The 123,671-nt window shown below is 37.2% G+C and overlaps 1 protein-coding gene across 5 annotated transcripts; it reads left to right on the top strand.

Annotated features, from left to right (window-relative positions):
* The first annotated feature begins 8,513 nt into the window (after positions 1 to 8,513).
* Positions 8,514 to 99,766, top strand: CEP152 (centrosomal protein 152). Of its 5 annotated transcripts, none has more exons than XM_059372777.1 (27): positions 8,514 to 8,673; positions 14,455 to 14,548; positions 23,393 to 23,496; positions 23,715 to 23,787; positions 23,868 to 24,146; positions 25,284 to 25,449; positions 27,750 to 27,890; positions 28,979 to 29,118; positions 32,386 to 32,586; positions 37,585 to 37,732; positions 39,403 to 39,494; positions 40,320 to 40,483; positions 57,626 to 57,827; positions 62,108 to 62,230; positions 62,814 to 62,923; positions 63,673 to 63,801; positions 63,933 to 64,065; positions 70,266 to 70,547; positions 72,895 to 73,026; positions 77,362 to 78,012; positions 80,971 to 81,112; positions 84,968 to 85,135; positions 88,373 to 88,469; positions 89,814 to 89,917; positions 92,296 to 92,452; positions 92,702 to 92,805; positions 98,430 to 99,766. In XM_059372777.1, exons 2-27 carry the CDS (start codon positions 14,462 to 14,464, stop codon positions 99,455 to 99,457), a joined length of 5,157 nt encoding a protein of 1,718 aa, XP_059228760.1. In that variant the 5' UTR covers positions 8,514 to 8,673; positions 14,455 to 14,461; the 3' UTR covers positions 99,458 to 99,766. The 5 variants fall into 5 exon arrangements, with proteins under 5 accessions (XP_059228760.1, XP_059228758.1, XP_059228763.1 ...); XM_059372775.1 differs by having other exon boundaries at positions 57,623 to 57,827; XM_059372776.1 differs by lacking the exon at positions 8,514 to 8,673 and adding an exon at positions 8,727 to 9,125 and having other exon boundaries at positions 57,623 to 57,827.
* Positions 99,767 to 123,671: the final 23,905 nt, after the last annotated feature.

Here is a 123,671-nt window from a genome sequence, read left to right as displayed (position 1 = left end):
TATCGTTTGCAGGATGTATCAGTGTCCTGACAGGAAACAGATGGCTCACATCAGTTGGGTAATGTGAGGAGGGTTTAACAAAGGGACTCTTTACAAAGGTGTGGGCAGAGTATGGGGAAACCACAAAGGAGGACACAGTGCCCTGGGACCAGTGAACAGGTAAGGGGAGATCATGGTAATATAATCCAGAGAGAGAGAGCTCTTCCTAGGAGCTGTGGGCTCCAGTGGAGGTACTCCCCCAGCCCTGGTGACTCCACGAGGAGGCGGCTATGGACATTATACTTAATGGAAGAAGGACAGCCTTTTCAACAAATGGCATTGGAGCAGTTGGACATCTGTGGCAAGAGAACAAACCTCACACTTTACATAGACATTAACCCAAATGGGTTATGGATTTAAATATAAAATGTAAAACTATGAAACTTTTAGGAAAGAAAAACACAGGAGAAACTCTTTAGAATATAGAGTAAGGGAAAGAATTTTTAGAGTTGACATGATCCATTAAAGGAAAAACTAGTACATTGCATTTCATCGAAATAATAAATTTTTGCTCTGTAAAAGACTCCATAAAGAGGATGAAGGGCAAGCGATAGACTGGGAAAAAATATTTGAAAACCACATATCTGAGAGAGGGCTAGTATCTAGAATAAGTAAAAAACTCAAAACTCAACAGTAAAAAAAAAATCTAATTAGAAAGTGGGCAAAAAACACAAACAGACAATTCAATGAAGATATACAGATGGCAAACAAACATGTGAAAATATTTTCACAATCATTAGCCAGTTAGGAAATGCAGATTAAAATCACAATTAGATATTACTATATACATACCTGAATGGGTAAAATGAAAAATACTGACAATACTAAACGCTGGCCTGATGAGGAGAAAGTGGACCACACATGCATTCCTGGTGAGAATGTAAAATAGTACAGCCCCTCTGAGGGTTTATTTAAGAAACTACCCGTGCAGCTAACATTCAACCCAGTAATAACACCACTGGGCTTGGATCACAGGGAAGTGAAAACCTACGTATACACAGGAAAGTTTATAGTAGCTTTGTTTGTAATGACCTAAAGCTGGCAATACCCCACGTGTTCCTTTAATGGGTGAATGGTGAAATGGACTGTGGTACACACATACCATGGAATACTACTCAGTAATCAAAAGGAATGGCAAACTGATACATACAATGTACATACAATCTTCAGAGAATTATACGGAGCAAAAAGCTAATCCCAAAAGGTTACATACTATAAGACTATAATTATATAATATTCTTGTAATGACAAAATCATAGAAATGGAGAATAGATTAGGTGTTAAGGAGGAAGGAGAGTGGGTACAGTTACAAAAGGGCAATGTGGGGAATCTTTGTGTGATGCAATAGTTTTGAATTTTGATTGTATCAATGTGGATATTATGGTTGTAATACTATACTATAGTTTTGAAAACAATGTTATTTGTGGAGAAGCTTTCCCTGTTATTTCCCAGTTATTTCTTATGACTAACTGTTTGTGAATCTACAATTTTTCCAAAATAAAAGGTTCAATTTAAAAAATGTTTTGGGGCTAAGAGATATGTCAAGAGATTTTAGGAAGATCACTACTTTAACTGTTGACATTTTCACCAGTGGGATCATCTTGGTCATCCTAGGTCCCATCATACTAGGACTAGGAGGAGTCATCTAGATGAACTACATGAAGCCACCTTCACCAGGGGCCTCAAACGTAATGTTTGATATTATCTCCAGAGATACGCTGACAACATCAAAGGATGGCAAACACAGATGGCGTGTGAGACATGGCGCCTCTGCCCAGACCCTTTCAGATAGATCCCTTGAATCATTTCTGCCTGCCCCCTGCTGGCTTCTGTGTGTTTTGCTCCTAACTACTGCAGAGGGGCTCTTGCTGATGACAGCTTCAGGTAAGGGGAGCTGCTTTGAGTCACCAAGAGCCAGAGGTGCCTGTGAGTTTCCTTCTTCCCTGCCCTGCCACCATCTCTGGTGCAAGAGTGCATTACCCATCCTGATTAAACTTCGGAGCTCCCCATGGGGTCACATTGACCAGCACATCTCCAGAAAGCCCACACCTGCTTGACTTTTCTCCTTTCCTGACCTGTTTCCTCACTCCCTAACAGCTTTCTCTGGGAAAGCCTTCCTTACTAAATCCTATGTACTCAAATTTTCATGCCAGAGGTAATTTCTGGGAACCTGACCTAAGGCAGAAGAACATCAAATAATTTTAAACATGTGCACCATTATGGGACTACACTATCTAAGTGTTCGAATACCTGAAAATTTTAAATAAATCCTGTAATTGTCATGGGAATGGTATCCTTATTTTGTATTTTATTAATATGCATTGAACATGTTAACATTTAAAATATTCACCAGTTTAATGATCTTGTTTCGAGAAACAGAAGTAGTGTGGCATCTGAGAGGGTCTGCATTTCACACTCAGGTATGATTCTGGCAGCTTTGGCTCTTTATCAAATGATCATTGTCACTACTTCTGACAACTTTCACAGGTTTTCTGATGAAAAAATTTGGTGTGAATGAAAATCCTGAACGTTAAATCCTGGCAATTGGCTCTCACACTTTTGGTCGAAGACCATAGAGAGGCAAAAGACCTATTGCCCCATGTACATTTCACCCCCAATCCTCCTTTCTTTTTCTCTTTTTTCTTTTTTTTTTAGGTAGTGAAAAAATAACTCAGTGACAATGAAGAACTGAAGAGGAACCATGGGGGTTGCTTATTTATTTACTTTTAAAGGAGAAATATCATTTACATGATTTTATATCCCCAAATACTGCCTTAGATTTTTCAGAAACGAGTTATTTGATGACTTGCCTTGATAATATGTTTTCAGTTGTTTAAATAGAACAATTTCAATAAATTTCAATAAATTTCAATTTCAATAAATTTCCAATTTCAATAAATGTCCAATAAATTTCAATAAAGTATAAGCAAACTTCAGAAGAATTATAAATTGATAATATTAGTAATAGATGACTAATGATAAAAATTGAACTAGAACTTGGATATTATTTTAAAGTCAAATTATAGGAAAAGTACAAATTCATTTATTAAAGTAATTAACACTACACACAGCTGAGTTAACCCAACAGCTTACAACAAACCTAATTGATGTTGATGAAGCCAAGAAAAGAGAGTTCATAATTAAGAAACAGGAATAATATCTCTTTAAAAAAAGTTTCCTGGGAATGACACTATTTACACCCTTCTCCCCAAAGTGGGCATTTAAGTTATCTTCAGATGTGCATGAGCAGTTTTTATAATGTTTCACAAAGAAACAATGATACACCATTCTTGGTAAGCTTACATAATATGATAACTTTAATTTACAAATTCTAAACATTAGTAATCCATCATATCTTACTTGGTAGATTCCTAATAGATAAACCTTAGTTGTATGTGAAAATAAAAACCATAAAATTGCAAGATATTTTGCCGTGAAAACTGAAGAAACAGCTTACATGGTCAGTTTACAATATCAGGAATATCCTCGAGGTCCACCAGTGGGCTATGGATCATACTTGGAGAACCACTGATTTATTCACAGACAATCAATCTATTGTCACAAATGCATCCTAGTCATAACTGGTTGTAAGGAATGAAAACCTACCTGTATTAATTTCCTAGGGTTACTGCAGCAAAGTACTACAAACTAGATGCTTAAAATAACAAATTTATTCCCTCACAGTACTGGAGATTAGAAGTCTGAAATCAAGGTGTTGACAGGGCCATGCTCCTTCTGAAGTTCTGGAGAAGAATCCATTGCCAGCTTCTGGTGGCCCTGGATGTTCCTTGGCTTACGGTGACATAACTCCTTTCTCTGCCTTCATCTTCGCATGGCTGTCCTCTCCTTGTGTGTTTTCTGTGTTCTCTCTCTTTTTTCTTCTTCCTCCCCCCACTTTCTTTTTCTTTTTTATGAAATTAAAAATTTAATTTTAAAAGTGAGCCCTGGGGGCGCCTGGGTGGCTCAGTGGGTTAAGCCGCTGCCTTCGGCTCAGGTCATGATCTCAGGGTCCTGGGATCGAGTCCTACATCAGGCTCTCTGCTCAGCGGGGAGCCTGCTTCCTCCTCTCTCTCTGCCTGCCTCTCTGCCTACTTGTGATCTCTGTCTGTCAAATAAATAAATAAAATCTTAAAAAAAAAAAAGTGAGCCCTTGTACTACAATAATGTATATATTTGTGTGCATGTGTGTATAATTGACACGTGCTGTTACATTAGTTTCAGTTGCTTCCTTCTCTTCTTTTAAGGACACCAGTTTTAGATTTAGGACCCATCCTCATCTATATTAACTAATTACATTTGCAAAGACCCTATTTCCAAATAAGGTTACATTCTGAGTTCTGGGTGGACATGAAATTCAGGGGGACAGTATCCATTCCTAAACGATCTGAGTCAGCTTAAGTCAAAAGGTTACTTTAAGGTTCAGGTTATCACAAGACCCAAAGAAAAGCTGAACTCTCAGGCTTTACAAAATACAAGAATCAGGCAGACCCATGGCTCCGAGCACCAGAAGTTCATGATCTTCAGTCTAGGCTCCACCATAAACATACAATTCCATATATGGAAGTAGTGCATTTCCCATACAATACAGACAACTGTAATAAAAGCCTGCTTCTCTTCCGTATGTTTACCACCTGATTCAATTTCATGAAGTCTTATTTCAGTTACTTGGGAAGGGATGGCCAGATCTAGGGTAGTGGGGAAGTGGTGGTGGTGAAGTTAGAGTGCCTGTGGGCAGGAATAGAACTGGCAATTAGGGGCTTAATTAGGGCAAGCATTTTGACTCATGAATTATTAAATGAGACCCTAGAATAGTGCATGGTGCAAAGTGGATGCTCAAAAATATTATTAAATGAATATATTGCAAATAATGGTCTGATCTTTCTCAGTTAAATAACACTCAGTGAGATAGCGTTTCTACATTTTAGAATTTCTTTCACACAGTCCGACTTCATCCTTTTTACAATCCTGCAAGGTAGATATTATCATTCCTCTTTTTAAGTAAAAACTTTGAGGCTCAGAGGGGTTAAAGAAACTGCTGTGGATAAAAGCTAGTGGGTAGGAGAGCTGGAACTTGAACTCAGATATTCTTTAAGTTCAGTCCTCTTTTAAGGATAGCACTCCTTATTTTGTGATGGCGTTGCTTTGACCTGTTAGTTTTGACACCAGAGAGAAGGTAGTAAAAAAGAAGAATGATGGTTTAGCTCCACCTTTATAGATGTTCTGAATGGGAAGGACCACATCTCCTCAACAGCATGACATTTCCGCTTGAAATGTAGACAAGGCTGGTAGAGGTATTGTCCCTCCCAGCTCACAGGTTGTCTGTTTAAAAATGCAAGATAAATATTGACCCAACATTCCAGAAATAACCTCTTGCCTAGCACATAAGATCTTCGGCAGTTTTTCTCTCTTCCCCCACATTTTTTTTTTAAAAGTTCCAAATTCTTTAAAGATTTTATTTATTTGTTTATTTGTCAGAGAGAGAGAAGGAACTCAAGTAGGCAGAGTGGCAGGCAGAGGCAGAGAGAGAAGCAGGCTCTCCACTGAGGAAGGAGCCCGATGTGGGACTTGATCCCAGGACCCCAGGATCATGACCTGAACTGAAGGCAGTGGCCCAACCGACTGAGCCACCCATGCGTCCCTCTTCCTCCACATGTATTTTTATTATTCCAGAATGACTTTATCTACTTATGTTTCTCTGGACATGTTATTAAGTTCATTCTTTGTGTACATCATACCTTACTTCTGTAGCATGCATTTCCCATTTCTTCAAGCATCAAGCTCTTCAATTGGCTGTCCCCTTTCCAGCCCACTTCTCCACTCTTATAAGAATCCTTTTTTTTTTTTAAGGATTTATTTATTTAAGAGAGAGACACACACACAGAGAGAGAGGGAGAGTACTCAGGAGGAGGGGGAAAGGAGAGAGAGACAAGAAGACTGGCCCCTGAGCATGGAGCTCAGCATGGGGCTCTGATCCCAGGACCTGAGATCATAACCTGAGTCAAATTCCAGTTAGACACTTAACCTACTGAGCCATCCATGTGCCCCATAAATATAAGAATCTTTTGTTTTTGCTGGTGTGGTTTCACTTGCAGTAATTCATCCTAACCACCTTCCTGTTGACTCTCTTTTCCTCTGTCTCCAAGAACTCCTTCTGATAATCCTTTCTTAGATATTCTGTTTTCCCCAGATTCATCACCCATTCTTACATTGCATGTGTAAATTATTTTGTGGGTTCGTGTGCATATGTGTGTGTGTGTGTGTGTGTGTGTGTGTGTGTATTTGTCTTCTTATGTAAGCATCTTGCACTGTCAAAGAGTATGGGTACCTTGAGGGGAGGGGTCCTGCCTCACACTTTATATTCAAGCATCTAGGCCAGGAGTTAAACAGGATAGGCAGTCAAAAAAATTTCATTGATTATATACATAGCTTTATCCGAATCTATTTTTAGAGGCAAGGGGCTCTGACCTATTCTTTACTTTGCATTTTTTTGGTAACCTATGTGCTTAAATCTATTACATTTAATATAATATTAAATATAAAAAGCTTTGTATTTGGAGATAAAGGAAATGTGCTGAAATTCTCTGTCTCACGGGCACCTGGGTGGCTCAGTAATTAAATGTCTGCCTTCTGTTCAGGTCATGATCCCAGGGGCCTGGGATCAAGCCTCACCAAGACTCCCCGTACTGGGCTCCCTGCTCAGTGGGGAGTCTGCTTCTCCTTCTTCCTCTGCTTGTTGTTCCCCCTGCTGTGATCTCTCTCTCTCTCCGTCAAATAAATAATTTTTTTTAAGTGTAAAAAAAAAAAAGAAAGTCTTTCTCTGTCTTGCATTAGCTGTGTAGTCTTGGACAAATCATTTTTTTTTAACCTGTTTCTTCTGCTGTAAAATGGGATATGAACACGTGTCCTGGGTCCTCACAGGTTTGTTGTAAGAACTCACCAAATTCTAAAGTACTATGTAAGGGATTATAAACATTGTCTTCTCATGTACCCCCCCCCTTATATCTTTAATGCGTTCATCTCTGTAAGAAACAGGGATCACTTGGCATCCTTGCTATAGCATTCCATCTTAAACCAAGCCTAGTTCCCGCTAACAGATACCTTGGCTCAGGTTTCAACAACTGCCATTTACCTGAATGCCTTTTATTCATATTTTCTGGTACAGAAGTCTTAATTTATTTGTTCATTCCTTTCCTCATTTAACCTGTTTGTTCTGAGTGCCTGCCAGAGACCATGAAGCATGATTGATGTCCAAGAAGTAATGTAAGTACCTCAAGATATTGACGTTGAACTGAGTAAAACAGATGTGCAACTAATTACAAAAGATAACAAGAAACTTAAGATATGTATACCATGTACAGATGTAGGAAGGATCATTTTTGTCAAGGTAGGGGGAAGTGTGTCATGAAGGGTGCTCATCTGTCTTCAAGATGAGTGGATAGTAAGAGGGAAATACGGGCGAGAGAAAGAGCTTGAGCAAAACAAAAGCACCCTGGGAACAGCAGGCAGCTCAGCCCGCAGTTCAGTACCTTATTGCTATGGATTGAGTGAGTACTTATTATGTGGCATAACCTTATGCTAGTTGGTGGGGTAACGAGGGATTAGTATAGACATCACAGGAGTGGCGTGGTGAGGTAGCAAAAGAAAACTAGCTGGATTATGAAGAGCCTTAAACAAGCATTTTACTCCATACTTTTCTCATACTAATGGGAAAGGGTGAAAAAGATATGTGAACCTAGGGCTACTAATTCCTTGATAGTCACCAAAAGCGTTTTAGCTTGGCAGGTGGATACAGAACGGGCTTTAGTGCACCCTGGACAGCGCTGTCTTAAAGCTCGCGTTAACACATACCTAAAACAAGAACATTCACACTTGGGGAATTGAGTAGACACGGGGAAAATGTGCCATCTCATCGGTAATGAAAAAAACACAAATTCAAACAAAGCAGAACCCAGTAAGAAAGAAGACAAAGTAAAACTACAGCTAAGTGCGTTTAGGTGATGGGGAAGCAGGCACCTTAGAGAATCAGAAGGGCAGGTGCTAAAACCTTTAAGGTCACGGTTCGGTGGGGAAAGTGAGGGATTCTGTGTGCTGTAATCGAGAGCTGAGATTTAGGAATGGAGAGCGCGGGGGCGAGAGGGGCCAAGGGGGAACCAGCAGGTACAGGAAGGGGCGGGGGACCCCTGACAAAACCCGCACATCCCCGCCAAAGTCCTAAACCACGCCCCTTGGCATCTCTTAGCAACCGTAAACCCGCCCAGTCTAGAGGCCAACCCTTTCGTAATTGGCTCCCTAACCCACCAATGGGAGCACAGGAGGACCTTCCCGCCACCTCTGGCGCCCGCTTTCAAACAGCCAGACATTCGCAACTGCGGGCGGAATTCTCAACCAAGCTTGAGAAAGGCGGGGACTTCCGCCGCCACGCCCCGCCTCGAGCCGGCACGGCCCCGCCCTCCCAGCCAGCTTTTAGGCGGCGATTGAAGGAGGCGGCTGCTCCTCAATGGCCTCGGCACCGCTGGGTTCGGTTGTGACGAGGAAGGAACGAGCGGATTAGAGTCCTTGGGAAGGGGGTTTGTTAGAAGTCTGTCTTCGGCGGGGATTAGGGTTTCCCCGTGGTGGCAGCACCCGTGGCCTCCGGTGAGTTTCGCTTCTCGGCTGGGCTTGGAGCTGGGGTTGGAGGAGGTGCGGAGTCCTCGGGATTCTGGCTGTGGCTGCCCGCGGGCTCACCCGCCGCCCCCTCCTCAAATCCGGTGGTGGTGGACTGTCCGCGGGTTGCAGGATTCCGGCTTTGACTTTGAAGTGTCCGTGAGACCCCAGTTCCTCCTTACAAGCGACGTGTGGGAAGCCCCCCTAGCCCCGTGCAGGTTACGGGAGAAAAGCCTGAGACCCTCTCCTGGGGAACCCCGCTGTGGTCACCCTGGCGCTGCGCCTGGCTCACAGTGGGTGCTCTGTACACGTGTGTTGACCGAGTGCATGTGACGCCGGCAGCCAAGCCAGCAGCCCCAAGGCACCCGGTGCTGGCACTCTCCAGCTTCGCTGTCGCCGTATCTATTTGTTGTGCTGCAGGTGACGCCAAACGGAGTTCCTTGGTAAGGCCGCTGATTGATTCTGTCGTTCAGCTGTGGGTGCCTACTTGCAGCATTCTTCAGGCCCCTTGACTCGATTTGTCCAAGCTGCTGACATTAGCACTGATGACAGATGGTCATCATTTGTTTAAACGTCTAGTCTCTTCTCTACCAAGTCCTGCTGAACTTTGTAATCTTGAACAGTGCATGGTGAATAATTGTTGAATAAATAACCAGGCCTCTTAAACTGATAATGCACGTCTAAATCAGGCTAGTGCGTTCTGGTTATTTTCCTTGGAGAAGGGAAGCTAGCATGTAAGCAAGTGAGTAGAATTTCCTAGCGCGTTTATAGACCAACCCCCTTCCTGGCACTTAACCTTTTTTTATCTTGTAGTCATGAACTTGAGTCTGATTTAAGCTGAATTTGACCATATCCTTCACAATGCATGGCAATTTATATGCACTCCCTAGATATGTAAATGCGTACAACGAAGTGAGAGGTTGAAATGGAAGCCATAAGAAAAGCATAAGAAATATAGTCTGAAAGTGCAGAATCCTCCCCTCCTCCCTAGGGCAACAGGATGGGGAGGGCATCTTGAAGGAGGTAGTGTTTTCATCCCAGAAGAGGTATTAGTTTAAGTTAGGTTTCCCACAAGCAGCGTGTTCACCTTTCTTAGATACACTGAATGCTGTTTACCTCTTCTGTAGCTGCAGACTCCTGTTCATAGGTAAGAGTGTTACAGTAACAAAACCATGTAGTGATTGGTACATGGTGCTAAACACTTTATATTCATTATCTTGTGAATCTTCATAACCAATCTTTGAAGCAGGTATTATTTTTACCTGCATTTATTTAATGAAAAAATGGAAGCAGCGGCCTCAAAACATGCACAGCTGATAAAAGAGCTAGAATTGAGCCCAGGTTGTCTGAATCAGTGCGCTTATTCTTAACTACTTCCAGAGGTATTGAGTTTTTTCTAACTGCAAGTCCTTTTCTGTGAAATTTCCCTCAGCTGCCCTTTTTTTTTTTCAGTCAAAGTTAATTTGTGCTTTATACTCTCCTCTATTGCAGATTACAATGTATCACGGTGACTCTTGATTTATATCATTGTTTCTTTAAGGGATGGTAAACTCCCCATGGCTGATACCATGTCTTAGATACATCTAGGATATAAACTGGCACATATTAGTTGCAGAGGAAAATTTTATTGAAATAATGAATCCTAGAGGGTGGCATGAATGTATCATATTCATTCAACAGATTCTTTTTTTTTTTTTTTTAATTTTATTTATTTATTTGACAGAGATCACAAGTAGACAGAGAGGCAGGCAGAGAGAGAGAGAGAAGCAGGCTCCCCGCTGAGCAGAGAGGCCGATGCGGGACTTGATCCTAGGACCCCGAGATCATGACCTGAGTCGAAGGCAGCGGCTCAACCCACTGAGCCACCCAGGCGCCCCATTCAACAGATTCTTATTGTGTGCCTGCCTTGTGCAAAATGTGGAGGACATGCATTTTAACTCTGCTTTCAGAGAGCTTCTAGGTTTTTGGATGAGACAAAAGCAGTGCTTTTGGTTTCTGATATTTTGTCCAACTAAACACTCATTGGCTATTCCTCTAATTGCAAGGAGGGCAAAGAAAACAAAGAGTAACTACAAAATGAGTACTGAGACTGAGCCCTTCTGATCTGAGTGTTAAAAACAAACAAAAATAAAAACAACCAAAAAACCCGAACATAGTCTTATTAATAGGTTCAGAAAAAGTTATCTGGGGAGAAAGTATTAACTATTTTATTTTTTAAAGTATACAGCACACTTATTCTGTGTCTTGATTGTTTAAGGATCAGTCAGTAAATAAAGAAATATGTCATTATTTCTCTTGTTAGTATAGTATCACCAAATTTATTCAAAAGTACTTTTACTAGGACAAGTATTCTTTTTCAGTATACTCATATGGTAGTTTTCAGGATGGTTTTTGCAATTCATACATTTCACAGCAATTCATATGTTTCACCAGGAATTCATGAGGATATCTCTTTCCTACAAAATAGCCACCACTAGGTGTTGTTAATTTTTTTTTTAATTTAGTGGTTGAAAATCATTTCAGTGTTTAAATGACACTGTGAATTCTTCATGAGCTTACTTTTAAGTTAATTGAATATTAGACACTTTCTAAAAATGAATTGTCAGTTGCCCATTTTTAATTAGGTTGTCTTTCTCATTTCTTTTTGAAAGCTGTATATTGGGATTTTGTCATGTCTTTTGCAAACATTTTCTTATGCATTATTTTATCTTTTGACTTTGTTAAGTGTGTTTTTTCATACATAATATTTGACTTGTCAGTGATGTCTTTTGCCATATGAAAATTTTATTTTTTGTGATTAAGTTTCTTTCAAGTTTTTCTTTCATGGCTTCTGGGTTTATGGTCTTACTATTTAGTTTTTCTTATGAAGCAGTCTCTTTTATTCTGAATATTATGGTAAAGTCTCTGATAACAGTGGTAAGTAGTAGTGGTTAATAAGTTGAGGAAAAGCATTAGCTTTTATTTTAAAATTTCATTAAAATACTAATTATCTATTTATCCACAATAAGGTTATCAGATTTCTCTTTATGCCAAAGTAGTTTCTTAGGTCTCCAGTAGTTTGCACTTTTGAGAAGGAGACTCAAGAGACTTTAGTCTTTTCAGATATTTGCAGATTTCTTCAATGACATTGGATTAAAAAGCCTTTCAAAAGCAATATGTTTTGGTCTTTTACATTCTCTTCATTTAAAAATGAAAATACCTTGCAAAATTCACTATTTTCTGAGAGAAAAAGTAGCTCTTTATTTAAAATAGCTGTATTGGGGTGCCTGGTGGCTCAGTGGGTTAAAGCCTCTGCCTTCACCTCAGGTCATGATCCCAGAGTCCTGAGATTGAGCCCAACATCGGGCTCTCTGATCAGCGGGGAGCCTGCTTCCCTTCCTCTCTCTCTGCCAGCTTCTCTACCTACTTGTGATCTCTCTCTGTCAAATAAATAAATAAATTAAAAAAAAAAATAAAATAGCTGTATTTAGCAAAGGCTTTTGTAAATCTTGATGTTCTTTTCCAATATTCAACAGGAATTGATGGCATGTTAGTGAACAACTGAAAAAAAAAAACCCTCTCCTTTCTTTTACCTTATACAGGAGAAATTAACCCAAATCCATATTCTGGCTTTACCTATAAAATGCAGGAAGCGGTAGAGAATACTGTGAATACTGTAAAATACTGTAAAGAGGTAGAGAATTGCTGTAAATACTGTAAACTTCTGGTGAAGCAGGAAAGATGATTTCTGCCTAGAGAATTCAGGGATGTCCTTAAAGTCTTTAACTCCTCCTTTAAGGAGCCAGGATTTAAATTGGCTAGTATTTTCATTATCTGTTGAATTCTATAGATTTGGTGTTCACTTGCAGTAATAAAAAAAAAACCCCTAGAGACATGGGCTTGTGTGAGTGTTTTCCCCTTACCATTTCAGCTATATTATAGGCTCTTTACATTCAGGTCTGTAACTAATGCAGGTGTACAAGAAGGTTCTCGTAGCTGTTGGATGGAGACGAGGTGTAGATTTCCTAAACTTGTGTATTTTCCCTCTTAGTGAAAAAGTGCACATTTCCCTTCCTCCTTTTGGCTCTGGCACAAGAATAGAAAGGAGCAAGTCTGGTCTAAGAAACAGAAGCTGGAAGAGTTTAAGTTGATGCAAGGGGTTTGAGCTGATGAGTTGAAAGGGATGCGCTGGGTGTAGGGACCAGAGAGAGAGGGTTAAGGAAGGTCCACTGCAAAGTACAGTTTGGACAAGAAGGGTAATTAAGTCCTTGAAAAACAAACAAAAACTTGATGTTTGGGGATTTTCAGCATTAAAATTTGTGTTAGTCTAACACCATATTTCTTCTATTCTAAAGTGCTCATTTTCTTTCTGGATTTTCATATCTACAAAGTCAGGCTGCAGTTTAAAATTAATGATGTGTCATAATTTAATTGGCCACATCTTTTTCTTAGTGGTACAAATGGAATGGAGTCATAAAATCAAAGGCATGTTAGATCTGATGCAGTGGAATATCTTTTGCTTGTAGAGCTGTCGGCTTTCGTGAAAGTTTGTTGTCATAGTTCTCAGCTGTTAACACGAGGGAGCTAAGTTCTTTATGGTAAAATGGTCTTCTTTATGGTAAAATGCCTGGGCCTGTGCTTCTTAATTCACTTCCAATTTAATGGCATTTTAGAGCCTGAAAAGTGCAGCGAATGAGTTGTGGCTCAGGCTCACATCAAAGTGCATTTTGCTGGCATGCAGAGGAGTGGAGTGAAGGGAAGGCAGTATTAGGCTGGGTAGTTGATGACGCCTGCCTACTTTTTTGTTGGGATTCTTTGGACCTTTGAAATTCTGGCTAGTCACCATGTAGCATCGATTCCTAAATATAATTCAAATCATCAGCAGGCTTTTGACTGTAAGTACTTGAAAACCCACCTCCTGCTGCTGCTTCTACCACAGCAGTAACCGCTCTGCAGAGAAATTCTGTTGCTTTTGGAATTGGAACTCTACATGGTACAGCTTCACACTCTTCACTTCTGTTTTTCCTGAGTATTTTTTCCTTGAGCCTGATTTTGTCAAGCGAAAGAGCAGGACATTTAACATTGACATTTTTGCCATGTGCTACACAGAGTTGAGCAGATCCGTCAAGGTTTTCAGCTGGCAATCATTAACTCGGCATTTAGTGGGTCTCTTTTTGTAAAACATGACGTTTGGATTTGTGATACCGAAAGGATGAACCAATTTGTGGAGGTTACCACCTTTGCCATATCTAATAAACAAATTTAATAACTTTGAGCATATTCTTAAAATTTTTAATAGAATAAATTATTTTATTTTTATGTGTGTGAACAAAACTCTTGCTGTTTTAAGTGATATGTTCCAGACCATGAGAAAGGTCTAGTCACAGATTTATTCACTTTTTGCATTTTTCTTTTTTCTTTAAGATTTTATTTATTTATTTCAAAGAGGGCTACCAAGAGAGCACGAGTAGGGGATGGGGGAGTAGAAGGAGGCTCCCTGCTGAGCAGAGAGCCCAGAGGACCCAAGGCAGACATTTAACCAGCTGAGACCCCCAGGTACCCTGCATTTTCCTTTTCTTTGAGTTACTGTCATACAGCTATTTTCTGTGAATCACAATTAATTTGTCAGCGTAGTCTTTATATTTGAAATATTAACCATTTGTTATGCATGAGTTACATATATCTTTTCCCTGGCTGCTACTGTCTTTTTGTGTGTGTGTTTGTGGCATCTGTGTGTCATTTGGAGAGATTTTATGGGATATTTAGAAACCAAGTGTCTTTCTCTTTCCACAGGAACACCATGTCATTAGATTTTGGCAGCATGGCACTGCAGACACAAAATGAAGATGAAGAGTATGACAAAGAAGACTATGAAAGGGAGAAAGAGGTAGGTTACCCAGAGAAAAGACTCTAAACCCAATCTTAAAGTTTTATTTCCTAATCAAAATGCTATCTTTTTGTGTCCTTTTGAAGGAATTTGTAATTTTTTTGTCATTCCCTAAAACCTGATCAGTATTTGAATTTTTTTTTTTTTAAAGATTTATTCATTTGACAGAGAGAGATGACAAGCAGGCAGAGAGGCAGGCAGAGAGAGAGGAGGAAGCAGGCTCCCTGCTGAGCAGACAGCCTGAAGTGGGACTCTCCATCCCAGGACCCTAAGATCATGACCTGAGCCGAAGGCAGCGGCTTAACCCACTGAGCCACCCAGGCGCCCCCAGTATTTGAACTTTTAAAAGGTGGTTGAGTGGAATGCTTCCTTTTTTGAGACAAGACTAAAACATAGTAAATGGTATGATTCTTTAAGATATTTTCATGTAGGAGGTAGTGGTTGGTTTTGGAGGCAGAGACCTAGTTTCTCGTCGTTTAGAACTTTGCCTTGAACAGTCCAGCAAGGTTCTTGGCTTTAGGTAGCTTAGTCCTTGTGGAGGCAAGCAATAGGCAAGTAAACAGATGAATAAATTAATTCAAGTGACTGATAATTTAGCACTGATAAGTGCTAAGGAAACAAAAGAGTGAAATTAAAGCAACTGGTGAGAGAAGGCCTTTTGAAAGAGGAAATGCCTAAGTTGAGACTTGACTCATGAGAAGGAACAGCCATGCAGAGGCCTAAGGAAGAATATTCCCAAAACATGCAATGAGTGTAAAGCACACAAGTGGGAATAGACCCTGTATATCTGCAGACCAGCCAGAAGGCCGTGGTGTGGGAACTGTGTAACCAAGGGGTAAGTATGGAAACAGCATGAAGAGGTGAGCTAGGGTCAAATCAGTGTATGTAATGGGAAGATGTTTGGAATTTATTCCAGGAGCAATGGGAATTCAGTGGAGGATTTTAAGCAGGAAAGTGATGTCTGATCATGTTTTTAAAGATCTTACTCTCTGCTGTGTGGTGAAAGATAAGGAGAAAAAGAATAAGAGGATAAGATTATATTTTAGATACATAAATGAGTTTAGCGAAATTCCTGGCACCAAGTCATGTTCAGTAAATGGGGCCAATAGTAGTAGCAGCAGTTGATGAAAGTCAATTTATTAGGATCATTTTTAGTTTGAGTCAGATTTCTTTTTTTTTTTTTTTTTTTAAGATTTTATTTATTTGACACAGAGAGAGACAGCAAGAGAGAAAACACAGGCAGAGGGAGTGGGAGTGGGAGAAGCAGGCTTCCCGCTGAGCAGGGAGCCCAATGCGGGGTTTGATCCCAGGACCCTGGGACCATGACCTGTGCCCAAGGCAGAGCTTTAACAACTAAGCCACGCAGGTGCCCCTTGAGTCAGATTTCCTGATTGCCTGTGATGATGGGCTTCTTTTATACTGAGATTATGCTTGATATGATCCATTTTCTCAGCTATAAACCTTTTTAATCGTTACTGTGAGCTATCTGTATCAACAGGAAGCAGGGAATAAGGTCAGTTGCCCATGTAGCTGGCAGTAGAGTTCGGGTAGAGCTAGAAACTGGCATCTTGGTGGATTTTTGTCCATAGACATTTTGTCTTGTTTGGTTGTGTAGTGTTTTTAAAGTTCAATCTATATTTAAAGATTGGAAAATTTCTTGTAACAAGCCAGAGTTTCTGGCTTGTCTTGAAACATCCTATGCCCTGTCCACATGCGCACATGGCAGCAGGCAGGCTGGATCCGAGCAGTGGCTGTCCCTTCCCAGCTGGCCATGGTCCTCTCAAACCGACATGGCCTTGTTCACGTGAACTTAACAGCTTCGCTCTTGTCAGTCCTCTGCCAGTTGCTCATTGGCATTTATCACCCTGAGCAGGGTTTCCGGATTTTGACTGGGTCCTTCACAGCAATTCTTGTGGCAAGGACGGAGGTGAGGATTTTCTGTTACTTTGTGAACTCACAGCATGAGGTCTTGATGACCCCAATGGCTTTGGATAATTCACTGGAATTTAGCTACCAGGATTCCTGAGGGGATCAGTTTAAGTAATTATTATAATAGACTTTAAAGAAAAAGAAAAAATAATCTGACAGGTGATTTTTCATTGGAAAAGATATTAGAGAGATCATTAGGGTATTACAGGAACTAATTAGAGGTGTATTTTTGTGGTGAAAGTTTTAAGGGTGACATTAGTAACTTTAAAAGAGGCAGTTAATTCTAGGTATATAGAAAATAGCCCTAGGGATCACTTCTTGGTAGGTTATAAGCTGGGATAGGGAATTTCCAGAGGAAAAGGAGCTCTTAAGTGAAATACCTGGGACACCTGGGTGGCTAAGTTGGTTAAGAGGCTGCCTTCGGCTCAGGTCATGATCCCAGCGTCCTGGGATCGATTCCCACATCGGGCTCCTTGCTCGGCAGGGAGCCTGCTTCTCCCTCTGCCTCTGCCTGCCATTCTGTCTGCCTGTGCTCGCTCTCTCTCCCTCTCTCTCTCTCTGACAAATAAATAAAATCTTTAAAAAAAAAAAAGTGAAATACCTAAGAATGAGTGTTTCTAGCAGAATGGAAGAAAAGAATGTACAGCCAACTTGACTCTGACATGATTATGTATTGTGTTAATAAAATGTGTGTTTGCCTTTTTTCTTCTTTAGTTGCTTCAAGGGAAGAAGTGAGATTAGAGGCTAGAGGGTTTCAGATTTTCACCAACAAAATTAAGGATTATTCATAAAATTAGATTTACGTATATTTTGTCACTGCATGTTAAAATGATAAATTGGTTAATCAAACCTCAGTTTGTTTGCATATCCAGAGGCCATTTCAACCTCCTCAGGCTGTCTGACCTTGCCATAGCAGAACATTTCACAGCCTTGAGTGGTTAAAGAAGAGTGGTCTTCCTGCTCCCTTGTTGGTAGCTTTGGGATTGACAACTGGGTTATAAGTGTTAGTAGTGGCCTAAGGCATATTGCTTTCTCTACTTAGTGAATCACTTGGTATTCAATTTCCTCATGTAGGAGGAATGTCTGTATCCCTAAGGATGTACTATAGGGCCAAGCAGGATGTATCTGACTCTCAGTCTACCCTGCTAAGGATTTGTGAGATCCTCTCTCTAGAAATGTTAGAGTAATCCTGATTTTGACCTTCTGGTATGAATGGCCAGTTGCTAAGTTTAATTTTGGTGCTTTGGGGGTCAGTTTGAATTTTGTCCACACTTGCCCCTAAGTCAGTGAATAAGTCACAGTCAAATTCTGACTTCCTTGTCATTCCAGCAGCAGCTCTATAATTATGATCTTGCCTTTTCCATTTCTGTTCCCTCCATTGTTTGCATTGAAGAGTGAGGGAAGAAAGTGCATTTAATCTTTGGAAGAGAAAATAGTCACCTCATTTAGTAAAGCGATTCAATATTCAGAGGACATTTAGACCAGTGGAATCTCAAACCACATGATTAGACCCATATTTTGAAAAAATCTCCAAGATTTTTGCAGAAGAGTCTGGCACGACAGTCCTTTGTAAAGTCCCTCCGTTCTGAATGATGTTATGGTAAAGTTGGCCAAGGCGTAGCAGAGAAGTGTACAACCCCCAGCCTCACCTGTGTTTCACCCAAAACTCCATTTTCTACAGAGTAAACAGGGCAGATGAGTGAGGACCATGGATTTACACGGTCACGTCAACTAGTGTTCATCTCACTCCTATTTCTCATGACATACTGGAGCACACTACTTTCTTATGGTGCCATTTGAGAATTATGGCTGTAGTTATCTTTGCTACCAAGTAGACCTCATCCAAAGGATTCTAGGCAAACTTTTCCTTGGAAAACTGGCCCAGAGAAGAGGAATTAAAAAGTTCTTTTATTAACTCATTCATAATGTAACAATGTGATTTTTCAAAATACTTTTCACTTAAGTCAGCGTGCTTTGTGATCACCGTGGGATATTACAGACATATAGTTGTTGTTGTTATTGTGATAGGAGTGAATGTCCAAAGTTATTGGTGAACCCACAGCTTAAGATCTTTCATTTGGGACCTTCCAGTTTGCTGGAGTATACACATACTTTTCTGCAGTCTCCCCAGAAATAGCTCTATGCTTATTGCTCGCTTCTAGGTATGGTACTAGCAGAAGTACCAGTAATCTCTGCTGTAAAGGTAATATGTGAGTAATGATCAATTTGAAGCCAGAAAAATGATCTTGAGTAGAAACGTATGTGGTTTAAGTAGCAGATGGCAGAGAGAAGCTCACACCTGGCCATGCTGATAGGCGTCCATTTGGTTTTTATATCAGTGCTTCTCTAATAGAATAATAGAGCTCATTTGAGCTTCGAATCCTGTATTTTTAAGAGGTAAGGTTTCCCATTGCATAGCCTTTCTTCTACTTTTTAATTGCCTTGTTTGATGTAATTATAGAAAGATTTTTGACATTTTGTCCCCACTAGAGGGAGTTATGAAGCTAGTATTTGTTTACATTTTATGATATTTGACTTATTTAGTGGCATTTTCTTGTCATCACCAGAAAAAAAGAAACAGATGGTTTAGTAATTCACATGGTTGATGTCTTTCTTTAGCAATTTCTTATACTTGATCTGGATTGTGCCTTTTGAATGTTTCTCAAAACATACAGTTTTTCAGAGACTGTCACAATAGGAACACAAACATTACTCTGGCAGACTGTAGCTCAGTTGTACACAAACAGATACAAATAACTGTCTTCTAGTGACAAATGAAATTCTTGTAGAAGAAAATTGGAGTGAGAATGGTGAGATTCAGGTTCTGCTGCCGGCTCTGGGGCTGGAACTCTCTTCGTTGGGCTTGCCCCTCACCTTCTCTGGGCCTTGGTTTGCTCCCTTTTACAAGGCCAGATTTGCCTGGGAGGAGCTCCGGTATTCCTCCCAGGCCTAAAGTTCTGTGTCATTTGTGGGGCAGCCAGTACTTGTCTAACAAATGCTGCCATATTTCTTTTTCAGATATGGGGCAATCTAGATATAGCCTTCCCCACTAACCTAAAATTTAGTTTAACTAATGGAATGGTTTTTTTAAAAAAAATTCTGCATGCAATATAATTCATAAACTAAAGCTCTGGCTGCCCAGTTACTTGGCCCTTTAGCGTTCCCATACTGAGCCTTTGTAAGGAGGTTTTTAACTCGGCTCTTAGGTTAAAAGGAAGATTCTCCTGACTGTATCCATGAAAGCATTATTTAATAATTTATATTGTAAAATATCAATCTTTTCAGTATACTTATGAGGTAACCTGTTCAAAAACCATATGAACGTTGGTTACTCGATTTGCTGCTGCTTTTCTCCTGGGAGATGTATGGTTTGTAATCCGAGAACTCTGGTTTTCATGAGTATTGAAGATCGTAGTCTACGGAGACAGTGTGTTTAGTTAATTTAAGTAGAAAATCCTAACAAAATGTTTACATGTTCTCTGTTTTACATTGCCTATAAACGTAGGTGTTTTGGATGTTCTTTATGGGTTATTGCAAAGTATTTTGCTGTTGAAGTTCTTTGAGTAAAATGCCCTCAGTTTTTTTTTCTTTTTAGAGAAGAAACCTGTCTAGTAAAGGTAGAGGAGTTTACTGAAATGTATTCTAAACCATTCCATAGAAGTGTTAGCAATGGCAAATGATCTTTTCTTCCCTAGGCAAGGTATCTGTTTAATAATTAAACTCAATTGCATGGAGCACTGGGTGTGGTGAAAAAATAATGAATACTGTTTTTCTGAAAATAAATAAATTAATTAAAAAAATAATAATTAAACTCCATTGACACATAAGAACTTCCCACTGAAAAGATTGCATTTGTGACCAAAAAGCAGTCTGATGAATTTGAAATTAGTGAGTGGAATTAAGTGTCATTTATAAAGATTATTCTCTTTGCCCATGAATCTCTTTGGTAGCCAGGTGAATCTTTAACAAGGAAAATTTATGGTTTATAAAATTCTATACTTGGTAACATGCCAAGTTGATCTGATAATTCTGTGTTTTATGGCACAAGGTTCAATGACCGAAAGCAAAATCTGTTTGACAGTGTATATGACAAGGGCACACTTTGGTCCTGGGAATGGAGGGCTTGGGGGAGGATTTTGTTCCTGAATTGCTTTATGAGACAGACTCACCTCATTTAGCTTCTCTTGGTCCTGAGAGTTATGGGAACCAAGGAATATGGCCTAGCTATGCCAAAGAGCTTCATGGAGAAATTTTTTGAAGGTGAATGAAATGCTTTCAAAGTGTTAGCATATATATAAAATATTTTATAAGAAACTAAATACTATAGGAATGATTTTGCCAGTTGATAAGTTCACCTGTGGTTCCAGAAACATTTTGATGAACTTATTGCTTATGCTTAAATTAATTTTCCTCTCTGGATGCCAATTTTGTAAATTTTGAGGTGTCATAAAGAAAGCCACAAGAACTGCTTAGTTATCATACAGCTTTTTCTAGGTGAGAGGAAAAAAAATGTACTGTTCAGATGTCTCTCTTAAGGTTCCCCTTAATTATAAGGCCATATACTTGAACCTCACAGAAGTTTTAGAAGAAAATATTCTTTTCTGTACAGGACTCTTTACTCGATGCAAGTACAAGAGATTTATTTTGTTATTTTTCTCTGTGTAGAATGTGGGGGTAGTCTTTTTCCATAAAGGAGTGATGCATAATTATAGACAAGCAGGTTGGACCACTTTTAAAAGGCCTCATGTATTTTTTTTAGTGAATTTTGTGTCTTTCTCAAATCACTTGGCTACCTTTCACTTAAGGCACACGTGTGGTATACTAATATTTTGATGTGTTCTGTTTAGTTTTTGATGATTCTTTTGTGTTTCTTATTCTTTATATCTTTGGGTCATCTATGATATGGCTAATTCTATGACTTTTCAATTACCCAACATGAGCAGGTGACCAATAAATCAAGGTCTTGGTTACTAATATTAATATCAAATAAATTTTGAGATGAAGTTAACTTTTCATTGGGTTAGAATATTTTTCTCTTGTTTACTTTTTAAAGAATGATGGATCAAGACAAACCTTTTTTAAAAAAATAATAGTGAATATTAGAAATATATGTGAGATCAAGGAAATCTCCCCCTCCCTTCTTCACATACCCCATACCCAAATTTGACATCTCCAAAACCCAGTTAACAACTGGAACATTCCTTAGAGACTTTTCTTAAAACAAGTTTTTAAAAAAGTACATTGCATGCCCAGTGTGGAGCCCAGTGCAGGGCTTGAGCTCATGACTCTGAGATCAAGATCTGTGCTCGGACAAAGAGTTAAGCCTTAACTGATTGAGCCATCCATGTGCCCCAGTAATATTTTAACTTTTCACATATGTATTTGCTTTCAGAAGGCTTTTGATGTAACACTCAGATATATTTTATAGCTACATTTCATTTCTTTTAAAATGGATAAAAAAAAACTTGCCATAGACCAAGGAGCATCTCATCCCCCCCCCCCCCGCCCAGGTTTTACAGATTATTAAAATCTTTAAAATTCAGTCATTGCAGGACGCCTGGGTGGCTCAGTCAGTTAAGTGTCATGATCCAGAACCCAGGATCCTGGGACAAGTCCTGCACCTGGGTTCCTTGCTCAGCAGTGATGCTGCCTCTCCCTCTCCCTGCTGCTCTCCCTGCTTGTTCTCTCTTCTCTCTCATCAATCTATAAATACAATCTTTAAAAAAAAAAAAAAAGATTAACTCATTGCATAACTTGATGGGGTTCATTTATTTATGATCTGTGGCAATTCAGTCAACTTGTTAATTTAATGCTTAATTTAATTTTTTAATTTTTTTAAGGTTTTATTCATTTATTTGACAGACAGAGATCACAAGTAGGCAGAGAGAGGGGGGTGGGAAGCAGGCTCCCTGCCGAGCAGAGAGACCAATTTGGGCTCCATCCCAGGATCCCGGGATTGTGACCCGAGCTGAAGGCAGAGGCTCTAAGCCACTGAGCTACCCAGGCGCCCATGCTTAATTTTAAAGAGAAGTCATAAGCAGCCCTCTTCTGATTAATAATATAATATTTGAATATTCTGATGGCTATAAATTTTAAGACAATATATTGGGAATTGAAGAAAGTCATTTACAGATACCGAAATTCGACAAATTAGACAATTCATTCATCTCTTAATCACCATTTATCTTGAAACAATAAACAAATTTATCTAGTTTTTAATGGTAGAAAAATGCTAAAGATGTGATTTATCTGGACAAAAATTGGAGAGTGAATTCAAATGCTTTTATGTCCGGTTAGGAGTTATGCTTTTGAGAGTGCTCTTGGTAGAAAACTGAGTCTTAAAACTCCCTTTTTATTCAATTGTGTTAGCCGAGCCGAGTATCATGTATCTTTTCATCGTTGGAATTAGATGGCAGTCTGCTAAATTAGTCACTCTCCAAGGGGTTTCTATCACATTATTAAAGCTTTTAAGAGCTTCTGGGCCACCTGCTGCTGCTGGTACTACTGTTCTTACCACCTGGGCACAGCAGAGCTGGCTGCTTGGATTCCCAGGGGAATGTGTGATTGTCAAGTCCCCAAGGTCTGATTACTGGGAGAACAGGATTCTGAGACTCCAGTCTGCTGCATGATAACATAATACGGTGATTGTACTGTTACCATGAGTTGCTGTGTTTCCATAAAGAAGGTTTAAAGTTCTATTATAATGTTAAGTGTATTTAAGTCTAAGACTTTTGTAGAAAAAATGCCTTCCAGAATAAATCCTGATAACTGTTTGAAATTCCACACAAATTATTAAATGGAGAAATTAGGACGGTCACAAACTTCTCAAGTCAAAGTCACTCGTTGCAAGGCCGCTTTGGTTTGGCAGCTCATGTCTCCGTCAGTGTGATATTGACGCCGACTTTCCTGTCTCAGTTGCAGCAGTTACTCACCGACCTGCCGCACGATATGCTGGATGATGACCTGTCCTCGCCCGAGCTCCGCTATTCTGACTGCAGCGAGGATGGCACAGAGGGAGAGTAAGGACCTGAAGTCACTTGCGCTCATATATTTCGATTCTATAAGGCTCTTTCTTTTGATTCCCTGTAGGCAATAATGGACACGTTGTAAAATTGTAGACTAATTCTTAGAATTGTAGGTGATAGAGGGAGAACACGTTAAAATCTTGAGGTTCTTTGTGAAATTTGTGTCCCAATAAGTGATGGGCTCTAAATCTAAAGTATTGATTTTTCTCAAGACTGCATCGCTCCGAGCAATTGGAGGTGAATTGGTGTGAGCATCCGGTGCTGCCCAAATCTCAAAGTGTGAATGTAAGTATCTAACGGGTAATGACTTTGGCAAGGGCGGGAATAGATCTTAGTGCCTTTGTTTCACTCTTGTTATCTACTAGGACTATAATGAGATTCGGGATGTGTATATTGGAGAGAAAAGTAGCAACGGCTGGGAAGACAATCCAAGTAAAAATGATGACCAGCATCCTGGCTACCATCCCAAAGAAGGTGGAGATGAAGGCGGAAGTGGTTATAGTCCTCCAAGTAATTATGAACAGACAGATTTATATCACCTTCCTGAAAACTTTAGACCATATATCAGTGGTCAGAAGCAGGAATTTAATAGTCAACCAACCAATGTAATTAAATTTTCAGATCCTCAAAGGAATCATTTCCAGGTATTATAAGAACTTAACTTTCAGGAATTTGTGTGTATGTCTGCACACATTTGCTTGTATGTGGATGTGTATATTTAAAAAACGTATGTAGGTGCAATGATAAGCTTTAAGTACAAAAATCCCTGAGAGTGCTTTTATTCAGGCTCATGCTGAATTAGTCATGCTGTTTTCTGTTTACAATCTAATGAAATCATGGCCTTAAGTTCAAATTTTAAAATAAAGGAGGCTTTACAGAAACAGTTAAAACGTAAAAGTTAAGTTTACGGAAGAAGAACCATCCTCATTTACTGCCGCTTCTGGCTTCTACCACTTCACCATGCTTCAGCGAGAAGCCATGTTCAGGTATCTTGGTATAGTTTTAAAGTGGCCAATCTACATAGATGATCCCATTTAGTTACTTGATTTTGTAGCCCACCACCTTGATAACAAATTTTAGGTCGAATACTTCAAAGCTGTTATCTGTTTTGAGGTGATATAGCAGTAGGCAGGATGAATGCTAAGGAAATAAACAAAGGTCGTTCCCTTCTTTGCCCTCCACACCCGGGGAAGTTTATTAATGAGCTAAGGATATAGGTGGCTCAGATATAGGATGAGCTTAGGATATGGGTGGCTGCTTCTTGGACTTTGAGTGACATTGATTTTGCCAGTAGCTTTTATCTTTTTGCCAACAGCTATTCTGTGTAACCCAATGACAGGATGACTTTTTCATTCCTTTAAGATGGTCATTTTCTATCTCTGTGGAATATTAACTATTCTGTAAATGTTAGTGAATATTTATTATATATGAGGCATGTTCTTGCTATTGAATATGTACACTCTTATGTTCTCAAGATGTTGGCATCACCTAAATCATTCTTATTTATATACAATCTTACTGGAATTCTTGAGGGTTATTTATGTAATTGGACCCATTGTATGCTCAGAAGTACCCTTAAGATACGTAAAATTATATATTATAGACTTTTAATTAATAGTGTTAAATGACTGTAAGTGGTATTTTTAAGCTAAAATATATGTATTAAGTTTGTAATTGTACCACAATTTAATTTCCTAACAAAGTTGAGGTGTCTAATTCAGATCATTTTCAAAGAAAAAGCCAAATCCTGATTGTCAGTTTCATTTATCATCTTTTGATAGCAATTTGTTACATCACAAGGTCCCAGTTGTCAAGCTTTGGAACCATATAAAGTGACATATAAACCTTATCAAGCTTCTGCACAGAATAATGACTCGCCAGGCCAAGAGATAGCAGGAAGTGACACATTTGAAAGCCTGCAACAACAATTTTTAGGAGCTAATGAAAGTAGGTATCAAGTTTATATTTATTTCTTAATAACAGAATTAGTTTTAAACACTGGGCATACTCAAAAATTGTCATTTTTTCTTAAAGTATGATAATGGGATTGTGGTGGTTGTTTTTTTTTTTTTTTTTTTTTTCTGTTATTAGAAATCCAGAAGTGTTTATGAATAAACTGATAAGGAGTCTTGGATTAACTTTAAATAATATGTTGTTGGGGATAGTGTTAGGTAGAGATATAGATAAAGCAAGACAGACCATGAGTTTGTAGTTACTGATTCTGAGTGGTATGTTTATGGGGTTCATTGCCACTCTACTCTCTACCTTATATATTTGAAACTTACATAATAAAACATTAATAGTTCTTCTCAGCTGCATATTTCAGTTGTTCTAGTTGGTTAAGACTTTTCATTAGATACATGTTTTTCTTACTGATGTCTAATTTGGAAAATTAAATTGAGTTTTCTCTTCAAACTTAGATTTTTTTATTACTATATAGAAATGTAATTCAGTAAGTTAGCCATTATCATCTGAAGTTTTTCTTTTAATTTTTAGACTTTTAGTGTAGTAATTCGGTAACTCTGATATATAGTTCTTAATATTTAGAATTTAAACTAGGGTTATCTCGGATTCAGTCATGTGGCATTTGCGAAAAAAATTCCCTTTATATGCTGCATGTATAAATATGAGAACGAGAGAAATGTTACTGGAGAGTTTGGAGGAGATGAAACACCCAAAATCAAAAGCCAGAACTTAGGCTGTGACTGACCTGAATAGTGTTTCCTACATTTAACTTTTGTTGTCCTACTCTCCAGCATGTGAAATAGCTTCCAGTTATTGTGCATATTGAAGAGCCAGGGTGACTCTAGAGTGTGACAGCAAGGTGGTGGTTTGTTTCACATTTAAGAAGCAGGGGGGTATGTCATTGGCTGTTCTGGGCTTCCTGGGCTCCACCTAGAAGACTGGGCTACAACGCCCTAACTTCAGAGCACTGCTTGTGGGATAACATACACGTGGGCTGCAGGAGAGCTATGGAGGAGGCCAGACCTCACTTCCCCACAAGGAGTTGACAGCAAAATCAGGGTCACCTCTCTTTGTTCAGGAGGTTTTATGGAATGAGGTGAGGGGGTGGACAGCATGAGTGGCATAACTGATTTTAGGCTGAGTTAATAAGCATCACACCAGTGGCCTGATATCTTGGTATTTGCTCTTTCAGTTCTACTGTGTTCAGTGATGTTTCTATGTCTGGTCTTTCTGTGTAGATAACCTTACGTGACTGTCTTAAGAGTCTGTGTTTTATCAAGTTGATTTATTTTTTGTTTAAATAAGTTACCCATTTGCCTAAATTAAACATTTGGAAATTAATTAGGTAACTTAATGGTACAGTAGTGCTGAATTTTAGTGATTATAGCTTCTTAGCCACAGTAGTTAAAAAAAATGACTTTGGGGAGAGGTGTGGCCTGTAGACTGCTCGTTCTTGAGTTAACCCTGTTCTACGTTGACCTGTAACAAAGTTTTCAGTCTTCAGGGGTTTCTTTTGTTCTCAGCCTTATCTCTTTTTTAAAAAGAAGATTGTTTTGTATTTGGCAAGTAGAAGTATTGTTCTAGAAGAAAATGAAGAAAAATATTTGTTGTTTTGTGGTTGAAGCACTATCCTTCTCCTACACATCACTTTTTCTCTTTTCCCCGAGTCATTTTTAAGTGGTCCCTAAAATGACTTTAATCATTTCTGAAGGAAGACCTCAAAATTCTTTATTCATCTCTTCATTGATTTATTAGTGCAGCAGTTATGTGCTAGCATGAACATGAATACGACGTAATTTCCATTGCTGTTTAAGATAAAACACTTTGAGAAGAGTGCCTAGAAATTTTCTTTAAAATTGGCTTTATAGAATCTGATGTAGTTTTCTTTTTTCAATTTTATGAGAACATAGAACTCTGTTCCATTGTAATTGGTATGTGCTTATTTTTAATTAGCCAAAATGGGAGTGTGACTCAGGGTTATACTCTAGACCAGTGACTTCTTAAACTTTTTTGGCAGTGACCACAGTAAGAAGTACCTTTTTTACATTGTGATTTGGTCTTATAATATTTACCTATGTAAATAACTATACGTAACGAAAACACATTTCACAAAATAATCATTATTCATGCTCCATGTTGCACTCGGATATATTGTCTTATTTTTTTAAAAAATGGTAATCAAAATTCACTGAATTGATTTCATGATAATAATGAGTTGTATCCACAAATTTACATTTGGGTATGTTTTTATCTAATAATTTTATCTAATAATTTTAATGCAGATGCTGCAGAAAATATGCAGATTATCCAACTTCAGGTTCTTAACAAAGCAAAAGAGAGACAACTAGACAATTTAGTTGAAAAGTTAAGTGAAAGTGAGCGTCAAATTAGATATCTGAATCACCAGCTTCTGATAATCAAAGGTAAGATGACACCTGTTGGATGCTGTCATTTATGAGGTACACTAAAGCTAGACATCTTGTTTCTAACAGCTTATTTTAAATATGAAGCTTGGAGAGTGGATGCACTTGGTCAAAGGGCTCATAATGAGTCAGTCAGAATGAAACAAAACCCCAGGATTTTGACACCTTGCCTTGGATTATTTCTCACCAGGACATTCTATTTTGAGGTCCTCGCTTTCTCATTCTCTTCTATTGGGCTGTTAGAATCAGTGAACATTATTTAACTAGGCTGATAGCATTCTGTCCTAATAAGAATAAGTTGTTGATTGCATATGTAGTTTACCTTGGACGAAGTATTCCAATTCCCAGAGAGACTTGTGTTTAGTTTGCAATACATTTTCTAAGCCTACAGATTAAAATAAGATTTTAATCCAAGTAGGAGTTTGTGATCTCGAACTCCTTTTGGTGTGTCAAGGAGAAAAATAGTGCCATTACTGAGAGAGGCACATAGAGGAAAACAGTTCAAGTTATAATTGTTTACTCTTCATCCATTCTGTAGTTTTGGTCAATGGTGAAATTTTCATTTGTAGATTAATTTTGTGACTGAACTCTAGCTTGTTTCAAACTTAATTAATAGTGAAAAGATCTCTTTCTGTAATGTTTATAAAATTTATTTTGAGAGAAGAACTTGTAAACTGTTACCATAAAGTATGTGGGAAGAATTTAAGATTAGGTGAATGTTAAAGTTCATTGCAAGTGCGTATGAAAAACAAATAGTCTTCAGATTCCTTCTTTGATTAGCAGAGATTTGTCCCATCTATGTAACTTCTCAAGTAAACAAATGCTGAAACCATTGTTAGGAAATCTTGTGGTCCTCAAAAGGATACAGTAATATTTTTGAGGAAAGTGGTCCTGATTTTCTCAATTTTTTGGTGCCACTGAGGCATTCTGTTTTTGGAACTTTCCTGGTTTTCTCTAAATCAACTGAAGTTTACTATCTGAATTGAACTGAACATTCATATGATACCAACCTGATATTTGATAAGAGATTGTGAAAATAAGGATCCCCTCACAGTAAGTTATTTATATAATAATTTTTAATGTTGTAGATGAAAAGGATGGTTTGACCCTCAGCCTCCGAGAATCACAGAAACTCTTTCAGAATGGAAAAGAAAGAGAGATACAGCTTGAAGCACAAATAAAAACACTGGAGACCCAAATACAAGCATTAAAAGTGAACGAGGAACAGGTAAATATTTTATTGTGATTATTTATGGTAAAAGATTATTCATTACAGTGAAAACTTTACTTAACTTATGGTAATGTGGGGCTAAATTCAGCAGAACTTTGCAGTTTATATCTTCTTCCAGCGTCAGCCTGCTTTGGTTTCCCTGACCTTGGAGGGACGGTGCTCTCATCTACCCAGTCAACTGCTTACTAGATAAAAGTCTGCACAGCTCCTCTGTTCCCCCTCATCCAGTCAGCCACTACCTTCTGTTGAGTCTCCACATTTCTGTCCCCATGTCCCTGATTCAGGATTTTACCATTTGTTGCAAAAGTATCTTAACTAGTCTCTAGTCTTTTTTTTTTAAGGAGTGGGGGGTGTAGGGGTGGAAGGAGGGGCAGAGGGAGCTGGAGAAAGAGAACCGTGGAGCCTAATATGGGGGTTGATCTCATGACCCTGAGATTGCGACCTAAGCTGAAATCGAGAGTTGGGCACTTAATCCACTGAGTCATCCAGGCATTCCTAGTCTCTAGGCTTTTTTTTTTTTTTTTTTTTTTTAGTTTTTATTTTTTTATCAGAAAGAGAGAGGGGGAGAGAGCGAGCACAGGCAGACAGAATGGCAGGCAGAGGCAGAGGGAGAAGCAGGCTCCCCGCTGAGCAAGGAGCCCGATGTGGGACTCGATCCCAGGACGCTGGGATCATGACCTGAGCCAAAGGCAGCTGCTTAACCAACTGAGCCACCCAGGCGTCCCCCTAGTCTCTAGGCTTTTACCCCTTCTGCAAATTTTCTCTTGGCCAGTCTTTCTAAAATCCTGATTGTTTTTCCCTTGCTTAAGGCCTGACCCCACTTTACTTGTGGGATGAAGTATGGCATGGAAATGGCCATCAGATCCTTGCCTACCTCTTTCCTTATTCTTCTCAAACTCAGTAGCGCATGTGTTGCTTTTATGTACTTGTATATGCCATTTCTTCTCTCTGGAAGGTGCTTTCCTCAGCAAACTGCTAGTTGATTAACACCCCTGCTCGTGGGTTTTCTTTTCCTAAGTCTTCCCTGCCTTCTGGCACATAATAGGAGGTCAGGATAGGTTGAGTGAATGCTGTTGAAAACTGATGTAACCTGTACATATTTTGTCTTATGTATTTCTCTATTCTTGCTCTGATACTGGCATGACTATGGTTTTATGGTGTGTTTTAAAATGTGGTAAACAAATTAGCATTCTTAAAAAATTTGCAGCCCTTTTTCACATTTTCTTTTCTAGATTTTGCATATCAACTTTTTATGTTTGTAAAAAATCTTGTTGGGATTTTGGTTAGTGAGGCATGAGGCATTGTGTTTACTATTTAATCGATGAGTTAAGTTTTGGGGAAGTCAAAATTGCCCAAGGTTACAAAGCCAGTTATTGACAAAACAGCAGTGCCTGAATTTCCTGACCCCGGTAGACTTGCCTTTAAAGTGGTGGCACAAGGGAGCCTGGCTGGCTCAGTTGGTGGAATGTGTGACTTGATCTGGGGGTTGTGGGTTCAATCCCCACATTGGGTATAGAGGTTAGTTAAAAATAAAATCTTAAAAAAAAAAAAAGGTGGTGGTACATTCTTTAATTAATGAGATAGATAGCCATATAATGGTTGGAAATGGTCATAAGTCATTGGTAGGGAAGGCTGGTGGGGGTGACTCGTGAGAGAGATACTGTTCTGGAGGTGGGGGGGGAGGAAGATGGTTAAAATTAAAAGTGCCTATAAAGTTGTGAGTTTGGTTTTGGAGATGTGTGGTTAGTTCTGAGGATGGTTCTATGAAAGAATTTAAACAATGTTGTCTCATAGCTGGCTCCTTATCTTTCGGGTGTCAGCTAAAACAAGCCATGTTATATCTAGAGTAGCCCATAGCTCCATATTCCTACTCTCCTTCATCATGCCATATCCTGTTACTCTATTTTAAAACTATCTGAAACGATCTTTGTTTACTTGTTATTGTTTTGCTACTTTCTGGTGGAAAGAGACAGAGCTTGGACCTTGCCTGTCCTGTCATCATGTCCTTAAGTTTTTAGAAGCCTGCCTGGTACAAAGTAGTCCCATTCTTTATTGAGCAAATGAATAACTGTCATAAGCACTTTAAACAGTATTGGAATAAATGGTCAATCTCTGTAATAGAAAGGAAGAATAAGCCTCATTTGAAATTTTAATTTTTTTGTGTAAGAGACTGTTAGCATTTTTAACTTTCTGAAAATTGATAGTTCTTATAAAAAGTTGAATTGCTTTTATATAGTAAAATGTTATAACTTTTAAATCTTTTTATAAATTAGAAATTGCATGTATAAAAAAATATAGCATAAATGAAAACATAAAAGCAACAGAATCACCATGTGTACTAATTTTCTATTGTTAGCATAAACTTAATTGCTTGACACAATGCATATTATCTTACTGTTCTAGAGGCCGGAAGTCTGACATGGGTCTCACTGGGTGAGAATCAAGCTGTCAGCAGGGATTTATTGCTTTTCAGACACTCTAAGGAAGAATCCATTTTCTTGCCTTTTCTAGCTCCTGGAGGCCACCGGCATTTTTTGGCTTGTGGCCCATTTTCATCTTCAGAGCCAGAAGTCACTGATCCTGATTTTTCTGCCTCAGTTTTCCTCATTTAAGGATGTTTCTCGATACATTGGGCCCACCCAGATAATCCAGGATAATCATTTTTAATTTAAGGTCATCTGAACAGCAGTTTTAATTTGGTCTACAGCCTTACTTTTCCCTTGCCATGTAACATAACATATTCACAGGGTTTAGGTATTAGGATACGGCCTTCTTTTGGGAACCGTTGTTTAGCCTGGTACACCATTGTTTTTTCCACAACTGTAGACATTCAAAACTTTGTTTTTAACAAATGGTCGTTGACAGTTTTCATCAGTCTTTCAAGAAATGGTTGTCATTTTTCTGTGACCCAGAAATTGGCTTACCCCTCACACTTGGTTCACAGAGCAATGCAAACAGCGCTGCGACCACTATTGTAGCAGCAAATGCCTTGTCTGGTACCCACATTGCCATTATGCTGAGCAAAATCCTCTATCACTCTCCTCAGATAACTATAGGTTCTTTTTCTCAGTGAATGTTTCCAGCAACTGTGGGCCTGGTGGGTTCCATCTAGGGAAGTCCTAAGGAACTAAATCTGCCCCACCAGAGGGAGACCCTTTCGTGACCATTCTTCTTGAAGGATGGTTGATTTTTGGCATTACAATCTATAAAGAGAGGGAAGAGTTAAAGTACTGTAAACATGGCTCTCCCGTGTGTATCCGCTAGATGATTAAGAAGTCCAGGACAACTGAAATGGCTCTGGAGAGCCTGAAGCAGCAGCTGCTGGACCTCCGTCACTCGGAATCCCTTCAGCGTGCTAGAGAGCAGCATGAGAGCATCGTAATGGGCCTCACGAAGAAGCACGAAGAGCAAGTGGTGTCCTTACAAAGGAAGCTGGATGCTACAGTTACTGCCCTTAAGGAACAGGTTAGGAGGCTTTCACATAAGCAACTGTTATAAATGAGGAAGGCTGGCTATTTTTTGTAACTGATATTTTGTGGTTCCTCATGTGAAAATTTTGGATGTTTCCAGTAGGTGTTTATGAGTAAAACTTAAAAGCCAATGATTTTTCATCAATGAATAGGTCCTGAAGGCTTAATCTTGGAAATTCTCTCCCTAAGAGGATTGGTTAGTACTTTCTCAGTTCTTGCATTACTAGTCCTGAATTTGTACAGTATTTATACAGATTGTTGTTGTTGCTCTAGAGCAAATCCATACCGAAAAGAGAGAGTGTTCTGGGAGCTGGAGTGAACTTGAGAGGTTGTCCTGGGAGCTTAACCAGTAGAAAGTCTTTCTGGTAATTTACCTGTCGGTAAATATTGTGTAAAAGTGGTTCTTGGGAGAAGAGTTAATTTTTGAGAATAGTGTAATAACATAAGGAAGAAAATCTGATCTGAAATCGCCGAGATGTAAAACTTGAGCATCCCTCACCGTCTGTATTATTTCTGCCCCAAAGAGAATAAAATGGAAGTTGACGGGGAGTCAGGTGGTGAATTTGCTTGTGTTCCAAACCCCAGGTAACCACTTGAATGAGTAAAATTTCAGAGTGTAATTTACTTCATGTAATTTTAAAATTAATTTAACCCAAGGGAAGAAGAGCAAAAAAATAAAAGGGGAGGGTATGGCAAATCCCACTGCACTTAAAATTCATCCTGATTTGTGTTGCTATTTTTTATTTCTAATAGCTGACTAAATTTTTCCATATTTTAGGTAGAAGTACAAAGATTAGGTACATAAGTACTGCATTATTACCAGTAATAATTGTATACTGTCTTATTTTTATATGTATTTATATGAGTTATGAGATTTATTTTCTTAAATATACTTTTTGTATAGAAAAATATTGTGAGTTTGATTGGTGTGAAGGCTATGTGGGGAAAGACAAAAGCTATGCCAAATTATTGAAAAAATCTTCAGTATTTAAACAAATGACATTTGAGATATAGTTTTATTTATTTTGGCTATGTTGGTATAGTAGCATTAAAGTTAGTTGGACTTGGGCAGTGGTCCTTTTTGGATGACAAGAGGGGTGGAGTCTGGTGGCTTTTCCTTGCAGGGTAGAGGATCTCTCCATTCTCTGCTGACTTTGACACAGTACACAGGGGATGGCTGAAAGAAATTCTTACTGTGTTCAACCCCTGTGCCCACTCCATTCTGTTTTCACCACTACACCTCTCCCCACCCCCAATAAAAGGACCTTGGACTAGAACACAGAACAAAGTCTTGATTCTGTGCTGACTGGGTTTCAGATTCCTGAACCACAGATTGAAGGTGTTGACTGATATCTTTTCTACTGTTACATTCTGTGATGGATTTTATTTTTTTAAACATATCATAAGACTGATATTAGCCCTCTGGATGTAATTGCATAGCTGCTTTGCAAAGTGATGATTCCGAAGTGCTTATAGTTTTTCCTCTTGGGAATACCCATTCCCAAGGGTATTTAGGGTATTTCTTTTGTGCTGACAATTTGGGATCAGTTGACTCAGCAGTATTTTTAATAAAAAGACAATCCATACTATCTTAGAATCCAAATTGAGCTTCCTGATTAGAAGGCTGCTATAAATTAGATCAACCAGGAGCTAGGGAGTTGCCTGCCTATAATCAGAAAAAAATGTATGAATATTCTATACAGAGGGGGTTGATTTCTTAGAGTAGCTGATAACCATACATACATCCTGCATTTTGCCCCTTGCCCTCTTTTTCTTTATAAAGTTATTGAAGAGGGATATACTTTATAAAGTATTTCCCTTTCAGACAAACCTTTTCCTATGTTCCATTCAGCATAGTACCAAGACAACTAAAACAATTCTTGGAAAATAGTAGGAAGGTACAAATGACTGGATAATTTAGTAGATAAACTTGAGTAAGTTTCTCAGCAGGAAAGGACTACAGTTGTAAACTAATCATATTGTTATACTCAGCCAAAACTTCTCGGAGCTCCGTGTTTCTTCAGTGACAGAACTCTTATACCAAACCATCTCCTGGACTCCCCTGTCTTCTGTCTCTCATTCTTGGGAGTGTCATGTTCTGAGGTCTCTGAATGTCAGGTTAAGATCTCTGATTATCTCTTTGATGGTATAAAATCTTTCTTCACTCTGACCTTCTTGAGATATGCAGCTTTGGGTGAAGTCGTAGACTTTGGTTTCTACGTCATGATTTTTGCCTGGTCTACTTTCTACTTTCCTTTAACGTTATATTTAAAGGCTCCAGTTGAAATACCTTCTCTTGGCTAAGAGATTACCACAGACCTTTGTGTGGCATAATACTCATGTCTCTGTGCTCTAAAAATCTGTTCAATTCTATTTGTTCCCATAGATTCAGCTATTATCTCTGTCATCAGACTTGTCTTGCTCCATCTTTTTTTTTTTTTTTCATTTTTTTACTACATTCAGTTAGCCACTGTTTAGTACATAATTAGTTTTTGATGTAGTGTTCACTGATTCATTGGTTAAGTATAACACCCAGTGCTCCTCATAACACGTGCCCTCCTCAATACCCATCACCGGATTTCCCCCCATCCCCACCCACCTCCCGTCTGAAACCCCCACATTGTCTCTTGGGGTCCATAGTTTCTCATGGTTCATCTCCCTCTCTGATTTTCTCCTTTGGATTTCCTTCCCTTCCCCTATGTCCTCCATGCTATTGCTTATGTTCCACATGTGAGTGAAACCATATGGTAACTGTCTTTCTCTGCTTGACTGCTTGCCTGTTAACTTCATTTAACATAATCCCCTCCAGTTCCATCCATGTGGATGCAAATGGTGGGTATTTATCCTTTCTGATGGCTGAGTGATATTCCATTGTATGTATGGACCACATCTTTTTTATCTATTCACCTGTTGAAGGGCATCTCGGCCCCTGCCACAGCTGGGCTGTTGTGGACATTGCTGCTTTGTTGAGTCTTAAAGCTTCAGCCTTTAACCATCTTGAACTGCATGTTCTCACTCAAGCTACCCATAGAAAAGAAGGAATAACTCATTTTGTTTATTCATTTTTGAAGGTCTTCCGATTTTTATTTTTTTTATTATGTTAGTCACCATACAGTACATCATTAGTTTGATGTAGTGTTCCATGGTATTGAAACTGAACAAGTTTGAGTGTAATTGGTTTCCCTGAACTTGTCAATAGGAAATAACATGGTTCAGTTGATTGTTGCATTTAGTCAAGTTATTGCCACCATCAGCCTTCTCTTCATATGTTTTTCATATCTACTTTTTCTTGAACTTTATTTTTGCCAGTTCTTAGTCTCTTATAAAAGTATTACAGCCTCCCCAGCCCATAAATGTTGTCTCCCCACCCCTTCTCACATATACATTTACACTGTTGTTAATGTTAGCCCATTCATTGTGTTTGCCGTGTTATTTTGGTGCTTTAGGACCACGCTTTTCAAGCTGGCTTGGGAATCCGCAGCAGTGTGCCAAGAGGTTTGCACTGTTGAATAAACATGGAGCAGTTTCCAGAAGCTTCATTTTGCTCAGAAAGTTGGTAGAAAAAATTTAAAGCAAACATGACTACATTATGAAATAGAATGCAAAATTCACACGAATTTTTTAACTAAAATAGAAGACTTCAGAGTCCCTTTTCTCTGCTTAGTGATGCTGTCAGTATCCTTATGAGGTGTACCTTATGTTACTATCCTTAAGGCATTATTGGGCTTTAGGGTATCCTATGGATCAGGTCGCAAATGCTTCTCTTTGCTTCAAAACCCTCCCTTGATATTCTTAATACTTATTTTCTTGAGGCTTTTTCAGGTGACTTCAGCCAGTTAACTTACTCCTGCCTGTCTCATGCTCTGCAATTCAGCCTGTGTAGTCTTTCTTTTTTGTTTTTGTTTTTTTTTTTAAGATTTTTATTTATTTATTTGATGGAGAGAGACACAGCAAGAGAAGGAGACAAGCAGGGGGAGTGGGAGAGGGAGAAACAGGAAGCCTGACGTGGGGCTCTTGATCCCAGGACCCTGGGATCATGAACTGAGCTGAAGGTAGATGCTTAACAACTGAGTCACCCAGGCATTGCCACGTGTAGTCTTTCTTGAAAAAGAAGGGATGATTTCTTCTACATAGGCTTGGGACTAGCATGGCTTATTACTCCTAAACACATTTCTCTTTTTGAAGAAATTTGAATATATTATATACATGCTCCTATTTTTCCATATATCCCCATACAGTTACACACATGAATGCATGCATGTGTGTGTGCACAAGTGCGTGCACACGCATACACATACACATATATCCTGTCTGGTTTTCTGTCATTCATTTTTAAAGGGTTGTCTGTTTGTTTGTTTTTATAACGCTCACTGTGTATAAGGCATTACATAGGTACCTACAAGGAGACTTTATTAAGAAAAATAAGACATGTAAAAATATAATAAAGAGACAGATTAAGTATAAATGAAGTCCAGAGGAGGGAAAGATTATATTTGGCTGCTCAGAGTAGAATGAGCTCTTGGCTCTTCAGAATAGGTGAGTTTCCATGTATTTATCTGAATCCTTGCTGTCTTGGGATATAGGTTCCATGGTTCAAGGTGGTCTGCCTAAATGTATATACATACACTTATACTGACAGTGTAACATGCAGATAGAGGTAGGTATAATACATTTTCTTTGGCCTGAATGGAATCTCGTTTTAGAATATCGATGTCTTGTGATTGTAGAACAGAAAGGACTTCAGAAATCATTGAATTTAACCTTTATTAGCGTAATTACAAAAGAATAAATAGATGGAGAAGTTGATGACTCCCCCAAGATCATAAAAGTTTGTTCTAACTTCCAGTCCTATGCGCTTAACCTTGAAAAAGAAGTGATGCTGCTCTGTGATGATTTTATGTTTGAGCTAAAATCCAATTATGTATTGTATTTGTTAGTTTAGTATTTAATAACTGATCATGAAAATTACTTCTTGAATACTTTTTCTACTTAGGAAGACATTTGTTGTCATTTGAAAGATCAAGTGAAAGAACTGGAAAGGAATCAAGAAGCAATGAAATTAGAAAAGACTGAGATCATTAACAGATTGACGAGAAGTCTAGAGGAGAGTCAGAAGCAGTGTGCCAACTTCTTGCACTCAGGTGGGTGTCTGGGATGAACCCTTGTCTCCCCAGGTGGCTAGTATAATATGCAGAGAGAACAGAGTAGGATCTGTGAATTATTAAAATCCAGAAAAGACAGAAAAGATCATCAGTGACAATTTTTTAAACATTACTAGTATATATGTATAAAGGTATAATGCGTTTTCATTAGATAATTTAGAAAACATAGATAAGTACAAAGTAGCAAATAAAAATAACCAATAATCCTGTGACACAGAGGTAACTTTTTAATGTTTGAATGCATTGCCCTCAAGTGAAATTGAACACATACACTTAGGTAATTCCCTGCTTCTGCACATAATACATTTTTGAAAACATACCAAAGCTGAATGTGCAAAAATTGAACAATACAATGTATGTTAGAATGTGGGTTCTATCCCTGGGAAGTAAAAATGATTATGAAATCCCATCATATTTTGCTTTTTAACATCATTCTGATTGTGTGTTTCTATTGTTTTGTGAAACTTCTTTAATTTTTTTTTTCCCCCTCTTGCACTTAATCTGGTCAGTTGAAGCTAGGGAGTTCTATTTTTGTCATGATTAGATTTCTCATATGGTTTCCATGGTATTAAGTTTGTGACCTACATTGTTCATCATTAGTTTCAGCAGTACTTTTCTTATCCGTTTTTATAGAATGACATTAGAGTAAAAGGCAATAAAATAATCACATGTTTATGCAAACTGTCCCACCGACAAAACTGCCCTGGGTGCTGGTGAGTAGTTCCTGCTGTGGAAATAGCTCAGTGGTTCTTCAGGACCCAACATAATGAAAGTCATGCTTCGGCACATAAAGCCTATTCAGACTGTTGGTACAATGTGTATCAGAGTCACTTACTCAGAAGCTGAAGGTGCTGAAGTCAAAGGCTGTCAAAATATGTGTGTGCAGACGTTTTGGAAGGGGCAAAATTTGGCTTATACCATTTGGGCCCCCGCTCCCTCTTCAGTTTTGTATTCGTTTGTTTCACATGGCATTATTTAGTGAGCTTTTCTCCTGGCCACTAAAGGGTTTGAAAATACTATTTTCTTTCATTGCATAATATGCCATCATTACTCTGCTTAACCATTTCCCAGATGCTCATTTTCTTTTGAGAAGGCCCCATAAAGTTCCTTTTAAATGGGAGCCTCCCCTAGTACATTTAAAACATTAGGTTACCGAAGTTTCCGAAGCATGGCCTGAATATGGTTTTTTCACATGTGGAGGTGGGGGTGGTGGAAATAAAAGCATTTCGAAAGAAGCTAAAGGCAGCAAGATGTAGTTTTCTTATTAGAGGGTAGAAATGGGTTCCAAAGAATTTTTGCTTTGGCTTTCTATGAGTTGGAACGTTATGCTCCTGTTAAAGGACTTGTGGAGTATTAAGGTCTGTAGATGTGGCTGATTTGATTCAGAGCAAGGTCACAGTAGTCCCAAGTCTTCAGCCTCCCAGGGACACCAGAGGAGCCATACTAAGTGTGGACATGTCTTGGAAATGTCTGGATCTCCTCCTTCTGGGTCCCAGTGGCTACACTTTTGTGCTCCTAGAAAGGTAATGAAAAGGTAATGAAACAGAGCTCCACGTTCCATAGCCTCAGTGGATTCAAGGTCTTCTGAACATCGTGGGTACTTTGTCCCTTTACTTGTGGTGTACTCTGTGATTTTTTTCCCCCCACAGGCTCTGTACAGGAGGTGGCTCAGCTACGGTTCCAGCTGCAGCAAGCACAGAAAGCACATGCTATGAGTGAAAACATGAACAAGGCTTTGCAAGTGAGTGTTGCCACTTGGAAGAGACCCTGTGGGTAGCTGAATTAGGCAGTGCTTACATCACTTTTCTGAACCTTGGATTTCTCTGTAAAAGAGGTAGTTGGACCATCTCCAGACCAGACACTGAGAGTTGTTCGCAATCTAACCCACACAGTTAGGTAGTCAAGCCCTGCAGAGCCAGGGCACCGCGCCCCCACGCCCAGGCTGCCGGTAGCCTCCTTCACGTGGCGTGTCCTTTCATTTATGGGTGTATCCGGGAGATAAGTACATGTACAGGTGTGGGGGACCTGCAGTTTCGCTGCAGCTCTCTCCCCTCCTCCTCCAGCGCTACTTACATTTTCCGCTGGAGGACGAGTTCCAGTATTACCTCTACTGGAAAGACACATTCTGCCTTTTCCCACCGGCAGACTAAAGTACAACACGTTCTTGGCAAACCAGTCCACTCTGTCCTCTAGAATGCCAAAAAGTGCTGCCGTCAATTTCTCAGCTCAAGGGACACTTTTTGTGGAGGACAGAACGTAAGTGAGGGAGGTAGGAGAAGCTCCTTACATTTGCTTTCTCCTTCATTTATTCATTTGTTCATACAGTTTACTTAAACTGATGTGTGCTGGCCTTTCTAAAGTCATATATCTCTCTCTGTGTATATATACCTCTAAAGTTATTAATGTATATATTAGTTGTACACCTGTGTTCATAGCAGCATTATTTTAAAGTTATTTTTAATGTATGTGAAGAAGCATTTCTGCTGATTAAAATGAATTTCGAAGCATAGATGAATGACTGATTCTTTCATATAAGAAAATAATTTTCAATAATTTTATGTTTCAGGAAGAATTAGCAGAACTGAAAGATGAAATTTCTCTCTATGAATCTGCTGCAAAATTAGGAATACTTCCAAGTGACTCAGAAGGAGAATTAAATATAGAACTCACTGAATCATATGTGGATTTGGGTATTAAAAGAGTCAACTGGAAAAAATCCAAAGTGAAGAGGTATTAAGAAAATCATTTACTATAGAAGAACCTACATTAATAGTACTGATGATACATGTAAATAAGTGACACCAGGCATGACCTGATGAGTTGACTAGGGGCCTTGAATAAGGGACAGAAGTTTTTAGTTATTTCTAATGAAGTGTAAATGTCTGAAATCAAAATGAACGAAACCCCAGCTATTGATATTGTACTATCTTTGGTACCGGTAGGCACATCAGTTTCAATAAGGTAAAAATGATGAAGTTACAGTTAAAATATACAGAGTAAATTCTATGACTGTGGTTATATATCTTTTATTATTAAGGCAAGGACATATTATTTTTATTCACTCTGTGTTGAAGTCGGGTTCATGGCATTTATCAATGTATCAATGGCATGTGAGAAAACAAGCATTACTTTTTCATAGGCTCTTTCCTGTGACCTTACTTTTAACATAGAGATTCTGTCTTTTATTCCACTGTTTAACACAGATACTTCAGCAATCTCATGAAAGGGAGGGCCTTATCATCCCTTGCAGGGAGTGAGGTGGTAGAAGAGGGAACACATTTTGGTGCCATTAAATACTTAGTAGATGAATGGGCAGGATGTACACGCTTGAGGCACTCGCAGTCTGGAAGATGCTACCCAAGGCTCTGGGAGTGGAGTTTGGAAGATGAGGATGAAGGTCTCCCTTCCGGCAGGGAGTTTGCATTTGCCTGGGCAGGGAGAGGGAGACCTACTTGTGAGCAGCTGAGTGCTGCATGCTACACGTTATCCCTGATGAACGAAGAAGCGTTTATCCAGTCATTCCTTCTGCTGGTGTGGGAGACGGATGAAGAATGGGTGTGTGGCAAGGATGGCATGTAGGCCAAGGAGAGCCTTTCTTGAATGCATTCATATGCCACACACCCACGGGCCAGTCGGTAGTTTCAGACTGAGTTTACCATCATCGTTGTTCCAGGAGAGTGTTGATTACCTGTCGTATTTCAGGTATCCTGCAACTAAATACAAGTGTATGAATCTCCTGAAGGTTTTGCTCTACAGTAGGTTTTAGAAGTGAGGTGTTTTAATTCCGTGATTCTATTTTCAAAACAGTAAGAGGACATTGAGAAAATTGAAATCTAAAGTGATTGGGTAATACTGTGAAACAAAGTGTTTATTCAGTTCAGTAAGGCTCCATTTATCTGGAGGGTTGGTCTTTCAGGACGTCTGTTTTGACAGATGACAGCTACAACCCAGCAGGAAGCTAGAACACAAATAGCACAACTAGCATGGGCACTGTGTTTAAGCAGGAGTCTCCTGCAGGCTCTTACCCAGGGTCTTACTGACTTAGATTTGTGTGTATCCCGTGAATTCTCTGAGTTCCTGGCTGTGCAGTAGCTGGGGCAGAGATTTGGGAGAGGTAATGCCAGCGTTTGAGTCTGCTAGCTCAGCTTTAGCAGGGAGAGAACTATGAGAACCACAGCTGTAATCTCCCTCAAAATGACCATGGTCATACTCCTGAGTTTTGAAGAAAGCCATCATCTTTGGTTAGTTAAAGCAAAAAAAGATTGCATGCATTATATTTTTTAGACAGATGTATATAAAATTTTGAAGTTAAAAGGTAGTTATATGGAAAATTTACTGCTGTGAATGCTTTATTTCCTGTTCATGCCGGGTTAGTTCTAAATGACTGGTGGAAGGAGCATGGTTTTTAGACCCAGATTTTGTTTTGATTTGCAGTTTCGCCATTCATCACTAGCTTTGTGATCCTGGGCAAGTTTCTTGGTTTTCTGAGCCTGTTTTCTCATCAGGCTTTTTCTATTAAGTAGATTATAGGTGTCCTTTGGGGTTAAAATGAGGATTAAAATATAAAGGACCTCATAGAATATGTTCTTGCACATATTAGGCATTTATTTTTAATTAAAAAAAATTATTAGTGACTGTGCAAGCAGTGGGGGAAGGGTCAGAGGGAGAGAGAGGATCTCAAACAGACTCCCCACTGAGCATGGAGCCCAATGCAACTGGACCCCAGGACCCTGAGATAATGACTGGAGCCAAAATCAAGAGTTGGATGCCTAACCGACTGAGCCCCCAGGTGCCCCACACATATCAGATATTTAATTGTTGATAGCTATTGCTATTATTATTTAGTAGATCATTAGCTAAAATATACCATTGATACAGTTTTCATATTCTCTTTTAATTCAACATATACTTTGTAAAAGGTTTCTGATCCTCATCTCAACCTTGGGGCAACATCAGATCTGTATCTTCATTTTAGGGTTGGGAAAACTGGAGCTGAAAGGGTTGAACTCTTTTGCCCAAGAAGAGAGACCATTAGCAGAGAACCAGTCCTGGAGCCCAAAACTTCACTGTCCTATAATCTGTTGGTTTTATTTACATGACAATCAAGTCTTTTTACTTTCAACTTCATTCTTCCTTATGCCTTGTATTTTAGAGCATTAAAGATTTAGCTCCTCTCAAAGATTTTTCTCCAGGTTGTTGTTTTTGTTTTTGTTTTAATTTATTTTCTATTTTTTGTTAACATATAATGTATTATTTGTTTCAGGGGTACATGTCTGTGATTCATCAGTCTTGCACAATTCACAGCACTCACCCTAGCACATACCCTCCCGTGTCCATCACCTAACCACCCCATCCCTCCTACTCACCTCCCCTCCAGCAACCCTCAGTTTGTTTCCTGAGATTGAGAGTCTCTTATGGTTTGTCTTCCTCTCTGGTTTTATCTTGTTTCATTGTTTCCTCTCTTCCCCTATGATCCTCTGTCTTGTTTCTCAAATTCCACATATCAGCACGATCATATGGTAATTGTCTTTCTCTGACTGACTTATTTCACTTAGCATAATACCCTCTAGATCCATCCATGTCATTGCAAATGGCAAGATTGCATTTTTTTTTTTTGATGGCTGCACAATATTCTACTATATATATATGTGCCATATCTTTATCCATTCATCTATTGATGGGCATCTAGGTTCTTTCCATATTTTGGCTATTGTGGACATTGCTGCTATAAACATTGGGGTGCAGGTGCCCCTTTAGATCACTACATTTGTATCGTTGAGGTAAATACACAGTAGTGCAATTGTTGGGTCGTAGGGTAGCTCTATTTTCAACTTTTTGAGGAACCTCCATACTGTTTTCCGGAGTGGCTTGCACCAGCTTTCATTCTCATCCAGGTTGTTATTTTAATTTGAGCTATAATTAGCCTGGGAATTTGGAAAATAATACATAGATGTTATATACAAATAAATATATTTTATTTTTTTCAAGTAGACTTGTTTCATCATGATATCTGCTAAAAATGTATTCTTCTTCTGCCCTTTGTATTTAATTAGTACTCATAGCCAAAATCCTACAGTAATATAAAGCATAATCCTGTGAATATCCAACCTGAGACATCCTATCACTATTTCAGTAAAAGAATTTCTTCCTCATTCAGCTAAGAAAATGGAGAATAACTCAACACAGAGTGAGTGGTCATTGAGATTCAGCTAGAAGACATCCTCTGAATCACAGGATTAGTGAAAAAAGGTTTAGTTTGTAGTCATCCCACCCACCAGCAGTTTAATAGATAGAGTTCAGCTTTGAGGCAAAAGTAAAAATATTTATTTGTAGATCAAAAATATTTATTGTAGGAGAAAAGAGATTTGTACTTTTTCTCTGCTGGATTGTGATTCTTAGAACAAGAGGAAGCCACAGTTTTCCCAGTGTTGAATTTTGGTTCTTTGTTGACTTGAGCTGCTTTCAAATCACTGACCCAAATATTAGCGGCTCCAAGCTTTTATTCTCAACTACCACCTCTCTCAAGCTACTGCCTAGTAAATTTTAAGGGTTTAGGCTCAGTGTTCTATTTCACATTCATGGAATTTGAGTAGCTAAATCTGCATGCAGCTTGCAGACAGCTTCCCCTCTCCCTTATTATAGTTGGCTGCGAAGCTCAAATAATAAACATTTAACAAGTGGAATGCCTTTACCCTTTGGTGTTCTCAGCAGGCTTCATAAGGGACTACAGTTTATTTGGACTTAGGGGAACTGACTTCCACAGGGCTCAGCAGGACTGGTCACCACTGCTGACTTTTTCCCTTTTGGGAAAGAAGAGAAAATTATTTTAGCAAGCACTTCCTCTGCTCTCTGACTTGGCTCCCTCTAGGAGTACATGATGTGCTATTTCAGTGGTCAGCATTCAGTAAGAAAAGAAATTAGGGGTGCCTAATTTGTTAGTTGAGCAAAATAAGCCTTCTGCTAAAAGTTTTCCTGATCTTACAGCTCAGGAAGATGCATTGTAATAGATTTTATATTTTTTATATAATTCTATTTTTGTGAATTATATTTTCATCTTCTACTACTATTTCTGTATAAATAGAAGTGGTTTAAGTAGATGAGATCTACACAGACCTATTTATATCATATCGATGTCCTATACAGGTGTTGTGTATATTGGTAAATATGTAGTATATTATAAGAAACTCCTTTTATAATATAGTATCTAAGAAATCCTAATATTTTGTTCTCCTTTTCCCTCTGTCTCTCTGTATATATGTGTGTGTACACATAATATATATGTATATATTTCATTTGGAATCATCTGAAACTGAAGAACAGTAAAAATTAAACTCGAGATACTATTATTTATTTCTCTTTTTAGAACTACCTTTTAGTTTTTTAGAATAGTTTCAGATTACCAGAAAAATTAATACAGAGTTTCCCTATACGCTGCACCCATTTTCCTCTGCTCACGTCTTGCACCAGCCTGGAACCTTTGTTACAGTTAATGAATTAATATTGACACATTATTAACTAATGCCCATAGTTTATTTAGATGTCCTCAATTTTTGCCTGGTGTCCTTTTTCTTTTCTAGAATTACACCCAGTATACCATATTACATTTAGGAGTTATGTTTCCTTAGGTTCCTCTTAACTTTCCATGTTTTTGATGACCTTGACAATTTGAGAAGTACCGGTTAAGTTATTTGGTAGGAAGCCCCTCTTGGAATTTGATGTTTCTTCTATGATTGTATTTTTTTCATGGGTTTTGTGGAGGAAGACCATAGTAATGAGATGCCATTTTCTTCACATCATATTAAGGGTGCATACCCTTACTTCTCTTAAAAAGTAACATTTTCCTTTATTATGAAAAAATTAGAAAATATTTTTAAGAAAATTGAAGAAAGTTAGAAGCAACATCATCTTCCTTTACCTCCCACAAAGAAAACCACTTTTAACATTTTGGTGTATAATTTCCACATTGTCTGTTTTGTATATTTCTGAAAGATAAAATAATGCTGAATATATTGTTTGATAATGTGTTTTTTAAATTAATATATTCTGAGATCTATATGACAATAAATATTTTTGTATGTATTTACGGATGGATATGTGGATGAAGGAACTATAGTAATACACTTTTTAAAATAAATAATGCAGTATTATTATCACAGGCATCTTTGTAGTCATGTCTTCAGGCACATCTTTATTTTTTTAAGATGTGGGTGAATATCTCACCCACATCTTAAAGAAATCAGTACCTTAAAAAATTTCTTAAAAGAAGTACCCCTTGGATATGCCAAGAGGTGTGCACATATTTGAGGTTTTTGATACATACTTCAAGCAGCTCTGTAGTTTCATTATTACCCACATCGTGTGGCAATACCTGTTTCTGTGTATCCTAGCCAGTGCTGAGTTTTCGTGTTTAAACTTTTTATGCAGTTAGATCCATCATTTTCTACATGTATGATTTCTTGATGGTGTTTTTCTAGTAAGCTGTATAGTTTTATTTTACTTTTTAAACCTTTTAAAATTGAGAAAAGTGCATGAAACATAAGTGTACAGCTTAACTCATTTTAAAGTGAATGCCCATGAAACCACCACCCAGAAGTAAACATTGCCCGCAGCTATTCATATGCCTCTTTCCAGTCATAACCTTGAAGTTAACAACTATCCTAACTGCTGTGTAACAATTGTTTTCTGTTTTTTTGTTGTTATCTCATAAGACCTAATTATTCCTACCTAAACACTATAGGTTAGGTTTGCCTTTATATAATGTAACTCATACGTTAGATGTTATTTTTTTCTACTATAATTTTATTGAACTGTATTTAAAACACCATAAAACTCACCCATTTGAAGTTTACAGTCCAGTGGTGTTTTGTATATTGAGAGTGGTGCAACCAGTACCACAACCTAATTTAGAACATTTCAACATCCCAAAAAAGAAACCCTATGCCTACATTCCTCATGCATTCCTCATTACCCCTTCTTGTCCTCACAGCTCCAAGCAATCACTAATCTACCGTCTACCTATGGATTTGCCTATTCTGTACTTTTCACATGAATGGAATTGTATAGTATGTGGTATTTTGTAACTGACTTCTTTCACTTAGCATAATGCTTTTAAGGTTCATCCGTGTTGCTGTATCAGTGCTTCATTCCCTTTTGTAGCCAAATAAAATATTCCATTGTGTGAATATATACCACCTTGACTTAGTCATGCATCTACTAATAGACACTTATTTGAGTTGTTTCTACTTTTTGGCTATTATGAATAATGCTAGTAGGAATATTTATGCACAAATTTGTGCGGATATATGTTTTTATTTCTCTTAGTTGACCCTTGGTCAGTGCACACGTTAGGGGCGCTGACCTGCTGTGTGGTTGAGAATCTGCATATGACTTTGACTTCAAAAACTTAACTGCTAATAGCCTGCTATTTTTTTTTTAAAGATCTCATCCATTTATTTGACAGAGATCACAAGTAGGCAGAGAGGCAGGCAGAGAGAGAGAGGGGGAAGCAGGCTCCCTGCCGAGCAGAGAGCCCAATGTGGGGCTCAATCCCAGCATCCTGAGATCATGATTTGAGCCGAAGGCAGAGGCTTTAACCCGCTGAGCCACCCAGGTGCCCCTAATAGCCTGCTATTGACCAGAAACCTTACCAATAACACAAGCTGTTAATTAACACATATTTTGCATGTTATGTATATTGTATATTTTATTCTTACATTAAAGTAAGCTAGAGAAAAGAAAATGTTGAGACAATCATAAGAGAAAATACATTTATGATACTGTATTGTATTTAAAAAAACATCTACGTATAAGTGGACCTGTGCAGTTCAAGCCCATATTACTCAAGGGCAGCTGTTTATCTGGGAGGGGAATTGCTGGGTAATGTGGTAGTTCTATGTTTAGCATTTCAGAAAATGGTCCTACTGTATTCCAAAGTGGCGAAACCATTTTATGTTCCCACCAGCGATGTATGAGGGGTTCCAGTATTTTTATATCCTTGCCAATACTTGCTATTTGGTTTTGATTTTCTAATGATGTAGTTTTATTTATTGGTTAATTATGTTGAACATCTTTTGCTGAGTTTATTGACCATTTGTATATCTTCTTCAGAGAGATCTCTTTGAATCTTTTGCCCATTTTAAATTGGGTTGTCCTTTTATTGGTTTTGAGAGTTCTTTATATATTCTGAATACAAGTTCATTGTCAGATATATGATTTGCAAGTATTTTCTCCTGTGGGTTGTTTTTTCACTTTGATGGCATCCTTTGAAGCACAAGTCTTTATTTTTATGAAGTCCAGCTTAACGTATTTTTTCTTTGGTTGCTTGTGCTTTTGACTTTCTAAGAAACCATTCTCTAATCCCAGATCCTGAAGATTTTTTTTTTAATTTTTAATTTTTATAAACATATAATATATTTTTATTCCCAGGGGTACAGGTCTGTGAATCGCCAGGTTTACACACTTCACAGCACTCACCAAAGCACATACCCTCCCCAATGTCCATAACCCCACCCCCCTTCTCCCAACCCCCCTCCCCCCAGCAACCCTCAGTTTGTTTTGTGAGATTAAGAGTCACTTATGGTTTGTCTCCCTCCCAATCCCATCTTGTTTCATTTATTCTTCTCCTACCCCCTTAAGCCCCCATGTTGCATCACCACTTCCTCATATCAGGGAGATCATATGACAGTTGTCTTTCTCCGCTTGACTTATTTCGCTAAGCATGATACCCTCTAGTTCCATCCACGTTGTCGCAAATGGCAAGAATTCATTTCTTTTGATGGCTGCAAAGTATTCCATTGTGTATATATACCACATCTTCTTGATCCATTCATCTGTTGATGGACATCTAGGTTCTTTCCATAGTTTGGCTATTGTAGACATGGCTGCTATAAACATCCGGGTGCACATGCCTCTTTGGATCACTACGTTTGTATCTTTAAGGTAAATACCCAGTAGTGCAATTGCTGGGTCATAGGGCAGTTCTATTTTCAACATTTTGAGGAACCTCCATGCTGTTTTCCAGAGTGGTTTCACCAGCTTGCATTCCCACCAACAGTGTAGGAGGGTTCCCCTTTCTCCGCATCCTCGCCAGCATCTGTCATTTCCTGACTTGTTGATTTTAGCCATTCTGACCGGTGTGAGGTGATACCTCATTGTGGTTTTGATTTGTATTTCCCTGATGCCGAGTAACATGGAAGACTTTTTCATGTGTCTGTAGGCCATCTGGATGTCTTCTTTGCAGAAATGTCTGTTCATGTCCTCTGCCCATTTCTTGATTGGATTATTTGTTCTTTGGGTGTTGAGTTTGCTAAGTTCTTTATAGATTCTGGACACTAGTCCTTTATCTGATATGTTGTTTGCAAATATCTTCTCCCATTCTGTCAGTTGTCTTTTGATTTTGTGAACTGTTTCCTTTGCTGTGCAAAAGCTTTTGATCTTGGTGAAATCCCAATAGTTCATTTTTGCCCTTGCTTCCCTTGCCTTTGGTGATGTTCCTAGGAAGATGTTGCTGCGGCTGAGGTCGAAGAGGTTGCTGCCTGTGTTCTCCTCAAGGATTTTGATGGATTCCTTTCTCACATTGAGATCCTGAAGATTTATACCTATATTTTCTCTCTAAGAGTTTTATCTCTTACATTAGGTCTTGGATTCATTTTAAATTAATTTTTACTATATGATGTGATATAGAACTTCATTCTTTTGTATGTGAATATCTGGTTGTCCCAGTACCAGAATTTGTTTTTACATCCTTGTCAAAAATCAGTTGACTCTAAATATGAGGGTTTACTTCTGGACTCTCACTTCTATTTCATTGATCTATATGCCTGTCCTTATGCCAGTGCCAAACAGTCTTGCTTTGTTAACTTTTGAAATTGTAATGTCTAAATCTTTCAACTTTGTCTTCTATTTCAATATTTCCTGGGCTATCCTGGATCGCTTATATTTCCATAGAAGTTTTTGGATCAATTCCTGTACAGTAACCAGCTGGGATTTTTATTGAGGTTTGCATGTAGTCTGTATATCAGTTTAGGGGAGTATTGCAATACTGGGTTCTGATTCCTGAACACAGGAGGTCTTTCCATTTATTTAGGTCTTCCTTAATTTCTTTGAGTGTACTACTCATGTATTTTGTATTTTTTGTGGTTTTTGGTGTCCTAGTCATATACTTATGTTAAATTCACTCCTCGGTGTTTCATTCTCTTGGCTATTCTTTTTGCTGGATTGTTTTCTTAATTTTATTTTCGGGTGGTTAATTCCTAGTGTAGAGAGATACAATTGATTTTAAGTATATTGATATTGTATCCTGACACATTGTTAAACTTGTTAATTTAGTTCAAATAGTTTTTTTAGTGGATTTCTTAGGATATTTTAGGTATAGGGTCATGTCACCTGAAAATAGAGATCATTTTGTCTGTCTTTCCAATCTGGATGCCTTTATTTTTTCCCTAATTGCTCCAGCTAGAATTTCTAGTACAAGGTTAAATAGAAGTGGTAAAAACTGATATTCTTGTTTTGCTCCTCATCTTACAGGGAAGCATTTGGTCATTCTCCATTAAGCATGAGTGCTAGCTGTGTGTTTTTCATATATATAGGTGTTCTTCAGACATTTTGTTGTGAGACTCCTGGTGTAGCATGTAACTGTAGCTCATTCATTTGCATATATAAATATTTAATGTATATCTTTATTTGTATGAATATTCCAGCTTATTTTCCATTCTACTAACCATAGATTTTTAATGTTCCTTCCTAGTGCAATGTGCATACATTTCTGTTGGGTATATACTTAGAGGTGAAATTGCTTGTGGTTTGTGTATTTCAAACTTTAAAGAGGTCATGCCAACCTGTTTTCCATAGTGGTTGTGCTGATTTACCTTTACATGAGAAGTGTATGAAATTCTTAATTGCTCTCTTTGCTGACACTTGATATTTTAAGTTGTTTACTTTAAGCCATTTAATGTGTTGTGATACTCTGTTATGGTTTTCCACATAATCCATTATCCTGGATTACTAATGAGATTGAGCTCCATTGAGAAAAACTGTTTATTGGCTTTGTATGCATGTGTGCTTGTGTGTGTGTGTGTGTGTGACTTGCTCATGTCCCTCCTCAGTTTTTAAATGACTTTGTGTTTGCGTGTGCATGTGTTCTGTTGAAATGTAGCAGTTTTTTCTTTTGTTAATATCTGTTCCAGATAGGAGTTCTTTGACAGTAATGTGTATTGTAAATATCATCTCACTTTTTAACCTTTTAATTTGTCTTTTGATGAATGGAAATTTTTTAACTGTAGTCAAATTTGTCAATCATGGTTAGTGCTTTTTATGTTTCCTTTAAGAAATCTTTCCTGTGGGGGGCACCTGGGTGGCTCAGTTGGTTAAGTGGCAAACTCTTGGTTTTGGCTCAGGTCATGATCTCAGGGTCCTGGTACTTGGGGCTCTGCACTCAGTGGGGAGTTGACTCAAGGATCCTTTCTCTCCCTCTGTCCCTCCCCTTGCTCATGCATTCGTGTGCCTTCTCTCTAAAATAAATCAATCTTAAAAAACAAACAAAAACTAAACCTTTCCTATTATTCTGTGCTGCCTTCTAAAAGCTTTAATACGTTGCCTTGTACTTGAGTTTTACCATCTCTCTGGAATTGCTTTTTTGTTAGGGTTTTTTTCTGATGGGTCTTGCTTGTTTACATGTGCAAATGAACTTTATAATTAACTTGTTCTACTCCTGGAAAAAATCCTGAGAATACAATAGAATACAATCCTAATTTTTATTAGGATCACATTAAACATATGCATTGACTCTCTCCCAGTTCTTAGGGAGAATTGATATTATTATGATGTTGAATTTTTTTATCTAAGAATATAGTATGCCTTTTAATTTGCTTAAATCTATTTTTGTTTTCTCAAGAGTGTTTTGGAATTTTTTATATTTAGGTTTTTGCACAAATCTTGTAAAATTGATGCTTAGATATTTTTGCAATAGTAAGTAGGGTATTCATTTCTATTATTTCTTCTTGAATAATGTTTGTACATATGATTTCTATATTTTTTGTTATAACCTGTTACATTTTAATTCTCTTACTGTTTGTAGTAATTTTTCCATTATATTTTAGGTTTTACTAGATAGGATTATATCATTTGCTAGTGGAGATAATTGTAGCTTTTTTGTTTCAGTTATGCTCCAAATTGTTTTCTCTTTAAGGTTACATTAGAGTCCTTCTATTTTATTACAATATTGATAGTGTGAATGCTGTTTTTCGAAGTGATCATACTATTTCGCATTACCAGAAGAAATGTCTGAGGTTTCAGTTGTTATACATTTTTGTTAAAACTTAGTGGTATTAATCTTTTTAAATTTGTAGTGTGTGTAGTGGTAATCTTACTGTGGTTTAATTTTTATTTACCTAATGACCCATGATCTAAGCATCTTTTTTTTTGGATTGATTGATTGATTGATTGGAGAGAGAGCAAGAGAACATGTGCACGAGGGAGGGGAGGGGCAGGGGCGAGAGAATTTTAAGCAGGTTCAGGGCCAGGGTGGAAGGAGCTGACACTGGGCTTAATTTCACAACTCTGAAATCATGACCTGAGCCGAAATCAGCAGTTGGACACCGAACTGATTGAGCCACCTAGATGCCCCTCAGCATCTTTTGATGTGCTTCTCTTCCCCCCCCCCTTTTTTTTTCTGATGTGCTTATTTGCCATTTATATATGTCATTTTGTCTTTATTCCAGGGTACATGCCCTTTCTCTGATATGTATGTTGTGAATATTTTCTTCTGCTCTGGTTTTCCTTATCACGTTCTTAATGTATCTTTTGAAGAGCAAGAGCTTAAGTTTTTATGAATTCATATTGATCAGTTATCTCTTTTAAAAGAGTTCATCGTTTTTTGTTCTAATGTACCTGTGTCACAGAAATTTTCTTAGGACTTTAGAAATTTGATAGTTTTACCTCTTATATTTATATCTATGGTCCATTATAAATTAGTTTTTTAGTATGATATGAGGTAAATGTAAATGTACAGAATAGGCAAATCCCTAAGTAGAAGGTCCATTAGTGATTGCTTGGAGCTGTGAGGACAAGCAGGGGTAATGAGAAATGTATGAGGAATGTAGGTATAGGATTTCTTTTTTGGGATGTTGAAATGTTCTAAATTAGGTTGTGGTACTGGTTGCACCACTCTTAAATTTTTTCATATCAATGTCCAGTTGATCTAATACCATTTGTCAGAAAAACTTCTCTTTCCTCATTGAATTGCCTTAGTATCTTTGTTGATAATTAATTGACCATTTATGGCCCGTTTCTGTACTTTCCATTCTGTTCCCCTACGCTTTTGGTTAATAACAGTCTTGATACTGTAGCTTTACAGTAAAGTGTTGAAATGTTTTGGACAAGTCCTTCAACTTTATTTTCAAAATTGTTTTGAATATATTCTAAGTTCTTTGCATTACAAAATGAATTTAATGATTAGCTAGTCAATATCTACAACATAGTCTACTGGACTTTTAATTGGGATTATGTTGAATCTGTAGACAAATTTGGAGAGAATCGACACCTTAAGAAATTGCTATTTGTCAGTTATACCTAAATAAAGCTGGAGGAAGAAAAAAAATGAGTCCTCCAATTTCAGAACATACATGTTGTACCTCTCTCTTTATTTATGTCTTCTTTAGTTTCTCTCCAGTAATGTTTTGTAGTGTTTTTTTTTTTTTAAGATTTTATTTATTTATTTATTTGACAGAGACAGAGATCACAAGTGGGCAGAGGGGCAGGCAGAGAGAGAGGAAACAGGCTCCCTGATGAACAGAGAGAGCCCAATGTGGGACTTGATCCCAGGACCCTGAGATCATGACCTGAGCCGAAGGCAGAGGCTTAACCCACTAAGCCACCCAGGCATCCCTGTAGTTTTTCATAGATGACATTTTCTGTTAAATTGGATAATTTTCCTTAGCATTTCTTCTAAGCTTCCTTAGATGATGTCCTTTTATTTCCTGATTATAGAATTCTGGGCCAATTGTTCTTTTATTTCAGCATTTTAAAGATATGTTCTTGCACTGTCTCTGACCTTGGTTTCTGAAGAGAAATCTGTTGTTATTTGGACCATTATCTTGTGTATAATGAGTTGTTTTACTTTTGTTGTTTTCAAGATTTTTTTCTCCTTTTCACACTTTGATTATGATGTGTCTTAAGTGTGTGTGTGTGTGTGTGTGTTTTAGTTCATTTGGGGTTCACCAAGTTTATGGAAAATGTAAATTTCTTGTGTCTTTTACCAGACTCCTGGAATGTTGACCATTATTCAAGTATCCTTTCTGTCCCTGCTTCTTCTCTCCTACTCTAGGTCTCTAATTATACAACTTAAATTTTTTTTTTTTAAAGATTTTATTTATTTATTTGACAGAGAGAAATCACAAGTAGACGGAGAGGCAGGCAGAGAGAGGAGGAAGCAGGCTCCCCGCCAGAGCAGAGAGCCCAATGTGGGACTCGATCCCAGGACCCTGAGATCATGACCTGAGCCGAAGGCAGCGGCTTAGCCCACTGAGCCACCCAGGCGCCCCACAACTTAAATTTTTTTATATTGTCCCATGGTTCCTGAGACACTTCATTTTTTTCCAATTTTTTTTTCTGTTTCATTTTGAATAATTTCTGTTGAGCTATATTTAAGTTTACTCACTCTTTGTTCTGTTATCTGAGTTTTATTAAACTTGTCCAGGGAGGAATTTTTTTTTCTTTTAACTTTTAAATACTGTATTTTTCTGTTTTTTCCTTTTTTCCTCTTTTTCAAAGATTTTATTTATTTGACACAGAGAGATCACAAGTAGGCAAAGAGGCAGGCCGAGAGAAAGGGGGAAGCAGGCTCCCCACTGAGCAGAGAGCCCAATGCGGGACTCGATCCCAGGACCCCGAGATCATGACCTGAGCCGAAGGCAGAGGCTTTAACCCACTGAGCCACCCAGGCGCCCTGTCAAATACTGTATTTTTCAATGATAACATTTCTTTTTGGTTCCTTTATAGTTTTTATTTGCTGAGAATTCCTATCTTTTCATCCGTTTTAAATATGTTTCCCTTTATTTCATAGGACAGAGACATAATAGGTGCTTTAAACTTTGAAAACTCTTTGTGATAGCTCCAGCATTTTCATCATCTGTAGATTTTTTTTTCTTGCAGATTGGTCCATTTTCTTCGTTAGTTGCATGTCGAGTAATTTTAGATTATGATCAGGCACACCTTGTTGTATTGTGCTTTGCAGATACTGTATTTTCTTTACAGATTGGCAACCCTGCATCAAGCAATTCTATTGATGCCATTTTGCCAACACTGTTTGGTTATCTCAGATCTCATGTCTCTATGTCACATTTTGGTAATTCTTACTATATTTCAAACTTTCTTATTATATTTGTTATGGTCATCTGTGATCTATGATTACAACTTGCTAAAACTCAGACAATGGTCATCATGTTTTAGCAAGAAAGTATTTTTTAAGTAAAGTTTGTATATTGTTTTTTAGATATAATGGTATTACTCACTTAGTCGACTTCATTTGAGTCACTTTACTGCATTGTTTGCTTTACTGTGGTGGTCTGCAACCAAATCTGTGATATCACCTGGGAATGCCTATATTAGACGTTCAGATTTTTAAGTTGTGTAAAACTTGTATGGAGTTTCAAATCTCAGTTTATTTGTGTAAGCCTTTGCCACATTGATCTGAATCTGTCTTTATATGCATAGCTCAAAAGTTAGTCATTGTGAGATTTGTGTGTGTGGTTTACATTTCAATTAAATTCTCCAAATATCTACTCTGCAGGTTCGTGAGTCTGTTCTGTGCATGCATAGCTCAGGGCTTAGACTGAGGCGTGTATACATTTATGCACAGAATTTATGACTCCTTTCGCTGGTTCTCTCCTCTCCAGGAGTCTTCCTGCACTCTCTCTTTATCTTGGTTTTTAGCAATTTGATGTTAATATAACTTACAGTGGTTTTTTTCATTTTCTGCTTGAGATTCATTGAGCTTGTAGATTTTAATAGGGTTTTAATTTTCATCAAATAGAGTTTTGGTCATTAAAAAAATATTGGGTTGTGCCTGGGTGGCTCAGTCCTTCGGCTTAAGTCATGATCCCAGGGTTCTGGGATTGAGCCCTTTGTTGGGCTACCTGCTCAGTCAGGAGTCTGCTTCCCCCTCTCCTCTCCCCCTCTCCTACTTGTGCTTATTTTCTCTCTCTGAAATAAGTAAAATCTTTAAAAGAATAAACAAATTTTTTTTTGGTCCCCTTCCCCTCTCCTCTTCTGGGATTTCAGTTACAATGGGGTTAGAAAACTTAACATGCTTAGTATATTTCTCTTTTAGTCTTCTTTCTCTCTGTGTTTAATTTTATAGGGTTCTATTGTTATGTCTCTATGTCTGCTGATCTTTTCTGCATTAATAATTAATGTTAATTAAATAAGCTGTTAATCTCATCCAGGGTATTTTTCATTTCAGATGTTGTAATTTTTCATCAAAGTTTGGTTTGGGTCATTTTAATATCCTTTATTTCTCATTGTGTTCGTGTTGTTTCTCTTACCTTAACATATGAAATATAATTAGTTCTACTGCCAGCATTATTGCTGGGTCAGTTTCTATTGACTGATTTTTCTCCTGGTTGTGGTTTTTATTTTCTTTCCCTACTTGCATGCCTGGTAAATTTTGATTGGATGCTGAACATTTTGAATTTTATGTTTGAGATGTTAATCTTGTTTAATTTAAAAAATATTGTTATTCTTTTTCTTTGGCACACTTAAGTTTCCTGGAATCCATTTGGTCCTTTTAAGGCTTCTTTATAGGTTTTTGTTAGGTCAGATTTAGAGCAGTCTTTATTTAATCTGGGCCTAATTTGGCCCCATTACTAAGGCAGTATTTGATATTTTGTGAATTGGGTCTTTCCACTATGGTTCTTTGGAACCTGCAGTGTTCCCAGCCCTATTTCTTTGCTGTGACTCTTTCCCTGGCCTTGCAGTAATATTCTCACATGGATATACAGATCTCTAGAGCTCTTTCTGTAGTTACCTTTCCCATTGTATTTCCCTCATCAAATTCTAGCCATTTTGTCCTTCCCAAACTGAACTCTGCAACTTGGTAAGATTACTAGGCTGCCTTTTGCTTTTCTCTCCCTGTGCTGCAGGCTGGAAACTTCCTGGGGAGAAAACAGGAATGAGCATCGATAGGGCTCACCTTGTTTTCCTTTCCTGAGGGCTCATTATGCTGTGCTGTCTGTTGTCTAATGATTGAAAATGATCATTTCATGTATTTTAATTGGTTTTCTTGTTTTTTAAGGCAAGAAGAGAAATTCGGTACTATTAATCTATTACAGCATGGCGCAGATTTCTCCTTCTCATTCCAGTTTTGAAATTTATTGAAACTAAATTTGGAATTAAATTAGCATGGCTTTTATTTTTGTTATTTTTGCCCCAGTTGCTCAGATAACCACCCAGATTTGTGTATTAATAAAAGAGATACAGAAATTGTTAGGATGACTAGTTTCTTTCTTTTTTCACTGCCTCCTTTATTTTTGTGTTGTTTCTCTTCGATTCATACAGGGCATGTATATAAAGCATGCAACTTAACCAAAAGCAAAAAAAGCATGCCATACCGAAGTTCACATGGTTCAACTCTTTAAAGTGAGGCAGGTGGTCTAAGCATAATCATAGTCTTATCAATAGACTTCTATATGTGGGGACATAGTGAGGGTTATATGGTTGTGTATGAAAGAACTTAAAATTGTTTTTGAAATACTAGTGTATAGTTGTATACATGGTCACAAAACGTGGTCTCAACTGCAGTCAGTTATTTTCAAGGACTAACCATGCTTGATTTGTTACTTGCTTTAATATTAAATGTGATAATTTCTCTATTAGCAGTATACAGCAAGAAGAGCCAAAAGATGAACTTTCCAAAGATGAGGTCATTCTGAAGCTGAAAGCGGAAGTGCAGCGTTTGCTGGGAAGCAACTCTGTGAAGCGTCACCTGGTGTCTCAGTTACAAAATGATCTCAGAGACTGTCGCAAGAAAATTGAAGGTTTCCAACAAGCAGAGAAAGATGAGAAAAACATCATAGTTGAGGTTTGTAGAATTTGTCGTCAAAAGCCTATTTTTAAAAAGTTAAATAACAAAAATGTTTACAGTTTTCACATTTAAATCAAACCTTTGTCTTCCAGGGTTTCATTTGACATTATTTAGAAGTAAAGTATAAAGAAGGGAATGCCACATAAAATATTATATTTTCTAGTTCCTCCTGGCAAATTTGTGGTAAAAGAATTGTACCTAATTAGCATCTCATTTGAGATGGTAAAATTCTTTTACCACAAATCCAAGGAAACAGTCTATGTAACAAATTACCTGTATTTCCTCAAGATTGGCTTGTATCAGTGATGTTGCTGTGACCTTAAGTTCTTCATAGCTAGATCTTTCAGCATTTTGTCCATAAGAATTCTCTGGTCCGTGCTCCTGTAATCCTCATTCTACATAAGAAAATTAATTATGTAGTGGTGGTGGTATAAGTGGGATCCGCACAGAAACCAGTTAAGTCAGAATCATTGAATCCACTTTTATATCCTTTAGTTAGTGTCCTCACTTTACAGATGAGGAAAATGAAGCTGGAGGAAGTAGTAATTTAACCAATGGGTATTTTTTTAGATGAACACTCAAGTTCACAGTCATCTGATTAGCCCATGGTCACCTTCAAACTATACCTTTACTTATTTCCCACATTTCTAATGAGCTTTCTACTTAGTCTGTAACATTAGAAAGCAGGGTTGGGGGATATATGGAGTAAGAGCAAACTCTTCAGCTTAAGGTGTTTTTTTGTTTGTTTATTTTTGGTTTTTGTTTTTGGTAAAGCTATTCTGTGCAAGGTCTTGTGGGGTGCAGTGAAAAGAAACAATTGAAGGAATTTAGAATCTAGAACTACACTATCCTAATAGCAGTATAATGGAACCACCTATGTAATTTAAAATCTTCTAGTAATCCCATTAAAGTAAAAGTAATGGTGAAATTAATTTTAAGAATATATTTTATTCGACCCAATATATTAAAAATACTATCTTCTCAGTATGTAATCAATATAGAATTATTAATTAGATGATTTACATTTTCTATGTTTATGCCAAGTCCTTGAAATCTAACATGTATTATCTACTTATAGCACATTTCAATTTGGACAAGACACATTTCTTTCTTGATAATTTTTTATTTAATTTCAATTTAATTAACATATGCTATATTATTATTTTCAGAGGTAGAATTTAGTGATTCATCCACATCATTGCAAATGGCAAGATTTCATTCTTTTGATGGCTAATATTCCATTGTGTGTGTGTGTTTGTGGTTTGTGTACCACATCTTTATCCATTCATCTGTCAATGGACATTTTTCAAGTGCTCTATAGCCATATGAGATTAGTGGCTACCATATTCAACAGTACAGGTCTGTAAGGAGATGGATGTGTATGACTTTGTGTAGTAAGGATGATGCTAGTTGCTAAGTGCTCTGAGATGGAATAACTAACCAGGCATGTTTGTAGTGAGGTCTTTAAGGAGAAAATGTTTGCTCTCTCTCCTGAAGGATAAATGCAGGAGAGAAAGTAGGAAGAAACATTTCAGCAGTGAGCAGAAGTATATGAGAGGTTGTAGCAAATAAGCTGATGTAAGTAGGGAGTAGGGTATGTGACTGAAAGTCTATACTGTATAAACTCAATCTTTCTGGAATCTTTGAAGCCACAAGTATATAGATATTATATCAGTTTTTAGAATAATATTAAATCCTGACATTAATGTTATAATGTTGAGTTTCTCTGCTTGCTGTAAGGATGTTAAGAGAGAGAACATGTCAATTTAAACTTCCTCAGATATTGGGACGCCTGGGTGGCTCAGTTGGTTAAACTTCCTCAGATATCTTTCTAAAGAGAATTAGGTCATCAAAATCCTTTCTTAAAGTTTTTCTAAGTATTGAGAAGGCAAGCAAGAATATGTACTATGTAATCTTACTTAGCATGTTTCCTTTATGAACATTTAAAAGTCTTACTATTTTTACTGCTTTATAACCTTGTAGTATATTTTATGTTTGCTCATATCCATTTTATACAGAACAATTACAGATTATCACAAAGAGTCTGTTGTTTTTGCTTTCATGTCATTTGACTGTTCCAACAGTGCTGCTCTCTGACATTTCCAGGATCATAAGTGATGAAGGTTAGTAGCTTGTCCACATGCAGCACTATGCACTGATTGGGAGTGGACCAAATCCTCTGCTGTTCATTCTAATTGAACAACTGGGCCATTAAGGTAGAATGTAGTAAAGTTCTTCAGAAGATCAGTCTAGCAGTCAGGACCCATATCCACATGGAACTTTTTGTTAGCATAATAATAAAACACAGAGGCCTTTCTATACTGACATTCAGTAGAGATCATTACCTAACTACGAGTTGTGGTTAAAGCCGTTAAAGCCATACTCTGATTCCAAGGTACTTGATAGACAGTGTTCAATAGCTCAGAAGATCCCTAGCTAGAATCTTTTTAGACATAGAAATTAGGAAGACAATGTGAGAATTGGTGTATTACATGTCTTATTTTCTTGAAGGTAATGTCTTTAGTATTCCAACTTTAGAAAGAAGTTTCATTGTGACACTCAAGTGGTGGTTTTCTCTTTAAAGATTTTCATTTCATAAGTATCTAGTGTCTGTCTGCTTGCAGTGTGATAATATGTCAAAACTGAGTGTCATAGCTAGCCATGGAAATTGTTTTCCCATATATCAGTATGATGTTATTTTCAATCATTTCATCTCATAGGAATAAAAACTCACCAATGGGGAAGGAAGCACAAATGAATATCATAAACTTTAAAAAGTGGGGGCCAAGTTAAAAAAAAAAGGCCATTCTAATGAGTCAGTAAAATTCTTGAAAGTCTCATTAATACCCCTACATTTAGAGAGAAGGTAACAGTAGGTATTGGTAGCTCTTCTCTTTTCTGACTAGAGTAAAAGCATGGCTTCTGGGCAATGATGGCAAGTGAAAGGGGAAAGTCAACAACTAGAGTAGTCTCCCTGTAAAGAAAGGCAAATGCTATGAAATGGAAGACTGAACCAGAACCTTGGTGTTCCGCCACCCCACACATGAGTGAGATACACATTATCTCCCAATGAGGAGAATGAATCTCAATACAGGATATTTTTCAGACATTGTGAAAGAGAGCTCAGACTTAAAGTAAATACATAAACCAACAAGTCAAATGTAGTAGATATTTAAAAAAAAAAATAAAAATCTCTGTGGCATCCACAATGAATAAAGAATTCATAAAGGTATAATAAAGGTAGGTAAGGAAGACACTTAGAGGTGAGAGGAAAATAAGTCCGTAAACAGACAAATCTCGGAAGATGAAAAACAGTGAAGGTTATGTAAGAGGTTCTGGTATGATGGCAATGCAAGAAATGCAAATAAAAACAATAGTTGGCTACCCTTACCCCATCAAGTACAATTTCTAGAGAGTCACTGCCATTGGAGGCAAAGAGAGTTGGACAGATTCGCTCAGACTCTCCAACCGTGTACATTTGCATGGCCTTGTGGGAAACAACTTGCCAAAGTCTGTCATGACTCAAAAATTGTACCTGTTGAATAAAATACAGATCTATGAGTTAATACTGGTTATATAAACAAATAAGTACAGAAATAAAAGAGATGTTAAACTTGGTGTAAGATAGAGAATAGAATATTTGCATAGTCAAGTATCTCTTCATAAGCTACTTATTCCTAATAACAAGTAGAGAAATTATGACTTTACAGTGAAGGTGCCTGCGGACACCACCTTCATTTATTGACCATCATCAGTGATGACACGAATTGACATCCTCTGTTTCCTAAAGTACACACAAGTCACTTCTGTGGTATTCATGACAAAAATGGATGACCTGAATTTAATAATGAAGTAATATCAGAGAAACCCAAATTGAAAGACATCTTACAAAATAACTAGTTGATACTCTTAAAAAAAAAATGTCATAGGTTTGAAAGACAAAGACCGAATTGTCCCTAGATTGAAGGAGACTAAGGAGACATGACAATTAAATGCAATATGGAATCGTTGATTGGATCCTGAATTAGGAAAATGGACGTGAGAGAAAAATTGGAGAATTTTTTAATAGGGTCTGCAGATTAGTTAATAGTACTATATCCTTGTTAATTTCCTGGTTCTGATCATTATACTGTGGTTATATTTGGGGATGGTGATAAAAGTTATATGGAAATTATTTGTGTTTTTGCAGTTTCTTTGAAGGTATGAAATTCATTCAAAAGCAGAACTTAGAATTTTTTAAAAGTCTGAAAAGCTTTTGATTTCTTTTGAACATTTAGACTAAAAAAGAGACCTCTGAAAATGGAACTAACCAATTATGGCCTGCCTCTTCTGATATGATTGTCAAAGATGACATTCTGCGACTTAAAAATGAAATTCACGTTTTACAACAACAAAATCAGGTGATTAAAAAAGTTTCCTGTATTTTGTGAGAATTTTTATGACCTCATTAAATTCAAAGGATATAACAGACTTCTCAAAAATCCAGAGACAATGTATTTAGTAGACAGGTTTATTAGTAGGTGACTAAGGATTCCAGTTATTCCCCTTTTTTGGTCATGAGGTAGTAGTTTCATGAGAAGGTGATTCCAGTTTCCTGTCTATAGAGAAACATGGCTACTAGAGGTGTTCTTCTCTTGACCAAAAAAATTAAACCTTGTTTATTTATATAGCTGTGAAGATTATTGAATTCTAAGACTTATTTTAAGACTCGGTCAGCTAATACTTCTCTGGTTAAATTTTTTCATGTCATACAGTGCAAAAGGAATTCAAAATTTTAAATCTTAACCCTGTCAGAAAGCTACTTGTCAAATAAATGAATCTATACTCTTACAGGGGTTATAAAGAGACTTTGTAGAATTATGAAAATGATTCATCAATGTTACAGGGTAGAGATAAAGCACAGAGGATCTTAAAAGATAAGATTGGACTAATCAGTGAAAATGATGTTTATATCCTCTAACTACTTTATTCTTTTGTATCTAGGAACTTAAAGAAACTGAAGAAAAACTGAGAAATACAAATCAAGACTTATGTAGTCAGATGAGACAAATGGTACAAGATTTTGACCGTGATAAACAGGAGGCTGTGGATAGGTAAAGTCTACATAGAGATCTAATGCCTGCCTCCACTCTCTGCCCTCCTGTCCCTGCTTAGAAAAAAAAGAAAGAAAGATTCAAGAGAAGTTATGGAGTGAACCCTCCCTGCTGAGATCTTAGAAGAAAAGGGAGTCCCTGGCTTCTCAAATTAGAATTCAGAACACATTTTCCATGGGAATGATGTTGTGTAGTGGGTTGGGTTCTATAGCATCATCAAAACTAGTTCATTGAAATAGTATAGCTTTATGGTTTTTATAGACTGTCTGGGAAACTATTCTTTATTAGGAAGAAATCTGTGGGAGGGAATATGTCTTCCAAATACCAAATCATAAACTTGGAAACAGATTTTTGGAGCATAACTTACTTGTGAGTTGGGTATTTCTAGTATTTACATTTAATCTAGATACCTTGGGATTTTGGAACTGTACCCTATTTCAATTAATTTTTTGTCAATAATCCTCAACCAAAGACCATTATCTGTGTGAAGGATTGGGGCATTTTCTTGTCCAAGTTTCTAATTTTTCTCTAGAAACAGAGGAAAGACGATTTTGAAGATTCTTTAAGCTCATCAATTGGGAATTAATTATTACCACTTTTGGTTGGGGAAAACCAACCTGACCTTGATTATAAGTTGCATCAGAGGGAGGGAGTGGATAGGGAAGGAAGGAAAAGACACCAGTTCATCTTGGTGTTTCTAGTAACACTGGGTACTGCCACAGATTCTACTGTCTCTTTTCTGTTTCTAGGTGTGAGAGGACTTACCAGCAGCACCATGAAGCCATGAAAGCCCAAATTCGGGAAAGCCTCCTAGCAAAGCATGCTCTGGAGAAGCAGCAGCTCTTTGAAGTTTATGAGGGGGCTCGATTGCAACTTAGGTAAGAACAGGAGCGTGTAGCTACCCTTTACGCTGTAGAGACAGTATTCTGTTCCATACTTGAGAGGAAAATTGTTTTGCAGCCCTTGTATTATTTTGTGGTCATTTAGTTGCCGGTTTTGTGTATCCAAGGTCTGACTTAGACAAGATGAATAAGGAGATGGCTGCTGTGCAAGAATGTTACCTGGAGGTGTGCAGAGAGAAGGATGACCTGGAATCGACTCTCAGGAAGACCATTGAAAAGGAGCAACAGGCTCAGGAGAAGGTATGGGACAAGTTCATGTTCTCTTTGTTCCATCTCATCCCTCTGGCCTCACTATTGTTGTGGAAACCAATGCACTTCTTGTCTTGTGAACTGGGGAAGCATACGAAGTCCCTTTGCTTTTGGCTATATCACATCAGTATAGCTCACAACGTAAGTATTGAGATGGTTAGTAAAGCCTAAGTAGAAAATGTCGTACATATAGAAGAAAAGGATTCTTCCTTACATACTTATTCTAAGAGGCAAAACAGGGTTCTAAAAACAAACAAACAAACAAATAAATAAATAAATAAGAATGGACGCAAGTCACTTTGACTCTGAAACCCAGGGATCCTTGTTTTGCAGTCATTTGTTGGCTACAGGCAAACCTGCCTAGTCCTGTGAGCACTGCACAAAATATTCCCTCAGACACATTTTCCTCTGACCCACTTCTCTCTCAGTACCTAAGTATCATTTTCTTCTTCTGGGAAGAAGGGCAGGAATTTGAACTTGGAACTTATGGAGCTATGGAGAGCAAGGTCACACTGTTAGTGTGACCCAATCTTTCAGGGAATTTCTCATTTTTAGGGAAGCCAGAGGGGCTACTCTACTCCCTCCTCCTGCCTGAATCTTCGAAGTTGCTATTGGTGAGTGTCCAGGAGTAAAATCACATGTAAACAGTCACCTCTCTTTTCTTCTCTGTCCTGGCGGGAGTCTCATCCAGACACACGTCTGACTCTCCCTTCCACTTTGGACCAGCCTACAGACCACAATTTGAAAGCCACCTGCGTCAAGATTAGAAAATATTTTTAAAGGCTTGAGTAAATGTTCTATACAGAGGTTGTCTGAACAAAGTTACATTAAAGCAGGCTATTGCTACTACAGACTTAAAAAGAATTAGTAAAGAGCAGGTGAGGAATTCAGCTCATTTAATATTTTGATTATTTTTGAGTAGATTAGTATGATAAAAAAAAAACATGCCATGTACACATATCATCTAATGGAAAAAGAACTTCTAAAGGGAGCTATTTGAGTTAGTGCTGGCAGTATAAAATTTAAAAGGGATATTAAATTACTTAGAAATTAAGAACTTTTCAGTAATGTTTAAAAAAATTAAAATGGGGGGAGATCTCTACTAGGATTATTTCTTTTTAAATATATAAATTGACAAAGAACAGAAGAACACTTCTCTCAAAGAGGTCATTCCTTTCAGGAATATATTTTTTGATACTTTTAAAAGAATCAGTTTAGCTATAAAACTGGATCTCCTATAATGAGCCACTTGCAGTTAACAGCAGATATGACACTGGCTCATGAATGCTTGCACACCACAGCAGGAAGGAAAGTTAAAACTGCGATTTGGCCCTTCCAAAAAACTTAGAGGTTAAATATTTTTCTTTAAAAATTTCAAATTGTCATACAGTGAAATTGACTTTTAATCTGGTTTAGAGTTCTATACACTTTTAACACAGGATTTAACACAGGTATGGAGTGATGAGGGTATAGAAGACTTACCACCCTACAAGACTGCCTTGTGCTAGCCCTTTGTAGTTATACCCACCCCACTGAGAGGGCCCAAGTCCTTAACCACATGAGAAGTAGAATTCATTCCTTCTCTGGGAATACCTTAGTTTTTTATTTAGACTTACACAAACCCATTATAAAATTTAGTGATCTTCGTAAGTCAGACAGAACAGAATTTTAAGTTTGAGAGAAATGTATTAATCTTTTCATATCCTCCAGAGGTAGGCAAAGATATACCAATCTGTTTTCCTAGGAAATGTCTCATACGCACACCATGGAAGACTCTTACTAAACTCAAGCAAGCTAGGGAACTTCAGGGTAGTCCTTCTCGGCAGGACATAGCCATTTTCCCTGCAGTTGGCTTTCAGGTCAGTAACTTAGTCTGGATACAGAATTTATAAGATAGGTAACCCCAAGAATCCTAGGGTTTATTTTCCTGTTCCATATATGTTCTTTTCTGAAACACTTATTGAGTCAGACTGTGGGTTAAGTAGAACTCAATTCCAAGTTTTAAAACTTTTATTAAAACACAGAGAACTTCCCTCACATGTTAGCCTGGCTTGTTCAGAGAATGGGAAAAATGTAGACACACAGCCCTTCAGACGGTAGTAATCATTGGAGGTCATGAATTTGCAGAAAAGGCAAAGGTGGGCAGTATTCCCATTCATAATGTCATTTCCATATACCTTAAGACTCATTTATACAAATTGTAATACATGCTAAGTCATTCCTTAGAAGTTAGAATTCTTTTGCTGTCTTGGGCATGCAAAGTTTAAATGTTTTAAAGCTATCCAGAAATTTACTTTCCTTTAATGATAAAACTTTAAAAATTAGGTATTCCCGTGTAGGATGTTCAAATGGCAGGTCCCCGGTGCTCAATAGGTCTATTACTTTACTTCTATAAGGAGAGGAAAGCAAGGTTTTCCTCATTGTGGTAGATTGCAAAAATGGCCACATGTTCTTCCCATCAGTGAATGCATGCTATAGTATTAAAGTGTGACTTTGTGGCTATTCTCAGTAAGAAGTGGTCTATTTGTCATCCCTTGAATCTGATCTTAGCTGCATGACTTACTTTGGGCAATGGGACATTAGTATACGCAAAAAGAGCCTTAAAAAGCACTTGTGCATTGGAGCTTATAAGTTTGACACTCTGAGGAACACTGTGACCACCACCATGTGAATGATCTGGGATAACTTGCTGGGTGATGACCCATGTGACCAAGTCATCCTTCTAGCCAGACATTAAGCTAATACCCAGACATGTGAGTGAGGCCATCTTAGACCATATAACCTCAACTGCTTGCAGAGATCAGCAGCATTGACTTAGGTCAGAACCACCACCCAGCTGACCCAGAGAATCATGAGAAATAATAGATGTTTGCTATTTTAGTTTAGTTTTATTAAATTTTGGCTGGCTTACTATGTAGCAAAGCTGATCTATACACAAACATACAAATACACAGAAAATTGGTAGTGAGTCTAAAGGAAATGTAGATTCATATGGAAACAACTCCTGAAGGATAGATGTACACAAGTAAGATAATTTGAGGATTCTTTCTAAAGTCAACAAAAAATAACAGTGATATATGATATGAGCCTAGACAACTCAGCCATGTGATGGAGACTGTCCTATAGTATTAGTACAACTGTAGTTTCCATGACTTGAGTGTGAGTAAATGGATCCTTTAGTTACCAGAGAATTTCCGAAACCATGCAACCATGCAACACTGAGCAAAACTAGGTGGTATCTTTTTGGCACCTGCCATTGGTAGAAAGGCATCAGACGGCAATCCAGACCAAAATAAGCCAGGTCAAGTGTGAACCAGAAAAAAACTCAGACAACCAGCTAGTCCTAAATCAGAACTAATGGTAAAGAGACACCGAGCCCGAGCTCTGTTGCTGCTTGGCAGTAGGAATGGCACATGTACACTTCTCAGGCATGACATTCTGTGGGCTTCAGTGGGATCTCAGTGGAATGTCCAGAGAACCATTTCTGAAAATTTCCAAAACAAAACTGTTACAGGTTATTTCGACCCCTGAGTGGTAGACCTTTATTAGAGTTTTTTGATCAACTGGATTCCTATAACATTAAGTAGATAATGTTATAGTAATACTTAAATTATTAGACTTTATCTGGCCCTTGATATCAAATATCAAGCTATTTGATAATGCTTTAGCTGGTTGTGATAAAAAATTTTGTCTTTGATAGTGAAAAAAAATAATACCAATCTGAATTTATTCTAGGATGCGTAACTTTTAAGATAGAGCAATAATTTTTGACTTGCATTGGATTATAAGTCTTTGAGAAGTATACATTTTATTTCTGGGCTATAATATCTAATGGGTCCCGTGATGGGTAAGGTGTAAATGTAAATGTCAGTTTCACTTTTTTAAAAAGTTGGTGTTCTGGGAATTTATTTATTGAATAGTTAGATGCTTTTTCTTTTTATATAGCCATATATACATTTTTTTATCCAATATTTGAGGTCTAAAGTCTTCACAAGACAGTTCACTAAGCAGATAGAGTTAGCATGTAGGAAGATCATTTGTCTCTGTTGCTATTACGTGCATGTAGCCATCATTTTATATATTTGACTTGAAGAGTATTAGTTCGTACAGAGATATTTACTTGAATTTTGTTTAAAGAGACCGCTATTGGAGGAAAGAGAAGAATATGTAAGCAAACTGCAGGTGGATCTTGAAGAAAAGTACCAAGATACCCTAATGATGGAAAAGAACAAGTGGCTGAAAGAACAAGAAACTGATATTAAGCAACAGGTTGAAAATGAAGTGGTGTTAGCCAAATCACTCTGGGATGAGGAGCAGAAAGAGGTGTGGGTTAAAATTTCTTTCTAGTCACCATGTTTAAAAAGGGTAGTATTAACTGTAGAGAACAGTTTTTCCTGAACACAATTTTTAATTGCCAAGTACATACGTAATCATTTATTTTATGTCTCAGAATTGGGCCATTGGCAGCTTACACTAGTAAGCTTTTATTTTTTTAAAACTCCCCCTGCCCCGTAACTCTTCAACCCAATTCAGGATATAATGGATTTTGGAGGAGCACTTTTTTGATTCCTCAAAATGAAATCCACATCTAATTTCATATTGGGGAATGGTTCAGATAACTCCAGAACAGTCTATAATAAGAAATAAATACCCTGTATTGTAGATTAGAAGAAAGAAGTAATGACTAGACAGGCTCAGAAGCACAAAACATTACCTTTGTTACCTAAGTAGCAAATGAGATTGCTAGTAGTTTTCTACAAAATTTAGAATCAGTTTATGATCTAGAAAACTTAGAAATGAAATAAATTTTCACACTTATTGAAACTAGGTTCTTTTAAGCACAAGATCGCTATTAATTGGAATTGGTACCACCTAAAAGTGGATTAGTAGACCACTGTTCTTTCTTTCTGCCTTTCCTGCTTTCCACATCCCCAAGAGCAATTCATCAGTCTAGTGCTGGCACCTGAAATTCTTTTACTTGTCATGTTTTAATATAAAAATATATATTCTAGAATATATATGTTGTATGTATTTATATATATAAAATCTGGGTAGCACAATACAAATTCCCTATTTTTACATTGTCGCAAATTGTTTTTCGTTGAATTTGCTCACCAGTTTTTACAAGAAGGATGAGATAGCTAATGTTTTGGGGAGACTGTCAGGAAAGCATAAACCCTTACACAGGTTGCCATTTCAAATGAACCAATACGATCTGGGAATGTGGTAGCCAGGGAAGTGGTTCGAGAACTCTGGATACCCAGAAGGTAGAAAACAGGAAAAAGAAAAAGCAAGTTCTGCTGTATCACATTTTTGCCTAAGACTGACTGTGTTTGGATGCATCGTAGCATTTTGTTGAAAGTAGAAAGCTATCATTAAAACACTCTTCTGACTTACTTGTGGAGCACAAGGAATAACATGGAGGACAGTGGGAGATGGAGAGGAGAAGTGAGTTGGGGGAATCAGAGGGGAAACAAACCATGAGAGACTGTGGACTCTGAGAAACAAACTGAGGGTTTTGGGGTGGGTGTGGGAGGGTGGGATGGCCTGGTGGTGTGTATTCAGGAGGGCACGTACTGTATGGAGCACTGAGTGTGGTGCATAAACAATCTTGGAACACTGAAAAAAATAAAGTAAAAACAACAACAACACGTTCTTCTACTCTGCCTCCCCCCTTCTTGAATTTACAGTTAACTCTAACACTAGAGCTTAGTATCATAACAAACAAGATTCTAATCTGTTTAATAAATAGAACTGTTTTTAGATTGTTCAGTTTTAGGTTGATTAATTAGATTTAACTCAGTCCTTGCTTTGTGGAAAGCCTGGTGTTGATGGGGAAAAAACCACATATTAATAGAAGTTTTCTTCTAAAAAAAAAAAAAGGAATCATGTCATCTTTATAGTGGCGGTGTCAAAGCTTCCAGAAGGTTGCATCTTGAGAGCGAGATAGCCTAACCTTATGCAGTACACTTAAATCCTCCATGTGATTTATGTCATGTATATACACAGTAACTTTCAGGATTTACTTGAGAATATATTTTCATCAACCAAGTTTCTAAATCTCATGTAATTACTACAACAATGTCTAGATGGTTTTCAAACACAGCTGTGGTTGCTCTTTTGGCTAGCTATTAATTCTAGTTTTTGCTTATTTGAGTATTTTTTTTGTATGATTTTTCTTCTGAAAACAGATCAAACAAGAACTTATTCAACAGCTTGAAAAGGAGTGGCAGTCTAAGCTGGATCAAACCATAAAGGCCCTGAAAAAGAAGACCTCAGATTGTTGCAGCCAAACTGATCAAGTTACCGCCATGGATGTTATTGCCAAGAAAGAGATGGCAATCATGCTAGAAGAACAAACGCGGAAGATCCGGCAAGATTTAGAACAAGAGAAGGAGACAGCTATCAGTGGGGGCTTGAAAAAACTTGAGGTTGAATTAGAACTCAAATACTGTGAAAATATTGCCAAACAGGTAATATTAATGCTTTATTATTGCAAAATTATTGGAACTGCCTATTAATGAAAACCTGTAAAATGGTACCATTGAACTTGTTTGTAACTTTATATATATATATTTTTTTTAAGACTTTATTTTTTTTGACACAGATAGAGAGAACACAAGCCGGGGGAGCTACAGGCAGGCAGAGGGAGAGAGAGAAGCAGGTTCCTTGCCAAACAAGGAAACCGAAATAGGGCTCGATTCCAGGACCCTGGGATCATGACCTGAGCCGAAAGCAACTGCTTAACAGACTGAGACACCCAGGCACCCTCATAAATTTATATTTTAAAAAAATTTTATGAATTCTAGGGTAGAGAACCTCATATGTTGTCACTAAAATTTTCTTCATTATATTTCTGTCACAAAGCTTTTACTCCCTTGGTTTTTCTGTGTATTCTTTAAGTTTTCAGAATATTTGCTCCTTTTGCAATCTAGCATTAGGATGATCAAGGTTAAAGGTGGTTTTACAGCTGAATGAAGCACAATTTCACTATGTATCTTTCATATCTAACTTTACAGAAAATACTTCACTGAAGTAGTTCTAGAAAAACAAACTTAAAGCAAGTAAGCTATTTAACAGTATTTACATTGAGACTTGCAGAGTTGAATCTGCAGGCATGCCCCTCAAATGGGACATTGTCAATCCCATATCCTGCCAGAAAGCGGTGCCATTGCCTCCCCTTGGACCAAGCACTCAGACAACTAGCTCCCATTTAACTGGGCCATGTTACTTGGTTTTCGAAAGTGTCATACTGAGAAAAGTATAGCTCTGTATAAATGGAATAAAGAATTAATACTTTTTTATCTGTATTATTATGGTGATTTTTTGGTTTCAGGATGCCTTTACACTTTCAAAAAATGTAAGACCCTAAAGAGCTTTTCTCTGTGTGTGTTATACCTATTTACTGTATTGGAAAATAACTTTGAGAAATTTTTAAAAAAAGAATACTGAAGTGTGCTTGCCATTGGCTGTCAGAGCAATGAGATGCTATATAGCATGTAGCCTCTGCAGCATTGTGTTGTCCACACATGAATGAGTGGGAGTGAAAAAAGAAAAGGTCTGAATATTATTTTGAAAATAGTCTTGACCTCACAGAGCACCTGAGAGGATATTTAGCCCCTCAAAGGTTCCTGGACCTTAATATAACATTCTTTAGTTTATATTTACTCTTTTAGAGCTATCACTGATTAAAAACTCTTAAAATAATTCCTGAAGTATTATGTTAAAAAAGTATATTCCACTTTTGATAAAAACTTGACATTCTGCTTCTTTGTTAAATTGTTCTGTGTGATTTTATAGGGAATCCTTATGGAATGGAAACATAGGCAGATATATATAATGGTATCAAGGGCATCTTCTGTCAGTTAAATAATTTCCTGAAATGTTTAAGGTTTGAACAGAGTTAAGAAAATGTTCTACAGACAAAGAGATATGTTTAAGGATACTGCTCTGGTGTATATCTAATCACAGATCTTGTGAAGAAAAATAAATAACATGATGTAGTAGAAAGGAAGTAGTCATAATAACTTTTTAAGGAATATAAATTTCTATAGGAACTTTATCTTTTCCCCATAATTTTAACTCCCTGGAATTTACCTGTAAATATATATAGCATTTTGCAAAAACAGTTCAGCCCCTTATGTCAACTTGGTTTCTGTATGTTTGTATGGATGTGGGTATATGTGTGTCTGTGTGTATTTCAAAATAAGGGAAGAGTACTTAATTATCTTGTGGTAACCTGTGACAGATTTACAACCATGTAGCCCTCATAATTCTTCAGGTCTTACATTTTTGCCTGAATCGATGCATCACCTTCATTCTTTAGTTGCAAACCCACAATAGACAGGAAAACTTGTTCTAGGACAAAGCTATAAAAAGTATCGGTGTGTGCTGGCATGTGTTAATGTGTTTATATGTAAGGCAGGAGGACTGTGGATATGGTTGGTGTGCTACTAGACAGCAGCTGACCTCAAGTAGCATTCCTGCATGTCTTCTCCTTTCTCTCAAGAGAAATAGGAGTTTTTTGGAAATGGCATTGGTACTTTGTATGAAGCTTTCTAATAGTAGTATTGACCGTCGAACATTTATAGATTTCTGCTTGTTGTGGTGGCATTCACTTGGGGCAGTGTGGGAAGTTTTGAACAGAAGGATGAGAACCTACTGTTGGGGGTAAGGTGGAGTACTAGAAGTCTCACTGTAACTAATGTAGTGTGGTACAGTGTGAAATACACATGAAATTGTAGTAGCTATTTGCAAATGGGCTCTTTCTGAAGGTTAATACCTCACTTTACCTCTTTCTCTTGCAATAACCAATTGCAGGTGGAAACAGCTGTGCAAAATGCTCGTCATCGATGGCTGGAAGAAATGCCTGACCTTGCAGAGTATAAAGCACATGTCAGAGCAGAACAGAAGAAGTGGGAAGAACAACAAGACATCACTGTGGCCAGACGGGTAAGCGCTCTCCTTGAGAGATGCTTCACAACGGCCTCTCTCCTGACCTCCCAGCTTTGTCCAGGGAATTTGTATCTACTCAGATGGTTATGGAAGGATTAAGTACAATCATCCATGTTGAACATTAGCTCCGAGCCTGGCTGATGATGTCTGTTATCATCATCAAGATATTGAGGGAGAAAGAATATATTTTAGGGTCCTGAAACTCTCATAGTCAGGAAGGTAACCTTAACTGTGAAACTGAATCCCATTTGATCTTGCCCTATCATTAGGAGAAATTCGGAGCAGGTATTTATCTGTTTATTAATAGTCGTGCAGTATCCTTTCACATGGTTTGTTCTCTGTGCTCACTCAGTAGTCTTATAGTCTTGGAAAATAGCCAACACTCCTTTCCGGATACCTCATGTTTGACCCGAAACAAAATCATTTTGCATTCTCCCAATTTATTAGAGTAAACCAATTCTAATCAAAATGACAGTAAACTGAACATGGTTTTGAAATTTGACACAATAATACTAAAATTTACTTGGAAAGGACTAGAAATTTTTTAAATGTTCTGGAAAAGAAATAGTAGTCCAACCCTAACACATAATAGAATATGTTGGAAAATGACAATTCAGTGTTGAGTCACAAAAAGAGAATTCTTTTTGAGAATTCTGTATTATACATACTTCAGAGATAGGACCAACTGTGAATAAAAGCTTAATTGTTTCAAAACAAGGGGATAAGGAATTATTCCATAATAAATGCTTTTATGATAGCCAGAGAGCAATTTGGAAAAATTAAGGTTACCCAAGCATGCATCACAATAAAGGCTAAATTATTAAGAAGTTAAACATTTTTAGGGCAACCCTCTTGGGTCTCTCTCCAGGAGCTTTGTACTATCAGTCAATAAACTTAACTATCAATAGGTTTTGCTTTACTGCCCACCAAAGAAAAGAAAAAAGGAAAAAAGAAAAACATTTTAAATAAGCACATAGGGGAAAGCAGGGATATTTTAGATCTTTACCATAATAACTCAATTTTGGGACAACAGACGTAGTAGCAAAGATAGATAAAGTAAGTAGATAAAATAGGTACAAACATTTAAAACATTTTCGCTTTTATAATTAAAAAAAAGTGACAGGATAATAAAAAGGAAAATGAAGGAATTAAACATGGGAAACAATGGGGCACCTGGGTGGCTCAGTCATTTGAGTGTCTGCCTTTGGCTCAGGTCATGATCTGAGAGTCCTGGAATCAGGACCCCACATCGGGCTCCTTGCTCAGTGGGAAGTCTGCTACTTTCTCTCCCTCGGCCTGCCACTCTGTCCGCTTGTGGTCACGCGCTCTCTTTCTTTCTCTCTCTCTCTCTCTGTCAAATAAATAAATAAATAATCTTAAACATGAGAAATGTTAATACTAATACACGATAAAAACAATACAAATTTATGAGAAAAACAAGAATCTGTGGATAAGTACAGCAGAAAATGAACATACAATCTTCATAAGAAGTCCAAATAACAAATTTAGGGTACTATTTTATGCCACATGTGTAAATTCTGTCTTCTTAATTATAATACAAAAGAATACATTGCAGTATTAAGTACATACTGTTGTCCCAATATTACAACCATTTTGGAAAATAATATGTGCAACAGACATTGTGAATTTTTCATATGTCATATTTATAATCTTATTCCACAGGTTACTTAGGGAAATAATTCAGCACAAATAGACTGTTCTAACATTCTTCTTAAGTTACGTGATAGTACACACTGGTGCTCATTGCATTATTCTCTATACTTTTTAGTAAGCTGACATATTTCAAAAGGAAATTTAAGAGGAAGAGAAAAGGGAAATAATGTGAGGACGTGCATGTGTTTCAGAGCTCTGAAGTCAGGAATTATGAAGTTGGGTAGAATATAGAAAATAAAGTAGTCAAGAGATCTTTCCTTAAGAACTAGAAGACCTGGATATATGTAAATGCAGACATGCAGAAATCAGAGGACAGTGTGTTAATTCTCAAACTTTAGCTGGCATGAGATCCCCCTGGAGGGTTTGTTAGAGCAGATTCCTGGGCTTTTTTCCTTGAGATTCTGAAATGGTGGGCCTAAGAGAATCCTGAGAATTTGTGTGTCTAACAGACTCCTAGGTGATGTAACACTGCAAGTTTTTAGAGCCACTGGGGTGTAAGCAGCACTCTTCTAAATAATTATTGAGCCACAAAACATAATGTTAACGTCTTGTGGATCCTTCCTCCAAACCAAAGAAGGTGAGCAAGGGCCAGTTTCATAGCACTGGCTGGAGGGTTCTTATAAGGTTAGAATGATCCTTCAAGATCTGTAAAAATTTAAAGCCAGTTTGTCCAGAGTCCAACTTTGACCAGAGTCAAGGTGGTTCAGTGGTTCCTAAACTTTAGCTGCACATTAGAAAGACTTGAAACAAAGCATCATGAAGGCCCACGGAGGGTGTTGACACAATGTGATTTCTGCCCAGTGCTCTGAATGTCAAAGTGAAGAGGATCTTTTAAAAAATACTGTTGCCAGTCTCCCATCCCCCAGGCTCAATGTTTTAATGGTACAGGGTGTGGCCTGGGTATTAGGATTTTTAAAGACTTCTCAAGTGATGTAATGTATAGCAACTATCAGGAAACCCCTGAGTTGCTTAATGCTGTCAAATTTGCTTTGCACCACTTCATGTGAGAGGATACACACTTTTGATGAGGTCAACAGGTCATCCAAATTCTGTAGGATCTTCCACCTCCACCAAGTCACCTGGTAATGATTTTCAGGTATCCACGGTGACAAGCCTGTTTTCCCTTACAGCACTCTTTAAACATGTTTCACATCACTACTGAATTATCCTGCTGGTAGCAAAAGAATTTTGCTGTACATTCTTTTGTAAAGCTCATCTTAGATGGTGGGTTCCCTTAGAAAATTTAAAATACAATTCAAAAATTTTGATTTATGTGCAACTCTTCAGGAATACATTGTTGAATAAAGGTTTATAACATATTTAAGAATTTTTTAGTTGAAGATGTTTGCTAAGATTATATAATACCTGAAAACTTAGGAAATAACCCTATTTCAACAGCCAGAGCATACATTTAGATAGTACTGATTACTACCAATCATCACTGTCCAGGCCAAGCTTTTGGAAATGCTTGCTTTAACACATATGCTTTTGACATTTTTGAATTTATAAAAGAGACTTAAGGTCATTATCTGATCTGCACCTTATGAGATTAAGGTGATTAATCTCATATTATATACAAAATAGATTAAGTGACTTTTCTAAGGCCATGCAGCCAAAAGTAAGAACGACATAACATTTATTGAGTCCTTATCTGCCAGGCTCTAGACTAAAGGCTTCAAATGGATTTTTTTTTTCTTTTGTCATTTATTCCTAACAAAATTCTGTCAGGTAAGCATTATAATTGGTCCCCATTTTATAATTGAGGACCCTAAGGCTCAAAGAAATTGAGGACTGTGCCCTTGATCCCACAGCTGGTCAGTTTCCTATGGTAGTGTGTCCCCAGAGCCTGCCCTGTTAAGCACCGTGCTAGGCAGCTCTCGGCAGCCAGAGGTGGGGTTAGAGCCAAGCTTTGGCTTTTTGGTTCCCTAGGACTTCTTGGTTATGTACTACTACTCTCTGTGATCTGCTAGTCTTCTTATTCTTTCAGAAAATTAGATTAATGAGTAAAATGACTTTTTCTGTCTGGTATTGTCATTTAATGAACTCTGTTAACCACTGTGCTTCCATTAAAATACAGTTATATTTGTCTGCAAGTTATGCAGGTATATGTTATAGATTTCTTTATGTGGCTTCTTTTGCTTTATGTAAGAAGATATTTCATTTGCCATGGACATAGATAAAATTTGAGGCTACATCTGTGTAAGACTAATAGGAATTTTTTTCAGAAGTTAATTTTGGGTAATTGTATAATTACATATATTTGGGGTCAGTTTAAATTTCTAGTTCTCTTTCAAGAAACTGGTGTTTTAAGACAAAAATACTAGGTCATTTAAAATGAAGAGGGGGCACCTAGGTGGCTCAGTCATTTAAGCATCTGCCTTGGGCTTGGGTCATGATCCTGGGTCCTGGGATGGAGCCCCGCATTGGGCTCCCTGATCAGTGGGGAGTCTGCTTCTGCTTTTCCCTCTCTTCCTCCCTCTGCTCATTCTCTCTCAAATAAATAAATGAAGTCTTTAAAAAAAAAATAAGGAAAGGATCTTAGGTTATAGTATATAGGTATATTTTAGGAACAATTTCTTATCCCAAATAGTTACTGTAATTTTTTAATTAATGAGGAGATCACAAAGAATTTTAAATGTGCATTGTTATGTCTTTTAGATATCATTTGCTATTTCTGAAGCTAAAGAGAAATGGAAAAACGAGCTTGAAAATATGAAAAAAAGTGGAATACCTGGAAAAGAATTGGAAGAGAAGATTCATTCTCTCCAGAGAGAGCTTGAGTTAAAGAATGAGGAAGTCCCTGTGGTTGTCAGGGCTGAGCTGGCAAAGGCCCGGAGTGAATGGAACAAAGAAAAGCAAGAAGAAATCCACAAAATTCAAGAACAAAATGAACAAGATTACCGGCAATTTTTAGATGATCATCGAAATAAAATTAATGAGGTGCTTGCGGCAGCCAAAGAAGACTTTGTGAAACAGAAAACTGAACTACTTCTTCAGAAGGAGACAGAATTGCAAACATGTCTAGACCAGAGTCGTAGGGAATGGGCAGCGCAGGAAGCCAGGAGGATCCAACTGGAAATCTATCAGTATGAGGAAGACATCCTCACTGTACTTGAATTTCTCCTGAAGGACACCCAAAAGGAACATGTCAGTGATTCAGAAAACAAGCAACTCTTGGAACTCGTGTCAACTTGTTCTTCAAAATGGGTGTCTGCCCAATATTTTGAAAAACTAAAGGCCTGCATACAGAAAGCTTTTCGAGATCTCCTCTCCCTAGCTATAGAAAATGCCAACTCCGAGTGGGAAAAGGTATGTTCCTGATAAATGAAAAGCACTATTAATAAATATCAGAGATGATTGTAGAAGTCGAATATGGTCTTTTTTCTTCCTTTCTTCATTTTACAGTTTAGTAGACATGAAACTTGAGTTTTTAGCAGTGGTTTAACAACTTTTTGTAGTGAATCCAGAGGATTTCATTTCTTTTTGCCAAAAAGCTTTGCTTCTTCATGGTGCCACAAATATGAGACAGAGCTTTTAGGCTGTAGACCTTTTTTTCCTAAAAAATATATGCTGTCCTTTGTAAGGGCCTGAGCTTTGAGAAACTGAATTAACTCTCATTCCTATTTTTGTTTCTTGGGCATGGGCACTTCAAGAAATATGCATCATATTAAACTAGGGTTTCTTAAGAGCTTCTAAAGAGTTTGGAAGCCTGTTTCTTGCCCTCAAGGAATTTATGTCACAAAGGCAAAAAAATGCCAACCAAGTACAAAAAATGTAGAACAAGCAGTTAGAAGTATGGCTCACTCATACAAAACTCTGAAGCCCAGTTTTGTTGCTCTACTATATCTGTGCATGTAGAATGAGTTAATGATATTCTTTCAGTTGTCTAAGTAGTCTCTGATACTAGCTTTTAGTTTTGGTGAAAGATCTGATGATTAAAGAAAGGAGATATGCATGAAAAGTCTAGAATGATATGTAGCCAGTTTCAACATTTGGAATTAGAGGTAGAAAAAAATGCCGATATTATAAGTTTTGAGAACAGTCATAAGAGTTAAGTTTTATTAAGATACCATGATTAATGATTTTCAAGGCAGGATTGAACATTTGATAGTAATACTTACTGGAAAGTTACAAGCTGGGAAAGAAAATCGGAGTTCCAGTCCTACACTTGAGGATAATTACTCTGTTACCTGCATAACTGGTAACTGCCAGTGTTTTGTAGGGTATAAATGACACGGCTTGGACTTTCTGCCTCCTGTGTTTGAGATAGTACAGAATTTTATACCCAAAAGTTACCTGAAAGATCAGTTTACCCCATCCTAATAGTATCCCCAGTTGATACTATTACTCTGATTTCTCAGAGATGTGAAAGCAACCAGTTAAGAGTTGTTTTCAATGTAAAAATAACTGGGCAAGATCACTTCCCATGAATAATGGTCGTAATACTTAATTGAAAAATTTGGAAAAATAACTAAGAATTACTTAGAGCGAGTGTTAAGGGTGAGTAGAGATGAGAAAATCATGTTACGTGCTTTCTCGTTTACTTTCCCGAAAAGGCAATCTCTGCTACAAAGATCAGGAAAATATAACACCTTTTTTCTATCAATATACACTCAATTCTGGGGTCTCTGTATAGGGTTTCTGATTGTGCTAGCAGTGTTAAGATCATCTGGATGACTTAATGTTGCTCACATGCCTATGGAGACAGAATCACATAATTTGGTTAAGAACTTAGACTTTTGTGGCTTTTGTTGGGTGGGATCAGATTCTTTTCCTGAAAAAAGTGTGACTTTGAAATGCCTCCTCTGGCATTTGTCATAGAAGAATACTGGATTGTCTGCTGTTCAAGATCTATCCCAGCTCAGGACCTTGAGGTAAAGCAATGATTGTAACCAGTGATTGTAAGTTTGCAATATAAGTGCTATTAATATGAAGAAATTATGAATCATAGTTTATTAAATTTGTCATTTTTAGAACTGTTTGTGAAAATTAAACCAGGAAAAAATAATCAGTACATATAAAAAAACAAGTCCTTGTTTGAAATAACTTAGATGATCAAAAGTTTTTTAAAATGGACAGGATGCAATCAGATAAAAAATGAAGTTTCCAAGAAAATTAATGCCTTATTGGAATACATTAATACAATTGGCCATGATGGGGGAAAAAATGCAAAAAGCAAAAATATCAATTGGAACAGAATTTTCAAACAAATTTAAGGATGCTTGTTCTGTCTTTCCTTACCACCAATGACAAGTTAAAACTAAGACAAGAAAGTTGCTGCTTCTGCTATTTTTGTGACCTTGGCTTTTCTCCAATTTTGAGTAAAATCTGGAAACATTGGCTACCTTAGCGTTCAACTTTTATTTCTCCTTTTGGCCTCAGCCTCATATCCCCTTGATTGCCTGGAGTTTGCATTTTCTATGTAACTGCTGACCTCTGCTTCTGATGCACATTGTAAGTAGGTTTTCCAACAGCCAGTTAAATGGGTTTCTTATAATCAAAACTGAGGCTTCTAGAATCAAGCTGATATGTCGGTTTTAAGTAATTAAACAAGGTGCCTTTTTCAAGATCACCTGTTCTGTTCCTTTGGGATTTAGTAGTCATCTAGAATCTAAAAACACTGCCTTAAAAGAATGTTTCACCATTAATGGTTTTAGTAGCTGTATTGCTATAAAAGGGACTAGAACACCGAAAGTGTTCAGTAAATGTTAGTGAAGAAATAGTTTTGTGCAAAATGTTTAGGTTAGCTTCAGTTTCTCTAACTTTGGAATTCAACAGAACTTCCTTGTAAGTTGACAGTATATATTAAAGTATTTAGAAATGTAACCTACTATATAAATGAAACTTTAAATTTGTGGGAGACAAAAGTTTGATATAGTTTCTGAGTTTGACCTCTGCTGCAGTGAAAATATCCTAGATTTCTTTTTTTTAAAATATTTTAGATTTCTAAGAACAATTGTGATTTGACCACATAAACCATTAAAATATCTTAAATTCATATATATGTGTGCAAACTATATCTCCTATCTGTCTCATAGTTGGCCCACCAGACTTCTGTCAGATAATGTTCTAATTTGAAAATTATGGTCATGGTAGACTAAGTCATAGTAATGACAGTATTCCTGAAACACCCTAACAAAAATACTGGTGATGGTTTAAGCAAGATTTTTTTCAGGCAGTGTTTTTATGTTTTTAATATGATCATTTTAAATAGAGAATTGTGTAAAGATTTTTACATGCATTAACTGTGAAGATACTCTTTTTCAGAGAAATATGGCCAAGATCTCTAAGGATCCTGCCACAGAGGTCACTGGCAGAGGAGACCCTGGAGTCTTGGCAGTCCTTCCTGCACCTACTTTTGGATGCTGTGCTCAGGCCTTGGCCTTGCAAAAAACAGAAGCAGAAGCTGGTAATGGGGATTTTATTCCTACTGGTCTTTGTTACATTCATACTCACAGTTGCAGAGGGTTGCTTTGAGGATAAAAGGAAGTCAAAGATGCATGCAGCTTTTATGAGTGGACAAGTGGTAGGTAATATTACTCCTATCTAATCTGTGTCTTCTCCCTGGATTTCATTTTGCATTTAGGAGACGGGGATGCTTTAGACCCTCTTAATTCTATTTTTTCATGGTCTTCCTGCCCTTCATAAGTAGTTCTTATTATAAGGAGAAGAATGAGAATTTAAATAGAACAGTCATGTTTTTATTCCCTGGCTTTATTGGGAAATCACAGGTTTCATATAAAAGAATTGCCAAATAACTGGGACCTTTTTGTTCATGTTATTGAAGTTATTTCAACCATTTTTTAATGGAAATCTTTCTGAAGAGGTGTTTCCTGATTTGTGAGTTTCTTGAGAGCAAGAGCAGTGTTTTATCTTTTCCTCTCCAATACATGGCAGAGTGAATGTGTCCTTGAATATTTGGTAAATTAATAGCTTAACGTTTCCATAATGACTTAGAGTTGTCATTATGAAAAAGAATTACTGTATTGTCCTGAAGCTCCTTGACATATTCAGACCTCACTGAGGAGTATTGATTGGGCTTATGTTGCCTAATTGCTGAGAATTCTCATCTAGGAACTGACATAGCCTTTATTAGCTCTCCTTTTCAAAATACAGATCTCTCACAGATTGCTTCTGCCCTCCACAAACAAACATGTACCTACTCTTTCTGTTTGTTACCTGCTGTCTCTATTGCAACCTGGAAAAGAACTGCGAATTGCCAGAACAACTCATATGTACTAGGCTAATAACCTTAGTTGCCACCATTTCTAATTTAGTAATTAATATTATCAGAATTTTAGAGAACCTCTGCCTTTCCTAAGAAGTAGGTTAAGAGTTATTTTCCTGATCATCCATAAGTCCTATTTCCTAACTTCTAGATTCTGAGTAGTTGAGAATATCTTATTGTTCATTAGGTATATGGGAATACTACCTTAATTTGTATTTTGTTTCTTACTTTTCAGTGTCATTGTATATCTGTTGTTTTTATTTGGAATAAACAGAGAATTTTTTTTTTTAATTTATGAAATGGGTAGCAATAAGTTACATATTATTTGGCTTTGGAAAGCCCTATCAATATGAAAGGCATTTGTTTTTACTTAAGACAAAACAACAAAAAAGATTTTTCTTCCTTTAGTCTTTTTTCCCTAAAACCAAACACATTAACCAATTCATTAGAAAAGACTAAATAATCCAAAATATATATTAATTGCTATAGTCCTTTATAATATTACTTCCAGAGAGCACCATTGTTAACCATTTGATTATAGTCTCCTAATATCTTATCATTTTTAAAGTAAGTTAAATATTATGAAACACTTGATACATGCACAGAAAATATGTAATGGACATGTAAGTTTGGAAACCTAGCAACCAGGAGCCCATTCTTTGACTTAAGAACTAGAGCGTCACCAGTACTGTTGAAGACCCCTCTGTGTTTGACCACAGTTCCATCCCTGTAATTTCCTTACAATCCAGGGTAACAAATATTCTGATTTTTAAAAATTATTCTCTTGCTTTTCTTTGTATTTTGACCAAATACAGGTATCCTGCAAAAGCTATCGTTTTGTCTTCTAACATTTTAATAATATTCATTGTAGTCTTTGTCGCTTTTTCCCACTTACTAGCAAGCTTCTGATACTTGTCTATGTTAATGCATGTAGTTCTAGTTGCTGTGTACTAGTCCATTCCATGAATATACTATAATTTAGTCTCTTGTCAGTGGGCGTTTGCCTGGTTTCTAGTTTTACAACAGTATCTTAAATAAAAAAATATAAATGCTGTGTATGATACCAGTGTGATGCTTCATTAATTCTTTGATGCTCATGGACATAAATGGCACCATTCAAAGGAAATTAAAGTCAGGAAAGAGCTAAGAATAATTTTGCTGAACCAATGATTTTACATTAAGTTTTTGGGTATGGGCTTTTGATCTATGCCAGTTTGTGTTCCTACTTTATTATATCAATTATGTTAATAGTAATAATCTATTTTTGTATCATTTTTGCATATAATTTAAATTTTGCAAATTCTGTATATTACTAATAGCAATAGCTGTTACATATTGTATGCTATTCTCTGCCAGGTACTGTGCCACACAACTTTTATACATTTTGTACCTTTTGATAGTTTTAAGTATTTTTTTCATTTGGAGACAATTTTAAACTTACAGAAAAGTTACAAAGGTAAAAATAGTTACAAGTAGCACTCATCTATCCTTTACCTAGATACATTTGTTAATAACGTTGTATACAATTTTATATTTTTCTGTGCTTATGTGTATGTGAACATTTCATTTCCTTTCCTGAACCATTTGAGGATATTATATTCATTGTGCCCTTTTACCCCTAAATACTTCAGTGTGTATTTTTAAAAAATAGGAATATTTTTCTTTTATACCTTAGTATAGTAAATTAAGCATTTGATAAATATTGTATTGACCTGTTTGGATTCTAATTTTGTCAACTGATGCAATAATGTCTTTCATTATTTTTCCCCCTGCAGTACAGGAATCTGTCCAGGGTCACGTACTACCTTTAGATGTCGTCTTTCTTTAGTCTCCTTTAGTCTAGAATATTTCCACAGTCTCTTTTTTACTTTTATGACATTGACGTTTTTGAAAGACTTATTCTCCACTGCTCCACCCCTACCTCCGGCTTTTGGAAGAACTTTCCTCATTTTGAGTTTGTCTGATGTTTCTTCACAATTAGATTCAAGCTGTGTTTCCTTGCCTGGAACGCTGCATGGGTGATGTCTTATCACATGTGGAGGTGCACTGTGTCCATTTGTCTTATTGGTGACGTTCATTTGAACACCTGGTCATAGCGTGGTCCATTTGCTTAAATGGGTACCTCCCACCTTACAACTAATAAGTAATCTGTGGGGAGACACTTCTAAGACCATGAAAATGTCCTTCTTATTAAATATTTCCCTTCTATTTAGCAATCATTGATGATGCTTGTCTGATTCAGTCTTCACTGTGGTGGTTGCAGTATTACAATTTTTCTGGCTCTAGACTTTCCTCCACTTTTACCAGTTGGCACTTGGAATGTTGCTATAATCGTGAATCCTCCTGTTAGTTTGTGTGCTTATTTATTGGTCTGTCTTTTTGTTTATTTATCAATCTGTACATCAGTCCATCTACCTACTTACCTATCAACTTCACCTACTTACCTATCTATCTATCCATCTATCCCATTATGGGTAAGATTATTGATATGGCTCATGGATTTTTTTTTGAATATTATATTATTCAGTAGTATACTTAGTGTTCAGATTGCCCCATATTCAGCTACTGGAGCCCTTTCAAACTGGCTCCTTTTTCCTTGTGACATTCCTGTATTTTTCAGGAATCTCTGGCATTCATCTTGTATATATCCCTGTCCCGATACTGGAGCTAGGCGTTTCTTAAAGATTCGTGGTTCCTTTTGGTGAGGAATGGTATTCAATACCAAGAGCTGAACATTATGTTTCATAGCAATTTTTAAAATAGATGGTATTATTTAATTTTACATGTTAAAAAACGAGGTCTCACATTATATAGTATGCTCTGAGCCACACTGCCAATAAATAGTATAAAGAAGATCTAAACCCAGGTCTGTCTCTCTTAAGCATCACGTTCTTTTCAGTTGCACTGTTACCTTTTTTTAGTCAGGTCCCCTGGTTTCCTTCCTTCTTTCGTTCCTTAGTTCCTTTATTCCTTCTCTTCTTTTTTAGTTCTTAGTCTAAACTGATATAAAAGTTTGCTGTCATTTAATTTTTGCAGATAAGAAAAAGATCCTTGAGATTAAAGATTCATGCTGTGGACACTGCTTCCAAGAACTTGAAAAGGCAAAGCAGGAATGTCAAGATCTGAAAAGAAAACTGGAGAAATGCTGTAGGCATCTTCAGCATTTAGAAAGGAAGCACAAAGCTGTAGTGGAAAAAATTGGAGGTTAGCATTTAAAGTAGCACTACTACTGGTATAAATCTCTTTGATCCTTGAAATGTTCAAATGTGACATTTTAGTTAATGTAGGCCCCGATTCTCTTTGAGGATTAATGTAAACTAATTTGGACCTTGTTTTTACTGACCAAATTATTATTCCTGAACTACAAAGAGGAAAACTGGAGCTCTAATTAAAAGGTCACATTCCTTTCTTCCTTTTTGGACTGAATAGATATTGAGTCCCCAGTATGTGTCAGGCAGTGTTCTAGGCCCTAGGAACACAGCAGTGAAGACATCTGATGGAATTCCAGTTCTGCTGTAGATGAACAAGACTCTTGTTTCCTTCCTTCAAGAAGCTTATCATCAAGTGAGGAGACCGAAAAACTGTCTAATAAATAATTGCAGGGCCGAGTGCTCCTGGCGGTATGCTTGTGTAAACTTGGCAGAAAGGATATGAGTGAACTCTTCCTGCTATTTGAGTTAAGGAGGGCTTGACTAGACCTGGGAAGATGAAGGCGTTTGCCAATGAGCACAGCATTTTAGGCAGAGGGGAAAGATGTGCACAAAGACCTATGGGCCTGGTCTGACATCCTTCTAGTCCATTCTTCACAGTGCTGTCAGGGAGATTGCCTGGAAGGGATAGCTTCCAGTATCTCCTCTTGCCCTTCTGCACCAGGGAGGCTACTGGGCTGCTTTACTCTAGTCACTTCTCTCCTGTGCTCTCCTGTGCTCTCCTGTGCTCTCCTGTGTGCATTTGAAGTCGTACTCAGATTGCTGAGTGGGGCAGGAATTGTACTGCTGGACCTTGCATACAGTGTTGTCACACTATCCTACATCTTATCCTTTCATTATCATTTGGCCTAACTCTTCCTCATCCTTTAAGGTTCAGCTGAGAAAGATGCCTTATCTGCAGAGCCCTTCTTGATTTTCCCATCTGGGTTATTTGGGCTACTTCTGTATGGCCCCATAGCACTCTGGGCTCCTACTCTCTTACCATTCTGAATTTAATTTTTTTTGGTTACTTCCTGATACCCTTTCCAACCTATGCATTCCCTGAGAAAAAGGAATATGTTGTATCTTGTTCATCATTATAGTCATGATGCCCATTACATGCCAGGTGATAATAGAAAATAAATGTTTGAATGAATGAGGACTGAATGCAAGGGTCGCAAATAATTGTGTGATCCAGAAAAAAACAGACAGATAGGTTCACTTTTTTTCTACAGTTTAACTTGATTGCTTGCCTGGACACCAGTCACCTCCTTCCCTTTTCTGCTTCTAATCTTGTCCCTCCAAGCCATTCCCCATCAGGCAGCTCCAGTGACCTTTTAAAAAAAGTAAATCGAATCATGACACTCTCTTGTTTAAAGTCCTGTGGCTTAGCTGGCCCTCAGTAGCAAATACACACACTCTATTTAACATCATCGAAGAAGCCTTTCATGATTCGGCATCTGCCAGGCTCTTCACCTTGTCTTGCCCCACACCATTTATTCTCTCATTGGGCCAGATCATGGATTTCCGTCTCTTTTCTCTTGTGTGTTTTCATCTCCACTTACCAAAACATGTCTTCCCATCCTGATCGCTTTGCCTGGCTAACTCCCACTCCTCCCTCCCCAGTGCATGGCTTCCTCAGGAAGGCTTTCCTAACCACCCCAGACTTGGCTAGCTTCTTGTCTTAGACATTATCTGCAGCTTCAATGATTTTTCTAACATTATATCATGCCTGTAATTAATTTTTGTCTGTATTGTCCTTTGGAGTGTGGCCTTGATGATGACGACAAGAATCAGATCCTGGCCTGGCACTTAGTGTACTCGGGAAATAATGTTGGCTTAGAGGAGCCACCTGCTTCACTCCCCTCTACCACTTACCAAGTCTGTTAGAGACAGATAATCCTTATTTTAAGACAAGACAGGATTTTAAGAACTTTGAGATAAAAATTTTAACAACTGTAATTCCCATGGTGTTGGCTTAGCTCTTTGGTAGAGGCCAGAAGAGTAAATGAGCTTATTTGTAGCTCTTGAAGAATTTGATGGAAATCAAGAATACGTGTTTTACATAATAAAATGACAAAGGCAGCTGGATAAGAGTATTATTTGTAAATAGTATGTAGCACCATACATTGTGATCATAGTTGTTCTGCACAGTGCTTTTTGAGGCTGTCTTATGTAATCCATAGACTTAGAAATAATCCAAGAAGTTGGGACTTAGCTCAAAACAGTGGGCTGATAAAACGGGTCAGGGTCAGAATTAAGTTGTCTGATAGTTTGATTTCAGTGTTTGTCTTAATGTACATCCCTTAGTTGATAATATTTTTGCTATTATGGTTGCTCTTTACTTAAATTCCATTTTCTTCTGGTAGCATTTATTGAAAAGTGGTAGAGTAAGAGTGAGTGATTTAAAAATATACAAGTTATATCAATCACTAGGAGGAGTAGAATGGTTCATTACCGAACTTACAGAGTGTGTTGAGAGAGTGGCATGGTAGGAAACATGATGTGTCCTGTTCATATTTATTAAACACTGGTATTGCTAAACTATGTGTAAGGTGCTGTGCACTTAGGATTTTATTTCTATTATCTTAAAGGTAAGTAATACTATTTCCATGTAACATATGAGAAAACTCAGGTTCAGAAAGCATAAGTAGCATAAGTGATTTGCCTAAGTTGATTTAACTGGTAAAGAAGCAGAGCTAAGATTTAAACCCATGTCTCTCTCACTCTGAAATTCATGCTTTATCCTCCATTCCATATGAACTCCATTGGTCTCCTCATCCTCTTTTTAGAAGTTTAAAGAATTGAAAATCTTACATTAATTGTGAAAGTGGTATCTACTTAATATTACTTTTCTTTTTATTTTTTATAGTGGTGCTTGTTCAATAATTGTAAATATGAGCATATATATGAGCATAGATCTAGGAGCAAGATGAAAGTAGAAGACCCAGTATGTTTCAACAGAGCTTCAGTCTAGCTGGGAAACAAAATAGATGCCTATCAAACAGTTGGAGACCTATTCCAGGGCAGTATGTAACCCAGAGCAGGATGTGGATATAACACAGTTTTTAAGTGCTAAGAAACTGGAACAGGGACTGGTCAGATGAGGACTTATCAGGAAATGAATGACACAGGGTGCAACTGCCAGTTCCACAATCTCCTCTATAAACAATTGACTGGGAATTTCAGGAAGAGGAAGACTGAGGGGAAAAAAGATTGACTGACCAATATACCGTTAATTTTCTTTTTTTAGAAGAGAATAGTAAAGTTGTTGAAGAATTACTAGAAGAAAACAATGACATGAAGAGTAAATTGGATGAACTTAAAACACTTCACAAAATACCACCAAGGTAGACTTTTACTGTTTTATTTTTATTTATTTATTTATTTTATTATTATTTTTTAAAGATTTTATTTATTTGTCAGAGAGACAGAGGCAGGCAGAGGGAGAAGCAGGCTCACTGCCGAGCAAGGAGCCCAATACAGGACTTGATCCCAGGACCCTGGGATCAGGAGCTGAAGGCAGATGCTTAACCAACTGAGCCACCCAGGTGCCCCTTATTTTTATTTTTGAATTTATTTTTGTTTATTTTTTTTGAGAGAGAGAGAACATTTGTTGAGCGGGGGGAGGAGGAGGGAGAGAGAATTTTAAGCAGGCTCCACATCCAGCACAGAGCCCCACTCAGGGCCTGATGTCACAACCCCGAGATCATGACCTAAGCCAAAATCAAGAGTTTAGCTATGGGATCAAGCCCCGCATTGGGCTCTCTGCTCAGCAGGGAGCCTGCTTCCCTCTCTCTCTCTGCCTGCCTCTCTGCCTACTTGTGATCTCTGTCAAATAAATAAATAAAAATTTTTTTAAAAGGGGGTGCTTTTTGGTAGCTGCATATATTTTCAGTGGGTTAAAGAGTTTAGTTAGTTAACCCACTGAGCCAGCCAGGTGCCCAACTTTTACTATTTTTTTTTTTTTAAAGATTTTATTTATTTATTTGACAGAGAGAGACTACAAGTAGGCAGAGAGGCAGGCAGAGAGAGACAGAGGAGGAAGCAGGCTCCCCGCTGAGCAGAGAGCCCGATGCGGGACTCGATCCCAGGACCCTGGGATCATGACCTGAGCCGAAGGCAGCGGCTTAACCCACTGAGCCACCCAGGCGCCCCATCAACTTTTACTATTTTAAAGAAATTTTATTTCTAAGTTTTTTTTTTTAACTTTGTAATACCGTTTATATCAATAATACTCATACCAAGAGTATAAAACTTGTTATTGTTACATGGCAAGAAGTATAAAAAAAAAACCTTCCAAAACCTTATTTCTAGTAGGTACCCTCTGTTAACCTTATTTATCATTTAAGCCCCTTTATACTCATATGTACATGTTTTTAAAACTGAGAATGTCATGTAAGCTATTTTGTAAGCTTTTATTAATATGATGGTATAAGATAAACATTTCCATATCATTAAATATTCTCCTATAATGTGCTTTTTAGTAGCTGCATATATTTTCATTATGTGGATTTATCATTTATTTAAATAACCCTAACATTTGTTTCTATTTTTCTTCTATTTTAAATGACATAATAAAGATCCTGGTATATAATTTTTTAGCACATCTCAGTGAGATATTATTGGAATATATAGATAGCTAGGTAATTTTACTTAACAATTTCTGTTTGCAATGTTTTGTTCATTTTTAGGTCATTGTCAGAAGGGGCCATTGAAAATGCTTGCCTGCTGTGCAATGGAAGGGCCTTGGAAGAACTTCGTGGACAGTACATTAAAGCTGTAAAAAAAATTAAGCGTAAGTCCTTGAGGAGAGTCCCAGGATTTTAAGGTGGTTTGAGCCTTTTATATTACTAGCACTAGTAATTTGAAGTAATTTTCCAAACTATCTTGTTCTGAGATCTTATCTACTTTTAAGAAATTAGTGGCACCTTTTCTAAATTATGCAGCAATGCATCATTTTGCCTAGTATCTTTTGGAAGTGACATGAGGGTAGAGTTTTTGTTTTTTAAGATTTTATTTGTTTATTTGACAGAGATCACAAGAAGGCAGAGAGAGAGGGGGAAGCAGGCTCTCTGCTAAGGAGAGACCCCGATGCGGGGCTCGATCCCAGGACCCTGGGATCATGACCTGAGCAGAAAGCAGAGGCTTTACCCACTGAGCCACCCAGGCGCCCCAAGTTTTTTTTTTTTTTTTTTTTTTGTTAATTTTCTTGTTTCTTTTTTGGGTACTAATGTTAAACTAAAAATTTCAGAATCTTAAAACTTAAATAATTAAAACAAAATGTGATACAAGTTTTAAATTAGCAAGTATTACTTTCTACCATAAGCTTTTCTTTTCTTTTAATATTTTACTTATTTGTCAGAGAAAGAGAGCACAACCAGTGGGAGAGCGGCAGGTAGCGGGAGAAGCAGACTACCTGCTGAGCAAGGAGCCCAATCTGGGATTCTATTCCAGGATCCTGTGATCAGGACCTGAGCTGAAGGCAGAAACTTAACTTACTGAGCCAACCAGGAGTCCCTCTACTATAAGCTATTAAAGACCATAGGAAATAGATCTAGCTAGGCATTATTCTGTTCTTTCCCATTATTTTGATAATGGGTTAAGACATACATGTAAATTTATCAGGTCCTTTGCATTAAAAGGCGATATAGCATACCATGCAGAGGATTTCTCTGGTTTATGTGTTCTCATAGGATATCTCCTGTTTTTTAATTACAATATTGCTTAGATTATATGTATGTCCCAGAACAATAACCAGTGTTGATACAGGAGAAATGTACGTTTACCTCTTAAAATCGCTTTTATTTTTAACAAAATGAGTGGGAAAGGTCATAAGTTCCAAATGTGTTAGATTATCATAGTCTTGTGTAGATGTTTTGAAAAACCCACTCACTATCAATAAAGACACTTTACTTCTCAGTTGTTGCTGGTGCCAATAGAGTACATATTACTACAAAATAAAGCAACTTTTTGTTAAGAATCATATTAGTTGGGTTGTGAAATTTTAAGCATTTTTTTATACTCATGTTAATTTGTATGTATGTGTATTGTTTAACATTTTAGACATGGGTTGGAGGTTTTGTGTTGCTATGTATTCCAATTTAATTTGTCCCACTGCAAATAATGAGAAGTAGTCTTTCAGTTAGTATTTTTTGCATAGAGTACCTAATTTTCAGAAAGAGCTTACTGATATTGAGGGAGATTCCCATATGAATTGAATCATTAATATAACAGAATGGTGGTATTCTAGAGGCAGGATATAGCCCTAGATTTAGTAAAAAAACATGTTGACCTTAAGTAATGGTAGTCTCAAATCGTGTTGAATCAAAGATAGAAAGAAAATTTGAAAGCAGTGAACTATTTTTATTTTATTTAATGTTACTGATTTATTTATTTGAAGATTTTATTTATTTGTCAGAGAAAGAGAGAGCACACAAGCAGGGGGAACAGCAGCCAGAGGGAGAAGCAGGCTCCCTGCTGAGAAAAGAGCCTGATGCAGGACTCGAACCTGCGATCCTGGAATCATGACCTGAGCCAAAGGCAGACGCCTAACCTACTGAGCCACTCAGGTGTCCCCGTGAACTATTTTTAAATGTTTATTTCAGAAGGCCACATAGGTCTCAACCTTCTCCCTGGCGTTTTGTACATATCCCTCATGGATTGTAATACTATATTACTTGGGTACTCATAAGTGCTGCTGAAGGAATTGAATAAATAATGAAGCATGGATTTTCAGAGCTTAAGTAAATCAGAATATGAGTATCTTCAGTCCATATTGCCTCCTATCTTTCTGTGTCTCATTCTTTCTTCCTTTATTCCTCACCCTTTATGTGTATTTTTTCTCTTTTCTCTTAATCAGTCAATACATAATTGAAATGTGAAAGTTTCTGTATTCTCTGTTTTCCTAGGGAATATGCTGTTTCCTTAACATGTGGCTACCATCATTCTATAAGGACTTTTAGATTATTTCTCCTTTGAGTCTCCTAAAACAGTGATCTGAAACATTCCGCTTTAATGATGGTGGAAAAGTACAATGTTTAAACTACGCCTCTAGTCACTTCCTCTCCCAGAAAATTGATCTGAAGTCTGCCTCCCCTGTTTTTGAAAAACTGGTAGTAAACATGCATTTTGTGGGGATTCCTGTCTCCCCACCAACTCTCACCTTCCCACTAGGTGATATGCTTCGTTATATTCAGGAGAGTAAGGAAAGAGCTGCAGAAATGGTAAAAGCAGAGGTATTGCGAGAACGTCAAGAAACCGCCCGAAAGATGCGTAAATACTACTTGACTTGCCTCCAACAGATTTTGCAGGATAATGGAAAACAGGAAGGGTAAGTTCAATCTAAACAAACAGTGTGTCCTGAGACTACCAGGACAGCATGTTGTCATTTTCTAAACATTTTCCTTAACCACAAAATTAACTATTTCTACATGATCGGCCATTAGGGGTTAAGAGAGGCTTATGTCTGTACTACCCTAAATATTGGCAGAACTAATAGGAAAACAGAAATCCTGGGGCTAAGGAAACTCATTTTTTCCTTTAAACTATTATTAATTTAATATTCTGGAATTCCCCACAGGGCTGAGAAAAAGATTATGAATGCTGCTAGCAAACTTGCTACAATGGCAAAATTGCTGGAAACGCCAATTTCTCATAAATCCCAGAACAAAACAACACAGTCAGGTATGTCAAAATGAGTCACTTAAAGGGCTTTTTTCTCTCTTCTCTCTTAAATACTTAACATTTTTAGCATGGAAAAGAACAAGGAATGTAAGAAGAGAGAGTTAATTTATAAAGTTGTGTCTGTGCTTTACTTAAACTAAAAACTTAAAAAAAGTATAGTTTTCAGTTTTGAGTAGGTAGACTGAGCATACCCATCAGCTTCCTCTAGTTGTTTTCCTTCCTGGAAATGACAGAAAATATTTTAGAAAAGTTAGTAGAAGGGAGGGAATGATAAAGAACAGAGCAGAAATAAATGAAATAGAGATTTTTAAAAAATAGTAGGAAAGGTCAACAAAACCAAGAGCCGTTTTTTAAAAAAGGTAAACGAAATTGATAAACCTTTACCCAGACTCTTCAAGAAAAAAAAAGATAGGACTCAAATAAACAAAATTAGAAATGTGAGAGAAGTAACAACTGACACCACAAAAATACAGAGGATTGTAAAAGACTACCACAAAACTCTATACCAACAAGTTGGACAACCTAGAAGAAAGGGATACATTTCTCAAAATATACAATCTTCTTAGACCGAATCATGAAAAAAATAGAAAATCCGAACAGACAAGTTACTAGAATGAAATTGAATCCATAATTACAAAGTTTCCAACAAACACAAGTCTAGAGCCAGATGTACTCACAGGTAAATGCTACCAAATTTATGGAGAAGAGTTAATGCCTATCATCCTCAAACTATTCCAAAAAATATAAGAGGAAGGAATTCTTTTCCAAATTCATTTCTACGAGGCCAGCATTACGCTGATACCAACGTAGAAAAAGAAACTATTAAAAATAAGAAAACTACTGGCCAAATCTCTGACGAGTATAGATGCAAAAATCCTTGACAAAATAATTAGCAGACTAAATTCAATGGTACATGCAAAGAATCATTCACGATGATCAAGTGGGATTTATTCCAGGCATGCAAGGATGGTTCATTACTCACAAATCAATCTACATGATACACCACAATAACAAAGTTAAGCGAACAAACCATATGATCATCACAATAGATGCAGAAAAAGCTTTTGATAAAATTCACCATCAGTTTACGATAAAAACTCTCAACAAAGTGGGTTTAGAGGGATTATAACTCAACATAATATAGTCTGTATATGACAAACCCACAGCTGACATCATACTCAATGGGGAAAAACTGAAAGCTTTTCCTCTAAGATAAGGAACAAGACAAAGATGTCCATTCCACCACTTTTATTCAACATAGCACCAGAAGTCCTGGCCACAGGAGTCAGATAAGAAAAATCCAAATTATTAGGGAAGAAGCAAAACTGTCATTTTTTGCAGATGCTATGATACTATACATAAAAGACCCTAAAGACAACACTTAAAAATGACTAGAATTAATAAATGAATTCAGTAATGTTGTAGGAAATAAAATTAATGTAGAAAACTGTTGTGTTTATATACACTAATAACAAAGTATCAGAAAGAGAAATAAAAATTCCATTTATAATTACATCAGATAGAATGAAATACCTAGGAATAAACTTGATGATAGAGGTGAAAGACCTATCCTCTGAAAACTTTAAGACATCAATGAAAGAAATTGAAAATGATGTCAATAAATGAGAAGATTAATATTGTTCAAATGCCCGTACTACCCAAAGCAAACTATATATTCAGTGCAATTCCAATAAAAGTGTTGATAGTATTTTCTGCAAAAATAGAACAAATAACCCTAAAATTTGTATGGAAACACTAAGACCCTGAATAGCCGAAGCAATCTTGAGAAAGAACAAAACTAGAGGTATCACAGTTCTAGATTTCAAGCTATATGACAAAGTTTTAGTAATCAAACTGTGGTACTGGAACAAAAGTAGATACATAGATCAATGGAAAATGACAGAGAGTTCAATAAGCTCATTATTACATGGTCAATTAATTATATGGTCAATTAATATACCACAAAGGAGGCAAGAATATACAATGGTGAAAAGATAGTCTCTTTAATGACAGTCATTGTGTAGCTGTGACTGTACAGCTACATGCAAAAGCATGAAACTGAATCACTTTTTTAAACCATAGACAAAAATAAACTCAAAATGTATTAAAGACCTAAATATTTATAAGACCTCAAACCATAAAAAATTAAACAGTAATCTCTTATACATTGGCCTTAGCAGCTTTTTTCTGAATATGTCTTCTCAGCCAAAGGAAACAAAAGCAAAAATAAACTATTGGGAATGCAGCAAAATAAAAGTTTCTGCACAGCAAAGGAAACAACAAAAAAAGGCAACCTCCTGAACAGTAGATCATATTTGCAAATGATATATTTCATAAGGGGGTTAATATCATATGACTTCAACTCAGCACCCACAGAGCAAATAGTCCAAAAATCAAAAATTAAAAAATGGGCAGAAGACATGAACACATTTTTCTACAAAGAAGTCATAGATGGCCAACAGACATGTGAAAAGATGCTCTCATCAGTCATCATCAGAGAAATGCAAATCAAAAGTCCAATGGGATATCATCTCACACCTGTCAGAATGGTTAAAATAAGAAACACAAGAAACAAATGTTGGTGAAGAAAATGTGAAGAAAAAGGGACCCTCACTACTGGTGGGAATGCAAACTGGTACAGCTACTGTGGAAGGCAGTATAAAGGTTCCTCAAAAAGTTAAAAATAGAACTATCTTACAGTCTAGTAGTTGCATTACTGGGTATTTACCCCCCAAATAAAAAATTAAAAAAAAACACTAATTTGAAAAAAATATATGCACCTATGTTTATTGCAACATTATTTACAATAATGTTATAAGACATGAAAGCACCTTAACTGTCCACCACTAGATGAATGGACTAAGAAGACTTCATACACACACACACACACACACAAGTATTACACAGCCATAATAAAAGAAAGAAATCTTACCATTTATGACAACATGGATGGATATAGAGAGTATTGTGCTAAGTGAAATAAGTCAGACAGAAAGACAAATACCATACGACTTCACTTATATGTGTAATCTGAAAAAACAACATGTTGAAGAAAAACAGTCTCATAAATACAGAGAACAAATCGATAGTTCCCAGAGTAAGGAAGATCCCAGAGTAAGGAAGAGGAAGATTAAAAGGTACAAATTTCCAGTTATAAAATAGGCAAGTCACAGGGTTGAAGAATACAGCATGAAAAATATAGTCAATAGTATTTTAATAACTTTGGTGGTAGATGGTAATTACACATTATGGTAAGCAGTGTATATGTCTAGAACTGTTGAATCACTATGATGTATGCTTGAAACTAATACAATATTGTATGGCAAGCGTACTTCAATTTTTAAAAATCTATAAATAATTTTTAAAAGTTACAACTGAAAGGCCAGAAGCTGTGAGAAATCCCTGAAAGAAAGACTATATAAGACCGAAGATGGAAACAGTTCAAAACTGCCAGAAGATAACTCCTACACATAGGAGCAGTATCAAAACTGTTCCACAAATGAAAGCAGTATATTGCAGGAGAAGTAGTAAGCCTAGGGGATATCAGTGAAATAATTATAATTAGCTGGTGTTCTAGAGCAACAGTAACCAGGTAGGGTCACCCTCTTTATTAATCATTCTCCTTTCCCTTCCTCTACTCCCAATACTGGGCTGGAGTATGAGCAAGAGGAACCGAGAGTCTCAGAACAGGGCAAGGCTCTAGAGGGCTAGTCACACCAAGGGAGAGCTTAGATCATACACGCCCAAAGTAGTAGCTATTGAGTTTTTCTACCCTTCAGCTTGTTCCTTTCACTACACTCTCAACTTCTTTAAATAAGGTGATGCCATACTCAGAACATCTATGAGATAAGCATTCAACCAAGATTCAGCAAATATCTATTATAGAAAGCCAGCACCATTATAAAAGACACCAAACTCAAAACATTCAACCAAGAATTAGCAAATAATATAGAAAGCCAGCAGCACCATGATAAAAGACACCAAACTCAAAATAAGACAAGGCAAAAAAACAACACAACTTATACCTGTGGATACAAGTAATAGAACAAACAAAAGGACCTGAGAATATTAGCAAAGTGTAGTATTCTCAAAAGGATGTAAGAACATATTGTAGAGGAAACTAACAAATATGCCTAAGAGGTTTACTATGTTCAAGGAAAGGGTATAGGCATTTTTAGAAAAATACAAGTTTAAGTATGTGTATTGAGATTGAAGGCTATGCTTCCCTTCCTCTCTCTCTCTCTGCCTGCCTCTCTGCCTACTTGTGATCTCTGTCAAATAAACAAAATCGTAAAAAAAAAAAGATTGAAGGCTAGCCAATAGAGAAATAGAATATATAACTCTCAAACTAGTAGGGGAAATTTTTGTAAGGAAAACTTTTCAATCTAACAGAATCACAAAAGAGGAAAACTACAACTAGAAAGCATGGGTCAATAGAAAATTATTGTAGGGTCAAACATCAGCAATCACACTGAACATAAATAGGTTAAACTCACTTATTAAAAGACCATAATTTCCATTTTTTAAAAATCCAGACATATGTTATTTCTATGAAAACAATTGAGAATAAATATACTAAGCAATGCAGTATTGATATTAGATATATTATAAAGTTAAATACAATATTAAGCCAATTATACTTGAAAGGAATTAAAGTAGCTAGTAGTAAAGACTCCTAAGTACCTATAAATGGGCTCTTTCTATTCATAATAAAATAGCTTTGACTACATAAAGCAAAAGCTGATGGAAGTGTTTTAAAAATAAGTTTCCAGTCACACTGGGGGATTTTGAACATATCTGTGGGGAAATGGGATTTTTGAACTTCTAGAAATCTTGAAGCAGAGATTGTTCAGGAATCCACAAGCCTGATATTCTGATATTGGTAGACATTCTTTCAAAAAGCACAAAGATTGGGCACCTGGCTGGCTCAGTTGTTAAGCATTTGCCTTGGGCTCAGGTCATTGATTCCAGGATCCTGGGATGGAGCCCCGCATCAGGCTTCTTGCTCAGCAGGAAGCCTGCTTCTCCCTTTCCCACTCCCCCTGCTTGTGTTCCCTCTCTCACTGTGTCTCTATCAAATAAATAAAATCTTAAAAAAAAAAAAAAGGCACAAAGATTATTTGTGTAAATTTGGGAATGGTGAAGTCTGATTTCTCTGACTCTCTGCTATGTTGCTGCTTTGCTTCTGAACAGATTTCGTGTCTTAGGTAGCTTAAATCAGAAACTCCATTCTAGCTTTTACTGTGTGTGTGTGTGTGTGTGTGTGTGCGCGCGCGTGCACGTTGTAGACATTGGGTGTTGGGATTCTTTAGCAAATTTTCTTCAGAGCAGAATTGGAAATGTTGCAGTTGGCTCTTGAAATGCAATATATATCTGTGGCAGAAAATAACAGATCAGATATATAAAAATGTCAGATTTCAATAACAAAATCGCTTCACTTTATTTAATGTATATATGTAAAATAATATTTTTAAATGTCCAGCATTAATGTATTTTCTTTGAGAATGATTAAAATATAAGCTTTCTTTGGAAATGTGTGAAACCGTAATTTTTTCCCGTCCTCTTTCAGTGTTTCTTTTCTCCTGATTTTGTTTTCCCCTGATTTTGTGTTCCCTTGTATTTAGTACTACCTCTGACTTCAGAGATGCTGACTGGAGTTGAAAAATCAAAAAGAAATGATATGAATCAGAATACACCATGTCGCACTGAAAGCAAATCAAACAGTATACAAACTATCCCCAGAAGTATATGTGACCAAGTCCCTAAGAGAAGGGCTGCTTGTAACTTAAGAAGACGGTTAGAGGACGCGGAGCATGGGGACACAAAGCACGTGGGTTCCAAAGGGTCACACTCGGGCTTCCAATTTGGCGATAACGATTATAAACACCCAGACATGTTGCCCAAAAATGTTTCCCCTGAGTTTGTTCCTTGCGAAGGTGAAAAAGGCTTTGGTTTGCCCAAGAAGAAAGACCTCAGTGATACTGGCTCTGAATCACTAGGGCATTCTGCTGTATACCCCTTTCTTGGATCCTTTGGAAATAAACCCTCACCTAGGTATACCCCTAGTCTTTCTGAATCTGGATCCACACATATAACCTTTCGAGGTCCTAATGAAAGGCTTGGTTTGAAGGTGTATAAGTGCAATCCAGTAATGGAGAGTGAAAATGTTGCATCTGAGAAAAGTCAAAGTTTGGGTGTTCGGGAAACTCCAGTGAAGGATGGAGGGGACCTGGATGACTCCATAGGCTGGCAGTCCAACAGTGCCACTTTACCCTGCGACGAAGTGTCATTTCTACACAGTAGACCACAAGAAACTCTGGATATACCAACTGAAGCTATTAATTTCAAACAGTTTTCAGCAACCAGTTGTCTTTCAGTTACAGAGAAAAATAAAATGATTTGTCAACCAATGAAATGTCAGAGTGGCCACACTTCAGACCTGTCAGAAGACACCCTTTGTTCCCAGCCAGAGATAAGTACGACTCTTAGACACCCACTTCATCATAAGGCTGATATATTAAAGTCAGATTTCAAAAAACTGAGCAGTACAGTACCATCATCTGTGTGTCGCCAGCCCTCAGGAAAATTAATTGCTCCTCTATCTAGCCAGCAAGATAGCGGCTTTGATAGCCCATTTGTCAATCTAGACTAATTGTTGTACAGTATTTAAGAAAAATCATTAATATATTGACAAGAAAACTGGAAGGGAAGACTTCATACTGAAAAAATTGTGGACTCTATTTTGAGACGTTTTAATAACATCTATCATATGAGTAAAGTGTTCTCATAAAAATTATTTGAGATATTAATGTTGCCTTAATCTTCCAAAGGCCTGATGGTGTATGTGTATTCTTCAGTGTGGTGCTTTATATTTGGTTCCTAAACCATCTATTTTTATACTTCTGAATTAGCTTTCTGTGCAGTGTTAAATTATTTAAATAAACTTGCATATTGCCCATTGTATTGTCATGAGTTCTTTTGCAGTTCATAATACAGAAATGTTATACTGATATGTTGGAAATTCATCCAGAATAAAATATAAATCTTGATGGTTTGTATGTATGATTAACCAAATTCATTATTTGACATTAGTCACGTTTAATGAGGATGTAGATTTACTTGTAATTTTCCTGGAAGTATCTACTCAAATTCTGTTCCTTACTCTCAACTAATGGAAAAGAAGTATTTCAAGGATTGCCATAAAATACATAGTTGTGTCCTCATTTCATTATTTAAAATATTAGTCTGAAATTTTATTAGTTAACATTTGCCTTATTTCAAATCTCATGTGATAGCTAGAGGCTTTGTCTTTCATGGTTTCATGCAGTCTTTCATCTGAAACACTACTTTTTATAAAATTGAAATAATAAAACATAGCAAAAGATTTTAAACTATTAGATTTTTATGCTCATGCATAGTACAGAATTGGTTAACTTATTAATGCTATGGGTCGAAACTTAAAATTCTAAACCATACACAAATGTATGTCCACCTAAATAATGTTTCTAGATGAATTTTTTTTTTTCTGATTCCTAGAGATGGATATGAAAGTTTTTGGTGAGTGCAAGTGCTTTTTGAAAACATTTCTTATGGCTTTCCCTGGTTTCTCTTACCCTCAACTGTGTTATGAACTGTATTTGTGGATTGATTGAATTATTTTTTTTACCAGACTAAGTTGGCTGGTGGTTGGATGAGTAGCAGGGTACATCGTCGTCCTGCTGATAACCATCTTTAAAAGCAAGAACCTAGAAGTGAACAGCACTGTCACCTTAACTGGTGACCTGAGGTGCTAAGCCTAAAATTTAGTCCTGGATTTCAGAGTATGAGTTGACATGAGCTAAAGAAAGGAACACACCATCTCCTCAAAGTCTCACTTCTATTCTTGGTGACACAACGTTCCTTTTCCAACAGAGGGTGTCATTTCTCATTCTAGGAAAACTACTTAACCATCCATGTTTCCCTTGGATCTGGTTGGTGATCAATAGTTTTAAGCTGTGAATATAATTAAACTGGAAATCTAGCTCCTTGCTCACCGACTTTTTCATCTTTGTTTTAAATCCTTGTCAGGTATCTTAACCCTCAATATCAAGGTTGAAATTGGAAATCATCTTGGTTTCTGCTTCTTTTATGGTATCTTCCATAAGTTCAGTAGGATTAGGTTACTTTATTTTGTCTACTCTATACACAACCATCAAGGAAGCTTTATACTGAAGGGACTGCACAGCCAAAGTACCACTGGCAATTTGCATCAGTCTGAATGAAGCATGACATCAGCACAGAGAGGAGTTTGGAGCCTCATAGATGTCATGGTCACGTAAATCCTACTGCCTTATGGTGGTTTTTCTTTTTTGTATGTTGCTGGATTTTATTTGCTGCTAATGTGTTAAGGATTTTCATGTGAGTGCTTGCAAGGGATATTGATCTCTGCTTTCCTTGTGGTATCTTTATTTTTCTTTGGTAAAAGGGTAATACTGGTCTCAGAATGAGTTGGAAAGTTCCCTTGCCTCTATTTTCTGAAAGAATTTGTGTAAGATCGATTCTTTTATAGCCCTTTTAATTTGGGTGGCTATTTATGTCCCTTCTTTCATCCCTAGTTTTGGTATTTTGTCACCTCTTGTTTTTTCTTAGCCTAGCTAAAGGCTTCCCATTTTGTTGATTATTTTTCCCAAAGAACTTTTGGTTTCTTTGCTTTTCTTTATTGTTTTTCTGTTTCCTATTTCATTGATTTCTTTCCCCTCTGACGTTTATTTCCTTCCTTCTGCTTGCTTTAGGTTTAATTTGCTCTTCTTTGTTTGCTCTTAAAGTGGAAGCTTAGATTATTGATGTGAAACCTTTCTTTCCTAGTATAGATATTTAAACTTCTAAATTTCCTTCTAAGTACCAAATAAACTCTATCTCATAAAATTTGATATATTGTATTTTTGTTTTCATTTAATCCCAATATTGTCTAATTTCTCATTTCTTTTTTGAAACCATGGGTTATTTAGGAATATGTCACTTCATTTCCAAGTACTAGGTATTTTCTGAATTTCTTTGTTTATTTTTAATTTATTTGTTGGAGAATATACTTTCAAATTTCTTGAGGCTTGTTTTGTTTTCTTTTAATCTTTTAATTTTTTATAAGCATATAAAGTATTATAAGCCCCAGGGGTACAGGTCTGTGAATCACCAGATTTACACAATTCACAGCACTCACCATAGCACATACCTTCCCCAATGTCCACTACCTTCTCCCTCCTCAGTTTGTTTTGTGACATTAAGAGTCTCTTACAGTTTGTCTCCCTCCCGATCCCATCTTGTTTCATTTATTCTTTTCCTATCCCCCAAACCCCCCAAGTTGCATCTCCACTTCCTCATATCAGGGAGATCATATGATAGTTGTCTTTCTCCGATTGACTTATTTCACTAAGCATAATACCCTCTAGTTCTATCCACGTTGTCACAAATGGCAAGATTTTATTTGATGGCTGCATAGTATTCTGTTGTGTATATATACCACATCTTCTTTATCCATTTATCTGTTGATGGACATCTAGGTTCTTTCCATAGTTTGGCTCTTGTGGACATTGCTGCTATAAACATTTGGGTGCACATATCCCTTCGGATCACTACATTTGTATCTTTAGGATAAATACCCAGTAGTGCAATTGCTGGGTCATAGGGTATCTCTATTTTCAACTTTTTGAGGAAACTCCATATTGAGGCTTGTTTTAGGTCTAGTATATGGTCTATGCTGGAGAATGTTTCACCTGCATGTGAAAAGAATGCATATTCTTCTCTCATTTGATGGAGTGTTAAAAAAAATGTCAGGTCACTTTGGTGACAGTGTTACCCAAGTCTTCTCGCTGATTTTTTGCTTGCTTGTTCTGTTAGCTACTAAGAGTAGAACATTGTAATATCTAACTGCAATTGTAAAATTGTCTATTTTTCCTTTTTTCCTTTCAATTCTGTCAGTTTTTACTTCATATATCTTGGGGCTCGGTTTTTAGGCATATATACCTTTATATTTGTTAGGTATAGGTCAATACATCAGAAAGATTATTATTATAAAGTGTCTCATTATGCCTCTAGTGGTATTTCTTGTCTGAAAGTCCAGCTTGTCTAATATTAATACAGCCATTTCAACTCTCTCATTATAACAGTTGATGTGGCATATATTTTTCTATCCTTTTTCTTTTAGCTTATCTGTGTCTTTTAAGTGGGCCTCTGGTAGCATGTTGTTGGATCTTGATTTTTGTTTTTTTGTTTGTTTTCCTATACAATACAGCTTTGCTCTTGTATTGGAGTTTTTAGTCCATAAAATTTAATAAAATTATGGTTGAATTTATGTCTGCCATTTTACTATTTGCTTTCTCTATATCTTTTTTTTTTTTTTTTAAGATTTTATTTATTTATTTATTTGAGAGAGAGTGAGCACAATGGGGTGCTCAATCCCAGGAACTGCTAAGCACAGAGCCTGACATGGATCTTAATCCCACGACCCTGGGACCATGACCTGAGCTGAAGGCAGACACTTAACCAACTGAGCCACCCAAGCGCCCGTGCTTTCTCTATATAGTATGTCTTCTTATTATTGGGTTATTTCTTTTCTCCTTGTTTTGTATTAAACATAGTTACTGGGGTACTGTTTTAATCTTAACCTTTTACTATTTTAAGTCATTTTCTAAGTCATTCTAGGTGTCATTAGGCATAATTTATTGCAGACTACTTCAGATTAATATTTACTAACTTCTGGTACAATATAGCAACTTTGTTCCAGCATACCTTTATTTCCTTCCCCTTCCTTTGTTCTATTAATTGTCATATATATTACCTTTGTGTTTTATTTTATATATATCTTCACACATATACATGCATACACAATACTGTTATTATTACTTTAAACAATGACATATGAGGGAATGTATATACATTTAGAAATGTTTACTATTGTTGCTGCTTTTCATTTTTCCCATGGATTCAAATTACTGAGTCTATTTTTATTTATTTCATCTAAAGCCCTTTTGTTTTGTTTTTAGCATTCCACATAAGGTAAGTTTGCCAACAACAAATTCTATGTCTTTATTTGAAATATATGTCCAATTAATTTTTGAGGGATAGAGTTTGATGGATTTAGAATTTTTGATTGTTACCCCTCCAGCCCAGCACTTTGAATGTCTTTCCACTGCGTTATTGTCACCATTGTTTTTTTTATTAATATATTTATTTTCAGCATAATAGTATTCAATATTTTTTCACCACACCCAGTGCTCCATGCAATCCGTGCCCTCTATAATACCCACCACCTGGTACCCCAACCTCCCACTCCCCGCCACTTCAAACCCCTCAGATTGTTTTTCAGAGTCCATAGTCTCTCTTGATTCACCTCCCCTTCCAATTTCCCCCAACTCCCTAATCCTCTCTAACTCCCCACATCTTCCATGCTATTTGTTATGCTCCACAAATAAGTGAGACCATATGATAATTGACTCTCTGTGCTTGACTTATTTCACTCAGCATAATCTCTTCGAGTCCCGTCCATGTTGCTACAAAAGTTGGGTATTCATTCTTTCTGATGGAGGCATAATACTCCATAGTGTATATGGACCACATCTTCCTTATGCATTCGTCCGTTGAAGGGCATCTTGGTTCTTCCCATAGTTTGGCGACCGTGGCCATTGCTGCTATAATCATTGGGGTACAGATGGCCCTTCTTTTCACTACATCTGTATCTTTGGGGTAAATACCCAGTAGTGCAATTGCAGGGTCATAGGGAAGTTCTATTTTTAATTTCTTGAGGAGTCTCCACACTGTTCTCCAAAGAGGCTACACCAATTTGCCTTCCCACCAACAGTGGAAGAGGGTTCCCTTTTCTGCACATCCCCTCCAACACATGTTGTTTCCTGTCTTGTTCATTTTGGCCATTCTAACTGGTGTAAGGTGATATCTCAATGTGGTTTTAATTTGAATCTCCCTGAGGGCTAGTGATGGTGAACATTTTTTCATATGTCTGATAGCCATTTGTATGTCTTGATTGGAGAAGTGTCTGTTCATATCTTCTGCCCATTTTTTGATATGATTGCGTATTTTGTGTGTGTTGAATTTGAGGAGTTCATTATAGATCCTGGATATCAACCTTTTGTCTGTACTGTCATTTGCAAATATCTTCTTCCATTCCATGGGTTGCCTCTTTGTTTTTTTGACTGTTTCCTTTGCTGTGCAGAAGCTTTTGATTTTGATGAAGTCCCAAAAGTTTATTTTCGCTTTTGTTTCCTTTGCCTTTGGAGACATATCTTGAAAGAAGTTGCTGTGGCTGATATCGAAGAGGTTACTGCCTATTGTTCTCCTCTAGGATTCTGATGGATTCCTGTCTCACGTTGAGGTCTTTTATCCATTTTGAGTTTATCTTTGTGTACGGTGTAAGGGAATGGTTGAGTTTCATTCTTCTACATATAGCTGTCCAGTTTTCCCGGCACCATTTATTGAAGAGACTGTCTTTTTTCCACTGTATTATTTTTTCCTGTTTTGTCGAAGATTAATTGACCATAGAGTTGAGGGTCCATATCTGGGCTCTCTACTCTCTTCCACTGGTCTATGTGTCTGTTTTTATGCCAGTACCATGCTGTCTTGGTGTCACCATTGTTTTTGATGAAAAATTAGCTGTTAATCATATTGTTTTCCTGTTTGTGATGAGTTGTTTTTCTCCAACTGCTTTTAAGATTTTCTCTTTGGCTTTCAGCAGTTTCAGCATCGTGTGTCTAGGTGTGCATTTGTTTGTGTTTATCCTACTTGGGATCTTATGAGATTCAGGGATTTGTAGATTAATATTTTTATCAAATTAGGAGGCTTTTTGACCGCTATTCTTTCCATTATTTCGTCTGCCCCTTTCTGCCCCTTTCATGTGTATATTGATACATTTGCTGTTGAGCCATTCTTTGAAGCCCTGTACATATTTCTTTAATTTTTATTATCTTATGTTTTAAATTGGATAATTTTTATTCATGTGCAAGTTTGGTGATTCTTCTGCCTTCTAAATTCTGTTATCGAGCCTGTCTAGGAATTTTCAGATACTGTTTTTGACTCTAGAATTTTCATGGATTCTTTTTAATAATTACTTTTTTTTTTAAGATTCCCTGTTGATTCATTGTCCTTTTCTTTTTAATTCTTTAGTCATTGTTTCCTTTAAGTTTTTAAACAAATTTATAATGGCTACTTTATAGTCCCCCCTTTTTTATTGTAGTATGAACACTAACATGAGATCTATTCTGTTAACAGTTTTTTAACTGCACAATACAGTATTGTTAGCTATAGGTACAGTGTTGTACAGCAGATCTTTACAACTTAATCATCTTGCATAACTAAAATTTTATACACCTTGAAAAGCAACTCTCTACTTTTTCCTCCTGTCAATTACTATTCTACTCTGTTTATAGGAGTTTGGCTGTTTTAGGTATCTCATATATGTATATCATGCAGTATTCTGTGAGTTGTAGCTTTTGTTTATTAAATTCAACGTCTGAGCACAGTTTCTCTTGATAGTTTTTCTCTTCAGCATGAGTCACACTTTACTATTTCTTTATATGCTTTGTAAATTTGTTGGAAACTGGGATGTTATGTAAGATACTATAGCAGCTTTGAATTTGACGTTTGTTTTCCTGAGGGTTGTTGCTGCTTCTGCTGTTATGGTTGTTAATTTGTTTGCTCTGTAATTTCCGTGGACTTAATCTGAAAAATCTCTCTCCTGCAGTGTGTCTGCTGATTTCTCTTCTCAGTTATTTTAGTTTGTGTTTTTATCTTTTAAGCCTGGTTTTAGAGGATGCCCCTGCTTGTATATATAGTTTTGTGGTCGTCTAATGATTAGTCAGAGATTGTACTCAAAAATCTTGAGTCAGTAGCTCTTCCACCCTTTGCTGATATATCCGTAGGTGTGTGGAGTCCTGCATTCCAAGTTCAGACAACCTTTTTTTGTCTTCCTCCACTTTTACATCCTCTTGAGCCTTTCCAGGTCTTCTGTGCACATGTGTACACCCTCTTTGTCAGTCAAACGATATATGGAGAGCTTGGGCCCTTTACGTCTTTCTTGTATATTCATGCAGCCTCCCACTCAGGGACAGATGCATAGAGAGCATAATTTAGCCCCACATTTGCAGTCTTCTTGCCAATTTTTTCATTAGTCTGCTGGATTCTGGTCTCAAATGGGGCCACAGTCTCAGGCAAGCAGAGCTATATACCTTCCTTATTTTTGTCCCTCTAACACCCTAACCTCTGGGTGTGGGCTCCTTGCCTTCCACTCCAGATTAAGTCAGCCCACTCTGGAAGAGAAGCTATTAATTTTCACTACCATCCATGCTCTGTTAGCACTACCTAACTCATCAAGCTGGAAAGAATGGGAGTAGCTTCAGGTAAGAATGCCTCAGAGTTCCTTTTCCAAGTTGTTGTTTCCCTTTATTTCCAGAGCCCTGAAAAGGTGGGTTTTGACAGTTTTTTGTTTGTTTGTTTTTTTCCTCTAGAGTTATAGTTGTTTTACGGGGAGGAGAGGAACTGCTGACCTCTTTTGCTGCCTTATTTTTTATTTTATTTTATTTTTACTTCTTTTACTTTGTTTTTACTTCTCTTATTTTTATCTATTCTCTGAATTTCTTTTTCATGTATTTTTCCTTTATCTTGAAAATTTTTTATCTAGTAAAACTTCATAATCTATAGAAAATAAACATCTGCATACTCTTCATTTAGATTTACCAACTGTTAAATTTCTATATTTGCTCTATATTTTTTTGGAAACACACACATGCATATATGTTATGTAGGTTTTTACTCTTAACTATGAAATTTAGTTGCACACACCATGGCATTTCCTCAAATACTCCAACATGCATCTCTTTAAAAACAAAGACCTTGGGGCACCTGGGTGGCTTAGTGGGTTAAAGCCTCTGCCTTTGGCTTGGGTCATAATCCCAGGGTCCTGGGATCAAGCCCCACATCAGGCTCTCTGCTCAGCGGGGAGCATGCTTCCTTTCCTCTCTCTCTGCCTCTCTGCCTGCTTGTGATCTCTGTCTAATAAATAAAACCTTTAAAAAAAAAAACAAAAAGCCAAAGACCTTTTCCTACATAAATACAATTGTCATATTTAAGAAATTGTATATTGATAAACATATACATAGTCTACATTCAAATTGCTCTAATTATCATGATAATGTGTTATAACTTTTTTTTAGATTTTTTGCTGTCCACCTTCAAACTGAGGACCCACTGCTTTTCTTCCATTATGAAAAACACTCAGCCATCAATTTTCATTCATTACAGATTTATGATGTGTAACAATTGCTTTTTGCTGTTTGGGTGGATGCAGCACTTATCAAAACAGATGAGTTTCTATCCTCCTAGCTCTCACATTCTAGTCAGGGCGATAATAAATACCCATAACTTACATAGTACGTTAGAAACTGGTTAAGTGCTATGGAGAAAAGTAAGGTCAAGTAAGGGGGTGGAGTGATAGGAGAGAGGTGGTGACAAGTTTAAATGGGATAGTGGTAGTAGTCGCTCTGAGATGCTAACATTCGGGTAATGATGTGAAGGAATTGAACACAGCTTCACCATTTCTTACATTCTCTACTTCAGGAACTCATCAAATATGACCGCACCCTCCGTACCTTTAAGTTCTTTTGTATATTTCTAGCTGTGCTGCTTTGTGGACTTCTTCAGTGCGAGCTTCCAATTTGCTAATTCTTTGTTGATTCCGTTTATGGAGTTTTTAAAATTTCACTTTCAGGATTTCTAGTTGATGAGTTTTTATCTGTATTTTTCGTATCATTTCTGCTTGTTTTGTTTAGTAATTAAAAAAAATTCTGTTTATATATTTAGAGACCTAAAAATACTTTACTTCTGGAGTAATTATTGTTGTCACTTGGGAGTGGTCTTACCCAAATTATTACTTTTTTACATTTCATAGAATTCGTTTTGCCCTGCGTATGGAATTTTAACTTGCAGTGCAATGATAAGGAGGACTTTTTTTTTTCCTTCTGAATTCTCTCTGTCCACCTGTCTAGATTTTTGTGGTTGCCTCTGCCTGGACCCTTGGGTCCCCAGTTCCAGAGCAGGTCTTATATAATTGGTTTCCGATCCTTTGGGGATATCTTAAATCTGGTCACTGATCCAGCAGGCAAGTTGGCCCCGGTCCTGGCTGCAAGACTGTGTCTGGATCCTCCTGACTCTTTAGGTACATAGTTTTTACATAAGCTATGGCCTCAGGCAGTGATTTTTGTTCTCAGTCACCCCACGGTAAGAAAACTCTACCTGGGTTACTAGTTTAAACAGCTAGTTTTTCCTTTATCCCCTTTAGATAGGACACTTTTTATCCTTGATATTCTGAAGAACTCCTGGCCACCTGTACTGCTTTTGGATCCAGAACAGGTAGTACCTTACTTTTCAAGTTCCTCAGAAATATCTTGTTTTTTAATGTTCTGAGTTTTTCTTTTTTCCATCACTGCTATATGTTGGCAGATGTTGGATACTCCCCGAGTATTGACTAAAAATGCCATCAGTGACCAAAAATCTGCTTTGCTGTTAACTCTGGCCTTTGGCTATTTTCTTAGCATCTTTGGGCCTCAGTGTCTGCTGCTATTAAGATTTAGGCATGTCTCACAACTAGTTAATGATTCGGGTAAACTAGATCTAATAGTATATGAAGGGGAGTAGTGGGAAATACTGCTAGAAAGGTACAGGGAAACTACATTATGGGTGACTTTGAATGCAAAGCAAAGAATGAGAAGTTTGGTTCATAGAAAATGGAGAGTTATTGGAGGTCAGGTAGCATAATGTGCAGAGGTTAGTGAGACCGTGCCACAGGAGGCCTTGGAGGGGCGGAGGAAATAGGGAAGCCAGGAAGATGTCTTGGCACAGTTTAGATGGGAGCCAGGCCAGAGCCCAAGTGCAAGTGGTCAGAATGAAGAGGTGACAATGGTACAGCAGTAGGTTTAATGGGACTTGCTGCCTGATTGTGAATGAGAAGTCCCAAAAGGGATTTTTAGAACCTGGGTGATTGTAAAGATGATAGTTCCATCTATAGGTATTGAGAAATTAGGAAGAAACTAGGACATGATGATTTTAAGTGGCTTTGTCTTCCACTGAATACTGCAATGTCCAGGTCTTTAGTGGGCACACATTAGTGATTATAACTACACACATGTTAACTTCATGCTGAGTGTTGTAGCAAGCACTTCGTTAGCTCATTTAATCCTCATGGTAGTCTTTTGAAGTAGGCTCCGTATGGGCACTTTTGTATCAATGAAATTGAGGCTTAGAGGGGTTAAGTAATTTGCTCAAGGCTAACACAGCTAACATGTGGAAGCCAGAAGTCACACCCAGGTTGTTTTTTTTTTTTTTTTTTCCAATAAACTTCACTTAAAATAGTTTTAGATTTACAAAAAAGTTGCAAATATAGTACAGAGAGTTGTCATGTACCTCTCACCCAGATTCCCCTATTGTTAACATCTTCCATTTGCCTCAACTAAGGAATTGATTTCATCTAGGGTTTTTGGTTTCTGGGTTTTTTTTTTAAGAGCCCATCGTCCTAATCCCTATACTGTCTTTATTTGACTTGGCTTATAGGTGAGTTGGAATTTATTTTAAAGGAGAGTTCTTTCCTTTTCCATCTCCTTCTACTTCTCCCCTAGGCTCCCAAGAAGGAAAATGAGTTCAGCAGGTTTCTCCACATGTAAAATCAGTTTAACTTGCTTTCTTGGTAGGATATAGGAAAAAAACCAGGATTTACTCTTTAGGGAAGGTTTATGGAATAGGACATTATGTAGAAGCTGATTTGAAACTAGGCATTAACCAACACACCGGAAGAACCTATAATATAATAGAACCGTCTTCTCTAATTTTAAAATACGACTAATGGTTCATCTAAAAAGAAAGATTAAAAGACATTTTGAAATTTCTTAGCAGTAAATAGACCATTCAAACTTCTTGATATTATTATAACAACATTTTTCCTTAAGGACCAAACAGCAAATTAATTAGAAATCAAACTGGTAACTGTCTTTAAGGAGAAACTTTATTTTTAAAAATAATATAAATGGAATGGTTTCTTCCTTAAAGTTCAGCAATAATATGGAAACTTTGAGATCAAATTAAATTTTGTATTAAAAATGTTGTCTGATGAGTAAATTGAATAAAACCAACAAAAATGTGGTTTTTAAAATTGTTTTGTTTTGGTTCAGGCATAGTCCTTGTCTGAAAGATTTTGCTTCCTCACAAATTTGATTTCACAATTTTATTAATCTTGTTGTGTACATAATATACTAGACAAAATTCTGCTTTTCGTATTTCCCCAACCATCTGAATCCCAGAAACAGTTCATTTGCATAACATTGGGTGAACCCAATTCATGCATTATTATGGCCTATAAGTGTTCATGGTTTCATGACTACCAGTTAGTTTTTCTGTAGATTTTTAAAAAATGTGATGCAGTTTCACAATCTGCCTTGCAAAGTCTCCAAGACTTTGATTGTTCATTAAATAGTTACTTTGATTCTTAGTTGTTCAAGCATTCACATAATTATGGTTTCTGATCTTCCCATGAATTCAGATTTCTGTTGTAATTGGTTAAAAGTTTTTCAAAATTCTTGCCTGTTAGATTTCTTAAGATTTGGGCTATGTATAAACACAAGTCATAGCATGTGGTTTTGGGGTTATGTATAATGGGCCAATTGTCATATTAAGCTCCATACATATACTTTGATTCCATCTTTCCAAAGTGGATTTTTTAAAATCCTCATTTTACAGAAGAGAAAGTGAAGGGACTGACGCAAGGATTCTCGTGCAGCTGATAAAGTATCCAGGGTGGCCATGGGGTTACTGCAAGGGGACTCTGAGCTCAGATGTTCACCAGGCATTGTCTATAAACTCAAACCATTTATCTCTAACACTGATGCTGCTTCTTACCCCAAACTATATATAGATGCTACTGTATAATTGATGGGAGGCCTTCTTACTAAAAACAGGAGTTGCTACACTGTCCTGAAGAAATGCCTTCTTAAAATTAGATTAGGTCTGTACTGCATAGCTCAAATCCAGTTAGCACAAACCATACTTTTCTCAGTTTAGAATACTGAGGTAGTGATTCTGATCAGACTTTGGAATTCCACCTCTGAAAAATGGGTATGTGGCTGTTGCTTGTGTACACAGCCTTATCATCCACTTCTTCCTTTTTGTCAGAGCAAGGAGAGGTGTCTGTTCCTTCCCCTGGTGACACTGTTCCAACTCAAGAGCTAACTCATGTTTAGTATGACCTAAGCACAGTGATCCCAACTCCTACTGCCAGTGATTAGTTTAGGGTGGGGCGTATGACTCTGTTCTGGACAATGTGATATAAGGGAAGGGCTGGAGGGCTTCTGGAAAATGTTCCTTCTAAATAGTATCTGTTACATTGGCTAGAACTGATGTGCAATGACGAGTGTATAACCTCTAGATCAGAGGTGAGAGCTACTTTCTAGATGTCTTACCTATTAAAAGCAAATTATCTCCTTTAGGTTACCTCCTCCTGAATAAATAGTCTATGAAGTTTATTTTCAAAGGTCTTTCCCTTGGAGCAAATCAAATTATCTACATCTGTTTGCCCACTCAGAAGTAAAACTGGATACCAGAAGAAATGCTGAACATGTCCCAAATCAGAATATGTAAGGTAAACCCAAAGAGTCCTCCTTAGACGAAACGAAAGCTTTATTGTTCTTAAAACAAGTCTTCAAAGATTTTAAAGCCAAACACATATGGATATGGGCAGTGTTGTGGGATTGTGGAATGCAGTGGTCTAGAAAAAATTCTTGAGACATTACATAAACTTAGTAAGTTTAAGTAGCGTAGGGATAGGACCTGTGGGCAGAAAGAGCTGCACTTTTGCTGTATGAAGCTGGTTATTTGCTTAGTGTTCAAGGGGAAGGAGATGTACTGGGAGTATTAGATCATAAATGTCTTCTTTGAATTCCTGCTCTCAAAACTTGCCCAAGATTTCTTTGGTGCTTATCATTCTAGCTGGATATTCACTAGCTGGGAGATGTATAAGCAGTCAGAAGACCCTTTAAGAACATAGGAGCCAGCCCCTGTTTGCGCTTTTTTTTTTTTTTAAAAGATTTTATTTATTTATTTGACAGAGAGAGATCACAAGTAGGCAGAGAGGCAGGCAGAGAGAGAGGAGGAAGCAGGCTCCCTGCTGAGTGGAGAGCCCGATGCGGGACTGGATCCCAGGACCCTTGAGATCATGACCTGAGCCGAAGGCAGCGGCTTAACCCACTGAGCCACCCAGGCGCCCCCCCTGTTTGCTCTTTAATTGAAGCTATGTGGGCTGTAGATCAGCCTTCTGGACTAAAGGAGAATATTTTTCTACTGTCCCTCATCAGGAACCATAAGATTAAAACAAAACAGAACTCAAACAATGAAGATGTTTTGTCATAAGTTCCTCAGAATAATTAACATGTTGCTGTAGCTGATAAAATCTGTGGCCAGACAGAAACTTGCAAGTAGAAAAATTTGGAATCCTCTGACCTCCCACCTCTTCCTGAGATCATGAAGGAACAGCTGTTCTCCTCCCCGTTCCCATCAGCCTTTCTAGAGTGGCCGGGTGGTATTCTCCCAGAAAAAGTGCAAAGATAGGTGGCAGAGGGGCCAAAATTCAATGCCAGACTTAGCTTTCAAGATGTTCCTAATGATGGAGGCTCAATTCAGAATACTCAGCTGGCCAGAGAAAGGCTTTCGGATATGGCAGAGTGATTGACGTTCTTCAGTACACAGTTTCAGGACAAATATTTGATTATGTAAAGAAGTTATGTCTCCTGGCACCCAAAGAACTGACTTACAATGACAAATGTGCAACTTATTAAGCAAATTCCACTGAGCCTGCAACACATACTAGTTGTTTTCTCAAGACACATAGTTGTTTTACCACCAAGAGCCCTTTCCTCAATAGTTCCAGCTGGCAAATCTCTCTTATTCGGATCTGTTACTTTGTAATCACACAAAGCTTCTCTGTGTGCTTTTTAAAATGCAAAATAATTTGATGTACTCTCATTCCCCTTTGCTGCCATGATCCTAGAGACCATGGATAATTGTTGGAGCTCCAAACCCATGATGTGAGTTTCTATTGGCGAAAGACTGGAGAGCCCCTCCGGGCCTCTTGCACTGTCTCCTCTGTGGTGGTGGGTGCAGCTTTGTTTTCTTAAGACGCAGGTCCTAAACAGAGATGCCTGCTTTCCATTTAAAGGGGTATGGGGCGCCTGGGTGGCTCAGTGGGTTAAAGCCTCTGCCTTCAGCTCAGGTCATGATCTCAAGGTCTCCTGGGATCAAGCCCCACGTTGGACTCTCTGCCCAGCGGGGAGCCTGCTTCCCCATCTCTCTCTGCCTGCCTCTCTGCCTACATGTGATCTGTCTGTCAAATAAATAAATAAAATCTTAAAAATAAAAAAATAAATGGGTATAAAAATGCGCTCCCTATGTTCTGGAGTGCTCACTTAAATTCATCCAGAAAACTTGGCTCCATATGTTATGGAAGTTTCTCCTTTTCCCATAAGGCACATGGGATGGATGGTTGTGCCAATGGAGAGCATGATCACTGCAGTCTGTTAGAGTAACTGGCACAAATCGTGTGTTTGCTGAGGAGGGATATAATCCTAAGTGGGAATACCTCCATGGAGAGTATCACATCCCTGTCCTAATAGGTTAAGCATTGGAGAGGCTCAGGAAAGAGATAAGGATAACAATGGCTGCCTACTCTATGCATTCTACTTAACATCTAAAGACATGTTGCAGGTGTAGCAGATAGAATGATCAGTACCTATGGGGATAATTCATAAGTGAGCTTATATATTTTTTAGACTTTTATTTATTTATTTCACAGAGAACACAAATAGGCAGAGAGGCAGGCAGAGGGGGTGGGGGAAGCAGTCTCCCTGCTGAGCAGAAAGCCTGATGTGGGGCTCGATCCCAGGACCCTGGGATCATGACCTGAGCTGAATGCAGAGGCTTTAACCCACTGAGCTACCTGGGTGCCCCAAGTAAGCTTATATTTTTAAATTGTTAGTGTATACAAATAGTAAGCTAAACAGTATAAGAATATGTATTGTATTGTGAAAAGCTTCCTTCCCTGCTCTGTTCCCCAGATCCTAGTTCTCTCACCTTGAAGCAGAACGTTACTCTGAATCTGTACACACAGGTATAGAAGTATAGATAGCCCTTATTTTATGTAAGTGGTAGCATATTTTACCCACTATTCTGTGCCTTATTTTTATATCAGAAAATTTTAAATGAGTGTATGAGCAGCAAATTGGCATTTTTTAATAGTCAAAATAGTGAAAACTGGATAAAAAATTGTTGCTTATAAGCATGGTGTGGTCTTTCACAGATAATTTATAACTAAATTGTGAGGTGACCTAGTGAGGACAGCCTCCCTTATCCCAAGAAGATGATGGAGGCAACCTGACAAAAAGGGACAAAGCTGAACACAGGTGTCCCCTGCTACCTTCTTTTCACTGTCTGACTCAGTCCCTTCCTCCACATCTTCCCCTCTGTGCCATTTTCCCAGGCTACCCGTCCTGCCTTTCCAACCCTCTTTTCCCTCTTCCTTCTATAAATCACTCCCAGGTTTTTTCATCCACTCTTTCCACCTCCATCATTTCCACTTTCTGGGTTTCCTGATTACTACTCTTCCTTACCTTTGAGTTCTTCCTTCTTTGGTTGGAATGGAGAAGCTATCTGTGTATTGATGAAGAAACAGTAAAATTTGTAACAGGCTGGGTCTCGAGAGGATGACACTGAGCTGGTGATGGTGTGGAGCAAATAGCCCAGGAGCTGGAATCAAGACTGCCTTCCCTCCCTTCAGTACCTGCTCAGCTGCAAGAAGTAGTGTTATCAGTCAGGGTTCAATCAGAGAGGTAGAATCAGTAGGAGGTGTAGGTAGATTGGTAGATAGATAGATAGATAGATAGATACAAAGAGATTTATTACAAAGAATTTGCTTATGCAATTATAGCTGGATAAGCAAGTCCTAAGTCTTTAGGCAGTCAAGAAGAGAAGAACCCTGATGGGGCTAGAACCCCATGGGCACAAAGTTATTGCCCACAGGCAAGGTATCTGCTTTTCTTTTCTTTTTCTATCTTTTCTTTCCTTTTTTTTTTTTTTTTAAAGATTTTATTTATTTATTTGACAGAGAGATCACAAGTAGGCAGAGAGGCAGGGGGCAGAGACTTAACCCACAGAGCCACCCAGGCACCCCATAGTCTCTGTTTCTTGTAAGGTTTTCCAACCCATTATGTCAGGCCCATCCAGGGTAGTCTCCCTAATTACGTATTCTCATTAAGGACTTCACTTACATTTTCAAAAGTCATAGCAGCACATAGAATAGTGTTTGATAGAATAACTGGAAGGGGACATGTGAATACAATGAAATGGCTGCCATTTTCTTTCTTTCTTTCTCTCTTTTTTTTTTTTTAAATTTTTATTTATTTATTTGACAGACAAAGATCACAAGTAGGCGGAGAGGCAGGCAGAGAGAGAGGAGGAAGCAGGCTCCCTGCTTGAGCAGAGCCCGATGCGGGGCTCGATCCCAGGACTCTGAGATTATGACTTGAGCTGAAGGCAGAGGCTTTAACCCACTGAGCCACCCAGGCTCCCCCTATTTTCTTTTCATTCTTTAGTTCTTATAAGAAAATATGTCTTATAGCCCACATTATCCAGAAACATACTAGAGAGGCAATTCTGGCTAACACAGTTTAACCCAAACAAGTTGAAACACTACAAGGTCATCACAGAGAGTTAATAAACTGGGCAGTTGGTGGGCAAATGCCCCTGTTCTTGCCAGGCCAGATTCATCCTGGAAGAACTCACAGCTAATTATTGCTCCACCGTTGCTTTTGTAGGGTCCTTAAAATGGCACAAACAGAAATAGGACATTCCCATATGCCCTTTACCCTGCCTCAGAGAGCTCCTCAACCCTTCAACATAGTTCAAGGACCATTTATCGAAGGGGAAGAGACTTCTGCTAAAAATATATATTTTCTTTTTCCATGCCAGATTTGGAAAATAAACCAAAGCAGAGATGTTACAGAAATAACTTCAAGTCTCCTTATACTGGATATCTTTGGTTTGCTTATTCAGACTCTCCCCTCATCCTTGTCCACCTGTTCAACCTCGGGACTCTTGACAGGTTTTGGCTGGTTTGGACTGTATCAACAGTGCTTCCTTCCAAACCCCTCCTGGCTTCCAGTTGGATTGACCAATGGATAATATTTGCAGGACATGGGGATAATATTTGCAGGAGATGGGGAAAAGTACATCCAGGAGTTTAATTCCCTAAATCCAGCCCTTAGTTTACTCTAGGTTGCCTGAATCCCTTCACTAAAGGGAATGCTCACTTCAAGTCTTCTCTATTCCAGTGCTTCTCAAACCATACATGGTAAAGGACCAGGTATGGCACAATTAGAATTTAAATTTGAATTTCAGATACTTACACTTTTTTAGTGTAAGTATGTCCCAAATGTTGTGTGAGATTCATCCTAAACATCTGTTTGTTGTTCATTGGAAATAGAAATTTAGCAGGGCATCCTGTGTTTTAACTTAATCTTTTCTTTCCGGCCACGACTCAAGCTAGGGCAATCAGAATCTCTTGCTAGGATTTTATTTATGTATCGTAGTTGAAAGAAAGAGATGCTTTCTGGGATGGTGTCAGTTTAAATGTCCTCCATTAGCCAAGTGAAAGAAACAGTACACTATTAGAATGACCTACAGGGACTTCGGAATCAAAAGATAGACTTGATGATGTTGTATGCTTAATCTAATTTGAGCTGGATATCTGTCTTTTGTAACCAGAGTCCTGTTTCAGATACTGTAACTTAGGAAAGTTTACATAAATAGTTCCACATCCTAAAGAAGTCAATTCATTGATCTAGAATTGGTCCAACTGACTCTACAATGAATGCTCTTCCTACTATGTCATTCTGCAACTATGAGGCAACTAAAAATTATGAAACCCTCAAGATACAGAACTCGAAGAAAAAGTGTGTGACTGGGTTCTTCTAATGCCTGGCCCTCTGAGCTAGTTCTCCAGTGGAGCCCCACCAGGGCATCGCCTTCTTTCTCTAGCCTCTGTCTCTCCTTCCCCTCCCCTGAAACTGTTTCCCTGAGAATAAAACCAGAGGCCCAGATCTCTTTTTAAAAACTTTACTCTGAAAGAGAAGAACATGAGCTAATTATATTAAATTGTATTTCTTCAAGGTAAAAGTACTAAACCAATGGGGCAGGGGTCTCTAATCATCTTATGCCCCCCACCGAAGGAATCTTTTCTTCAGCCTTCAGGGTGCAAAGAACTTGGAACACAGACAAGATTCTGAGGTCTCTCTAAATATTGAACTACCCAAGGAATGGGAACACACACAGGTGTTGCGCTGGCCTTCAAGTAAGAATTAGTTGTCAGAATGAAGCATCTCTTCGAATTAAGGATTAGGGAATCCTTTTGGTTACTATAACTCAGTTGTAAATGAAAACAAGAAATGGAATGGGCTGCTCTTGTTTCATTAGTGAGTAACCTTAAAGAGTACAAAGACTCCCTAGCCCCGGGCTTGGGCTTTATCCCACAGAGCAGAGAATTTCCACATAGGAATGGTGATTCCCTCACATCTTTGTATTTTAAAGCTATTAAGTGGGATTGATTGGAAAGAATAGATGTTAGGCAACAGTTGGAAATATAAAATAGGAAGGATACCCAAGCTGAGCTGTAGTAAACTCTCATCTAATGTTTTACTCCCCTCTAGTGGATTTTTTTTAATAGTATACGATACCCCAAGTATGATATAGCAGGTTTTAAAGGAAAGACTTTAAAAATATATTTAAAGCATGTTCATGTTCTGTAGAATTTTTGTGCAGTTCTGTAGAAATTCAAAGGTTTAAAAAAATGAAGTTTTGTCGGTTCCCTTATTTTTCAGATGAAGAAGCTAAGATCCAAAAGGGAAAAATGACTCATCCAAGATCACACAGTTGGTTTCTAATAGATCATTCCATTACTAATGGCAATTTTTAATGTATATACTTGTGGTTCTCATGGAAATAGCCTACACCTGTCTACTCAGATGCTTGTCAAATGAGGGAAGATTTATGCTTTTGAGGAAATTGGAAAGCAAATTCAGTAAGTGTATTATTGACTATGGATACTCTGGGAGGGGAGGGACTTGCACTGGGAAGGGAAGGCTAAGTACTAATAAGAATACCTACTGATGAAAATTGTGCCTAGGTAAGCTTTGGTTTGGCTTTCTCTTAGTGCTGCTAATGGATGCAATAACTTCTCAGAGGGGTCCCTTGGCTTAGAGACTACTATCTTTTTTTTTCCCTAAGATTTTATTTATTTATTTCACAGACAGAGAACACAAGTAGGCAGAGAGGCAGGCTCTGCACTGAGCAGAGAGCCTGATGTGGGGGCTCGATCCTAGGACCCTGGGATCATGACCTAAGCTGAAGACAGAGGCCTTAACCCACTGAGCTACCCAGGCACCCTAAGACTTTACTGTCTTATAGTCTGAATTCTTGCTGCGTAATTTCCAGCTCTGCTTCAGTCTCCTAAAATGTTCACTATCATTCTCCAAAGCATTTCTACTTCCCTTTATTCTCCATATAAATTTAGTCACATGTTTTGTATGAAAATTATTAATTTGTGATACTATGCTAACATAATAATCTTATCATTAAAGTAACTCTTGTTCAATATGGACAATATAGTAAAGTATTAAAAAGAAAATAAAAATTTCCCACAGTGGTTGTTCATTTCAGCAATGTCTGATTAAGCACTTACTAGACTAATGCTTCCACAGATGACCACTATAAACTCTGGGCAAAATAAATGAAAAACAACTACCTGGAGTCAATGAAGCCTGAATAAAATTAAACAGATTATATGTAGAGAAGTCAGCATTTGGAAGCAGAAAATGACAAAGTGTGAGTTTTCTTTGTTTTTTATAGCTTTTAGCCTTAAGGCAGACCACATTTGGCTATATGTGTCAGTGCAAATGACTACAGAAAACCAATAATCTTTCTGGCCTTAAGAATCAGAACAGAGTTTAGGGCAATGATAGCCACTGGAAAGTGAGGGAAGAATCCTAGCAATGAGAAAGCCAGAGAAGGGAACCAAAAATTCTGTTAAAATCTTTGTTGATTCTTAAACTCTATATGTGGGTCAGATTCTAAATAACTTAAGACAAAATAACTGAATTGAGATTTGGGCCAGTGCCCAAGAGACTAGAGTTTAGAGCTTAAGTTTAACAATGTTACTTACCTACTAACTCAATATTTAAAAAAAAAAAAAAAGTGTAATACTCTTCAGAGGAATGTAACAGAATACAGTTTCACCAGCTAATGTTCACAACCAGGATACAAACCAAAATTACTCAACATAATATAAACAAATTCTGATCTATTTGGGAGAAAAATGGTAATAAAAAACGCAATATGATCCAGCTATTGGAATTGGACAAGAATTTTAAAACAGCTATTATAGTTATGCACAGTGATGTAAAAGAAAATATGGTTACAATGAATGAAAAGATAGGAAATTTCAGGAAGGAAATAAACCATGAAAAGAATCAAACAGGTATTGAACTGAAAGTTAAATGACCTGAAATGTAAAATTTACCTGATGGGCTTAACATCAGAAGAGGTGAGAAAAGAAAGAACCACTGAACTTGAAGACATATCAGTGGAATGATCTAATCTGAAGCACAGTAAGCAAGAACACTTAAAAATAAAATAGAATTTCAGGGATTTGTGGCACAGTAAGAGTATTATTGGAAGCCCAGAAGAGAGAGGAAGGAGCAAAAAACACAAATATTTTTACAAAAAATGGCCAAAATCCTGTCAATTTGATACAAATTATAAATTTACAGTTTAGAAAATCTCAACAAATCCCAAGTCAGAGAACAGTGAAACTGCTGAAAACTAAGGATAAAGATAAAATCCTGAGAGCAGCCAGAAAAAAAAGGAAACATTTCATATAGGGGAACAATGATTCAATGAGCACTACAGTCTCAGAAACAATGACAGAAGACAATTAACTAACATCTTTAAAGAACTGCAAGAAAAAAGAACAAGCATAACCTGTGAGTCCCAAATTCAACGTCAACAAAACTATTCTTCAAGAAATGAAGGCAAATAATAAAGACATTTTCAGACAAAAGAAAACCAAAGAAATTTAGGCTAAATGTATGCATTTTTCAAAATTCAATGAATGTATATTTTAGATATGTACATTTTACCATATACTCAAAAGTACTATAAAGAATATTAAACTCTAGTTAATGATATGTATGCTAAAATATTTAAAGAGAAGTGTACTAATGTCTGCTATTTATGGTGAAACACATAAAAAATAAGAGATTAATGTATGACTAGAGGGGTGGATAGATAAATATGTGATGAAGCAAGCATAATAAAATGTTATTGGTACATTTTATGGGTATATCATTTAAATGGGTACATTTATGGGTATATCATTCACTGAAAAATTCTTTTACCTTTGCTATACATTAGGAAGTGTTTACTAAAAATATTAGAAATATGAGTTTAAAATACAGTTATAAAGATCTGCATTAATATGCTCTTATTGATTCTTTTTTCAATTTAATGATATTTTTTACTGGTTTAAAGAGGACTTTGCTCATGGCATTCAAACACTGTTCCAAACCCAACTCTAAAAATATAGGTTCCAGAAATATACTTGACATAGAAGTATCTTACTCAGCTTGGGTTGCTATAACAAAACACCATAGACTGGGTGGCTTAAACAACAGACAGTTATTTCTCACAGTTCTGGAGACTTGAAAATGCAAGATTAAGGTCCTAGCAGATTTGATTCCTGGTTTGCAGACACCTGCCTTTCTCTGTGTTCTCATGTGATGTGGAAAGAATGAACTTTAGTCTCTTTTCTTACAAGGATACTAATTCCGTTATGGGAACCCTAGCCTCATGAATTCATCTAAACCTGATTACCTCCCAAAGACCTTAACTCCAAATATGTTCACACTGGGAGTTAAAGATTGAACACAAACATTTATCCCAGAACAAGAAATTACTAAAAAGGGAAGCTCCCAAAAGTTCATCATATACCAAGTGTCACTTTTGATATTTTTATAAATTATCTTTCAATATTTTAAAACATTCATATATCATTTTATCAGTGTGACCTTATAATAATATTGTCTTCTTAAAATATTATTTTAATGTCTAAATTGTATGAAGGTATCAAAATTAAATCAATAGTTTTCCTATTATTTGACATATAAGTTGTTTTTGTTTTTTTCACATAAATGTGCACATTAAAGAGATCACAGAATAAGAATCAGGAGCCAGAAAGGCATCAGACCTCTCAGTTGGAATGAAAAAAATTAGAAGACAGTGGAATAGTGCTTTTAAAGTTCCAATGAAAGGAGATTTTCAACTCATACTTCAGTACTCAGCCTGTCAGCATGAATAATGCAATATCTTTTAAAATTTACTTTTTTAAAGAAACTCTGATGGGATATACTTCACCAAAACAAGGTGGCAAATGAAGAAAGTGGATGACACAGGACCCAGAGAATGAGGACCCAATGCATCACAGTAGAGAAGGAAGGAAATTCCCAGGAAAGAGAGGAGATTCCCAGAATGATCCTGAAGGGAAGTTCCAGTGGTACAGTAAGCCCAGAGCACAGCTAAGGGAAAATAATGGAAAAAGATGGAAATACCCAAGAGAGGTCAGTCTTCAAGAAAAATTAAACTTGTAGAGTACCTGATGAGTTTGTATTTGAGAGAGTATTTTTAGTGTGGTTGAAGAATTGTGGGTGAAGTACTAAGAGGTATATAAAAAATGAGAAAATTTTTTAAAAGACAGTATTTCCTTTAAAGAAGACTGAAAGTTGCATGTGGAAAGTAATATTATTATTGTATGCTATACACTCATCTCTAAATAATATTTATTTTAATAATGTAAACACTTTATACTGATTTCAGTAAAAAAGAATAATAAGATATATTGAGATTTTCAGGTGGGGAAAGTATTTAAACGTAGGGGGCAGGCAGGTTGTCTAGGAACTAAAGCTTTAGTTTCTACAGGTGGAAATAAAGAGAAGAAATATAAAACTTAAAAAATTAAGAAAAATTAGTATGAACACATTACTTAGAAATTTGGAGGTAAATAAAGTAATTGCAGGTTGTTACCGGAATTGAGAATAGGAAAAGATGGGGCAGAATTGTGCTGTTTTTCTATATATGTGTGTTTCTGTACAAGTTTTAAAAACTCTTAATGGGAGATGTATATATATATTCTACTGATCCAAGCTGGGGTACTTCAAGGTTGCAAGAAGCTCTGAGTGGGGCTTACAAAGTCTAATTACATTATTCTGAAATGCCACATAATTGCCTTGCACAGTTATAAAACTGCTTTTAGTAAGCCCGGTCTCCTAGATCTAAGATCTGGGTTCTCGGTAGAATTTTTTACATCATCACCAGACCCATCCTGTGACACAGACTGTATGGTATTGACTAGTTCGAGGTACGGTTGAATTGCTTCTATGGAAAAATGACTCCCCTGCGGCATGTGAGTTGGTGAAAGGCTGGTGGGGCTGACATGATAGGGCTTCTCAGGGACCACCACAGTTCCCCACCAAGGAGAAGTTAAAAGAGAAGAGAGATTAAGGTTTGGGGGGTATGTTCTGGAGACTTTTATATTAGACATACAGGTTAGCCATAGTTTGGAGCAGATGACCCTGAAGTCTCTCTGAGATTCTCTGAAGGAGTTTAATTCTTCATAGAATGGCTGCTAGTTAGTATTTAGGGCAAGGATTAGACCCCAGGAAAAGGTATTAGTATCTCTTACTCTCCCC

The sequence above is a fragment of the Mustela nigripes genome, chromosome 13, assembly GCF_022355385.1.
Source record: "Mustela nigripes isolate SB6536 chromosome 13, MUSNIG.SB6536, whole genome shotgun sequence".
NCBI lineage: Eukaryota > Metazoa > Chordata > Mammalia > Carnivora > Mustelidae > Mustela > Mustela nigripes.
The sequence above is the reverse complement of the archived record's forward strand: the minus strand, read 5'-3'. Positions and strand labels throughout refer to the sequence as shown.

What these genes read in the sequence shown, in the direction of transcription:
- CEP152 (XM_059372775.1), top strand. Translation starts at nt 14,462, where the DNA reads ATGTCATTAGATTTTGGCAGCATGGCACTGCAGACACAAAATGAAGAT. An exon ending in ATTTTTAGGAGCTAATGAAA is followed by an intron (nt 25,450 to 27,749) that starts GTAGGTATCAAG and finishes ATTTTAATGCAG; the next exon opens with ATGCTGCAGAAAATATGCAG. An exon ending in AAAAAATCCAAAGTGAAGAG is followed by an intron (nt 40,484 to 57,622) that starts GTATTAAGAAAA and finishes TTTCTCTATTAG; the next exon opens with CAGTATACAGCAAGAAGAGC.